Source organism: Chiroxiphia lanceolata, chromosome 18 (genome assembly GCF_009829145.1).
Source record: "Chiroxiphia lanceolata isolate bChiLan1 chromosome 18, bChiLan1.pri, whole genome shotgun sequence".
NCBI classification, from domain to species: Eukaryota; Metazoa; Chordata; class Aves; order Passeriformes; family Pipridae; genus Chiroxiphia; species Chiroxiphia lanceolata.
The window spans coordinates 3,352,235-3,492,649 of NC_045654.1; the positions used below are offsets into that span (position 1 = coordinate 3,352,235).

At 51.5% G+C, this 140,415-nt stretch overlaps 1 protein-coding gene across 3 annotated transcripts; it reads left to right on the top strand.

Annotated features, from left to right (window-relative positions):
- Positions 1–43,838: 43,838 nt before the first annotated feature.
- On the top strand, positions 43,839–112,927 carry RBM19 (RNA binding motif protein 19). 3 transcript variants are annotated; one of them, XM_032706036.1, is made up of 25 exons: positions 43,839–43,992; positions 44,839–45,021; positions 45,886–46,017; positions 46,238–46,276; positions 46,814–47,021; positions 48,101–48,378; positions 48,859–48,933; positions 49,185–49,263; positions 50,004–50,075; positions 50,800–51,000; positions 51,880–52,010; positions 52,405–52,526; positions 53,264–53,360; positions 53,807–53,917; positions 54,377–54,577; positions 55,036–55,153; positions 55,385–55,527; positions 56,585–56,645; positions 57,986–58,065; positions 59,054–59,109; positions 60,432–60,548; positions 85,852–85,957; positions 92,439–92,559; positions 99,297–99,410; positions 109,776–112,927. In XM_032706036.1, exons 1-24 carry the CDS (start codon positions 43,957–43,959, stop codon positions 99,386–99,388), a joined length of 2,859 nt encoding a protein of 952 aa, XP_032561927.1. In that variant the 5' UTR covers positions 43,839–43,956; the 3' UTR covers positions 99,389–99,410; positions 109,776–112,927. The 3 variants fall into 3 exon arrangements, with proteins under 3 accessions (XP_032561927.1, XP_032561928.1, XP_032561929.1); XM_032706037.1 differs by having other exon boundaries at positions 43,858–43,992; positions 99,297–99,405; XM_032706038.1 differs by having other exon boundaries at positions 43,858–43,992; positions 48,104–48,378.
- Positions 112,928–140,415: the final 27,488 nt, after the last annotated feature.

Sequence of the window (140,415 nt, forward strand, 5' to 3'; positions counted from 1 at the left end):
TTTTTACTTCCCACAGTAACGACAGGAGTTGCCTGTTAAAGACATCGCTGACTGAGGACCAAGATGTGCTGTCCACCATCTCAGAAAGGTAAAAAAGGCTTGGATGTTCCATGGGATCCGATGTGTGTTGGCAGATTTTTTGGCTTTTTAGGCAAAAAAATACTTGTCACCGGTTCAATTTTCTCGGTTTGCCAGAAGTGAAATCCTTTCAGCTGCCTCGAGCTTGTGTTTAACCGATGACTCAAAAATGTCGGTGGGAACGGGTGTCTTTTCCTCCTCCTTTCGTTCCGTGGGAAAAGTACAGCCTGAGAAATTCCAGTGCCTCGAGAGCTGATGGAGAACTGCAATTTTGAGTTTGAAAAGAGCGAAAGGAAATTTTCCCATTCTGCAAAGCAATTAGAAACCAGCATTTTTCGTGCAGTAAAACTGGACAAAAGCAATAAGTGTGTAGGAAGTCTCAAATACTTCCTGATTGCGGGGTTGTTTTTTTTTTTTTAAATCATTTGTTTCAATAAAAATCCGACATTTTAATATGAGAAAATATTTTGTTTGGCCTTTTGTATACATATTTGAAATTTAACATCATAAAAATGCATTATGGCATTTAATATATCATGATGTGTCGTGATATATTTTAATATATTTTGAAGAAAGCGCTCCAACAGCATAATGCCTGAAACGAAATTCATGCTCCAACAAAATAATATCCAAAATGAAACTAAATATTCCAGCACTAATTCTGGAAAGCTGAGGCAAGTGCTTTGTCCCTCTTCAAAAATTTCATAGAAATCAACAAGTTCTTGAAAAATGTCCTGATTTAATCCAAATGTGGGTTTGGAAGGACAACCATCTTAGAACATTTTGACCAACTCTTTTGATCCGTGGTTTTCTGGTTCCACTTGGAACTCCTAAAAATGCTCTTTTTTTTTTTTCTTGGTAATTTTCTTAAATCAAATTATCTCAATCCCTCGGAAAGAAAGGCAAAAACATTCATTCTCCTCATTTCGCTGTCAGGGAAGCCAAGTTGGAGGGAGAGAGCTTGGGAGGGAGAGCTGAAGGGGAAGCCAAGGGGCCAACTTGGTGCTTCCCACAGCTCCTCCAAGACCAAACAAATCCTGTGATGGCCTTGATGGACTGGGAGAGGGACTGGGGGAAGTCACCTCTCCATTAAACCCACTTGGAGGTACAGTACCCCCAAAAAACCGGGGTGTTTATGCACTGCAGCTGGTCCTTGCTTGCATTTTGGCTTGTTCCTTCAAAGCATTGCCATTTCCTGGTTGAATTTTGCCATTTTCTGGTTTAATTTTCCATTTCCTAGTTGAACTTTGGCGTTTCTTGGTTTAATTTTGCTGTTTCCTGGTTTAATTTTGCCATTTCATGGTTTAAATTTGCCCTTTCCCAGTCGAATTTTGCCGTTTCCCCGTTGAATTTTGCCCTTTCCCGGTCGTATTTTGCCCTTTCCCGGTCGTATTTTGCCCTTTCCCGGTCGTATTTTGCCCTTTCCCGGTCGTATTTTGCCCTTTCCCGGTCGTATTTTGCCCTTTCTCGGTCGTATTTTGCCCTTTCCCGGTCGAATTTTGCCCTTTCCCCGTTGAATTTTGCCCTTTCCCAGTTGAACTTTACCATTTCCTGCTTGAATTTTGCCATTTCCCCGTTGAATTTTGCCATTTCCCAGTTGAACTTTACCATTTCCTGCTTGAATTTTGCCCTTTCCCAGTTGAATTTTGCCCTTTCCCAGTTGAACTTTACCATTTCCCAGTTGAACTTTACCATTTCCTGCTTGAATTTTGCCTTTTCCCAGTTGAATTTTGCCCTTTCCCAGTTGAAGTTTGCCATTTCCCAGTTGAACTTTATCATTTCCTGCTTTAATTTTGCCATTTCCTGCTTTAATTTTGCCCTTTCCCAGACGAATTTTGCCCTTTCCCAGTCGGATCACCCCCCAAGGTCCTCAGCACCCACGTTGCACTCCATGTTCACCAGTGCTCAATTTTCTCCTTATTTGCTGTAAAACTGGAAGCGGGGATGGGCGAGGGGAGAAAACTCAGGGTTGAGGGAAGGTCGTGTCCAGTTTCCTGGGGCTCTCCTTGATCCTGATGTCAGGAGAAGCTTCCTGAGAACGACATGACAACTGTGGTTTGTCCCATCACAGTCAGGGTTTGTCCCATCACAGTCAGGGTTTGTCCCATCAAGTTGCCCTCGATAGATCTGCAGGGGGTTGGTTGGATTTTCTCGTTTTTCTGAGAGTTAAAACATGTGTTTCTTCCGTATTTTCGAAGTGCCTGGTTTTACCTGGGGGGAAATCTCTGTAGTTCTTGGGAAGACTCAAGAGTGACTGACTAACCTGTCTTTTTGTATGTAGTAACATTAAAAACTAGTTTGAGCTGAAGGGAAATACTGGGAACGGGATTAACTTCTTTTATTTTTTTTCCAAATTCTTATTGAAAACAAAGAAATAACCTTATAGATTGGCATCTTTTTAATTTCTTTATGTGGAAAAGAAGCTTTTAATAACCAAGATATTGATGGAATATCCTCTCCAGTGCCTGACTGCAGGTACCTCTCCCAGTCTTACAGTCAATCACAGCAGCATTGACCTTGGTAGAGAAGGTCCTTGGACCTAAAACCTGGGTGGAGTTTTGTGAGATGAGCTCTGAGGGCATGGGTTTAGGTATCTGGAGCAGGATAAAGTGTCCCACCTTATGGAAGTTTCTCTCCTTGGAGGAGCAAAGGTGAGTAGATGTCCAAAAGCTCAGGTGAATTAATGTATTTCTGCTTTTTTTTTGTTCTTTTCCGAGGTAAAATCTTATATTTCTGGGGTTTTTTTGTCCTTTTCCAAGGTACCAAGCACCAGTCCCACTGCCAGTTTTCCAGTATGAGCTGTGTTGCCACTGCAGTGATGGGTGGGATCCTGCCCAGTCCCAAATCTTCATCAGCCCAGTGCTGTGCTTAGATGGATCTGACTCAACAGCTTCCAAAAAGGTGCATATCCAGGGCAGCTCTATGGTTTCACCCAGCAGTAATTAAAACACACTAATGAAAAAGTGACCCTCCAAAGAAATCCCTTATCTCTTCTGACAGCCACACGCAGCAAGAACATTAATTTCCAACCTGTTTCTAAACATACTGACAGTGGGTGATTTGGGGAAAGAGAGAAGCAATATACTGGCTACTTGGCCATAAATGAGGAATTAATTGAACACTTTCTTTTAATTCCTCCCCCCCCCCTTAACTGAGGCTGAACCAAACTCACATCTCTTTGGCTGACAATGTGCATCTTGGTGGAAGGAAAGGTGTGTGGTGACTGGTTTTTCTCTGTTGGTTGGTGCTGCCATCACTTCATCCTCGATTTTGGCAGTTTTGTGCCTGTTCTTTGCTCCTTTCACACCAGCTCTTGCTTCTTGGTGCTCCTTTTCGGAGTATGGCAGAACCAGGAGGGAGATTTGGGACGCTGCCTTTAGCAGTGGTGTCTGAGTAAAAGATGTTTTGTTCGTGGGATCAGTTAGTGGGCGAAGTTTAGGCAGTCATAAAATCCCAGAACTGTTTGGGTTGGAAGGCTCAAAGCTCATCTTGTTCCACCCCCTGCCATGGGCAGGGACACCTTCCACTAGCCCAGGTTGCTGCAAGCCCTGTCCAACCTGGCCTTGGACACTTCCAGGGATGGGGCAGCCACAGTTTCTCTAAGTCAGCCCTTGTTATCAGTTCTCCACACCCTGTGCATTACCTGGAGACCATCTTAGCCTGCATTTAGGAGTGTTGGCTCTCCCGTGTTTCCCATCACACCCCTGCTTTCAGCTTTGCACGCTCCTGATCTGGACCTTGCTGTGACTTCCGAGAGATGCCGTGATCCCTGAACTTGGCAGCAGGTAAATTGCAAGTTAAGCTCCCTTCCCCGGGGGAAAAAATATCTGCTGCTGTAGAAAAAGAAGCAGTTTCTCCCATCTTGGTGTCCCTGAGAATCCCTCAGCATCAGAGTCCTGTTCCTGCCTGGCTTTGCAGCATCTTTGTTAGCTGCATACTGGGGAGAAACCCAGAGGGAAATGCGGGAAACTTCTTGAAAATGATGGGAATAATGTTTATTTATCCAAGCAGAAATAGGAACATAGTATGGTCGGCTTAGGTGCTGTTTTGTCCTCCCCTTTTCTTCCCAGTTCTTGGTAGAAAGGACCCATGGACACCTCTGGATCTCTCCCGTGGGTCTCCCCTTCCAGCTCGGAACTTTTTAGCTGAATTAGACTTTTCCCCCCTTGGTGGCTCACAAGACTTTCCTGGTGTGACCTCAAACCCTTCTCCCAGAGCAGTGGGCACCTCAGCCTGAGCCCCAGGCAGGATGTGACCCTGCCTTTCCCACTGAGAACATCCCCACGCTCCCGATTTCGGGGAGCCAGCTCTCCAGGAGCGCATTTTGCAGCAGGATACGGTGTTACAGAGGAGATTTCAAGCTTTCCTCCCTCTTTTTGTCTCTGCCTCTCTTGCCCGGCCCCAATTACAGCCCCGGGCGCTCTCGGAGGAGACATTCAAAGGCAACAAAGCCCCGTCGCCGCCCCGCCCGCCCCACAAAGGCGACATCTCCTGGGCTTCTGCCCTAATGAGAGCAAATTTTTTGTCCAAACATTTGAAGCGAGGAGGTGCCTTCTCCTGCCACCCCCTGCCGGGGTTAATGTTATTATCCAGTTCGCTCCGGTTAGAAATTAAAACAAGGGCATTCGCTTCTTTTAAATGAGAGGTGACAGTGGCTCCAGCACTTCAGAAGGGAATTAGGGAAGGAGGGATGGCTGCGGATTCTGTCTCCCTGGGGTCTTATCCATCGGCCCTTCTGCCCCCGGGCGGCGCGTGGGATCAAAGGCCACTTACCTGCTGCTGAGCACAAAAATCCCCCGGGGACACCACGCTGGCAATAACGACCTCGAGGGGCAGGGCTTTGCTTCTTAAGGGGCGAAAAGGCAGAGAGGACCCCGTGGAGCTCGTGGCCATCATAGCCATGTCTTCTAAAATGAGGTTTCTGGGGCGCTAAACCTGCCCAGGTTTTGGTTTAGGAACTTTGGTGGCGAGGAAAAAAAATGTGGTTGGCGGGAAAAGCTGCTGGTTCCCTTCAGGGGAACGTGGTGGGGAAAATGATGCTCGTGTATATCTGGTGAAAAGCTTTGAGCTCTGAGTTTTCAATGGGATGGTTTTGACTTCAGATAAGGGATTTTTTTTGTTGTTTTGTTTTATAGAAATTAAAAAAAAAATCACTTGTTAGAAACACCCACCAAAGGCTCCCCATGTCTTATCACAAACAGTGAGCTAACCTGGTCCTTCTCTCGGTCTCAGGATAGGTTTGATTAGAAACGTCAAAAAAATGCGGGGCAAAAATGTGAATTTTTAATCCCATTTTTAAAGGCCCTTTACCCATGCGTGAACTCTTCTTTTGAAGTGCTGCAGGCGGCTCTTCCCCAGTCTGCTCCCAGAAATGCTGCCTTGGAGGGGGGAGATGGCCTGGGAGCCCAAACAAAGGGGGGGGTTGCTGAACCCTTTGCATTGATTGTTGCCTGTGGCTGGATACCAGAGCTCCCTGTGCTGAGCCAGGCTGGGCACTGGGACACGACCAGTAAATCCATTTTCTGGGGTGCCAGGGGAATTGCTGGGGCTCTGGAGGTGGAGAGGGGTGGTGGGGAGAGGACACTGAGCCATGTAACACTGATCCCAGGGTGTGAAAGTGGATTGCAGTGATTTTTCTTGCTATTTTTTTTGTGTGCTGGAACAGCTTATAACTTCCCTGTGAAAGGGATGGGGAAGGAAACTAATTCCAGCCCCATGGATCACACAGAGGATGCTTTTTGCACTCCTCTGCTGTGGGGATGGGGTTTCATGAGCTTGGGACTTGTCTGGATGACTTCAGGAACAGCTACAGGATGAGTTGAGCTCAAATACACCCTTCTCATGGGATGGTGCCCTCCTTGAGGACCATCTCACCCTAAAATTGGTGCTCTGGGTTTCCTAGCACGAATCTAGGGAAGCAGGATGTTTGCTGGAAGAAAATGGGGGAGTCAATGGCTGTGTGGATAATTCCTTTCTCAAAATGCTGAGTCAGAGGTGCTGCTGCCAGAGGCTGGGGATCTGATGGCTATTCTGTCCCCTTGGTGGCACTGGGAGACAAGGGACAGCAAAATAAAAGCTTTGGGGAATTACAACATCAGGAAAACACAGACAAATGTGTTGCAGCTAAAGCTGCTGGGGGAAAAACAATTCCCTTTCACAGGAGAAATTTCTGCCTTTTTCCTCTAACTGGAAGGCTGAAAATTAATGCAGTTTTAGGCTTCTGGATGAGAAGGTTTTGGTTTCCAGCGTGTAGGTGACATAGCACAGGGAAAGCTCACACCTGGGGGAAAAACCAGCCTGTTTTGGTGTTTAGCTCTGGAGCAGGGCAGCACCACACGGGGAAAGGCAGCATTAACGACCTGAACCCACTCATCCATCTCCATCAGGGCTGGGGGGACAAATGGAAGTGGCTGGGGCCATCCTCCTCCCTGCAGGCTGGGAGGGGGGAGCCAGGGAGCAGAGAGGCTGCAGCTCTCCAGGGCAGGTCCGCTCGATAAATAACGAGTGATAAACCAGCCATCTCCACCAGGAAATCAATTAGATGTGGGACCTTTGGGCTGGCTTTTCCCTTTTTTTTTCTTCCTCCCTTCCCCTCCTCTTCTCCATTTTCCAGGCAGGTGTCTAAGGTGAGGGTTGTGGGAGCAATTGCTTCTCGAGGCAGTTGCTTTGCTGTTCCCTCCCTTCACAGCTAAAGTGCAGAAAAGCCCGTGGCTCTGGGGCTTTGTGCTTCTTTGATGTTTCCCCATGCACTGGGAAGTTGGGGCTGGAGCTGGGGAGGTTGCTGGGGTCACCTGTTTGAGCTGTCTGCATCCCAGAGGAGGTGCATCAGCCTTGGAGTTTATCCCAGCCAGCAGGACCCACAGTGGGGCATTGGGGGTTTTCGGGCTCAGGATGAAGGAGGGGAGGGTTTGGAAGGCTGAGCTGTGATGCACTTGCTCTAAGTCTGGTTTTGGGGCTTGCTTAGAGATGAGGAAAGGCTGGGAAAGGGTTTAAATTCATCTCTGGTCAAGGAAAACCTCTGGGACTGTGCTGAATGGGCAGCACAAGGGGGTTGGGAACAGGAGACAGTTTGGGTCAGATGTGCCAGGGACTGGGGAGCTGCAGGTTTCCCCTTGACACATCAAAGCTTCCTTGTGGCCCATCAGCCCAGTCCTGGCTGCTACAGGGTCCCCAGGGAATTCCCCTTGCAGCCATGGCACTCATGCTCAGCTCCCATCCCCTCCCAGGAAAAGGCAATCCAGCTGCATTTTGGGAGCAGTGCTGTAACCCCTGTGCTCCTTCCCTGGCCCTTCTCCCTTCCTCACCTCGTGTTTACAGGTGTTCCTGCCCTCCCAGTGGGGTCTCTCCCTCCTGCAATTACAGCATCCACCCAAATTGCTCCCTGTCTGCAGCAGAGTCACCCAAACCCTTGAAATGTGAGCATTTAGCTCCCTCAGCCCTAAAATTCCCAAACAGGTCCTGCTTTATAACCACATGACTGAAGTTTTTACAGTCAGCATGAGGTGTCTGAAATAGCTCCCTTTTTCTTTTTGCAGGCAGTACAGATGTCACAGAGACCTAAACCCCAGAGTTCATCACACCCTGAGAGCATTCACTTGTGTCTGGGATGAATTCAGAACCATGGAAAACAGGTATTGGAAGTTCTTCCTTACTCCTTCCACTTCCCTGACTTATTCTTTACACTTTACTGATTTTACTGAAGTTACAAAGTCTTTGAGAAATTTTAACTTGTTGAAATAGTGATGGGTTGATTTATTTAGTTTGGGTTACAGGTGGAGCTCCAGTTAGAGGTGTTGATTTCAGAGACAGACCTTTAATAATGGAAATAAAATCTAGTTTGTGGAGGTGGAATAAATATTTAGATGATTTTTTTCCCTTGTCAGAATAGGAAAAGCCAAATATTTGATGGGTCAGGCTTGATGGATTCAGCAAGGCTTGTGGGTGTTTGGGAGAAGACCTGGGCAGGGTTTTGGAACTGGAAGTTGAGTGTGACTCAGATTTGAGACCAAATCTTTGTTGGTGTCCTCTTTGTCACTTGTCTTTCTTGGTGGTTTGTGACATGTTTGCCTTGTTCCTCATTTAATCCCCCAAAAATCAAAACTTCCCAACCCTTTTCACTGCTGGTTGCACAGAGACTTGAGCATGGGAGAAAGAGATGGCTTTGGCTTGGCTAAGGAGGGCAGAGCTGCTTGGTTTGGTATCTGTCTTTGCAAAAATGGAGATGAATTAAAGAGATCAAACATCACCATGAAACTGAATTTCAGAAAGCTTTCAGCTTTGGAAACAACAGAATATCTGGTGGTCTGGGCTTTAATGTCACATTTTTATAAGGTAAAATCCATTTGAATCAAAATACCTGCTCTTAAATAGCAACTTCTCTCACCTGATTGTCAGCAAACCCAGTAATTCAAGAAATAACCATGAAGGGGAATGAAGCTGTGAGGGCAGGAAGCAGAGGATGCTGTCCTGCCAGTGCTGCCACTTGCTGGGGACCGAGCAGAGGACAGATTTCCTCGAGACTGGGTCCACATCACTGCCTAGAGGCTGGCAGAGGGAGAGACCTTGATATATCATCTGTCCCTTTGAGCAATCCGGGGTCAGCCAGGCAGGTTCATCCATCTTCTCTCTCAGAGAAGGAAAGGAGCAAATTCTCTGCGGTCTGGATTCCAGATGTCGTGGCAGTACCTGGGATGCTGAGTCTTATCAGAACCCTCAGATCTGGGGAGCACCAGGCTCTCCTGATAACAGGAGGCAGCAGCAGCACAGACCTGTGTGGACAGACAGACCTGCCCCATCCTCCAGAGCATCATGGAAGGGATCAGTCCTTGCTCCTGGTGGAGTTACCACCCCTCAGCCCAGCAGGCATAACCACACATGTTCCTTACCTGTTGTAAACATCCACTATTATTTAAATGATTCCTGTGATCAAACAGCTTAAGCTGATGGAGGGAACTTCACACCATGGTCATTAAGACTCAGCTACCAAGAGATGCCTCAGCTGCTTTTAATTGTGTGGACATCCCCTGAGCTCCCAGATGCCAAGCTTATGCTTATTACCCTGCAGGAACTTGTTAGGCTGTCAGCCCTAAATGTTCAAATATCCCAGGTGAACCACCTCCCATCTTCATTTAATTATATATCTATTCTCATGCATATATATCTAGTCTCACAGCTTGTAGGGTAAAATAGATGGCTTGGAAAGGAATGGATGGAAGAGTGGGTTTACTTTGCCTTTTGTTCTCTAACCATCAGGCAGGGATTTTAAACCACTTGCAGACAAAAAGGTTCAGATTCAGTGACAGGGGGTTGTACATCTGCTGCTTGCATGTCTCATCCGTACAGGAGATGTGTTGAGCTGCTTAAACGTGTGGGTTTTTGCTCTGTTAACAAGTCTGATGTTGGGAAAGGAAATGTCATCCTGGTTCATCATTTCAGGGTGGGGATAGAATGGAGTCAGGAGCTCAGAACATCCCCTGGTTGGGGCAAAGGGGTGTTTTTCACTCTCTTCTTCTGGAATTTATGGGGATTCTGCAATTAGCAGGAGGGAACTCCGTGGTTCTGTTCGAGCCAAAACCAAATGGAAATATTATCTTTAGAATGTCTTGGGCTGGGGTTTTTTTGTCTGCCTGCCCATGAGGTAATCTTTTAACACTTGTCTGTGTCGAGCCCCGTATCTGCCGTCAGTCAGCCCGGTGTGGCCACAGCGCTGTGGTGTAGCTCATGTTCAGCTCGTTGGGTCCCCAGGTCAGTCCCTGAGAAGGAAAGATAAAGCCATAAGTTATGTCTTTACCTCCTGGTTGTGTTTCCTGTTCACCCCAAACTAGCTGAAAACACTGAGGAAGACTTCTCTAGGGATCTCTTCCTGCTTGCCTGTGAGCAGAGACTCTGCCCGGGCTTGAGCATCCTTGCGAGTTCAGGAGGTGCCCCCAGCTCCTTCGGGGAGAAGGGGGGGTTGGAAGTCAAGCACACTTCTTTTAAGGCCTCTGTTGTGTGTTGCTCCCTCCAGCCCATCCTGTTTCAATCCCTCCAGCCCGACAATGTTGTTTCAGCAATCAGCTGCAAGACAAAACAGCTGGCCCCGCCAGCCGGCCTGCGGAGGTGTGGAAAGTCCGCTGGGGGATTAAGCTGGTCTTACCATCAGTCCTCACTTGTGAAAATACAACCTACTAAGTTTTCCTAGATGATGCAGTTTTCAATTGCTTTTGTTTGCTTTTCAGGCAGGTCTTAAATCAGGCTGTCAGTCAGCCTCCCTTCCTCCCCCCTCCTCGCCTCCGAGGCGGCTTCCAGGCGCTTGCTGGAGGACCTGTAATATCTTTCCTCCTGCCATTTATTTATGGGGTTTTCCCTTCCTGCCGGTAGGAAGGGAGGTGCCGTGTCTCACACAGTGAAGTGTGTGCTCTGCAGCTCATTCTGAGGAGCTCCCAGGTCAGGGTACCAGGCAGTGATGCTGTAAGGGGGGCAAGGAGAGGACTGGGGGGACCCTGTGCTGGTGCTTGGTGTCTTTGCATCGTAACTCCAGCCCGCTCTCCAGCTTTCTGCTTCATCGTTTGTGATGCAGCAGACTCAGGAGGGAGGGTGGGGAGACCATTATTGGTGTCTGAGAAACCTCTCACCTCTCTCTTCACGCCTGTGATGGGGGATTTCACATGAAGAGCCGGGGGAGAGGCTTTATCTGCGTTTCCTCCCCTCCCTCTCTGCCCTTGGCTGTCCCATCCATCTTCTCGGCTGCAAAAGGTATCTGCACAGCGTTCCGAGGGTAGGGAAGAGCTAAAGGCTCGCTAGAGATCATTGCTGGAGTTTCCTATCCCAGCCAAAAAGGGTGCCATGGATTTTGGAGGATGAAGTAGCGGCTGAGAGGTGGAGGAAGCAGCTCTGCAAGGTGCAAGCCTGCGAGTTCAGCGGGGCTCGGCCCCGCACTCCGTCCCACCAGGAGCATTTTTACATATCTTTAGGTGCTTGAATACAGTCCTGTCAACACATGGGAAAGGAGGTGGTCCTGTCTGTGTGTACACAGCAAATCCAGCACATCCCAGGCAGAGACTGACTCTGCTTGACACATGGAGCAGGTCAGTGCCTCCAGGACGCAGCAGTCCCGCAGCAGACACAGCTACAGAGCTGCTCCATGGAGGATGGTCCAGGATTTCTGACCATCCACAGCAAGCCCTGATCCAGATCTCTGGGCATCAGGTCACTTCTCCAAGTCACGGCGCTCAAGTCCCGCTGGAAGAGGCCAGAATCTCCAAGGACCTTTACAAATTCTGGCCCAAATCTTATAACCAGCCATGGCAACGTCTCTTCCCCCCCACCCCGGCCTCAGCGTTCCAGGTGTTTTCTTCCGCCTTTGTCTCATAACACAATACACAAAGGACAGGCCTCTTCCAGATATGGGAATCTGGGCGCCAAGTGCACTCCCAGCAGCCCACTAAATCCTGCCCCACCATGTAATTTAATTCGCAGTGGTTGTGCCTCGAGGAAGGTGGGGGAGGCTGCTGGGTTTGAGCGTCACCTGGTTAATGAACGCACTGTGATACCTTTCCCCCGGTGCATCGGCAGCAAAGGCCAGGGAATGGAGGGGGTTTGATCAGCACTGCTGGCTGAAGAAGCTGATTCCTCTGGCAGAGCTGCTGTGGCTGGTATAACACAGACCTGCTGTGCTGCTGGAGCTGGGATGACGTTTGCAGACGGGGCTTGCGGCTCTCCCCGAGCTCCCAGGGGAGCTCAGTGCTGAGCTGCTGGCAACTCTCAGCTCAGATAAGGAAGGAGGCAGAGAAAACCCAGGGCTTGTCTCATCCTGAAGGGGCTGAGGGCAAGCAATGTAGACCAGTCCCTTCCTGACAGAAATGTGTCCTCCCGCTTAAACTAGAGAAAAATGCAAATCCTGGTCTAATGTGGCCCATTGTTGCTACAGATGTGCAAGGAATCTTCCCCCAGTATTTTTCTTAGTGAAAATTGTGGCTTTCTGGGCAAGGTCCCCTAAAGCTGTTTGATGTCAGGGTAAGATTGGGGTATGCTGATGTTCAGTGAGTGGTGGTCCTCCCTGGCTGGCTGCAGGGAAGCAGCTGTGCTTAGCACTGCAGGATGAAGGAAGGGGCTTCCCAGGCTTTTCTCCTGCTCTTGCTGGCTGATGTGAAAGGGGCTGGGACAACTGGAGAGCCCTAGAGAGCCACTATGCAGACAAGTGGTACCTACAAGAAGGGTGAGAAAGGGTGGCCTCTTTGACACAGCTAAATCCTGAGGAGCTCGTCACTCCGAGCCTTGAGCTGATTTTACATTGGTTTCAGCCAAGCCAGACCAATGTTTTCATGTAGATAAGGTTTTGTTTTCCTTCTCTTCTTTGCATCTCCTCCCAAGCAGCCTGGAGGCACTTGGAGAAAGCTACAGCTTCCAGTAACCCAGTGAGGTGAGAAGGACACAAATTCCTTGTCTTAATGTTATGCAGCCAACCATAGATCAGACTGCTCTTGTTCTGTGTAGCAGGAATAAAAAAGAGCCAGACTGAAACATGGAAGTGCCTGTGCTGTTAAAGGGCCCACGGAAGGAGGGGAAATAGGTTTTCCCCTGGGCCAAAGCAAGTGAAGGACCAAAAATCCCTCATCTCGAAACCCTGATGTGAAACCCAGGTTGGGTCCCCTGCACACATCTGCAACACTGCTTCTTCCAGTGCCTCCAGGAGAAAACAAGGCAGCAACAAGCCTTCCCAGATGGTCTCCAGCACAGCATGGTGCAAAGGCCTCAGGTGCTTGGCAGGGGAGGAACCAGGCTGGGATGCAGAGCGTGGCTTGAAAGCCTTTGAGGGATGCCCTGGATGGGACTTGCATTGTTGCCCTGCTTAGCAACATTGCTTGAATAGCTTCATCCCCAGCAGCTTGAGGAGGGGTTTATCCAACTTCCAAGCTCCCCAGGGATGTGGCTCACTCAGCTGTCTCAGCTCGAGGAAGGAAAAGCATCTGGCTGGTGTCAGAGCTGTTTGTGGCTGATGGAGCAACGAGGCATCGCTGCACTGTGCTTTGAACCACGAGCTGCTGCAGCCAGGACCTCCTGGACTCCTTCAGAGTCTGTTTGCTCTTGGTCTGTGCCCCCAGGACACCTCCCAGCCACTGCTGCTGGGCAAGGAGAAGGGATTCAAAGGAAGTCCTTCAGACTCTGGTGATGGGAATGACAGGAGATCATGGCACTCCCTCCTCTGTCCTCTTTGCATCTTGACCCCGGGGGTTTTGAAGATGCCCACCCTGCATCCTCAGTGCAGCCCTGCAGAGACAGGAGTGAGCTGTGGAACATCAGACCAAGACCATAAGAGTGCATCAGCCTGACAGCAAGGAAAAGCATTCCACCCTCTCCCAGGGCTCCCAGAGGAAGATGGATATCTGTGTGTCCATTTCTAGATGCTTCCCTCCTGGCATTAGTGAAGCCCTGGCTGATGTTTGTAACTGCAAGAGAGGTTTTTTTTTGGCCTGTTTCATCCTTTCCTCTTGCAGACTAGAAAGCAGAAGAGCTGATTGGTACCATTGCAAAGCTGCTGGATTCATTAACTTGGGAAACCCTGCTCTGGAGTCTTTACATGTGAGCTTGGCTGTGTTTAAAATAGGAACATCTCAAGGATAAAAAGGATTCCTCAAGGAACCCCAAAATACTTGCTGTGGGATGCCAGAGGGTTAATGTTTTAGCAGAACTCCTCCTCTTTCCACGCACCAGCCTCCCTGGGAAACTTTTTTAACCTGATAAAGAAAAAATTAAATAATGGCACAGGTTTTATATTTGATCAGGATTAGCCCAGCCAGGAGCATCCGAAGCCAGCAGCATTCCTCAGGGGAATTCTGGTGGGGACAGCTGGAGGCAAACCAGGCTGTGATATGTACTACAGACAGGACTGCTGTCCTGCTCACTGGAGCAGATCTTGCAAGGGGATTTGGGAGCAACTGAAAGCAGAGCTGGCTGGGAGTTTTTTTTGATAAAGTATGTGTTGGAGTTTCTTGGTCAGACGAAACTTCTCAGAGCTGTGTGTGGTGCCTGCCAAAGCTGAAGCTGGGAATGGTTTCCTTCATCAGTAGTGAGAAAAAATGGGGATGCAGGAGGAGCAAGGGCTTTGTGCAGGTGTGCCCAGGCTGAGTGTTGGCTTCAGCTTTCTGCAGCAGCCAGAAGCACAAGGCATGGCAGCCACTGACACCAGGGGTGTTGGACCTCCTTGCCCACCCTTGCAAGACCCCTGATGCTGTGCCAGGATCCACCATGTGCTGCTTGTTGGTGTGTCCTCAGTGGTGTGACCCTGCCAGGGCCTCTTGTTCTGTGCGTGGTGTCTTGGATGGAATAATTTGGGTTAGAAGGGACACTTTAAGGTCATCTAGTCCAAAACCCTGCCATGGGCAGGACACCTTCAACTAGACCCATTGCTCAGAGCCCTATCCAACCTGGCTTGAATGTTTCCAGGGATGGGATGAGCTGCCAGTGGGAATTGCTCCCTCAAACTCTTGAGCCCAAGTCAAGCAACAGTCCAAACCCCCTCAGCTCTGCCTTTGCCTTTCTCTTTTCAGCGCTCACAGAAAAACTTTGGAGGCAGCCCCATCTATGTGGTGGGAAATAAGAAAATTTTGGGAATGTCCCTTTTGGGCTCCTGCTGCTCTGGGCACAGCGAGAGAGGCTGTGCTGGGGGAGCTCCTTCCAGCTGCTCCTCTGGTGTAAATCTGACCCAATTCATTGGACACTGCCTGTTGAAAAGGCAGTAAATCACCAAAAACCCCAGTCAGGACTGGCTTTGGCGTGTTTTATGGTGGAATTAGAATAACAAACGAGGAGCTGGCTGTTTATGTTAGTTTTGGCTGGTGAGCTGTAGGAAAAGCCTGGTGTTGAACTTCGTGATAAACTCTCCACACCAGTGGGCTCTGAGGTCAAAAGCAACTTTTTAAAGCCTCGAGGGTGAGAGGCTGGTACAGCACAAGCTGAATGAACAGTAGGGCTTAGATAAGAGGCATGGACACATTTTGGGGCAGGACAAGACCTCGGTGCTGGAGGGTCTCTCCAAAGCTTGGACACCTGAAATCTCCTTGGGGTTGGCCTCCACACCACATGTTGAGGAGCAAAGTGAGTTAGCCAAGCCTGCAAGTATCCAGCTATCTCCATGCTCTGACCAGCTCACTTATACCTCACTTGGATGCTTTGGGATTACCCCACACCTTGTGGCAGGTCACCCGTCATCGGTCCTTGGCAGGTTTTTTCCCAGCTTTCCTCCAATATCCTTCGTTGAGCTCATCTGTATAAAATGGGCTTCGTGCTCTGAATCTGCCAGGGCTGCAGGAACTGGAGTGAACTTTGCTGTGATTTTCTCCGAGCTTTAATGTGGATTTGGTTGGTTCATGATGGAGCCAGTCCAGTTTTCCTCTGACTGGAAAACCTGATGAGTGGTTGGTTAATGGGACACAGTCCAGCTTAATGGATGGATGGGAAGCATATCTATGTTAGTATTAATAATCCAATAATGCAGTTATAATGCATTATCCAGAATCCAGATATGCTGCAGCAAATTCCCTTTTTTCTTGAGCACTCCAGGCAGCCCCTCTGAGGGGCACTGCCTCTCTTTGCTGAATCCAGGTTTTCATTTCCTGGTGGTCCTTTTTTGCCCTCTGGTGAATCCTGCTGCTTCACTCAGAGTGGGACCTTCTTTTCACCAAGATTTAGGACCCTTCTGTCACAATCCAGCAAACACCAACCAGACAGACCCAAATCTTAATGATCCCACAGCTTTACCAGTGGCCAAAACTTGGCAGTGCTCGTGGTCTCAGTTTTGCTTCAACAGTTGATTTTCTTCTCCCCAAGGGCAGGAATCCAGCAGAGGATCCCAGCCCGCCTGGCCCTGTCACTGTTCATCTCCTTGGGGTTTTTTATTTTTATTTTCGAACTTTACATTCTAAAATTGTCAAAAGAGAGAGGTTTCATCATGGAAATTACTTAAGAGTTGCACAAAAGTCTGGTGAGCTATGAAATGCAATTTGCAGACGGAGCCCCCCTGTTGGTACGTGTTGCTTGGGCAGCTTGAAGGCTTTGTGGAGGGCTGCTTAAAGTGCTGATCTCGAAGCATCCTCTGTTTGAATTCCAACTACAAAATTCACAGAGGGAGGAGATCTGTGCACAGTTTTCCACCCTGCTGCATCTTCTGCATCTTCTGCAAGTGATCACATGTGAAGAGTCCAAGCTTGGACTTTTGCAGCAGCGATCACAAGATCTAAGAATGTTCTCTCCCAACCCATGACATGACTATGGCCTTTGCATGCCCATTTGGTGCCCAGAAGCATAAGGAATGTCCCATCTCAGTCCACCTTGCTCCTCCATCCCTTGCCTGTCATCCCCAGACAGCCAAATGCCCCAAGGGGTTGATCCAGACTCAGGTGGTGACCACAGTCTGCAGAGGGCTGGGGATGAGCTCTGTCCCTGCAGCTCCAAATGCAGCTGAGCTTTGCCAGTCGTGACTTTTTGCCATCTTCTAAGCTGCTTTGGCATGAAACTGTGCATCTGCTTGCCTGGCAGGAGGAGCAGGGCTTGGAGGGAGAAGAACACAGAGGGTTCCCTTTGTGTCCGGTGGTGCCACCCCGAAAGGTGGGGCTCTCCCGACAGCCACCACCCACCACTGCACTCACCGTGTCCTTCTGTGCCCCTTTTCCTCCTTCCCTATCACCCTCTGAACCCGACCACACTCAGTTCAAGTTTATCCTGGGCTTATTTTTGGGCTGGATCAGCCTCCCCCGAGGCCGGGACCGCAGCCGCCTCCTGGCGAAGTGGCTCGCTCAGGGGCAGCCTTTATCTCTTTGAAGATTAGGGGGCTTTAACGTGTCTTTAAAGTGAATTTCTCCCTCCCCCCTCCTCTGTTTTATTATGATAATTGATGACCAGCAAACTTTTCTTTTTCCTTTATCTCTTAAATATGTTTCTTTACCCTTAAAAATGCAATATTTCTTTTAACTCAGAATATGGATGGGTCTGTGCGTAGCAGGGCTGCCTTGGAATCATCTGTCAATTTGATCGTGTAAAGCCTCTGTTTTCAGCTGGCATCCAGTGCAGATTTCAAAGCTGTGACTCACCCCTTCTTGCAGAGTTAGCAGTGAAAGGGAAGGTAAAATTTAAAAAAAAAAAAATTTAAAAATTAAAACAAACATTTTTCAAGTGGTTAATTGCTGAGTGTTATTTTTGAGGGCTCTGTATCAGGAAGGATTAAAAGCACTAGGGGATTTCAGCAGTGAGGACTACAGAATGAATGGTTGTCCTTGGAAAGAGTAGGTTGGGCGAAATAAAATGATTGTAAATGAAGTTGGAAGGCCAAAATGCAATTTTTTTTTAAGAAATGGTAAGGCAGGGAAGGGGAATGATTTTATACATAGTGAAAACATTGCATTTATGTATAATGTAGATATACTCACGTAGCAAATGCTTGAAACTGGAACTGCCTTTTCCCTCCATGCATGTCATATAAACAGCTAAAACAACTCCTCTTTCAGACAGAAAAGATCTACTGAGCAGAAAAACAGCAATTTCCTCTGAAAATGTGAATATGCCTTTTCCTTTTAAGCAAAATTTCCCCCCCCCCTCCCCCAGTTTGTGTAATTTCACCAAAAAGATCATTTCATCCAAATGCCATTTTTATCACAGCCTGACACAGCACCCAAGTGGGAACCAGTCTGTGTCTTCTGGGCCTGATCACCCAGACCAGGGTGGCCCAGGGCTCTGAAGCCCTGTGTTCCCCAGGGGGTGACAGGGCTCTGTGCTCTGGGCTTCTGCTACAGAATCCCAGGCTTTAGGCGAGACAACTCTCCAAATAGTGTGAAGGAAAACGGGTGCAGCAGCTCAGTGTTTCCTCTGTTGTCAGATATTTTTATGACACCTTATCATGTGCACCTTAAATCCACGTGTGGAGAGAGCAGGCATTAAAAATGAACGTCTGTGGCTGCCTGAGGAGCTCTGTGCTGTCTCGGGGTCAGTGGCAGGTGCTGCCAGTGGCCAGGGTGTTTCCTAAGGGCAGTCCCTGCTCTGAGTTCAGCAGGGCTTGTCATGCTGTAGGTGACAGTGCCAGTTTCTGCCCCTACTTATTCTAAAACATCCCAGTCCAGGCTGGGGTGAGCCCAACTCCCTGCAGGCTTTGGGAGGTGGGGTGATGCTGCTGGTGAGTGTGTGGTGTGGGTCCTGTGGATATCCATGCATCCAGTGTGTTAAGGTGCTCCCACTGGGACCACCCTGCACTGGGAGCACACAGAACCCACCAAGTCAGTCATCTCATGGTTAAATCACAGAATTCTGGAATGGTTTGGGTTGGAAAGGACCTTAAAGTCCATCTCATTCCACCCCCTCCTTCTGTGGGCAGGGGCACCTTCCACTAGAGCAGGTTGCTCAGAGCCCCATCCAACCTGGCCTTGAACAGTTCCAGGGATGGGACATGCCACCTGTAACACCACCAAAGACCCCAGAGAGGCTGCATGGGGCAGCAGAACCGTGTGCCAGGAGGTGGGTGGGTCACAGAAGCTCTCAGAGCACAGGTTACCTTTGCAGCTTTACAACACTTCTGCCTGTGCTGTAGGGGAGCCTGGGAGGGGCTCATGTTACTTCCCAGTGAGCTGATCAAGTATGTTTTCTATCATTCTACCTCCAGGCTTGGTGCTTCATTCCTTCATAAGGTTGGAAAAGGCCTCTAAGATCATCATGTCCAACCGTGGATGATCTTGGCACTCACCTGGTGATCCCAAGCGAGCTGGGCTTGGTGTGATCCCTGTCACAACATCAGCTGGAACACACCACGGTCTTAAACCAAAATTTGCAAGCAGCTACTGATGGAAAACATGATGTCAAACACTGAAGAAGAACTGGGATTTGATGGTTGTTCAACCCTTGTAGTCAAGAGTGGGAGGGCAATGAAGTGCCCAGAGCACAGAGTCCACGTGTGTCCAATCTCATCTACTGAATTCACTTTTCCTTGCACCAGCCAGCGTCTGTAACTGTTCTTTTCCTCAAGCACAGTGTTTTCCCAAGCATTTTGGAAACTGGCACTTCCATCCTCTCCTCTGGATCAGTCTGGGAAGTGTTACCAGCTCTGCTGGGTCTTCAGCCCAGCATTACCTTGTGAAACGGGCCACATTCATCTTCCCTTTGTCGTTTCAGTGCCAAAGGCTGTTTGCTCAAAACTTGTTTAACACCAAGCTCCACTTGAAAGTGGCTTCAGTGTTTTCTCAGCCTCTGAAGACCAACAGCTGGTCACCAGAAACATGTGTCAGGGGTTCTTACACCCTCTGAATGTGGCCTAGAGCAGTTGAGAGCTTGGAATCAGCGCTTCCAAAAGCCTCATCGTTCATCACGTGGTTGTGTTGGGCAACCCAAAGCAAAGTAGGAGGTGCGAGGTGGGGAGTGAAGGTTGGAAGGAGATGGTGGGGCAGACAGAGAAGTAGGAAGCCACTGACTGCCTTCATCTCCAGAAATACCAGCTGTTTATCCCAGAACATCCCAGAGGTAAGGTTGTTCTCCCGGGGTCAGAGTCTGAGGAACTTTGTGATGACTCCACTTTCTCTGACTGCTACCAGCACGTGATAGAGAACTGTCTGTGCTGGTGTGCTCCTCCAGGGCTTGGTGCTCCTGCAGACATCCACTAACTCCCGGGAAAGGCGACAAAGGTGGAAGACAGTTTTAAAAGCAGAGCTTGAGTCAGAGCTGGTGAAAAGCTCTGGTGAAATCTCCTTGACCAGCCAGCCCCCCCTGCTATTGAGGGGCTTTTGGGGGCACCTCCAGCGGTAGCAACTGGCCCAGGCTGGGTCTGAGCCTGTGAAATAAGGGATAAAAAGCTGGATTGCAGGTCTGGGGAGCCCACCCAGGGCCCTACAGCCGGCCAAGCACCAGGCATGAGGATGGATACACAGGCCATGGAAAGACCTCATCCAGAGTATATTTGGTTTGTCTTGTGTGACACAGAGAACCTGAGTTATTATTTGATCCTGCTCTGAGTAATAACCAGATAAATGGGCCTGCGGATTTCCAAATAAACACTTTAATAAATGACGGGTGAATTAAAGGAGAGCTGCTCCCCCCACCCCTCCCCTGCTCCCAATATTAATGTTCAAATGAAGGCAGGCAGTGTCTAACAGAGCCTCGTGTACTGTAAATACATTTCTTGCACTGTCACATATAAACACTGGAGAGACGGAGATCAAAAGGTCTCGCTGTGCAGAGCAGAGCCGTGTGATGAAGTGAACATGTTGCTTTGTGGCTGGGGTGGGGTGATGGGACGCCTGAGAATAACAGACTGGCTGGAGACGTAGGAGCCCAGAAGGCCTGGGGGGCCTCAAAGGGGAAAAAAAAAAAAAAATCCCCACTAGCAGCAGGAAAAATAAATAATTCCGTTATCTCTGATGAATTTCTGCCTTTGATCTAGTTTTTCCTCTCCCTCGTGCTGCCTTTTCGTTCCCTCTTCTCCCCCCCTTACTCGTAGCTCCCTCCTCCCCTCCCCAGCTCCCCCTCGGACACTTTTTTCCCCCCTTCCCCTCTCTCGCCGTTTGATTTATCCCACGGAGCCTGACGGGCGCTGATGAATGGGCAGAGCTCGTCTGCCCGTAGCCCTGCCCCGGCGTCTGCCAGGACATCCCCGGCTTCTTTTCATTCCTGGAAACCCGGTGTCCCGCCGGGCAGCCTCGGGCAATATATTTGCTTCGCGGGTTGTGCTTTCCTCGGCTGCCTGGGGAAGATGCTTCCCTGCCTCCCCACGCACACACACACACACACACACAGAGTCCAGCCTGCCCCATCCCGGGGTTATTTAGCTTAACCTTGACAGCTGCTAAATAATTGGGTGTTTCTTCCACAGCCAGTACCTCCTTGCTGAGCCAGGGGAGGCCACATGGGTGCCTCTGATATTTCCCTGCAGCGTTGCCAACAGCAAAAAAAAATACTGAAGATGGGTTTTTGGAAGCAGAGCAGAGCACGGTGGAAGTGGTCTGAGTTGGGACAGTGGCAAAGGAGGGGGAACAGCCTGTTGAGGGGGATGAACAGGGAGCTGTGGTGGGTTCCCTCCTCCTCTGGGCTTGCTGAGCCTCTGGGATGACCTTTGCAAGGAGAGGAGAGAAGAGTAACACCAAAACGTTGTTTGTCTGCAGCTCAGCTCAGCTTTGAAATCCAGGTCCTAGAAAAGCCCAAGTCATGGCAAAAGTCAGCCCAAGGGAGTGACTCAGGGAACTGTCAGAGCCCAGGTGATGTCTTTTTAAAATCCTGCCTTTTTTGTCTCTCCATGCTTAAGGACACCATAAAAATCCATCAAAACCACACCATGGGCCTTTTGTAAACCACCAGCCTTTCTCTTCATCTACAAAGCCTACGGAATTTTGTTGCTCAAGCTGGAAGATACCACAAGATGGTGTGTAACAATCCTCCTGGAGCCATCCCTCCTGCTCCAGCTGTTCTCCCCTGTCCCACTTCTCTGCTGGCAGTGGACAGACCCCTGGCTTGATGCATCAACTGTTTCCTATGACTTGAAGCCAAAATTCACACAGTAGCTTGACCATTAAATTCTTTAAAAGTACATTAAAAAAAAGCCTCATAATTCTGCTTTGATATCTCCTGTCTCCCAGCCCAGCTGGCTCAAACTCTTACTTCTATATCACATTTAATATTAACAATTTCCATAAAAATCCCTGTGAAATACGTGATATTTCTGTCTGATTCAAGCTCACAGATCCAGCCCAGCTCCTTGAGCAGATTTTCCTATTTCTTTATGCCTTCAGTGCTGTTCTGGTTGATCATTCCTGATTTTCCATCCCCTGGAGATGTCTAAATAATGGCAACTTCCACCTCTGGGCTCCTTAGCCCTGAGTGAACTTATTCTTTTCCTTAACTTAAAAATTGATGAGTCATATTTGAAGCTGTTTACATTGATAGAGAGTTCTGGTTTCTCCTGTAACCTGTTCACTGATCCACTTCCTTCTTCAAAATCCTCTGTCCTCTAATCATTTTCTTGATGTAATTTCCTATTTTTGTTCCAAATGAAACTCAGTTTTTGCATGTAAGAATTTTAAGGGGTTTTGTACAGTCAATATGCTCATGAGAACCTGCTGGCAAGGAAATACCTCCAGACTTCTTATCCTCACTAAAATGCGCACAACCCTTGGAAATTTCTATATGAACAGTGTCTTAAATCCCTAAAATCAGACCCATCCATCACTCTGAGCATGGTGCAACCCACCATGCAGGGCATTCCTGCCCTCAACACTCACAGCAAGGATGAAGAACTGGCAGCAAAAAGCACAGAGAGAAGAAATAACCCTGATAAAGTCTCAGAGCGGGTCAGAGGCAGAGCTGGGAGGGGAAATCGGGTCTTTCCAAGCCTCTGTTTCTTCTCCTAACCCATTTTGGTGCCCATTTTGTGTCACTAATTTTACCTTTGTGTATGGAACAATCAGGAGCTCCCCCACATCCCAGAGGGGGTTTGGGGGGGCTGTAGGATGAACAGTAGCAATCCCAGCGCCAGGGGAGGTCACACCCAGCCCCCGGGCTGGGCTGCAGGACAGGCAGCTCCCAGGGATCATCCAGATGCCGTTTGAAGACATCCAGAGATGGCAAATCCATCACTTCCCACGGGGAGCTGTGCCAGCTTTAATCTCCCTCCCTTAAACACGCGGGGCTGGGCTCTGCTTGGAATTGGCTTCAGCTTTTCATTTGTCCTGCAGACCCCCTCCCTGGCAAGTGCAGGGTGAGTTTGCAGGCCTGACACCCTGGTGAAGGGCTCAGACAGCCTTTCTTGGGCGTTTATTAATTCAGTTTTTTTCTGTACTCAGTAAGAAACTCTGTTCTCCCATAATCATCTCCTTTCATTAATAAGGAATAAACAATTGTGTTTCTGCTATAAATAAAATAGATATATTTCCTCATGCATGGATAGGAATTTGTACACTCTAAAAATATGTTCTGATTTAAATAGATTTTTTTTTCCCTCTAGATTTCCCTAAAATGATCATTTGCAAAGAACAACAATCTGATCAGTAAGGAGCCCTTGTGTTTCTGTAACATCTTTTTGTTCTTTGGGTTTCATTTGTCCGTGCTGCTGCCATGTATTGTGCTGTATTAGAGATGATAAATACTACATCATTTAAGGAAAATACTTTTTAAATATGATTTTATTTCCAACCACGCTTCACAGACCAACTGTAAGGCTCCACACAGCAGAGACACAAGTAAGACAACCTTCACTCTGATTTTAAAAAAGAATGGGATGTCCTGATCAGCACAGCTGGTAAACACCCAGGAGGGAAGGAGAGAAGGTTAATTAGCTGGACAACCTGCCAGTAATTAGAGAAAGGGCAGGACTTTCCCTCCCTGGGGTGGTAAATCCAATATAAGCCCCGGCAGAGGAAGACCTACTGTGATGCTGGTGGTGTTTGGGAGGTGGCAAAGTGAGGATTTCCCTGGGGTAGGTGGAATTTTTTTTAACTAGGGAGAAGGGTGGGAAGGTGATGTTTGCTTGTTTGTGTTATTTTGGAGATGGAAAATGTTCTGGCCCAGGTGCTGCTGGTGTCTGGGGAGCAGAGTTTGGGGGGCTATCCTGCTGTGCAGATGTGGCTGCAGGCAAATGCTCTGGTGTGGACCAAAGGACAGGGTTAAGTAATTTTCTGTCCTCTAAAAATTATTCTACTGAGTACCTGCATCAGACAGAGACTATCTTGTTCTTTTTAAAGGCTCCTCTACCAGTGGGGGCAGTTTTGGGGCTAACACAAGACATCAGGTGGATGATCTTTAAAAATCCTCAGAGCCTCAAGCTTGGGGCTTGGCTGTTTCCAGGAGTGAAAGCAGGAAGGGGACATGGATCTGTTGAGTTCTTGGTCTGGGGAATTTATTCTCTCTTTCTCCTAAAATGAGGTGGATAAACAGCTTCCAGGTTACTGTAGGAATGAGGTCACTTCTCTGCTGGACTGGAGTTAACTAAGGAGAGGTGAGGGCTCTCAGATGAGCCTGGTGTAGGTCATGCTCTGATTGAGGGGTGTACAAGCCCTGCTGAGGAGAAGGGGTGATGAACACCAGGCTGAAGACTTGTGCATTCCCTCCCAGCCTTCAGAGCCCTGCTGGTTTTGGGGAAAGCCCTCAAACAGCTTGGATGAAGCAGTCCTTGGTGAGCAGAACACTTGGAGTGAGCAACAGGAGGGAAAACTGTTGCCTGTTCTATAAAAATAAGTCCCCTGCTGCAGATTTCTTGGGAAGTTACCTCAAATGTGTTGAAAGGTCCATTAAAAAAAAAAAAAAAAACAACAACAAAACCTTGCAATTCTGCTTTGGCATCTCGTCTATCCGGTTGAAACTTTTGCTTCTATATCTCATTCAATGTTAACAATTTCCATAGAACCCCCTGTGAAATACATGATTCAAGCCCACAGATCCAACAAAGCCCCTTGTGCAGGTTTTTCCCCAAAGGTTTTTGCTCTGCACTTTAACCCTCTGCATTTAACTGAGGGTTTGCTGCCTCTGCTCCTCAGTTTCCACCACGTGCTGCTCACTCTGCCGAGGGAGGTGACGGCTCTGGGAGATGCTGGGCACCAGCTGAGCAGGCTGGAGCTCACCTCCCAGCACAGGGAGCTGCTTGTAGCAGCAACCTGAGGAGGAGGCCGTTGACCAAGTGTTTCTGGAGGCCCAGGATCGTGTGCACTTTGCTGAGTGACTCCCAGAAACAGCCCGGGCTGCGGCCGCTCGGCCATCGCGCCGTCGCCTTATCTCTACCCCGAACATCAGAGAGCTGATCTTGCTCCTGAGGCCAGGACCTGACAGCCTTGTACATTAGCACTTTTTTAAAGTGATGTCCACTTTTGAAATAGTACCTGTCCCGAGAGTGGTCACTTCATTTGACAAATGCCAGCGATGACAGCTGGACGCCGCTTTACAAACTCCAGCCTTCTGCCTGCCCTGTGAGGGACGAGAGCTGGGTTCCCCTTTGCTGTGTTGAGATGTTTGGGTGCAGTGCCCTCTCTGAGCCCACAGCCAAGGTCTATTTGGACCTTGGAAATGGGCTCTGTTCCCCTGGGATACGTGCCTGGAGCCCAGCAGCAGCACCATCAAATAGGGCAGCTGAAGGCAGCGAGCAAGTCAATGGGGATTTCCCAAAAGTACAGTGGGGATTTGTCACCCTCTAATGTCTACCCAGAGCAAGGGGTGAAGCCAGGCAGGAAAAAACACTCATCTCCTCACTGCAGGAAGGTTTGGGCTGAAAATTTCTGGGTGAGGCTCCTGAACAATTTGGCTGTGCCAGCGCTTGGCTCAAAAGCTGTTTTGCCCTGGAGAGCCCTCGCTCTGGTGGCCAAAGGGACTTGCCTGACTCACTGGGGTTCCTGTAGGAGTCTGGGCAAGAGCAGACAGAGAGCTGAGGCTCCTGGTGACCACAGAGCTGGACAAGGGAGGCAGAGGAGAATTCCCTCCCTGCTCTGCTAAGCCTGGTAAGAGCTCTTGTGCTGTTGCTGGAGCACTGCTGGGCTGTTCAAGTCCCCCCTGAAACCTGCATGGAACAACACGACTGAAGTGACAAATGAAGAAAGCTGGGAAACACCAGAATTTGAGTGACTTGATTAATTTTCTGCCTTTTATTTAAATGGGAGGTTAAATACATCATTTCCTTGGATTGTGGTACCCTGCTGAGGATTTCTGGCAGGGGCCTGAGGATTGTGTTGCTGTGGTTCTTGAGTGATGTTTGTGTTGCACTTAATGTGAGTGGGTGACTCACAGCCTTTATATGTGAAGGGTGGGGGGAGCAGCTGGGATGTTTTGGCCACTTGCCTGTGCTGTTGGGTGCCCACCCACTGCTGGAAAACTGAATTTTCAGCCCTGTAATTCAATAGGAATAATAGGTGGGGAGGAGCAGACAGAGCACACAGGAGGGCAGGGCACAAGCAGAGTTCAGTGAGGTCTCTACCATCTTCTGTGGCTCAGTGAAGCATGCCCAAATTTCCCATATTATTCCCATATTCCCAGCAGGGTTTCCTAGAGAGCAGAGTGTGCATGTGGGCAGTACAGTCAATAAGAACCCTGGGGATGTGCTCTGGAAAACACCAGCTTTGCTGCTTGTGCCCCAAATCTTTCAGTCCAACATGCCATGTACACATGGGTGTGTTTGGGTCACTGTGGCTCCCTGGCAGTGCCCTGGTGAGCACTGGAGACTTCAGGGCAGGCAGTGAGTCCTCCAGAAACCCCTGAGCCTGGTAAAATTTTCAGAGTGAGGCAGAGCAAATGTATTTTGAGAAGCTCTGGCATAGGTGAACTCTTTTCCTGGTGATGGATAGAGGAAAATGCTCTAAGTGCTCTTCAGGTGTCCCCCTGGCCACTGTCTCTGCTCTGAGTTAATGTGTTGGTTTTCTTCTCTCCCTTAACTCTGTGGGTCTCCCTCACTTTGTCCCACCTCCCTGTCTTCTTCCACACTGCTTCCCCTGCACAGCATCTCCTCTGCCAGCCCTCCCTCTCTCCCCTTAACATAAATACTCACAGAATATCCCAGGTTAGAAGGGACACACAATGATCATCAAGTCAAACTCCTGGCCTTGCCCTGGACAACCCCAAGAATCCCACCATGTGCCTGTTGGACAGGGATGGCCTGGGTGGACCAGCTGCGTGGAGAGCTGGGACCTTGCAGAAGGGTGGTTGTCTCTCCTCTTAATTGCCACAGGGAAGTGCTCCAGGCTCATTTGTGCTCCTAGTCAAGGGGATCCTCAGCAACTTGTTCCCAGCTCATCAGTTTTTATGGCAGTTGTGGGCTGGGGATGGAAATCAGACGAATTTTTTCTCCCTTGACTGGCTCTTAGATTTTTTTTTCCCCAACTCAGTGTGTCCTGGCCATCCCTCCATCTCTTGGTGCCCATGTCTTGATAGGGGTGACCTTCCTGTGCAGCTGCCATCTGTCCCCACCTGCCTCCCTCCAACTCCACCAAGACCCAAATTATGATGTCAAACTCGAACACTTATGGACAACTGGCACAGCCCAAGCTGAGCCTGCAATTTCCTGGCTCATAAAAACATGAGCTTCCTTCAGGCCCAGGTCTCTGCCAGGTCATACTGCTCCGAATCCCAGACCACTTCCCCAAGGCCCCCCCACCCCCAAAATATTTCGTGATACCAGCCACGAGCTAGACTTCTTTTTTTTTTTTTTTTTTTTTTTTTTTTTATTGCTCCATATGTTGGAGACACATGGAAAAATGCACTGGAGAAATCCCCTTAGCAAGGGAGTGAAAAGCCCCCGAGTTTACAGGGTGTTGCAAATAATCTGAGGCAAAACAAATGTTTAAGGCTGCCTAGACTGCCAATTTTGAGTACATTGTTTTAAATGCACAAAAACAGGCCAAGGGGCAGCAGTTAACGGGCCAGTAATTTTCTTCTTTTCTAGACACCCCAGAGCAACTAATATCAAATATTCCTTGGGAAAGGAATCAAGTGTGGGGGCCTTTTTATTTAATATATCAAAAGGTATCATTGACTCTCCCTCGGAGCTGCTGCTCCTTCCAGCGAGGGGCTTTTTTTTACAAGCAATAACCTGTTTGGGAAGCAGAGCAGTGAAGCCACACAGCCCAGTTTGCAGCTTATTGTTGGTGCTGGCTTTTATAAGACACTGTGGGGGCTCACAACAGACCTGCTTTTTGTAACCCAGTCCATTAAACAGCACAACCTGAGCTAAACAGCAGCGGGGGACGGAGCCCCCGGGGACCCTCCCGAGCCGACCCCTCTGCTTCTGTAATAAACTCAGCAGCATCCCACTTAGGGCTGGAGCAGCAAAGGGCCTGCACAGAGAGGCTAATGTGCTGCTGCAGGGAAGGTCAAGTGTGAAAAGACCCAGGGTTGAGATTTTCCAAGAGGTTTGGGTTGTTGCTGCAAGATTAGTTGGCCAAAGCGCCGCTGGTCCTTGCGGGTTTGTTGCTGATGGTGTGTCGAGCCCTGGGTGAGGCACTTCAGGATCCTTGCTGAGAAGGTTTCTTCTCATCAGGATCTCGTGGGTGTTACAGTGGTCTGCAGCCCAGGAGATGTGGCAGGGATAGGACCTGAGGCAATGGCACAGGGCTGAGCTGGGGAGGTTTTAAGCTGGGTATCAGGAAGAGGTTCTTCCCCCAAAGGGTGGCTGGGCACTGAACAGGCTCCCCAGGGAAGTGATCACAGCCCCAAGACTTGCAGAGTTCAAGAAGCTTTTGGACAACGCTCTCAGGTGCATGGTGGGATTTTTGGGGCTCTTGGGCACCTCTTGGTCCTGGTTCAGTCTTCACCTGGGCTCCTGTTGCTGCCCAGATGGGCTTTGGCCCTGAGGCAAAGCCAGTGACTCTTTGGAAGAGCAGCAGCTGTTATGGGAAAGCTGCAGCTCTTTGGGATACTGGAGAAAAGTGTGTTTTGGAAGAGTTTGGGGGGGGGAGGAGGAGAAAATACCTTCTTTGGGAAGTGGGGGGGTCATGTGCCTGCTGGCTGGGCAGGGCCCACAGCTGGCAGCATGGGACACCTCTGTGACTGGTCACTGCAGACCCTGGTGGTCAGTGCTTGGGGACATCAGCTGAGGGATGTCCCGAGCTGGAGAGGGCAACCAGCCCTCATTTGAACCTCTCAAACCTTTCTGAGCATTCAGTTGGTTTCATTGTCTTATGTCAGGGTGTTCTCCAACTGGATTACAGATTGAAAGGGAAAAATCTTTCCTGTATAAAATCTGCCACCTGAGCAGCACCTCGAGGTCCTTCTCTTGCACTGTCAGAAGAGGAGAGAGGGTGTCCCATCTGCTCTCTCTGCCCAGAGCCTGGCTGCTCATCATGACATGGGGCTGTTGGCACTGGATGAAGAGCAGGAGTTGCTTTGGGCAGAAATGTAACCTTGCAGCCTGGACACCCAAAGAGGGTTTGAGTTCCCTGCCTGAATGCCGAGCTGCAAAACCAAGTTCAGTGTTCTGTGAGGTGGGAAATAACCCTCTGGCATCCCAGCCCTATCTGCTCTTTCCTGTCCATGTATTTTTGCCACGGAAAAAGGAGAGAAAAAGGGACTAAACATTTGCTTTTCACAGCCCCCAACTGCTCTGCCTGCGTGCGAAGGGCACAGGCACTCCCTGCCTTATTCCCTTTCTGGATCTGCTGGTGTTTTCTCAAGGAATAGCCATCTGGAGCACTTAAATTCTTCCCTCACCTCCAGCCCATCCCCTCTCAGGCAGCAGGATGGAAATCCTGCAGTGCCCAGCCTGCTGCATGCAGGGCTCAGAGAGATCATTTGGCTGCAGCAAAACTCAGGGGGGACTTAAAGCGTGGGGTGGAAAAAAACCCAAACCAACCAATAATTTTTACATTAAATTTGGCCTGACCAACCCCCCTGGTGTCCTTTCTCTGCAGGGGCTGCCCTTGGTCTTCAGCTGCTGTCACTTGCTGTCACTTGAGCAGAGCATCTTCATGTCATCTGAGGAGGCTGTGGGCATCAGGGAGAGACCTGTGTCTGCTTGTCCTTCCCCCAGTGCTTTCAGTGTCTTGCTCTGAGGTTTTAACCTGTTGGCAGGTTGTTTTCTCTCTACCAGGGCTGGGGGAGGAAAAGAAATTGCTACAAAATGCTCAGGGTCTGTGGGATAACACCAAGGTTGGCACAGGTTGCAGTTTCCACCAGTATTTTTAGTTGGGAAAAACAGAGATCTGGCAATCTGGGAATTTTTTGGGAGCATATTCTGGCATATTACTTTAGAAAAGCGAATTTCTCCTTGAACCCAAACTGTTCACCTCTATAATTGCAGAATAGCCCTGCCACTTGATTTGGAACAATCTTTCCTTTAAATTTTATTTAATCTTTGATTTTGAGGGTCTTACTCAAATCGATTGAATTACTTTGGAGCAAAATATCTTGATGAGTCAGTGCTTTAAATAAATTTCCAATCGTTTTACTTGCAAACCCAGGGTGTTCTGTTGTGAATCAGGACAATTCTACTCAAATCCCCTCTGTGATAATTCAGCTACATGTTTTTTGTGCACAGATACCTACTATTGCCCCAACCCTGCAGGTGTTCAAGGCCAGGCTGGATGGGACTTGGAGCCACCTGGGCTAGTGGAAGGTGTCCCTGTCCGTGGCAGGGGGGTTGGAATAAGAAAATAAGAATAAGAACCACTCTGTGATTCTATTGCACTCCCGACCCAGAAAAAGGTTGTTATTATGAGTTTGAAAGCAATTTAGTCTGCTTATTTCTGATCTGAAAAGTCTGGGTTGCAGGTCTCTGGGTGGATGAAAACTTAAGGAGGAATAATTCCGGTTCATTAAGGGGTTCAGGACTGGGACAAGGACTTCCTGGGCCGGACCGTGCCGAGCATCCCGTGGTCCAGCACTGATCACTGGGGGATGCTGCGCCCGGGGGGTTTCCATGGAGACGGGAAGATGCCGAGTTTGAGATGCGGTTTGGTCGCCGCTGATGTCGCCGGGGTGGCGGTAGAGCGGCCGGATCCCTCCCGAGGGGCCGGGGGATCTCCCGGGGGGTGCCCCAGCCCATCCCGGGCCGGCAGCGCTGCGGGGGCTCTCGGGGGGTTCGGGGCGAAGGGGGCGGGTGACACCTGGTGGCAGCGGCTCCTCGCCGGGGCTGTGTCCCGACAGCAGGGGCTGCTCGGCCATTCCGGCTCAAATCCCGGAGTCTGGGACGGCGAGAGCTCCTCCAGGCCCCCAAACGTTCCCTGGGAGTTTGGCTGCCGTCCGAAGCGCCCGCACGGCTCGAGCTCTGCCAGGGTGCGAGGGTGGAGCTGGGGGCCAGGAAGCTCCAGTGCTCTGCAGGAGGCTAAATTCCCCAGTTTTGCCCCCTTATGCCAATCAGGGAGTGAAAGTTTCAGCTGTGGATGGGTTTTTCTGGGTTCGTGCCTTGATGGGGACACGGGGGGCTCAGTTCACTCTGCCCTGATCCTGCCCAGTGGAATTAAAACCTGATGGAGGGTCTGTAATCCAGCATGAACTCACTGCTGTGAGATGCCAGGGAAGGCAGAAATATCAGGGGCTGGAAACCTTAGAAAGCAGAGGACTGTCTGTCAGGGGATGTTAAACAGCAGGGCTTGGAGAAAACTTGGGATGTCCCTGGACCACTGGCAGCTGAGGCTGTAAATCCATGCACGTGTGGCTGCCTTGCCTGACTGCCTGATGCTGGCTGATGTGAGGAGGAGGATGCTGAGCCAGCTGGGTGTCCAGACTGGCCCCTTCCTGCTGGTTTTTATGGACTTTGTGTCTTTTGGGAATCTGCTTCAGTCCCAGATGTTGAGACAGAACATCAGGGCAGAGCTCTGAGAATTCATCACACCCTGAACTGCACCCAGTGCCTGTTTCTGTGCTCTGGTGTGGGGAGGAGGGACAAGCACCCTGCTTTCCTGGGATATGGGGAGGTTTTACAGTGTCTGGCTCTTTAGGCTGCTTACTCTGTGCAGGAGAAGGTTAATCCCTGGGCAGGGATGATGGCTGGGACTGTGCTACTGCTGAGCACCTTGGAGATTTTCTTATTCCCCTTGATCTCCTTATCCTCTGGCTCTGTCCTGGTCCCCAGGAGTGACAGGGACCTGCCTCCCCTGAGCTGCTGTGGGAGCAGCCTTGACCTTTACAGTCAGCAATGCCTGGTGCATCCATCCCTCCAGCTGCAGAGCAATTCCAGCAGCAGTCAAGGAATGAAGTGTCCCTGGGGGTTTTGGTACCTGTAGGTCACTGGGCTCCTGCTCTTTGGCTCAGACATCCCTTCCCTGGCTGCCAGCAGCATGAAGCAGGGTCCATCTCCTGCTCTGTGTGTGTATTTTTGGCGGTACAATGTCCCTGTTTTGAGTCCCTGTGGCTTTTTGGGGTGGGAATTTCTTGGTTCATACAGATCCACGTGGAAGCAGGACTTGGAGTGCAACTGGGATTTCGTATATGATGGGGGGACTGTAGGTGTGGATACTTCAATGCTGCAAATAATCAAGTGGATTTGTAGTGCTGTGGGGAAGGAAATATGGAGTGAGACCCTATTTTGGGGGTTGTGGTTCTGCTCCCCCCTCATGAACCAATATTGGAGGGGGCAGGTGCTTCCCACAGAGGCTTTTGAGAGCTCCTCTTCAGGCAGCTGAGTTGATGGAGGGTTAATGATTCGAGAAGGATGGAAAGGTTTAACCCTACCCTGCCTCAGCCACCATTTTTCTGGTTGGGTGGGCAGGAGGCTTAAAATGCCACTTTGGCTGGCAGAAAGATGGGGGCCAGGGGAAGGGTGAAGGGAAAAAAAGGCTTTTACTTCCAAAAATAACTCTGGAACAAAATGAAGAGGTCAGAGGCCGAGCAGGAAAACGGAGAAGTGCCTTCCCCAGGGTGCAGCATCCCTGTTCTCATCCTCTAAGTACCTGAGGAAGGAAAGCCTGGCTGTATTAAAGGCAGTCCCCTGCTGCAGAGCTAAAACAAGCTGTGGCACGGTGAGCACTGGCACGTGTGAGAGCAGACAGGTGATGATGGCACAGGGCATCTCACTGCCCTTCCTCCACTGCCTGGTTGGAGTCGAGCCTCCCCCAGATCATCCTCTCAACAAACTCTTCTCTTCTGTGCAGTCAGAGCTGGGATACAGCAGGACATGGCCACAGGGGCATGGCTGTGTTGGCCATGGCACCTCTCATTGCCTGGGTCTCTGGATCTTGTGCGGTGATGCTGCAGCTGCTTCCCAAGCCCAGGACTCCCATGACACTGGCATGGGGCAGCAGGGGACACTGAGGGGCTCCTCTGGTCCCTTACCCATGTGCTGGTCCACACCCATGGGTGTCTGTCTGGAGATGAAGTTGGGATTACCCAGAGGGTGGAAACATTTGTGGGGTTTCACCAGGCTCTGCCTGCGCTGGAGGGAAGATCAGCAGAGAGGGAGAAAGGACTGGGGTCTGCTGTGCACGAACCCAAGCAGAGGCATGAGGACATGTGACAGCTGGGGACCCATGTCCAGGCCCCCTTTGCAGAGCAGGATTTGATTTGGACAAAGGGAGATGCTGGGACCATGTTGGTGGAGGAGCTCCGGCTGGAAGTGTTACAGGTGGAGAAGAAGGAACCTGCTGCTCTGGTGGCTTTTATTTCCCCCCCACATACACTTGATCTAAACACCAGTTTCCCACCCTTACACTGAGCTCAGGGTTTTGTGAAGAAGATGTTTCCTCTAACATCTTGGCACTGAACTGGTCAGAGGGAGCAGTCCATGAGCTGGCAGCTTTTCAGCACCGGGACACAGGGAAATCCTGTAGCCAAGTGGGAAAAAATCAGAATAACACTCCAAAGGGTGTCTGCTGACCAAAAGAGACCATCCTGCAGCATCCCTGCAGGGCTCTGTGGCCTCATTAGCCAGGGCAAGGTGAGCACAGGGGCTGTCCTTGCTCCCTGAACCCAGCACCATCCCTGAACTCAGCACCATCCCTGCTCCATGTGAGGGGTTTCCCTGTGGGTCCCAGTGCTTGATGCTACAGAGTCCTCCTCCTGTGCACTGAGCTGTCCCCCCAAAATAGGGATTTAGAGAAGGAGATGATGTAGGGAGCATTTTTCAGACCAAGTGTTGGTTGTGCATTTAACCACCAGTGGTGGCCAGAGTGCCAGGAAATGCTGTTCTTCCTTCCCTTCCCAGAGCTGGGAGATGATAAACACTGGGGTCTGCCTCCATTCAGCTGTGATCCATCAAGGCAGGGGGGGGACTGGCCCCAGAGAGCGGGTGAAGGGAGGTCAGTGATTGTGTAAACAGGCACTTTAGAGTTCACCCCGAGCTGGTATTACTGTAATTCATTAGAGGTGTCAGCCTGCTTTGTAGTTCCTTGCTTGGAGAACCCCTTGCCTGGCAGCTTCCAACATCCAGCTTTGCCAGCAGGAAAATAAACCTCAGGAGATGGCTTTGCAGGAGCCAAAGTTGCAGTTGCAGCATCACCCTTTAAGAAAAAAAAAAAACAAAACAAAACAAAACAGGATTTGGAATCTCTGTGTTTCCAGGCCAGGATCTATTGCAGTAACAGGGGCTGCTCCTCTGCTGGGGGCCCTGGGGTTGAAGAGCATTTTGCTCCTGCCAGAGTGAGGTGCAATGTGTAGTGCCTGTCCAGGCAGAGCAAACTCACTGCTGGAATTGTGGAATTTGGTTAGGGGAGGAGTTGGGGCTGAATTCTTATACTGAGTGTGCAAATCTTCTGATAGGATTCCCGTGTTTCTCTGATATTTAATACCTCAGGTTTGCATGTTTTCAGGCACTAATGTATTGCCCTAATGAGGGTTTCTCCTGTACTGGGGCACCTGCTGCTGGAGTCCTCTTTGCTCCCAGCAAATCCATGTTAAGGGAGATGCAACGTGATGCCCACTGCTGAAATTACAGAATTGGCTTAGAAAAAAGCTGTGAGGGCACTAAAAGCAGTTTGGGTTGTGCCTCTAGAGAAGGGATGGACACTTTGGATGGGGTGGGAGGGAGGAACAACCCTGGGATGCAGCAGGACTGTCATCACTCGTGGTCTTTGCACCAAGCTCTGCTCAGTGAGGAGGGTGAGCTGCAAGGCACAGCACCTTGTTTTGGCAATGGGACAAGGGGAAATGGCCTCAGGTTGGATATTAGGAAAAAATTCTCCACTGGAAGAGTGGTTAAGCGTTTGAACAGGCTGCTGTTTGAACTGCAGGGAAGTGGTGGAGTCACCATCCCTCTAAGTATTCAAAAAACAGACAGACTTTGCCCTATGTAGAGTGGGCACAGTGGTACTCACCTGAGGGCTGGACTTGATCTTGAAGGCCTTTTCTCACCTTAATGATTCCATTCTTCTAAACAAATGACTATTAACCCAGGTGACAATTTCCATTTCTTCCTTATCTGCCTCCTCGATGCCACAACCTGCTCTAATCCCATCTCTCCACTCACCAAGCCCATTAGAGTGCTGCATTCCCAAATAATTCCAGCCTCTCCTGCCCTGTTGCCAAGGGAGTGAGTGTGTGCTGGCAGGGGAAACAGGCTTGTCACGGACCCACCTCTGATGCCTTAGTGCTGGAATGAGAAAACAAGTGTGGGCTCCCAGCTTTGTAGTCACTAATAAACCATCTGGCTTTGCTTGTTTTAATTGTGTGGTGCCCTGATGAGGGTCAGCGAGGAGAGAGGGTGCCCTACATTCTCACCCGTGGCATTTGGTCAGGAATAATTGTGCTGATCCCAGCACTGGGGCCTTTGATTCCCGGCCAAGGGAGGCAGGTGCTTTCAATATTCCCCCTGCTAAGCCTCTCCGATGGGGAAAAGTGTTTGCAAGATGCACGTGGGGGAGGAGGGAGCTCAGCCCGGGTAGGTGGCAAGTCCTTGGTCGGGGCTGCCCCGTGGCCTCGTGTCACAGCCCGTCCCTCGTCGTGTCGTGCCCTTCCCGTGCTGCCTGTCCCTGTGCGCGGCTCTCCCGAGGTGTCAGAGGTGGCCTGTCACCCTGTGCTGCCTCGGAGCAGCTTCAGCAGTGCCCAGTGCTCTGCCCTCCCTTCCCACTGCTGTCTGTCCCTCACTGGTCTCCTGAATTCTCTCTCCGTCCGTGCCCAGGTGTCAGCTCTGGTTAGTCCATTTGGGGTGGGATGAAGCAGCTGCATCCCTGCAGCAAGGGCTGTTCCTGCAGCTCAGGAAGCCTCTGGCCACCTCCATCACCTTCACAAAAGTGAGGGTCCTTGGGTTACCCCCGGTGCTGGAGCACAAACAGCCCAGCAATGGCAAAGGGAGGCTGTGGTTGCACCCTGGCTGTGTCACCAGGCTTTCCCCTGTGCCTCCGTTTCCCTCTCTGTTCTTTGATTTTCAGCTTCCAGGTGCTGAGGTGCAGGACTTTGTTCAGACGTGGCTGTAGAGGGGGGCTGTGGATCTTGGTTTGTTACCAAGTGGGGAAAAAGAGCTTTTTTGTGGTCTGTGGGATATTTTGGCAGGTGAATCCTTTGGGCTGGGAGTTGTCTGACACTACTGTGTCTGTGGGGATGCGGCAGTGCTGGTCAGGCCATCCCTCCTGCCTTACTGCCACTTCCTGGGATCTCATTTTTGTGGCAAATCTTCCCAAGGGGTCTTCCAAGTGAGCTTTGCTCACCTCATGTGGACACCCAGCACCTCCTGGCCCCACATCCTGTGGGTCTGGCACAGGGTGCTGCCTGGGCATGGCATTGCCCTGTCCCAGAGGGGCAGAGCTGGGGCTGGATTATTCATTCCCCAGCTGCCATCCATCCTGGTCTGAGTGGAATGTCTGCAGCTGGGGGGGGCTCAGCTTGGAGAAAAGGGGGCTCAGAGGGGACCTTCTTGCTCTCTACAACTCCCTCACAGGAGGGTGGAGCCAAGTGGGGGTCAGGTTCTGTTCGCAGGTAACAAATGACAGGATGAGAGGAAACAGCCCCAAGCTACAGCAGAGGAGATTTAAATTGGATATTTGGGAAAATTTCTTCATGGAAAGTGTTTTCAAGCCCTGGCACAGCTGCCCAGGGCAGTGGTGGAGTTCCCATCCCTGGAGAGATTCAAAAGACATGAAGGTGTGGCACTGAAGGACATGATTTAGTGGTGGGCTTGGCAGTGCTGCTTAGTGGTTGGATCTGATGGCTTGGAGGTCTCTGATGGCTTGGAGGTCTCTTCCAACCTAAGTGATCCTACAATCCCAGCCATTCCCACTTGCTGTGGCAGCCCCTCCAGCTCACTGTGGAGGCAGTCAGCAGCATCCCAGCACAGAGCATCACCACTCTGAGCAACCTGGAAGCCCAACCCTTGAGCTGCTGGTCTGTTCCCACAGCTCCCTGCCTCCCAATTCCCAAGCTCTGTGCCAGCCCCATCAGCTCTTAAGCCCAAAACTCTCCACCCACACCAAAACAAAAAAAAAAGGCTCATCCCTGCTGGATTCCCAGCAGGGATGACAGGAGCAGACATCTTCATGTCTTTATTTTCCCAGGGATTGCTGATAAATCCTGTCTCCATAACCCCGGCCTTGATTGACTCATTATCAGGCAAGGCACGGTGAGGAAGCGACCTGTGACCCCACCTGGGGACAGGGGGTGACCCTGATGGAGCCGCCCTTATCGGCTTTAAAAGCTTCCCTTTTTAGCATGACAGAGGAGCCTTGGCCAAGCCAAGCAATGCCTGAATAGCCATGGAGTAGAGGAGGGTGTGGGCGGGTGCAGAAGCATCAGGCACGTGGGGTGGGATTATTCCTGCTGGCTGAGGTTGGGAAGAGCCTCTGCTGGGGTGAAAGCTGTGACGTGGTTCCCATCGGAAGAGCCAAGTATCGTGGTGGAGTAGGGCTGGCTGTAGCTCAGGGGGGCTGAGCTTGCCTGAGTCCACCTGCTCCTCCAGACAGGCTTCCCACTAGGATTATCAGGAGAAAGCCCAGCAGGAGATAAGAGTGTCTGTGGGGGAAGGTGACATGGGACAGGCTTGGCATCAGGGCCCAGCCCACACATGGGGCTGCCCTGCATGCTGCCACCCACACACCTGGGATGGACAGGGTCTGGGAGCTGTGTCCCTGCTGTCCCCAAGCCCTGGGTGTCTGTCAGGAGGGGCTAATTTGTCTTCCCTTTTCCTCCCAGCTGTTTTTACAGCAAGTGACCTTTCAACCCTCGGCTCATCTTTTTGGAGACGATAAAAGTCTCGGGGCATCACTGACCCGCTTTTCCTCCAGCTCCCTCTCCGAGGGGAAGGTGCAGGAGCTGCAGGGTTTGGAGCTGGGATGGCAGAGATGCTGGCAGGGCTGCTCAGCATGTAGGAGTGGGGATGAAATCATTGAGGGCAAAAGAAGAGACGAAAATGCCACCTTGCCTTGCTGCAGGGAGGATAACACCCTGCTCAGGATGGGGCATATGGGAGCAGCTCTGCTGCCCTCCACCGTGTGTCAGGGCACAGATCACTCCCTTCCACGGGCTGAGGGCTGCCCTGCCCGTGTGGGTCGCTGATCCAACCCCCCCAGCTCCCCAGCAGGGATTAGCTGGGATGGGTTTCTGCCAAGTCCCGGCTGTCACTGTGTTCCCACCTTTGATCAGGAGTCGGCATTCCTGAAGTGCTCCATCTCCCACATGTTGTGCTGATCAAAGGCAGCTGTTGCCTGGACCCTCCCCTGAGCCCATTTACACACACGCACACACCCCCAAAAATACAGAAATAAAGGGAACTGAAGGTGGGTGGTGGGGGGGTGATGGATGGGGGAGAGACTGGGAAAGGGGCAGCAGCAGGAAAATCCCTCTCCCTGGTCTCCTCATGGAGGGTCCCATCCACACCTGTCAGAAGGGCTGCCATGGGCCTAAGAGAGATCTGAAGGGTGACTTGGGGCAGCTTGGGAAGAAGTTGGACCTTATCTGTCACCTGGAGGAAACAGTCCCTGGTGGGTGACAGCAGTAGACTGGGCCGGGTGCAGCTGTGGCAGAGACAGCCAGCATCTCCCATGGCTTTAGGTGGGATCAGGAGGGAGACTGGATTGACCTTTCCTTGAAGTCCACTCTAATCTCAGCAGTCTGTGTGTGCTCAGTACCAAGGTCCCTGCAGTCCCCTCTGCTGGGGACAGATGTTACTGGAGACACGTGGGCTGGTGTGATGAGCAGAGTGATGCCATGAGGGGTTTGACCTCACAGACCATCTGCAGCTCTGCCAGCCACCAGCATCTGCTGCTTCAAAGGGAGAGCAGAAAGGTCTGAGACCTGCTCTGGTGGTGGCTCCTCTCCAGGGCAAGTGTGGTCCCATTAACAGTGTTTTGGCAGATGATTTATTGTTCATTCACAGGATTTAACTCTGCTCCCCAGCTCCTGTAATGCAAAGGACTTGGATTATCTGGGGTTCCAAGACTTTCCTGAATCCTCCTTGCTGGCATCAGCAGCTTGGTTGTGCTCGATGAGATGAGGAAAATCTCCCTGGCCCTTCCTCATCCTCACACCCATCTGCTGTTACTCAGCATTACAGTTTAGCTGTGGGGCTTTGAAAAACACAGTGTCCCCCCAAAACCTGCAGATAAACAGAGGGCAGAGAGTAGGATCATGGGACACACTTGCAGACTGTTTCTTTAGCTGAGACAGCAGGTTCAGGGGAGGGTTGGTCTGGTTGAAAGCCAAATTGTGCTACCCATGGTGACATGCAGCAATCACACCCCCAGGCAAGGACAGTAGTGTCCTGTCCCTCTAGCAGAGCAGAGGGTCCAGCAGGCCAGGCTGGGCAGAGTCCAGGGGAGGGGATGAAGGCCTTCAGAAGGGCAGTTTGCCCTCCTCCTCCCTGGCCCCATCCCGTTGTGCAGCACACCGTAGGGGCAGGTGTATCAGGCAATGAGTTTCCAAGCACCAACTGTGTCATTAAAGGCAGCCTTTTATCTCCTTCAGCATTGTCAGGACAATTGGCTTACACAAGGAGGGTCCAGCCATCTCCTCTCCCAAAATCTAATGTCTGGCAGCAAAACTGAGGAGGTTCAGGCAGCATTTCCAATAGTGCTGTTAAAACAATGTTACCCACTTCAGCAGGGTGCATTGGAGGGGTGTCAGCACACAAAAACCAGGTGGTGAGTGTTGCTGGGTCACGTTCATCCCTGTCCTCACTGGTACCTGTGTGTTAATTCAACCAGCAGAAGGTCCTCAGCCAGGTTACAGCCCTCTGCAGTAATTCCCTGAGGCTGAATTTTGCTCATTACCCAGGGAAGGACTTAAGGTCTGAGTGCCAAGGAAACCAAGCACCTCCAGTGTTTACTGCCATGGAGGACTGTGGTACACTCAAAACCCCCCACAGACCCCAAACCTGCTCAGCAGCATCTTATGAGCACCAGGAGAGCTGCCTGGAGTGAGGGATCCTGTCCCAGTGAAGGTGACCCAGGCTCAGATGGATCTTACCTTCCCCAGTGTCCAGCAGTGGCCAAGGCACTCCTGATCAGACAGGCATGAAGGGCACCCCGGGGCTGTGCTCGTCCTTCCCAGGCAGGGCTGGGCCAGGGATGGCAGCACCAGCCTCCAGCCCAGGGGTGTCCAGGGCACGACACCACATCACAGCAGCTGCTCTGGCTCAGGGCCACAGCTCTGCCTGCCCGGGGTGGCACAAGTGGCACCTGGAGAAGTTGGGGGGAAACCTCTGGTACCCCTTTGGACAGCGCAGGGGCCATGGAGCAAGAGCAGCATCTCTCCAGACACCACAGCAGACTTTGATCTGACCTCTGCCTTCTCATACCTGGGGGCAGACAGGATCTGCAGCAGCTCCTTCCCTTCTCTCCTTCTCAGCAGCACTTTAACCCCGGTGCACTCACGACCCGGAGCACAATGTCAGGGCCCCTTTGCCCCTCCGCCCACACCTGCCTCTCCCCACTGACACACGGCCCTGACACCACAGTCCCTTGCCCTAACCCTGCTTTCCAAAGTTCAGTTCCCTGGCTGCAGGCAGCCCATAATACCATTTTACAGCCAGGTGACCCCTGCTCTTTGGTGCTGTGCCAGCCCCTGTCCGACCAGTTGAGGGGCCGGGCACGTAACGCGCTCCGACAGCTCGGCTGGAGGGAGCTCACGGAGGGACCACGGCTTCCCCTCCCTCCAGTGTGGGGCTGACAGAGCCATGGGGGCTTCTCTCTGCCTGGCATGGCAGGGGGGATTTGGAGGAGTGAGGGAGAAGGGACAATCATCACTCAGACCCTGCCACCAGCCCTTGGACACCCCAGCACAGAGCCACCAGGAGGCAAACCTGGTGCCTTCTCTGGGCAGCACCCTGGCTGTGGGTTGATGTGTCATCTTTGCTGGGCACATCACCTCCCTGTTACCCTCTGCCTCCTGTTGCTACAAGCCAGTTCAGGAAAAAAAAAACCTAGGCACAGTCTTTTTCCTTTCACTTCCCCACCCAGCTCCCACCCAGCCGTCTGCATCCATCCCATCCACCGCTGGGAACACCTCGCCAGGAACAGGTCCAGCACACAGTGACCCTGGGACAGGAGCATCTCACACTGGCATCACCAAGGACAACAGTTTCCATGGAGAAAAGCATCCCAAACAATGCATTTGGACTCTTTCCCTGCCTCTGCTTTGGAGCACAGGCTGTGTGACCTGCACCCAGTGACCCACCCAAGCTGGCTCTACAATGCCCGGTCTATCCCCTGCCCATGCTCTGTGCCAGCAGCAAAAGGGTTACAGATGATTTTCAGGACAGATATTTAGGTACTGGGAGCTGCTTTCCAAAACCTTCTCAGAACATACTCAAGACAGGGCCTCAGTTTCTCTCTTGTCTGCCCAGGGCTGGGATCTCAGAGCAGAGGGTGCCTGCCTTGGAGGTGCAGCAGAGCCACCAGCTGCAGGAGCAACTCTTGTCTCTCTGATCCCCTTAAAATCTCCAGTTTTTCAGAGAAAGGATGTTCTAAATCTCACATTTGTAAACTTAAAACCTTGACCCACCCTGGGGAGCAGAATCCACAAGGGAAATCAAATCTAAAGTCAGTGTGTGTGTGTAAAGCTTGTGCTTCTGTACTGAATTTTTGCATCTGGGGAGGGATAAATTTGTTGTTTTCAAAGAAGTGACATTAGTAAAGCTGAGCATCTCCACGGACTTTGCAAAACCCATGTCCTTGCATGGACACTGAGGTTTTCCTGTTGGGATCAAGAGTCCTGGTGCCTGGCTCAGTTAGGCACTGCTCTCCCAAGCTTCCCAGGAGAACTTTCTGATCCCAGGCATCCTTAGGGATCACAGCTGCAGCTGTTGAGCACTGGGCCAGGCTCTCACCTGGGGAAAATCACTCCCAATTGCAGAAAATTTCCACATTAGGAGGGAAATTGCAGCCTCAAGTGCAGCTGTGGTTGAGGACCCATGGGAAGCAGGATGGATGGACACAGCCAGGATCAATCCCTGTCCTGGCAGTGCTGGAACAGACAAGGTCAGTGCTGTCTCCAGCATGGGCAGGAGCTGGGCACTGCTGCTGGCTGCACGCAGCAGGTGAGGAGGAGATGGGGAGGGAGAGAGGGGGACAAGTGTCTTGGAGAGGACAGGGATGACAAGGGCAAGGTCTGGAAGCGTTAGTGATGGTGAGAGTGTCCTGTCAGTGCCAGCCTTCATCCCAAGTGACATCCCTGACAGCCCGGCCAAGGACGAGGCAGGAGCAGAGGGCACAGGGGGGAGGGAGAGGAGGGAGCTGTGTCCCTGTGCTGTGACACCTCACAGAGACTCCTTTGAAGGGCAGGTGAAGGGGCACAGGAGCCCCCTGGGAGCCCCCAGCTGGGGCTGTGGGAGTAGAGGGGTTTGTGCTGAGCACTTTCCCTTTGAGCAGGGCACCAGATGACATTCCCAGCACCATCCCACCCTCTCCTGCTTCCCCTGCACTGAGCCTGGCCATTGTCCCTGCTCTTCCTACCTGGAAAATAAATGTGTTTTCCTTGCTGCTCTCCTGGGGAGAGAGCATTGGTTCAGGCTGGAATCTGCAGTTAACCATCCTGCATCCCAGTCCCACCAGGACACTGGGATGTAGCAGTGGTGTGGCTGGGTCAGGGCTGCCTCCCCCAGAGAGCTCTCTGCCCTGTGTTCCCTGCTGCTCTGAGCCTTTGGGATAGGATCAGCCAGCTGAACAGGACTCAAAGGGGCATTAGGACATGATATGGGGGGGAGTGGAAAAGCTCCATGCTGGGGTGGCTTGATCTGGGCAGAGGCATCTCCATCCCTGGGGTCACTCCAGTGTGGAGCCAAACTGGGTGGGGAAGCAGTGAGGTCTGTGCTGGAGCTGAGAGATGCCCTGAGGATCTTCCTCTGGGAATAAAGGTGTAAAGTCAGATTTCGGGTCCAGGTTACTTGTAGTGCCTTGTGCAAGATGGGCAGAGCTGGGCTGAAGGGCTGTGAGCAGGAGGGGATGTTTGAAGGTGAACAGTCCTGCTTCCCCAAAGTATGCTCACCCTCCAACAATGGATCACGGAATCATAGAATATCCTGAGTTGCAAGGGACCCGCAAGGATCATGCAGTCCAACTCCTGGCCCTGCACAGACACCCCAAAAATCTCACCCTGTCCAAACACTCCTTGAGCTCTGGCAGCCTTGGGGTCATGCCCACTGCCCTGGGGAGCCTGTTCAGTGCCCAACCACCATCTGGGAGAAGAACCTTTTCCTGAAATGCAAATTAAACCTCCCCTGACACAGCTCCAGCTGTTCCTTGGGTCCTGTCCCTGCTCACAGAGAGCAGAGATCAGTGCTGCCCCTCTACTGTTCCTCATGAGGAAGTTTTATTTGGATGTTTAGGTAGAAAAGGCCCTACAGTGTTTAATAACCCTCAAGGGAGGTTTTTTTTTCCCCCACGATTTTTGCCCTCTTTTGTCCGTGGGACAACACATCTCCTGGCCATGAGGTTATTTAGCTGTTGCTTGGAGGGAAGTTGTTTTCTCTTAGAATCACAGAATGGTTCGGTTTTGAAGCGACCTTAAAGCTCAACCCATTCCACCCCCTGCCATGGGCAAGGACACCTTCCATAGACCAGGTTGCTCCAAGCCCTGTCCAACCTGGCCTTGGGCACTTCCAGGGATGGGGCAGCCACGGCTTCTCTGGTCCAGACCCTCTGTCCCCCTTCCCTCCTCGCTCCTTCGTGGCTTTTAGAGCAGCGGGGGACTGCGGCTTCCGCTCGCTCAAGCCCAACAGCGCCGGTGGGAATTCGGCTCCGTGACCGCCCGGAGCCGGGACCGGCGGGCGCCGAGCTCCCTCCTGCGGCCCCGCCGAGCAGCGCAGACAGGCCGGGGGACCGCAGCCGCGCACCTCGGGGAAACCCGGGGGTGATCAGAGGGATTCTCCCCCGTATTCCCCCCCTCGCCGCCTGTCGCTGTCCCCCGGTGCCACAGTGACGCTCCCCCTGCCACCCGCAGGGCCCCGTTGCTAAGGGGCCGTTGCTAAGGACCAACATCCGGGTCCCACCGCGCCCCCGGCCCACGTGACCCGCTGGGAACATGGCGGCGCCCACGGCGCAGCGTGCGCGGCGCTGAGAGCGGCGGGTCCGAGCGCTCCGGGCTCCCCTCCCCGCGGGTCCTGTCGCTGACATGTCGCGGCTTATCGTGAAGAACCTCCCCAATGGGGTGAGACCGCCGTGAGGTTGCGGAAAGGGCCGGTGGAAGGGGTGTGGCGGGTGTAGAGACGGGTCTGAGGGAACGCGCCGGGGGGAGGAGGGTGGGAGGGCAGGGAGAGGCACCGGGAGGGGACGGGGGTGAGCGGGGAGGTTCGCGGTCAGGGAGAGGCACCGGGAGGGGACGGGGGTGAGCGGGGAGGTTCCCGGTCAGGGAGAGGCACCGCGAGGGGAGGGGGGTAAGCGATGTGGTGGGGACGGGGGTGAGCGAGAAGATCCTCTCGGGGGGGGGAGAGTTCTCGATTCGGGATGGGGAGAGGAAGATGTTTTGATGGGGGAGCAGCAAGATGTCCTGGCGGAAGGGGCTCTAAGAGGATAAGAGATTGTGAAGATGTACTGGGACGGAGGTCTTCCTGGGAGAGCGTGGGGATTCCCTCGGGGATAGGATGGTGGGGGACGTTGGGCAGGGAGAGCTCCTGGAGTAGTCAGGGAGGTGCCCTGGGGGGCTGGAAGCAGCGTGTGGAGGTGCTCCAGGGCAGGGGAGCTGGCAGCCCCTCAGGGTAGGGGAGCAGAGCTTGTTGTGGCCATTGCCCTTCCCTCGGTGTCTGGAGGTGGGTACAGGTGCCCACTGTGCTGCTCTACCACAGTCAGGTCCTCCACAGGATCCCACTGTGTTCCCTGTCTGTCCATATAGGGGATTCATGGAGGAGTGAAGGGATTTGGTTTCCACTGTGTGGTTCCTACAGCCCTTCAGAAGCCCTTTGGTAGAGAACATTTTGTTTTGGACTTGTCCACAAAGCATCTCTGTATTTGCATTCCATGGCTGACATCCCTTCTCGCTGTCCTTCCTCTTTCCCAGATGAAGGAGGATCGCTTCAGGAAACTGTTTGCTGCCTTTGGAACACTGACTGACTGTTGCTTGAAGTTCACCAAGGATGGCAAGTTCAGGAAATTTGGCTTCATTGGCTACAGGTCTGAAGATGAAGCTCAAACGGCCCTGAAGCATTTCAACAAAAGCTTCATAGACACTTCCAGGATCACGGTGAGTTGGTGCTGAAAAATTATCTCCTTGGGATTTTTTTAGAAGGTTTGGTGTTGAAGATTTTGGTGGTCTTAGAGGTGAATAGCTGGGATCAGGGAAACCTGAAGGTGAAGGTCTCTGCAGTAAAGCAGCAAAGCCTGGTGCCAGCTCTCCTTGCTGGAGTCTCAGCAGGTGCTGGGTTCAGCTGGGCTGTGGTTGTGCATAGCACTGATTTCAGGGCTGGTTGGAGCAGCACAGTCAGATTTTGAGCTGTCATAATCCAAAATTTTGAATTTCAGCTCGTTTTTTCATTTCAAATCTTGCTGTTCTGGATAGAGAATGATTCAGGATAAACAGGATAACTTATTTGACTTGACTTGCATCAGGAACTGTAGTTACAGGACAAGGGGGAATGGCTTCAAATTGAAGGAGGGCAGGTTTAGATTAGGTATTAGGCAGAATTTTTTCCCTGTGAGGGTGGGAAGGCCCTGGCACAGGTTTCCCAGAGAAGCTGTGGCTGCCCCATCCCTGGAAGTGTCCAAGGCCAGGTTGGATGGGGCTTGTAGCAACCTGGTCTAGTGGAACATGTCCCTGGAACAACATGAACTTTAAGGTCCCTTCCAACCCAAACCATTCCAGGATTATGTGATGATATTACTCTGCTTAAATGAGCACAACAAAGTGGTTCCCATGTTTGATTGTTTCCCATGATTGAACATGTAGCTCTGTGCTTTTAAAATGAACACCTGTATGAAGTTACCTGTTCTCCTGCTCACACCCTCCATCCCTTTAGAGTTGCAATAAAGATTCTTGAGTGAAGTTATCCAGCAGTTACAGAAGCAGACTCTTGAACATGTGTTTAATTAGAGATCTGATTCTTTCCAGGTGGAGTTATGCAAGTCTTTTGGTGACCCTTCAAAACCCAAAGCGTGGAGTAAACACTCTCAGAAGGTTCCTGCCTCAGAAAAACAGACAGAGAAGCCTGTGGCAAGTGCAGCTCCTGCAGCCCCAAAGAAAGTGAGTCTTGCCTGATCCCTTGAGGCTCTGATGTGTGTCAGTGATGTGGCAGAGAGAAGGTTGGCCTGGTGTGTGGAGAAGGGGACAGAACAGCTGGGACAGTGGATGTTGGAGTCCTGGTTCTGGGATTTTCTGCCTTGGGATCTCTGTTCCCTAGGCCATTATGTTCCCTGAAATTGGCTGTGCTTCTAATAAGCCTTTCTAATTTTTTTTCCCCAAGGATAAAAAGAAGAAAGATCCCACGGATAACTTGAAGGAGGTGAGCTGAGGTTGAATTGCAGTCCCTACATTCTTGCTTCTACTAACAGCAAGAGTTGAATAGTTCCTTTCTGTACTCCTTCCCATGCTATTAATTCAGGCTGTGACAGTCCAATTCTACTGCAACAAACCCTCATTTTAACAGCCCCAACACTGGGGTCCAGTCTTTTAATTGTCAGCTACTCCCATGTGACCACACACTACATCCAGGACAATCCTGTTTTGACATTTCTGGGTTTTAACCATGTGCAAGATTTTTCACATTTAACTTCCACATTATTTGCTCTTTTTTATGTTTCATTTTCTTTTTTAAAGTACTTTCTAAAAAATGAATTATAAAAAAAAAAGTCTTCATGAGAGATCTCATGAAGACTTTAATCACTTTAAGGGCTCAGCTTGTCAGTGTAAATTGAACTCTCCTTAAGGGACTTTTGTTTTTACTTTGCTGGAAATGAGGGGATATCTTTATTTCAAACTCAACTACTAGCTTTCCTGTGTCTGCCTTCACAGCTTATCTGCTTGGTTTCTTTTTTAACAGCTGGAAGAAGATAAAAAATTCCAGGAGTTCTTGGTGGTTCACCAGAAACGGTCTCAGGTGGCCACCTGGGCTAATGACACTTTGCCAGAGGAGCCCAAGAAGAGCAAACCAACAGCAGCAGCTGATTATCTCAACTTTGATTCTGATGAGTCTGAGGAGCTGAGTGAGGATGGGGATGAGCCCTCTGAAGATGAGGAGGAAACTAAAGGTAGAAAAAGGAACTGTCACCCTTTGGTTGTGGTGACTGTGAGGGCAGAGGTGCTGACAGGACCCAAATCAGAGTCCTTCCTCCACACAGAGACACTGTAACAAGGAAGGTGGTTCCTCAAGCATGATGCTCATTCTGTGTGCTGTGGATGTATGGTTGTTTTCCCAAATTTGGGGAAATGTGGGAAATGCAGTTTGTGATATTTTCTGATATTAAGCATCTGTACCTACCCCTGGGTCCTTAGGGCTGTGTTAGGGAAGAGAACGGGGCAAAAAGTCTGCACCTTTCCCTTAAATGCTCTCCTAGCCTGCAGCTACTTTCATCCCTGGGATTTCCAGAGCTGGATGTGGTTTCTGTTTATTTAATAACCTGTCTGTGAACTTATCTAGTCTGCCTTTGATTGCACATTTCTGGAAATGGTGTGTGCTTGGACCCTGTTGGGGTTGATGGGAAGGGGCAGAGTTCAGTATCTTGGATCCTGAAAAGAAAACTGGAGTAGTGGGTTAACTTAGAAGACTGGGAAATCTGGACTGCAGTCCAGTGTATGTCTTTTAGAATCCAGTGTCCCTGCAGCAGTGATGGGTGTGGTTTTGGAGCCTTCCTCCCTCCCTCCATGGTATTTCCTTATGCTGTTCTGTTGGAGTGAACAGCATTTTCCCTGCTGCTCCTCTTCTCCCTTTGGGTAACTCAGGTGTAGGTGTGACTTGGGAAGGGGTGGAGGGGTGTTTTGGAGGAACAGCTTCCTCTGTCCTGCTCCTTGCAAAACTAAACTGAACATTTTAAAACCTTCTCTGTGGTCTGCTTGGAGTATTTAGTTAAAATTGTGACAAAATCCCTTGTCATGGAGTTCCTCCATCTCCTCTCTAATTTGTTTTATACATGAACTGTTGCTTTGAAAAACAAATTGTCAGCCTGGAAGTGCTGAGATAAAATTGCTCTGCTGTTCTCAAGCCTTTCCTTCCCATGGAAAGGGTAGAGGAAGGTGATTGTCATGATTGTGCCAGTTTCTCAGCTTTTCTCTGGCTGAGGAAAGAGCAGCAGCATCTGTGTGCAAAACTTCTCTGTTCTCTCCTCCCCAGCAACAAAGAAAGGAGGGAAGAAGGCAGCTAACAGCAAAGACCTCTCAGATATGGAGTACCTGAAATCTAAAGTGGTGAAGGATTCTTCCTCCTCCTCCAGCACAGAGGAAGAAACAGATACTGAGGAGGAGGTGGAAGAGGAAAGTGAGACTGAGGAGGATTCAGGCATTGCAGAAACCATTGGCACCTGCACAGATAAAAAGGGGAAGGTAAAAGCCCAACACACACAGCAAGAGACACCAGTGGAGAAGAAGAAGAAAAAAGGATCTACAGTAGAGGTACAGCTGAATTAGACTTTTGTCTTCTCTAAAGCAGGAGCTTTATGGGTAGTGTGTGTCTGTCAGTCTCTCCAGGGGTGAGCTGAAGGCCTGTGAAGGCTGCAGGACTCTCTGTGTACCAACTGGTTTGGCTCACTGGGTGAGAGCCATTAAAAAAAATCTCTTCTTAGGAATGAATTCCTAGAGATCAGCCTTCCAAACAAGTGCTGCTAGTGCCTTTTTTCAGAGGCTTTCCTGTTTTTCCCTGTGTCCATCCCTGTCTGTATAAAATGCTGTCCTGCAGAACTCAGTGTCAGTGATGGGGTTTGACTGTCCCACCCTCCCAACCTGCCCCCCAGGCTGTTGTGGTGATGAGAATCTCTCGATATTCCCTCCCACTCTTCAGCCTCCTGTTTGTTGGACAAGACCAGCTTGTTGTGCTGTGATTTTTCTTCTTTCATTCAGCTTTTTCTCCTTTGTTTTCCCCATCCTTGTGTGCAGAACCAAGGCAGCTCAGCAGAAGCCAGCACCCCGTTCACCGTGAAACTTCGCGGTGCCCCCTCGAACATCACTGAGGCAAGTTTTTTCACCCAGCTGGGGATGGAGGCTCCAGGGGGGGGTTCTCAACATGATCTTTGCAGAGACTTTTCACTTATGGAGCAGTTTTGAGGTTGTGTGGGCAGTCAGGGAAACTTTAGGACTGGCTTTGTGCAGGGACGTTTTGTTGCACGGGGTGTTTTTTTATGCTGGATATAAAAACCTAAGTCTGCAACTTGCTGCTTCCTGCAGCTGAGAACTTATTCAGACAATTTTAATTCTTCCTGCAGGAAAAGATTCGTGAGTTCTTCTTGCCTCTGAAGCCAGTGGCAGTTAGGATAGGAAAAAACACCCAGGGGAAGAATTCAGGTAATGTCTATGTGTGGAAGGGGGGGGTGGACCTGTGAGTTAGGGGACCTCTCAGTCCTTTTATCTGCTCTTCTTATCTGCAGTTTCAAAGCACTGGCTTGTGTCCTGATTATTCCAGACCTTTCTGTGACTTTGCAGCTCTCCTGCCCTACTTGCTGTCCATAGGATGCCCGGGGCAGAGTAGTGTTGGCTGTGCTCCCTTAGGAGTAGCTGTAGGATCTGCCTCCAGAATTTTCCTAAACATCCCAAACCATGCCAAGGAAAGGCCTGTTCCCCTGGGATAGCTGCAGCAGCACCCAGGGACTGTGCTGACCTGTGTTTATGGGCTGCAGGGCAGCCTTTAGCCAAGGTGGGTCTCCTGACAGGCTGTGACTGCTGGAGGTGCCTGTGAAAGAGTTTGGAGCAGGTTCCTGGAGTTGTCAGGGAGCTTTGCTATGTGGTCTTTTCCTTTAATAGCCTAAAAAACAGATGCACCTTTTATTTCCTCCTGGAGATACCTGTAAAAGCCTCCTTCAGCTGTTAAGTTGGGCTTCTTTGATTTGTATGTAGAGAATAAGCTTTTTAAAGGCAGCCTTCCAGTCGGACGTGGCCATTTTCAGGCTGGATCGAAACTTTAATGGGAGCTGAATGCTTTATCTATAGGAATCTATATTAGAGAAAGCCCAATTCACCCTTAATTAGCCAATTAGTGGCTGTATGTTCCCCACATGATGCTCAGTTGAACGTTTCCTTCCTCCAAGGTTACATCTTTGTTGACTTGAAGAGTGAAGCAGAAGTGCAGAGGGCCTTGAAGAGAAAAAAAGAATACATGGGTAAGGGCTGTTTGTTCCTCCTTGTTCTGGCTGATGCCACTGGCAGGGTGCTCAGCTGCTGGAGTGTTCACTGTAGGAGTATCTCCTGTTGTTCAGTTTTTCCCAGGCAGATGGTGGGGGTGGTTCCTCTGCTCAGCCCACACGGGATAAACCCGGTGCCGTGTCAGGAAGAAGTGACTGAACTGTGCCTGTTCCTCTTGGGCCCCCGTGTTTTGTCCTGTGCTCGAGGTGTATCTTGTTCTTGGGATAAAAGTGATGTTGTTTCAGTCTGGTTGGGATCTGTACAAACAGTTCTGTAAGCCTGTGCTTGAGACTTGTGCCTGTCCTTAGTGGAACTACTGAAATTAGTTTTGCAAAACCCACATGCAGAATGGGAACAGCTGCTCGGGAGCCTGGCTGGCACAGGCAGAGGGGCTGGAGCTCCCTGAAAGGAAGGGAGACTGAGGAGTTGTTGATAGCCTGATTTTTATGAGGACTGATCTCTTGTAGCCCCCCCCCCCGCTTTTTTTGTTTGTTTGTTTGTTTTAAATCAGGCAGAGTCCTGCTCAGAGCTTGTGGGATTGGGATTGTAATTGCTTGTGGGATTGGGATTGTAATTGCTTGTGGGATTTGGACTGTAATTGCTTGTGTCACTGCTGTAACCCTGGGCTCTTTGTGCCTTGATGCTGGTTACCCATAGCCTCTGGAAGCACCTAACATGTCTCTGTGTGTGGTTGTGGCTCAGGTGGACGATGTGTTGAGGTCTCCCGATGCAGGAACACCCCAAAAGAAACTGTTCCAGCAAAACCCACCAACCAGCCATGGCAGAGAAGGCTGAGGGATGATGAGGAGGAAGAGGACTTGTCTGAATCAGGGAGACTCTTTGTCAGGAATCTTCCCTTTACGAGCACCGAGGAGGACTTGGAGAAGATCTTTTCAAAGTATGGTGAGTGTTTGCCCTGGGACTGAGACTTGCAGGGCAACATCTTTCCTTTGGAAACACAGAGGTTTTCGTGCTGGGTGTGAATGGACAAAGCTCCATGTCCCACATCTCTTGAGTATGGCCCAACTCTCATCATCTTTATTGCCTGTTGTGGTGGGGTGTGCTTGGCAGGAGACTTATAGATGCTGCAGGTAAGAGGGGAATCTCTGAGATACACCCCAAGTTTGTTTGGAGTGGCAGGTGGAAGCTTGGAGATTGCCTTTTCTACCTTGAATTTAAGCAGATTTAAGGCTGGTTTTGCATAGCCTTTGCATCTCCTGGGGACAGAGAGGGTTAGGTTGTGGGAGGACTAAGACTGAAGATAAATGCAGCTGCTCAGAGCTCGCCTGGTTTGTGTCATGTGTCAGAACCCTGTGAGCTGCCACGTGGTGCACAACCAGGCTTGGGGTGCTTTTGTTGGGCCCACCTTGTCAGCCTGCAGCTCCTGGCTCAGGTTGGTGGCTCCCCACACACCCTGTGCAATATCCAGAGCTGCTCTGCCCTCCCTGGCTCCCTTATCCCTGGCTGTGTCTGGGAGATGCCAGTTCAAAGTGTTACCCTTCCCATCCCCATCAGAGGCTCAGATTGGACAGCAGGGTTCACAGAAAGCATTGTTAAACATCATAAGGGGCTGCCCAGGGAGCTGGTGGAGTCACCATCCTTGGAGGTGTTCAAGAACCAACTGGACATGACACTTAGTGTCATGATCTAGTTGACAAGGTGGAGGTCGGTCTCAGGTTGGACTCAGTGATCTCAGAGCTCTTTTCCAGCCTAAATGATTCTGGGATCCTGTGTGGTGGCTGTTCAGGGACATCTCTCACCATAAAGCCTTTCCTCCTGCAGGGCCCCTCTCGGAGATCCATTTCCCTATTGACAGACTGACCAAGAAGCCCAAAGGATTTGCTTTCATCACCTACATGATTCCTGAGCACGCTGTGAAGGCCTTTGCAGAATTGGATGGGCAGGTGTTCCAGGTACAGAACTGATGGTTTTCCTGTGCTGTTGGGCTGCAGCTGCTGGGAATGTTTGTTACTAACATGGCCAAGAGTTTCCTTCTGTGCTTTGCTGCACAGGCTGAGTCTCTTCTGCTGTGCTGTGTGGGAACACAGGTGCTTTTGGTAGAGTAGCTTGGTTTGAACAGCCTTGCAGGCACCAGAATCCTGGTAGAGGTGGGGAAAGAGCTCCAAATCTGTCTCTTATGTGGCCTCTCTGACTTGCAGCCATGTCTCCTTTGGGAAGGAAAGTTCCCTCCTTCCACCTTGGCTGTTTATCTAGCAAAGGTGCCAGAAAATTTCCTCCACTCTACTTAGCTCATGGACTTCTGTGGGTTATTTCAAAGCTGCTGGACCTCTTCTTCCTCTCTTCTAGGGCAGGATGATGCATCTTTTACCATCCACGATCAAAAAGGAGAAAATCGAAGATGGGGATGCAGAAGAATCTTCCTCCTACAAAAAGCGCAAAGAGGCCAAGGACAAAGCCAACAGTGCCAGGTACAACACAACCTGCCAAATTCCCAAGTGGCAGAAATGCATGTGGGGTCTTTGCAGGGCTGTATAGATTCCCAAAGTCAATAAAGCATTTGCTGTGCAGCTCTGTTTCCTTTGTCTCTTACCCACGTGACTCCTCTGTTCAAGTAGTTCAGGGAGCAGCAGAAATTGAGAAAAACAGGGGTTTGAATGGCTTTGTGTGTGAGTTTATTTCTCTGGTGTGTAATAAAAGTTGGTCTGTAATTCTTCAGGGTGGTGATTTCAGGTCAGTTGGGTCTCTCTCCTCTACTTGGCCACCTGTATTCCTAAAACTTGTAGGAACTTTATCTTGCTGTGTGACAAATTAGTTTGAAAGAAGCGTCCAATACTTTCTGATTTAAAGGGAAAGAGATGCAACCTTGCTTGCATGGGCTTTGTGGTTTTAGGAAAACAGTTGGAAAGGTGTGTTCCTCTGAGCCAACACCTGAAAACTCCCAGCTGTAGCTGCAGAGCTGTGACCAGTGAGATCTAGGGAAGAACAGCTCAGCTGTCTGCACTGCTGCCTCTCTGTTTGCCCTCCAGACATGCCTCCCTCATCCTGTCAGTTCTCTAAGGATATTCCACCCTTCTTTCTCTCTGACTCTTCATTCTGGCTGCTCATGGTGTCATTCAAGGCTGTTTTTCCCAAGAGTATGAACTAGAGAGCCCTCAGTGGAAGAAGGGGCTATATGACTGAACCTGACCCTTGTTTGTCTCTGCAGCTCTCACAACTGGAACACGCTGTTTGTGGGGACCAACGCTGTGGCTGATGCCATGGCTCAGAAGTACAATGCTTCCAAAAGCCAAGTGCTGGATCCTGTGAGTTGGGTTATTCATCAGCTGGGGTGGGAGATCCCTTTCTTACCTGTTTCTTTGTTGTCCTGGTCTCATTGTACCCCAAAAGCCCCCGTGCTTCCGTGAGGCTGAGAGGTCTGTGGTGCTGTAGCACCTCTGTGGGATCTGAGCCCATCAATCCCTTTGTCACTAGGACAGTGACACTCCCAGCCCTCTTTCCCACTCTGCTTTTCTGTGCCTGAATTTTGTGTTTCTACATAACCAGCAATTGATGGGAATTTACACCTGAAAGCTCAATTCCTTCCTGGAAACTTTGTTTTGCTTTGGGAAGTGTTCAGATTCCAACAGCAAAACTTCCAGCAGCTTCAGAGGAGCTGGAGCATTTTACCTTTAAGCTTTCTGCCACATTTCCTTTACATCTGCTTCTTGGAGCAGCAGGAACAGCAGGTGACTGACATTCTTGCCTGCAGGAGAGTAAAGACAGCGTGGCAGTGAGAGTTGCTCTGGGAGAAACCGAGCTGGTCCAGGAAATTCGCCGGTTCCTCATTGAAAACGGAGTCAGCCTGGATTCCTTCAGTCAGGTGAGGTGCTCAGCTGGAGGCAGCAATGTGGACCTACCTCTTCTAGTCCCGGTGTCCTCATCTCTCTGTGAAACTGGTAATTAAATCCTCACCATCTTGCAGGATTGAACCCTTAGGAAATGTTATATCCGTTTGAAAACGCAGCTGTCCTCGGGATGGTTGAAATCCATAATGTGATGGCTTTAGTATGGTCAGGGAAGGAGTCCTGTGTCCACATCAGGGTGGATCTGGAGCTGGAACCTCCACACACGAGCATTTGTGGAACAGGGGGGTTGTTCTGAGGTGTGGATCTTACAGGAGGTGTTTTCTAAATGGCTGTTGGCCTTCTTGGACCCTGGAAAGGGGTGGCGTGGAATGAGAGAGCACGGTGTGTCGGATCTGAAATCTTCAGTTAGGCAGTTGTCAGAGTTCGCAGTTTTAAATCCCATCTTCCCTTTCTTTCCCCACCAAACTTGCCAGGCTGCTGGGGAGCGGAGCAAGACGGTGATCCTGGTGAAGAACCTCCCGGCCGGCACGAGCCCGGCGGAGCTGGAGGACGTGTTCGGCCAACACGGCAGCCTGGGCCGGGTGCTGCTGCCAGAGGGGGGGATCACGGCCATCGTGGAGTTCCTGGAGCCAACAGAGGCCAAGCAGGCGTTCACCAGGCTGGCCTACTCCAAGGTGAGGCAGCTGCCTGCAGAGTGTGGATCCTGGCTGCTTGGGAAGCTGCAGGAGGGAGTGCCTGCTGTGTGAGGGGGGCGGGAGTTTTGAGGGAAGCGAGTTATCCCAGAGCTGCTGCTGTTACCCTCCGTCCCTTGGATTTGGGGAATTGCCTGATGCATCCTTGTGCAACAGTGGCTAAATTGGGTTCAACCTGCAGAGAATGGCTGGAGGAGGGGGCTGTGACGTTTAGAGGGTTTCTTTTCCCTTTCACAACACAGGATTGTAGTACATGGTAGACTGTGGTCCTGCATGAGGCTGGATCCTTTTGTGAAAGAATTTAACCAGCTGGAAAAGCTACTCAGCTTTTCCACTGGTGTTTTCCATTACAGAGTGAGATGAAAATGAGGCTGAGAGCAGAGGTTTTTCTTTAGGCCTTGCCCTTCAGTCTTCATTTCTTTCCTGTCTTCTCTTCACAGTTCCATTCTGTGCCGTTGTATCTGGAATGGGCTCCAATGGGTGTCTTCTTAAGCCCAGCCCCTCAGAAAAAAAAGGCTGAGGTTCCAGAAAAGGAGGATGAAGCAGGGCTGGTACCAGGTAAGAACTTTGTCCAACTTGCTGTTGACAGGCTGTGGGTCCCTGTAGTGTTTCCCTGCTCATGTCAGGCCACAATATATGCTTTGTCTGGGTGATTTCCCACTGCAAGGACATGATCTTCCCTTCTTTCTCCCCATTCCAGGGGCTCTCCCAGAATTTGAGTGGGCAAGCTCCCCCTAAGTTTGACTTTGTTTCATCTTACAAAGTTTGGTTTATCCTTTTTTGTTTCAGGTAAAGCTCTAAAGGACTCAGGGGAAGCAGCGGCACAGGAAGAAGAGGAGGAAGAAGAGGAGGAGGAGGAAGAAAACATTCCTGGGTGTACTTTGTTCATCAAAAACCTCAATTTTGCCACCACAGAAGACACACTGAAGGAGGTGAGCCATGGGGATATAGTGTTTAAAGCAGTTAAATTGCAGTGGGAGATGAGAAAACATTATTACACTGGGACTGGGAATATCCACTTTGGGGTTTCAGGCATCAGTTAAGACAAATGTATCTGAAGCTGTTTTGATGGTGTTTAATTCCACCTTGGGACAGGTGGAGGCAGTAGAAAATCTTTTAAGACTCCTCATTTCCCATGCTTTCTGTAATGCTTCTCCTTGGGGTAGGCATTTTCCTCATCCTGCTTTGTGTGTGAAGGCAATGAATAAATAAAGGATGGTTTCAGAGATGTGCTTTTCATCTCAGCTTCTCCTGCCATTGAGCTGTCTGTGCTGCTTTGCCTCAGCAAAGCACTTGGGAGAGAGTGTAGCATTGCTAAAGCCATGTGGGATGCTAATAGCAGAATAGGGAAAAGCAGCTGGGAATTCTCAGCTCTGCCAGTTTTTGTAGCTGTGTAAAATGCCACATTCCACGGCCCAAGAATGCTGGAGCAGTGTGTCAGTCCATCCAGGACCTGTGTTCCTCTGCCTTGGGACTGTGAGACTGTGTAGAGACTCTGGTCCATTTGGGTCTGGGGACAAATAAATGTCCAGAGGAGGACTGGGGCTTGTCCCCTCTTCTTTTTTTGACTTCTGGCTCTAGTTTTACAAAGAAGTCAAAAAAATAGTTTATCTTTGGGAAGAGGTAAATTTTTGGGGACATCACAGAAGTCACCCACCCCTAAGGTCTCTACCTGCCTGAGGACATCTTGTAATCCACAGTGTTGCTCCAGTGCCATCTCAGATCTCTGCACTGTTTCTAAGGAGTGGTAGAGGATTTATGGGAACACATCATGATTTCTTTAACAATCTCTTAGTGTGTGTGTGTGTATATTTTTACAGAAATAATTTTGTAAGAAAGACTGAGCTGCAGTGACTGCTTGTCAGGTGTGTGCTGGGGGAGGTGGGCCTGTGAGTGTGTGCTGCTGTGGGAGAGGGGCACGTTGTCACTCAAGTTGAGCTGCAAGCCTGTGACAAAGGGAACTGAATCACGTGTCCAAATTCCTTGCAGACATTCTCCAAAGTGGGAGCCCTGAAGAGCTGCACAATATCCAAGAAGAAAGACAAAGCAGGTACTCTAGATGTTGCTGTTCAGTTCCTTCCCTTGGCTGGTTGCTGAGGGCTCAGGTGTGGCATTGCTTTAGCATTCATCTGGCTGAGCATTTGTGTTCTCCTTGGCAAAATCCTTAGTGTCTCTAGAAGTGTTGCTGCTGAAATGGCTGAAAGCAGCAACCAAACATACCCCTGGGGTTCGGTCTAGGAGGTTAAGCTCAATTGGCCTTCTCTTGAGATCTTGAGATAGAGAAGGCAGACTCCTTCAGAAGCACAGAAGAGAGCAGGATGCAGGTTGAAAGGAACCGGTGCCCCACCATGATTTAGCTGCGCACGGCGCGTTATCCGCAGGAAGGGCCGGGATCCTCGAGGGTGTCTGGCTGAGTGCTGGGCTGAGTGGGCTTCCTTTGCCTTCTGCCTGCCAGCCCTGGGCCCCACAGGCTGCAGGGACAAGTGGCTGTGCTCTTGCATTGACTGGTCTCACTTTTCAGGCAGTTGGACAGGGAAGAGTTGGATTAAGGCAAGCGCTGGCTGGAAGGGCCGTGTCTTCTTTCTGGGAGCTCCTTCTTTCTGGGAGCTGCAAAGCTTTATGAGATTTTGCCTTGGCAGGGCTTCTCTTTCATGGGGTATTTAAAAACTTGGATCCAGTGAAAGAAAAAGAAATAAAGCGAACTCTTCAGTACTGCTGGTGTGTCTGGTGTGCTCATGACCAGACAGCAACATCCCAGTCTGGGCTGATCTCGTACCACCTTCCCGAGAGCTCCCCTGCCGTCCCTGTGGGTCATCCCTGCAGTCTGATACCACTGAGGTGGTGAAGTTGGAAACTGGGTGTTATGTTTTCACTTGTGGATTTTTCCTTCCCTCATTATTAATCATAACTTAATCATGACTCCTGTACTGGTGTGACTGCAGGCGATGCAAAGCTTTGCTGTGGAGGGGGGGATGGAATTGGTGTCCTCTCCCTTGTAGAAGTGGCAGCTGCCCACTCAGGTTTAGGGAATATTTGTGTCTCCATAACAGGATCACTTTCTCCTGCCTGTATCAGCAGTTGCTTTGTAGCACTCAGTGTTTTATTTTAAGTTTTGCACTGAAATGTTCCAAAGCAAAAAATCTGTTCTGTGTGCAGCATTGATTGTCTTCTATTTGACATCAGCACCAAAACCAGCTGTTCTTGCTCAGAACAAGTCAGCCAGGGGTGCTCATGAGGAGCCTCAGGACATGGGCAGGCTGGCCTTTGCCTGGGGTATTAAATTTCTGTCCCCCCAGTTTTGGCAATCAATACTTGCTCCTGGTTTGTTTTTACATCTTAGACCATCCCTGTTTCCTGGTAGCTTAAAGAGTCCCCTTTCTCTTCTGACAGGCACTTTGCTTTCCATGGGCTTTGGATTTGTGGAGTACAAGAAGCCAGAGAGTGCCCAGAAAGCCTTACGCCGGCTCCAGGTAAGTTCAGGTGTTCCCAGCCTGGAATTCTTTGCAGAGATGGTGGGCAAGGACTTGGATGAACCTTGGAGTTCAAACTGGAGCTGAGGATGTCAGTGCTATGAGGTGCACTGGGCAGGTGGAGAAGCCTGTAAAAAGGGCCAGGTCTGTGAGGGAAGGGGGTTTCAAAGGGACAAGACCATGCAGAAGAGTGTTTCCTAGTGCTGATCCAACGTGGGGGTGGCAGAAAACGTACAGTGATTGAAATGTAGTGAATTTGAAATTTAATGAGGTTTTCTGCAAGGTGCCCTTTGCAGAGGGGCAGAGACCCAGGTTCTCCCTCACAAGGAGAACAGATATTGCTTAGTATCTAATTAATGCTGCAGAGTTTGACTTTACCCTCTGTGGCTCTGCCACTGCTTCAGGGTCTTCCAACCTCCTCCTGCCTTCTCCATGGCACGGGATTTGGCTGCCCTCTGAAGGAATGAATGATAAAAATAAAACATCCAAGTGTTTGGTCCACACTACCTGGATATTATGGGCCAGACAGCTGGAGATTGAAGGAATTACTGTGTCGTCTGTGCATGTTCAATGACTGTTATCCATGAGTCCCACCTTCACCAGGTGGTCATTTCACATTCCACAGCCTGGATAGTCTTGGGATAAACGTGCATGCTCCATCCTTTTGAGAGGAAAATGGGTATTTTGGGCAGGGATTGGGCAACAGAGCTCCAGGTTCCCAGTGTAGTGCCCACTGCATGTTTTGTGCCCTGTCAGGGATGATTAGGAAAGAGGCTGAACTCTGGGAGGTTTTGGGGCGTGGGAAGCATGGCCAGTGTTCAACAGAGAAAAGCTTTGGTTGGGAGAAGGGGAGGACTAGATGGAAAAAAAAAAATGCAAGATTTGAAATGCTGTGCCTGTGTCCTGGAAGCTGTTGTGACTTTGACTTTCAATTACTTTATTTACATTAACTATTTTTTTGTTGTTGTTTCTTTGTTTTAACTTCTAGGGCTGCTCTGTAGATGGCCATAAGCTGGAAGTGAAACTCTCAGAGAGAGCTATCAGGTAAAGCTCATGTCTCACCTCTGTAACAGGATTAAGCTGCACTAAAGCTTGGTGGGTTCTTCCCTTCTTCCCTGGCATCTGCATCACGAGGGATGTGAGCAGTGGTGCTCCAGCTGTTGAACACATCAGGCTTTGTGCTTTACTCAGAGTCAGTTTGGCTTGAAAAGAAAAAAAGAAATGATGAGTAGCTGTAGTGGGACCCCAGAAGGGAGCTCAAAGTGAGAACCAGGCACAGAGTTTCCTTCCATGCTCAAGGAAAAGGTTCCTCTAAACCCTCTGCTTTGCTCAGCATTGCAAAACCAACTATAGCCCAGGTTCCAGGGGGTTTAAAAAGTTCTTGAAGATAAATATTTTCTAGGTAATGAAAGCTTTTGCCCTAGTTCCTCTGAGAAAACAGGAGCTTAAGAATGATGTTCTGCTGCCAATTCTGATCAAATCAAGACAAACAGGTTTCTTGGTTGATAAAAAAATTTGGATTTACCACCTTCTCTGGTCAGTCAGGTGCAAAGGAGATGGTTAATTGTGGGTGAGTTTACTTGAAATTAGGGTTTCCTTCCTAGTTTTTATTCAGCACAGACTATTCTAAATGCAAAATTGAAAATTAATCCAGATGTTTGAAAGTGAATGTTGGAACATTCAGTGTTGAAACACTGTCCTTTAGGCACTTTGGAAACCCTACTGGAGGTAGAATATCTTAAATGTCAAAATTTGTTTGAAAATCTCGTTCCTGGGGACCAGAAGCTGTCTGACAGCTCCCTGTCTGCACTTTGTATTTCAGTTCTTTAATAAACCATTTTTATCCATTTTGATTTTTAAAATCCCTTCAGCAGGTATCCAGTGCTTTGCTTTATGAAATAAGCTGCTGTCTTTTGTGTTAGGTAAATTCCGACCTCGTCCAAATGCAATACAATTCTGGAGGTAAAAAAATTAATTCTCTGTTACAAAAATTTCACTTGATGTTTTATAGACCAGGAAGAAAAAGAATCAAAATTGGCTTACATTAAGCTAACTTTTTTTTAAATATATCAATTAATACGTTCTCTTTGACAGTTGAATGGACGAGAGTTGGTGTCAGAACAAAAGTTAGTGGAAAACATGAGTCCAGGACCACAGCTGGGGTTGAAGATGGGCTATTTCATTTGCAGATGTGGGGTTTAAATCAGTGAAATTCCTTCCTTCCTGGTGTGCTGTCGGGAGCGAGGGTGTCAATGTGAGCCAGCTGCCTCCTTTTCCCACGTTCCCAATCCTGAAGGAGCAGCCCCAGTGCAAAGGGGGCTTTGCTGCCCCGTGGTCCTCACCTGCCCTCGCTGTTGCCTCCCCAGGCCTGCTGTGAAACCCTCCCGAAAGAAGCAGACTGCCAAGAAGCAGAAGACCTCCAAGATCTTGGTCCGAAACATCCCCTTCCAGGCCACTGTCAGGGAAGTCAGGGAGCTCTTCAGGTAGGGGAAAAAAAATGTGCTTCCTGTCGGGTCTGTGGGGTGCTCTGGGCTGGAGCTGGTGTGATTTTCCTATGGGATTTTGTTACTGGATTTTAAAACTGCAGTTTTGTTGTCTTCGTGGAAGTAAGCAAGCCTTTTACTGAGTGTAAAGACAAAATGGTTTGAGAGTGTAGAAATTTCAGTACAGCTACCAGTGTGGAAATTCTACTGGTGAGATGGTGATCCCACAGTGGCTGGAGCCACTGTGAGCTGTTGGAGCCGTGCAGTAGATATCCATGGAGCTTGGAGATCCCTGTGCCTGTCCAGTAAATGATCTAGCCTTGGGTATTTTTCCCTCTCTTCCTGAAGGCTGTACAGCAGCATTCCTGGTGCTCAGCACATCGGCCTGGGGAGGAGCATCCAGGTTTGAGTGGGGCTGGCTCCCTCCTCCACCTGCCTCCCCCATGTGTTGGTGCAGCTCCATCCCCTCGTGGAGGGAGCATTTCCATCCATCCCTTCCATTGCTTGTGCCTCCCACACTTGGTGGGGTGTTGCCCCTTTTCTGTAAAGATGTGGAACTCTGCTGCCCTTAATACTCTCTCTGACAAGAAATAACCTTGTCAGCCATCAGATCTGCCTGGGATAATGCTGAGTGTTGGACAGGGATTTTGGGATCCCAGCCTGCCTTCTTTCTGTGTGTTCTGTACATCCTCAACCTTTCCTGCTGCCTTGTAATGCATCCTGGAAAATAGGGGAAACTTGGTAAAAAGAAAACCACCTTTACTGCTCTCAGGACGAGAGTGTTTAGCTCACTGTCCCAGGCCATGGTCCCTGCTCTGCTTGGAGAAGGAATCTGGGAGGAATTTGTGTTCAAATCTGCCCATCACTCTTTCCCACCTGCAAAATAAGGATGATAGCTCAGATGTGCAGGGCATGGTGGAGTACTTGCTGTGTTAGGAGGTGGCCTCTTTGTGGGCCTGTCTAAGCAGAGACTCAGATTTTGTCACAGCTGCAGGAATGAGTTCAGGAGTTCAGGAATTGCTTAACTCTTTGAAACCTGCCCAGATCATGCAATGAAAACCACTGGCAGTGATTTGTTTGTTCTAGGGAAAACTGTGCAGTTCCCTGTCTTCAGGGAATTCCACCTACTTTTTTGGCATGTGGTGTTCTCCTGGCTTGTCTGCAGGTTCCTGCATGGCTGGGAGGCTGTTTACATGCAAGGTGTAAGGAAAGCTCTGTGTTGCAGCACTGGATTTGGGGTGAATTCTGGGGTTTTCACCGAAGGCAGACCATGACTTGGTTCTTAAACACACATTGCTGGAAGGCTGATGGTAGAATGTAAAGATCTGTGTAAAAAAACAAAAGCTTTTCCTTCCTTGTGCTGTGCAGCTTGGATGCTTTTGCTTCAGTGCTACCCTGACAGGTCCAGGCAAAATCCCTGGACTTCCAAGTCACTGCTCTGAGTTTTCTTAGCCCGTGGAGCACTGCTAATTTAAATCCCAGCACTGTGGCTGCAGAGGTGACCTTCCTAAAGCTTGAGCAAACAAAACCAGGGGCATCTATTTGCTTTCTGGGGTGCTGGGTTAAGTTCAAGGAGCTGGGAGGTTTATGTGTATCACAAGGACAGACAAGCCCAGTAGAGATTGTGGGTTTTTTTTTAGTGTGGGTTTTTTTTTTTTCCTCCTGTCTTGTCTGGCACCTCAGTGCTGTGGAGAGGAGGGGCAGAGGAACAGTCTGATGAATATTGTAAGGAATGTGCAACTTCCAGCTGCATGTGCTGGTGACAGTGGTCTTGGAGCAATGTGGGAACATCCTGCATTTATCCTGGGATATTCAGAGATGATGGGGTTTATCCTCAAAACAACATCCAGCCTTCCATCCACCCCTGCCATCCCTCCTTCCCTTCAGAGAGGCTAAAACCAGGCATGGCAGAGCACTGCCAGGCAGTTCATCCTCCTGGGTTGCTTTGTTTGTGCTTTTAAATCAGGTGCCTTTTGCTCTGGAGCTCTTTAGCTGTCTTATTTTGTGTTTTGCTAGTTATTTATTTAAAACTGCAGACAGTCACTTGGCAGTGGAATGGATGGCAGGGCTGCAGGGGGCACTCTTAGCCTGCCCAGGAAAGCCTGACTGGGGACCACCAGGCTGGGGCCAGCAAGGGACCACCAGGCCACTCCACCAGGCATTGCCATGCAGGGTGACAGCCCCAGGCCCGTGGAGGTGGGAGGCTTTGCAGGGTGAGCATCTTCTCTATTGTTTCACATGCTCCTGAGCCACTTTCCAGCCCTGCAGCTGATGTTTTCCCCAACCTGCTTCCTCCTGTGCTTGTTTTTTTTTTCTTTTTTTCCAATTGCCTGGGAAGGAGAAAAATTAATAAATAAATATACACACACACACACACACAAAATATGTGTGTGCATATATTTATTATGCACACACATATGTATATTACATATACACACACGGTATATGTGTCTATCTATATATGTACACACACTATATGTATCACCCCAAATACATATATTGTGCCAGTACATATTTCCAAAAATATACATAATACATGTGTGTTGGATATATTTCCCCAAATTAATATTTCCAGGTTTTGAGGTTTTTCAAGGAACCCTGTCTCACTTTTCAAACAGCCCCACAGAAGGTGTTAATGACACTGGAAAACAGCAAAACAAGGGAGCTGGGTGGTTTGAATAGTGGATTTTTTAAAGCTGTTGTGCCTGTGCTGCTCAACACTGGCAGTCCAGGGAATCCTGTCCTGGTTGCCTTTAGACTTTTTGATATTTGTATTTATAGACCCACCACTTAAATGCTCAGACTTGCCCTGCACCATCGTTTGTGTTCCTGCAACAGCCTGTAGGAACTTTTTAATTTTGGACTTTGAGGATATCGAGTTCTAATTCTTGGGCTGGAGAAAGTGGTGTTTAATTTTCTCTGTAGGGGAGTCAGGAACGCTCTGGTTAACAGCTCAACAGTCTTCTGCCTGCAAAATGAATGTCTTCTAGTTCCACCAGCCTTAGGTGCTGCCCACCTCCCACCCCAGCCCCAGAGGCTTTGCTGGGATGTGTGATGCTGGTTCAGATCGTGTCCTGCCACGTTCTGCTGGAGGTTTTGACCTCTCTTGCACCCTCCTGGATTTATTTCTTATTTTTTCTGAGACCCTATAGGTGTTGTTTTCTTCAGAGGGAGAGCTGTTCAATTATAGGGGCTGCTTCTGGGCTAGGTGTGAAGATTTAGCTTTTGTGGGTGTGGGGTTTTTTCCCCCATTTTTGTTCTTTATTGGATTCTACTCTTATCTTTACTACCAGGAAAAATAACAAAAGATAAATGGTCCTTAGTTCCTTCCGAAGAGCCATAGTTAGGGGAGGAGAGACAAAGAGATTGCTATCCCATGAAGGCTGCTAATTTTTGCTACCAAATTGTGGGCCTTTTATGGCAAGACTTTTTTTTTTTTGTCTTTTTTTTTTTTTTTCAAAAGGAACTCCTAGATGTGGCAAGCTGAATTGGAGATCTGTGAAAGGCCACATTTTCACAGATTGGAGCCCTGGCAATTTCTGAAAATTGGACTCCTTTAAAAATCTATCACATTAGATCCACGCAGCCTTCATTGGAAGTTCCAATTAACTGTTTGTTTCAGAGCCTCCTCTTCCCATCCTTCTTCCCCCTGTCTGCACCAACTGCATTAATATTAAAAATAAGGCTGTTTTGCAGCTCTTGTAGAACATTTTGAGGAGATGTATGTTTTATTTTCCTCAAAGGGGGAACGATTAGATTTAGAAAAAGACTTTTTAGAAGATTCCTACCCAACCAAAGGCAACCTGAGGGATAGATACTGTCAAGAGTCTGCTTAGGGTTTGGCATAATTGATGCTTTACCACCAAAGGATGCAGTTGTTGGAGTTGCACCTCAGGTAGTGTGTTTTGGGGATGGAGTTGTTTCTTTTTTTCTATGTAAAATAGATCTGAGAACTTATCATGTGGTCTGTATCTGTAATTTCTCTTAAATTTGCAGTGGCTGTCACTTTGAGCCCTCCCCTGCCACTTAGCTGTGGTAACCCTCCAAATTCAGAGTGAGATCAGGGGCCAGCACTGTGTGTGGAAGGTGTTTTATCTTCCCTCTGGCCACCCCTTGCCTTTCACGTGTAGGAACTGCAGTCAAACACGTTGCATAAAGCTGTTAAATCACAAAATTATTATCAATTGAGAGGCTGGACTTCAGTTTGACTAAAGAAGCAGCGAGCAGAAAAGCAACTGAAAGGTATTCCAGGGCAGGGAACAGGTTATCAGGTGCATTTATCTCCATATTCTGACTTTCCTGTGAAGAAAGTAACGCTGCTTCTTGCAAAGACCTTTGGGGGTGGGTGTCTCTTTTAATTTTAACTCCTTTGCTGACTACTTTCTGCGTCCTGACAAAGACGTGGCATTTATTGCACCTGGCAAAACAAGTGTCTGGGATTGATTAGGAGGAAACAGATCTATTCCCTCTGATGGAGGGTAAAAGTGAAGACAGGCAGTGGGACAAGACTTTGGAGTCGTGTCTCTTCTAGGAGGAGAAAAATCTCTGAAGGGAGATGCAGTGGATAAAGTGGCAGAGATATTTTTTTTTAAAGGCAGCCTTTATGAAGTTAATTTTATAAGATGATGCCTTTCACTTCTTCTGACCTATTATAATAAAGTGTAGTTATCAGAATGGGCTTTTCATTTCCCATTATAAAGGACACGGTGGTATAATGAATCCTTCTGCCAGACATGCTTGCTGTTCACACCTTTCTCCCAGTAATGGAGTCTACATGACTGGAGACAATTTCTCCTTCCCAGAGTAACAGTGCCCTGTTGAAGCCGTGGAAATCTTCCCTAGTGAAAGGCAGAGGAGGAAAAAAATTAGTCCCTTCATAAACATGTGAGTTTGTTCAGCAAGTGCTGGGCAGAATTAATTAGAACATTCAATGCAAACAACCCTGGGATGTCCAGTGCTGTCAGGATTTCTGGATGAACAGTGATGCTTTCACTTTTAAAACCCTTCATGTGCTGGAAATGTCTCAAAACCCGTTGCTGCTTCCTTTTAGCAGCTTAAAATTTTTCCTCCATGTTGCAGATGGGTGTGGGGGGAGCTGCAGAAGTCACCATGAATATGCTCCCTATGGTGTAAGGGCCTGCTGGGGGTAGGACAGGGGCTGCACAGCTGCAGCAGGGGAAGGTGAAGGTGGTGGATGACATTTGGGAGAAGCCAGGAGACATCTGAGACATCTGACCTAGGACAGATCTACTGATGCAATAGGGTGGCAGAAGGAACAGACAGCCCAGGGTACCCTGCTTGCAAGCCTGGGCATGAAAAGGATGCCCAAAAATGAGTCTTGTTGAAGCAGAAAGCCCCCGGGGAAGAAGGTGACATTGGTGAGCACCCTGCATACAGCCAGCCATCAGGGGGTTGGATCCCAGCTTCCTGGCTTCCCCTGGGAATTAGGACATTGGTGCCAGCACATGGGAGGACTGTGGAGTGTGTGTCTCACCTAGAGGTGTATGTTCAGGTGGAAACCTGTCAGAAACAGTATTAGGAGCAAGATCTGTCTCGTTCCCCCTTTGAGCAGTAATGATACCACGGAGCTGGGTTTGGTGCTGGGGGGGATCACCATATCGTGTTCTCCAGGAAACAAATGGGTGGTTTAAAAGAGTGACCCACCTTTTGAGATCTCCAAAGCCATTCCCAGGCTCCTTCTCCAGGCCATTGAGTGCCAGAGGTTACAGACACTTCATGGTGTGGTGGTTGGCATCCGAACCACCTTCAGCACACGGGAGGATTCCTGTGCCAGCAGCACTTCTGCCTTGTTTTGGTCTATCCTTAGGGATAATAATGTCTGGTTCCCATTTTAAAGGTGGCTTTCCATGGTGTAGGCCCATACCAGGAGCACTGCAGGGCTGTGTGCACAGAAGAAGCATCAGTGAGGTGGTTCAGGGCCCATCCTCAGGAGGTGGAAACGCTCGCGGTGTCCGATGATGCCGCAGACGATGTGGCACTGTGTTAATGCTGGATTCCAGCCTCTCATTAGAATGCAAGGTCTGTGCTGGGCTGCTGAGCGTCTGAGGAGGAGCATGTCTGGTGTGGGGGGCTCAGGATGCTGCTCTGGAGTGAAGCTTTGCACCCCGGGGTGGCTCTGCCCCTCTCACCCACGGGCTGTGCGGGCCCTGTCCGCCCACATTATTTAAAATTCTTACAAAAATTGCGTCTCTGGATGTGTTTTCTTGTTTGGTTGATGGCCCCCTCCTCCCTGGCTGAAGAGCTTGGCCCTGCTGGTTGCTTTTAGTGCTTTTTGGTGTGCAAGGGGAACACAAGGTGTGGATCTGTTGGAGCGAGTCCAGAGGAGTTGATCAGAGGGTTGGAACTCCTCTGCTCCAGGGGAAAGCTGAGGGGGTTGAGGCTGTGCAGCCTGGAGAAGAGAAGGCTCTGAGGACACCTTAGAGCCCCTTCCAGTACCTAAAGGGACCCCAAGAGAGCTGGAGAGGGACTTTGGACAAGGTGCCTGATGTGGCAGGACAAGGGGGAAGCTGAAGGAGGGCAGGTCTAGATAAGATATGTGGAAGAAATTCCTCCCTGGGAGGGTGGTGAGGCCCTGGCACAGGTTGCCCAGAGAGGTAGTGGACTTAACATCCCTGGAAGTGTTCAAGAGTTGGACAGGGCTTGGAGCAACGTGGGACAGTGGAAGGTGTCCCTGCCCGTGGCAGGAGGTTGGAGTGAGGTGATCTTTAGGGTTCCTTCCAACCCAAACCATTCCACGGTGTTTCTTTCCTGGTACATTTTCCCCTGCTTTGCAGCATCCCTGGCGCTGTCTCCTCCCTGCAACCTTCCAGCAGGCTCAGGGCTGGTGTTTCCAGCAGGTCCTGGCTGCAGTGCAGCTGTTGGGCTGCTGTGATCTTCCCTGTGATCCCACTGCATAGCTTGGCTCTCTTCCCACCCTTGGTCTCTGTTAGCATCCCCTTCCCTCCTTTGCTGGGGCTCTTGGAAGATTTAAGTCTTCCCTGAACCACCCCCTGGCATCTGCTCTTCCACACCTTTGGATTGTGTGCAACCTGGATCTCCTGCACAACCCAGCCCAGGTATATCCTTAAAGCCTGGCTTAGCCCAGAGGATTTACCAATCCTTTGTGTTTCCTTGTCCAAATTGCAGTGCCAGGGAGTGTTGCACAGGGTGATGCAAGTGCTTTTCTGGGCAGCAGCTTGCAGATGTGTGCACCAGCATCACAAGCTGAGAGCTCCAGGTGGGAATAAAGGGCTCTGCTGGGCTGATTTTTTTTTTTTCCTTTTACTCTCTCAAAGATCATAAATTAAACTTTTTTTTTTTTTTTTTTTGGTCTTTCTTCAAGTCTTTTCCTTGTGTGCTGGAAACCCAAACACAGCAGTGCCAACACTGAATATCTGTTGATATTCAGAGACCAGAAATGTAACTGGCCACTTTAATTTGGCCGCTCTCCAAAGCGAGCCATGGGGTGGGGGAGAGTGAAATAGGTTTTCAGTGCTGTTTTTCAGTTTGAATCATAAAGGTGTTTAACATAGATAAGGAAATGTTTAACTCTGTGTTATCTTGGTGAGGTTGCTTTAAAAGGTGGCTCTTCCCAAGAGCAGAAGGAAGATTTTTCAGCATATCTCTTTCCCTGGTTTGAATATTCATTGCATACTTGATTTTTATATTTATATTTTTTCCCCCTCTTCTGCACTCCACATACTCCATACCCACAGGTCCCTTTTTTGCTCACCCAAAACCTCTGCTGAGGAGTTTTCAGTTGCCTGCCTTGCTCAGTCCAGGTGCCCAATGCAAATGAAAGGGAGTTTCTGGGCTGCTTCCTCCCAGCTCCTGCCAGGGCACCCACCTGAACCTCCTGAAGGAACTCAGTTTTACACACAGATTCCACTGTTCATCAGTGTGAAGGGGCTCAGGGAGGGGGAGTGAGGTGGGAAAGGGAATGTCTTATTCAAGTTGGGGTTTGCTTTGGGGTTTTTGCCTTTTTTTGGTGCCCGGTGGGACTGGCACATGTGTGTGCAGACATGTGGGCTGCTTCTCCTCCCAGGGAGCAACAAACCAAAGCCTGCTTGTGCTGTCTCCTGTAAATAGCCCATTCAATGCTGTTAGTATTATAAGGTCTCCTTTTGCCTGAATTGTTAAGAGTATGTGTGCCTCTGTGTACAAGGAAGGAAAAGCGTTGGGTTTTTTGCCTTATGTTGTACCCAGTTCTCGTTCACTCTCAAAATTGGTCCCTTGGCCACTGAGTCTGTTTTTGAGTCTGGCAGCCATTGCAGAATCTACAGTGTTGAAGTTACACTGGACTAACTTTTGAGCTTGTGTCTCAGCCTTTAAGTCAAGGTGCAGTCAAGATGATTATTTTCTTGATCATAAGATGCATGTGTCTGTTGCATTTCTTAACTACAGCTCCTGCACGGTGCTGTTGACCCATCCACCTCCCTGTCTTTCACTACCATGTGCATGTGGGTATTTTTCAGTCTCACTTCTCGAGAAGGTCCTGAACAAGCCTCTAATGAATCACAGTTTTCTCCTCAGGATGACATCGTGTCCTTTATTTGCATCTCTGTTTGCATCATTTTTTTTCTTTTTAACCTCAAGCCTGCTGCAGCCTTTCCCCCCTCTTCTCATCCAGTGGGTTTTCAGCCTTGGGATATGATTGCAATTAAGGACCTTCCATTGCCACAGTCTCTCACCTCCCCTGGGGCAGCCCCTGTGCCAAAGGCCTTTGAACCGTGTTGGCTTCTGCAGCTGGTGGCACCAGGAGCAGTTCTGTCTGCACGTGGTTTTTCCTGAAGAAACCAAGCTAAGGCAGAGCAGGATGACCATCTGTCTTCTCACCTCTCTTCCCTCCTCCCCCAGCAGTATCCTGAGCACTTCCAGGCATCTGGCAGAGGACAGGAGACCTTAAATTTGAGAGCTTGGTGCAATTAAGCACAGGAAGAAGCTCCTGAGCCTTGCCCTCTCAGGAAGGTGCTGTTGTGACCTTGACCCTTATCAGACATCCAGGAGTTCACATAAGCTGCCCTCGAAGATGGGACATTTTTTCTGACCAAGTTCCCATTTATCAGATGCCAGGGAAGCTGACCCTGGGAAAGCCACCTCCTTTGTTCTGCTTCTGTTTTCTGCTGCCCATCAGTGGTCTGTGCACATCAGGCTCTCCCCCTCCCGGGTGGTCTCTGGGCCTTGCCCAGGGATGTTTGGTGGACAGGTTTGGTCCCTCTTCAGCCCATCCATCTTTTTTTTTTTAAAATTTCCTTGTGGAAACTCACATGGAAAAGCAGCAATGGTGACTTTTCCAAGCCCAGGAATGCCAATCTCAGCACCTCAACAGGCTGAGCCTGACCACAAGCAGCACTGGCAGGATCTGTGCCAAAACTTTCTGTGCAAATTCAATTGTCAGGGGGAGCTGCATGACCCCTCTTTGGTTCTCTTTAACCCAGTTCCTGTTCTCCCCACCCTTTGATCCCGCTGCCATGACAGCAACTGAAGGGTTAAAAGAGTCTGGGGGCCGAGGGGGTGGGGACAAGGTATTTCAGATGCTCATTACTCACTGCCAACTTCCCCCAAAATCATATTAATTTCACGCTGTCACGCAGGACTGCGCTGTCTCCCTCGTCAGCATCCGGGAGGGTGACGGGGATGGGGGGAGTGCAGGTCCCCCCCTCCTCACCACGGGTGTGCTTTGCAAAGCTCATTGGTGGCCTCTTTCCTGGCTGAGGTACCGACCCAGCGGGGCTGGCACTGGGCTGGGGCTGCTCACCTTGCGGGGGGATCTGGGGAACCGCCGTGCGCTGCCTCCCGAGGATCATTTTCCACCCCGCTGCTTGTGCAAAAACCCCATGAAATTAGGTCTGCTGCAGCAGGGAGGTCTGGAGGAGGGAAGGAGGGAGGCAGGGGAGCTGCCAGCCTGCCCTGCCCTACCTGTGGGCAGCCAGGGTGCTGCTTGAAAGTTGGTCTTTAACCACTTGGCCTCCCTTTGTGTTTTTTAATGCCGGTGAGCACGACCCGGCTCTGCCTGCAGAGATCGAGCTGCCATTGCCTCCTCTCTCTCATTTCTCCCCTTCTTCCCCCTCTTTGGCTCTTTGCTTGCTGTGTCTGCCAGAGCTGTCACCTCTGCAGGGACTTCTTGCCGTCAGCTGGGACTCTGACAGCTCCCACACAAGCTTAGCATTCCCAAGCCCATCCCAGCTGGAAGCTCACTCTCTGGCTGCAGGCATTCTGCTCTGTCCCCAGCCATTTTTATTGCTGTCATCCCTAGAACCTGACTCACTTTTTTTTTTTCCCCCCATGTGTGTGCTTGTATTTTTTTGTGTTTTGGAACTGGAAGGATCATCCCCTCCCTTTTTCTTCCATCATGTAGCCTGTGGTCACACTTCTTGGAGCACTTGGCGAAATCCAGAGCAGCAGCTCGGGGCTCCCTGTGTTTGCAGAGCTGGGAAGGAAGTGGTACATTAAGAGACACAGCTCTCCCCACAGCAGAGAGCTGGTGGCTTGGGCTGTTTGAGGCTAAAAAGCTTTGGAATAAACCTTGGGAGAGGAGGGAAGAGGAGATTCATGAGCCCCAAGGGTTCTGTGGCTCTCGTGCCCACAGAGCTCTGGGCCTGTGGGAGTGGAGGATGAGAACAGCAGCCTCTGGTACCTCCAGCTGTGTGCTGGGACTTATCAATGCTTTGGAACATTAGGGAATCTATCATACTCCATTTCTTTAATCAACTTGTGCTCGTGCTTTTCTGGCTCTCGTTCCTTTCTGAGGTCCCATCTTGCTTGGAAAGGCCATCCTGTGATGTGTGAACTGAAAGCAGGCTCCTCCTACACAGACACATCCCTTGGGAACATCAGCATCTCCGTGCTGCACTTCCCCCACCTTGGCATTGACCTTAGGAGCAGAGAGTGCTGCAGGAAAGCTCTTTGAACCTTCTTTTGCAGGGCTAAAGTACCACCCCAGCAGTTGGCTGTCACCTGACACTGTGTGCGTGACCAGCCCATGTCCTGGCATTGGCTTTTACCCTTTCCCACGTAGGGGATCTTCCACCAGAAGCAGAGATGTTCCTTCTGGGAGGTATGTGGGGTGTTGTGGCCATTCCAAGGCAGACAGGTGATGGTGGAGGTGGTTTCCTGAGTCCTGTTGCTCGATATCCATGCAAGAATCAGAGGAAAGCTCTTAACTTGGCAAGTTCCTCTATTCAAGCCAAGCATCTCTTCTCCAGGTGAGAATGCTCTCACCTCTTTGGCTCCTTCAGTATGGGCATGGCAGCTTGTGTACCAGCTTGAAGAGCTGTACATGTTTAGCCTTTAAAAATTAGGATCATCTGTTGAAAGCCCCTGACCTGGAAGCCTCATAGCAAGGAGAGGTGAGATCCCAACTTCCTGCAAGCTGGGTGTCCCTGCTTGGGTATTCCATGCTGTTGGAAATGTCCCCTCTGGAGAGGGCAAACTCTGGCCCTTTTGGACCCCGGGCAGCCCCAGCAGGTGATTTTTAGGTGTGTCATTGCCTCTCTTCTCCCCTCCCAGCATCCTTGGGTGCATTACAGCTCGTTCAGGTTGGCTGGTGAGGCACTGCCAGCAGATGCAGAACGATGTGGTTTCTGTTCCTCCTCTGGAGCCCCTCGTTTCTGCCTCACGTTCCCCTTCTCAGCCTGCAGCTGCCACACGGCTCTGACAGCATCTGTCAGCCAGGTACAAGAGTCTGCTCCTGCCTGCCATCGATTGTGAACACCCAGGGCGCTGGGATGAGCCTTCCCAGAGGTTTTGAGGGAGCAGTGGAAGGGGGATGATGGGCAGAGCTCACACCCTGCCATGCAGACACCCTGCTCAGTGTTCGGCGCTGCCTTTGACCCGTCCTGCCCAGCTCTGCCTTTATTTGCATCTTTCTGGCTCCCACCAGAGAGCAGAGCTGCAAAACGCTCAGGCTGTGCGTTTGTTGGGTGGTTTAATTTGTGGGAGAGGCTCTGAGTTGGGAGGGGGCACTCAGGGCTGGGGTAGGGGGATAGGGAGCACTGAAGCAGATGCTTCTCCTCGTCAAAATCCATTTATTAAATTAGCAAGGTTGTATCAACAGGGCTCAGGGCTGCCGGTGTTTGTGTACTGATACAGCGATTCTGAGCCAGGACAAGGTTTGAAACCGAAGGAGGGTCGATTTAGACCAGAGAAAAGCAAGAAGGTTTTTACAAGGAGGGTGGTGAGGCACTGGCATGGATTGCCCAGAGAAGCTGTGGGTGCTCCCTCCCTGGAAGCATTCAAGGTCAGGTGGACAGGGCTCTGAACAACCTGGTCTAGTGGAAAGTGTCCCTGCTCGTGGCAGGGGAGTTGGGTTAGATGATCTTTAAAGGTCCCTCTCAACCCAAACCATTCTGATTCTATGACAGTGCAGGGAGGTTTGTCCCACCTCTGGACATCTCCCTTCACAGGGGGATGTGAGTGGTTCACTCTGTGCCTGGCAAAGGTCCATTCCCACAGGGAGGATCTGCCTCTGGGAAGTGTGTGCCTGGCTCCAGAGCAGCTCCCATGAACATGGGCTTCCGCTTCCCTGCACCTGGACACGCACACTCCTTGTTCCTCTCAGTCACAGTTGTCACAGTGCAGCCCTGCTGCACAGAAATAAATAAGGAAACTAATTAGTTTCCCAACAGGCAGTTACTGCCACTGCAGTTTTCTTTGTCCAAAAGGTCCTGTGGGTGGATCAGCCAGAGCTGGTGACTTCCATCCTGGCCTCTGCCTCTCTTTGCTGGCTGTGGTGGTGCAAATAGTCTGCTGTAGGTGACCTTGCCTTGGCAGGGGAGTTGCACTAGGTGATCTCCAGAGACCCTTTCCAACCTTTCTTTGACTTTGTGAAATCTCTCTCCTCGTGATCCAGCCCTTTCTGAGGTGGGTGGGTGGATACTGATGAGCTTTCCACAGAAACAGAGCGGGAACATCACTGTTGAATCCCGTGATGGCTCAGGTAATGATTGCACCCTGCCATCACTCCCTGTCCTCCTGTCTTTTGGGAGTTTTCCACATGATCTCTAAAGATGAGTCCTGCTGTGTAAAGCAGCCTCTGAGCTTTAGCAGGTGGTGTGGTTGTGTCAGGTTGGGAAGGAGTGACCGAAGGACTGGGCACACCGGGAGCAGGAAGAGAGCCACCATTGCAGCTCGGGTAACAGCCACACCTGCAGTTTGGGAACAGGATGGGTGAGCTGGGCCATTATCAGTGTAAAACAGTACATCTAGAAGTACCCCTCTCTTCACACTGCTTTTACAATGAGGAAATCTGCTGCTGTGCTGTGGGTCACGTCTCTGGAGGGGACAGTGTCGGCCAGGGGAGCACAGTGGTGTGGTGGCTCCCAGCCCTGCCTCACCAACGAGCTGCTCTGTGCCCGGATCTCATGCTTTGCCTTGTTCTGAAGCCTGGCAGACGTCAGATGTGGTCAGCCTGGGCTCTTCAGAGACAGCCCTGCCCTCAGGAGATCTCACCGTCCTCCTTGTGTCTGAGTCACCAGAACAGCTCCCGCGTTCCCGGTGCGTTTGTGTGCATTTGATCTTCCCTACGTGTTTCTCTGTTCCTCTGATGAAAATAATTAATCAGGTTATTTTTCTAAGTCATCCTGCAGCTTTACAGGGACAAGACTTAAATAAGGATTCTCTTTAAAGCAGAGCCATGTTAAAATAGCTGTCTGCCTATAAATATCTCATTGCTTCTATATTTATTCTCCTCCAGCTCAGTGCAGGAGGTTCTACAGTTGAATATGAGATATATATATATATAGAGAGAGATATATATATATAATGGGGCTGATGCAGCTGGTATCTTAACAGCAAGGCTGCCTTCTCCAAAGGATGCCCTGAGTACACCTTTGTGGGTCCATGAGGCATGGCTAAATCCTCCTCCTGTGTTTCCTGCTTTGCTAGTTGTACAAATTTCCTCTTGTCTTTGAAACGAGCTGACTCACAGGAATCCTACAGGAGCAGAGATTTGCACCAGACCCTCCTGTGAGCACTATTTTTAGCATAACTTGTTTTTGACCAGAGCTGCACTCTGATCAGGATTTTCAAAAGAACCCAGGAGAGATAAATCCCCAAATCTCAGCGCTGTTGGAGCTGCGGGTTCCTTTGAAATCCTGACCTGCTGGTGATTAGGGCAGTGACTTGGTGGCTCCTAAGTGCTGGTCCTGCAAGGTGCTGTGTGTGGGGAGAATTGTGGCTTAGGAGTGTGAGCTCTGCAAAAGGCTCTGGTTGAAGTCCATGCAAGGATTGAGATTTCGTGAGGTTTGGGATATAAGGGTCATTACTTCTGTCATTTTTACATCTCAGGCAGAGCTGCCACGGGAGGGTGGTTTGATCCTGGTGTGGTCTGTGGAGGTGGGGGCAGACATCCTTTTTCAGTTGTCCTGATAGAGGTGGTGCTTTCTCCAACAGACTTGAATGTCTTCTGTCTCCCCCAGAAAAAAAAAAATAATTGCAATAGGATTAAGAAGAGAACCATTGGTTAGATGAAATCAGAGAATCTGAGAGTGGCCAGGGCCCAGGCAGGGCTGGTAGCAGAGGAGAGGAGAGCCCTGCTGTGACCAGGACCAGCTCAGAACTCTGTGAGGTTGCAAAAGAGGAGAGAAGCAGCAGCAAAACCTGAATAATATTAGAGTGGGATTTTCAAGCTCTCTCATGGTTTGGGATGACCTCTTCAGTCACATATGTCCACCAGCAGTTATCTTTAAATCCTCTGAGTCACCAGCTCACACTCTTTTGGGATGACTTTTAAGTCCCAGCTCCCTTTCAGAGTTCAAGTCCAGCAGTGCTGTTTAAATCTGGGGCTTCCTGAAGCTTATGGTGTTCCCTGTGCCAGCTCTGCACCTTCCCCTGTGCCTTGGGAACTGGGTTGGAAGTTGTGAGCATTGAGATGGAGAATTTCACAAGGAAATCCGTTTGTGCTTTAACTAAATAGTGAATCATCGTTGTCTTTAAAGCGTGGAAATAAATGAGGATAATAGGCCAGGTGTCTTGTGTGGGAGGTGTCAGCATGCTCAGCGAGTCCTGGGAGTTTTTCCTTGGTCTCCACAACTCTAAAATAGGTTTATAAGAATAGATAGAGTAAAAAGAACTCCCTACCCCAATGGTAGACACTCTTCTATCAGCGAGGACCAGGAAACAAAGCAGGATAGATGTGAACAGATGTGGCTTTGCCTGTGGGCAGGCACGGGTAGGAACTGACCCTCAGAAGAGCTGAAATCTCACTTTGCTGTCAGACCAGAAAGATGGGAACAAATCAGGAGGTGACTGAGCCCATCCCTCCATCCAAAAAGCGTGGGGAGGCTGCTGAGTGGTTCTCTGCACGTCCCACCTCCCGGTTCAGGGGCTCCAGGGCTGGCTCTCCTCCCCTCCACCGTCCCCACCTTTCCTTCTGCCACGCTGCCCCGTGAAATTCCAGCCTGGGAACCGGCTCTGTAGGACTAAATTACTGTGACAGTCACACCATAGCAACTGTACCTGTCTGCCTCCACGAGCTGGGGAGCTGTGGAAAAGTAATCATGGACTGGGAGGAGCGGGGGCCGAGGAGGGAAGGGAGGCTACAAGGCAACACTGCCACCTCCTCCAGCACCACAAATCTCTGCTGTCCAGGGAAGAGAAAGGCCCCTTTTAACACCAGCCTTTAAAGCAAATCTCTTTAAGGATTAAATGCGGCAAAATTAAGAAACCAAACCTGGTTGCAGCACCTGGTTAGAAATGACTTAAGTGGAGGGATATTAAAATTTTAAGGCTTGCTGCTGTGCTGGTGATGGAGGATTTAAAAAATAATAATTACTGTTGTGGGTTTGGGTTTTTTTTTTTCCTTTTTGCTTGGTTTTCAGGATTGGTTTCTCTCTGTTTAGCGTGCAGCCTAATTGCGTAATTACACGATAGACTGGAGTAGAATTTAGTGCCTGTAATACCAGTTATAAAGAAGAGCCCTAATTATGTATATCTTCTCAGGTAAATAATACATCAGGGGCATGGAGTGGCCTAATTACTGTTCTGAAAACCTGCCTAATGACTAATTTACTTGGAATTTCAGAAAGCTTTTGATAAGGTCCCTCATAAGCAACTGTTAAGGAAAATAAATCGAGAAGGGGTAAAATGTTTTGCTGTGTTTTTAAACGAGCCGTTTAAGCGAAGGGAAGCAACCACTGCCTCCTGGTCCTGCATCCTGAGGAGAGGGAAGGTCCCACAGCTGCCTGTTGGTCTGGGGCCAAAGCTGTCGTGTTTCTGATCCCACTTTGCCATGAGTTCCAAGGGAGACTCCTACCAAGGTCCACTAAAAATGGGATTTGATATTAACAGGAGTCTTGTGGGTAAATTCACAGCTCCTTGGAAGAAGCTTGTCCATGTCCACACAGTCTCTGGCACTGGTTGTGGTGTTGAGCATCTAAATAATTTTTGAAGATCTGTGCCAAAAATCCAGTGAATTCAAAGGCAGCTGAACTTTGCTTAGTTGTCTGCAGGCAGGTATAGGAAGCAAGGGCAATCCAAAAACTGGACCAGCTTCCCCAGGGCTGCTTTCTGGGTGGATCCTGTGGTCTTCCTCCATTTGCTGGAACTGGGACCAGCACTGCTGTTACTCCACAGAATGTGAGAGGCACATCAGGGAGAGGTGGCTGTGAAGCTTGAATCACAGCCCCCCCACTTTGCTTTTGGGTCTCTTCTGGGAGAAAGCACAGCCTTGTATTTCCAAGTGGAGGAGCCACAGAGGGGATTAGCACCGAAGGGTCCTTGGAGCAGCCACTGCAGGGATAAAGCTGGAGGATCTTTGTGCCTCACCAGCGACATGCTAATTGGCTTTTCTTCCCAGCAAACTCTGCAAATGATGCTCTTTAAGTTGCTGGCAAGATGAACAGTTGCTGTGACAGGTGTGCCGAAAGCACCGTCTGGATGCAATTAGGGAGAGCGTCCCGGAGACGTTGGATGGAGCCGGGCACGTCCCAGGGATCCTGTCCTGCTCCCCCTCCTCTGCCAGGGACAGGGCTGCTTTTGGAAAGCATTGGTCCCTTCCTGCCAAATTCTGGGGGGTTCAAGGTGGGAATTGGGCTGGTGTAGGATTCCTACAAGCTTGGTGGAAATAGAGAAATGGGGAAGGGTGTTATTTGTGCTGCAGTGGCAGAAAGGTGGAAAATTCCACTCTATGGCAAATCAGAGATTCTCCACAGGGGACAGAGTGGCTTCACACTGACAGAGGGCAGAGTTAGATGGAATATTGGGAAGGAATCCTTCCCTGGGAGGGTGATGAGGTCCTGGCACAGGTTGCCCAGAGAAGCTGTGGCTGCCCCATCCCCGTGAATGTTCAAGGCCAGGCTGGACAGGGCTTGGAGCAACTTGAGATAGTGGAAGGTGTTCCTGCCCATGGCATGGGATGGAACAAGATGATTTTTAAGGTCCCTTCCAACCCAAACCATTCCATGAGTCTATGACAGGGAGGGGGTGGCCACCCAGGCTGGACACCCCCTGTCCCACCACCACAGCCCTCAGCAACCTGCTTCCTGTGGGCCTTTCTCTGGCTCCAGTTCTCCCAGCAAAGAGAAATCCCTGAGTGACTTCTCTCTCTTACAAGACCAGTTTACCCATTTACAGCACTTCCAGCTTTCCTGCTGCTTTTGCCATGAAGCTTTTGCTTTCTCTCTTGTACCAAATTCGTGTTGCACAGGATATATTTTTTTTAAATCACAAGCCTCTCTGCAGCCTTCATGGATTGGTCAAAGTGGTGTATGTGTGTGTGAGGTGGGTAGGCAGCAGCTGTGGATTTGCAGGCAGTGAGCTGGAAAAATGGGAGAGGTGAGGTATTCCAAGAGCACCTGTATGGGGAGCAGAGGCTGGAAAGGGGCCTGGGGTCTCCCCATTTCCTCCTCAGCATCATTACTGGCTACTGAACTCCTTAGGGAGCTGCAGCATCTCTTAGTGGTCACTTCTGCCTTATCCAAAGCTGATGGTCATCACCAATCCTGGAGAGACTCCTGATCTGAAAGTGCCACTCCCGATTTTTGTGGACCCTTTACATAGGACTCCTGTCTGAGAAACCTTGTTTCAGAGAGACCCCTATCTCTGGGGAGATTTGGGAATCTCTCCCCGTCCCTTCACTTTGTTGTTTCACTGCCCTGTCAGGCACTTAAAGATTCCAGGGAATACATTGTAGGTGTTTTTTGGGGAATATGACGTTGAATGCTGGCTGGGATGAGGTTGCAGCACCCCGGGAAAGCAGCTGCCTCTGGAGGGGCTGTGTGACCCTTTCCTGCCATCACCCAGCAGTGCAGGAGAGGGACAAGTGGGAATCACCCATATCCAGCTGAAAATACAGGATGCATTGGAACCATCATTATTCCACATGAGCTGAGGATACAGGCTTGAACAGCTTGGAAATCCTGTCACAATGAGGCTTCCCACAGCTCCAACCCAGGAGCAGGCAGAGCTGTGCTTTGTTCAGGTGGTACCCCATTGCATCCATGAGTTTCAGCATGACCAGCAGCTCCTGCCTGGAAATGCTTGGTGCCGAAAGGAATGACTTGGGATGAAATACTGTGGCTGAACTTGGACAGTTGCCCCCAGTGTGGGTGAGCAGGAGGGAGCCTGGCTTTGCACCTGCCACAGGAGGCTCTGTGCAGCATGGACAGGTCTTCCCCAGGAAACTGAGCTCAGAAAGGGGTCCGTCACTTGGAGCAGCCAAGCTCAGAGAGGATGACAGCACTTCTCCCAGCAGCACGAGGCTGGCACTGAAAAAGAGGAATCACGTAAAGCAAAGCCCGGTTTTGCTGCAGCAGCAGATCAAGAGGCCTCCAAACAAAGGCAATGCTCCCGGGCAAGGAGCAGAGGAAGCTGGAAAAACTGATGATCCATGTGGTAAAGAACAAGGCACAGACATGGCTCTCCCCCTCCTGTGTCCCGCTGGCTTTTCCTGGGGATTTTGCAGGTGGTTTGATTATCCAGCAGGTCTGTCCAGTGCCGGCGAGGAGTGGGAGTGAAGGAGCAGCTCTGCAGTGGGGACCTGCTTCCCGGTGTCACTTCATCCATGCAGCCATGGGCTGGGGGTCCACTGGGACACCTGCTGTGCTGCCAAGTCCCTCCACCCGTGGCTCTTCCAGAGCTGGAGGCAGCGGCAGTTGGACTTGGCTCGGTGCATCCGGAGGCTCCGCTCCCGCCTTGCCCTCCTGCGCCTTCATTTGCTAATTTTCAGAGGTTACCGAGGAGACATTATTGATGATGATGATGATGGTAATAAGGGAGATAGGTGGCAGATTAATTCCTGAACTCTCTAACAGGATTTAAGCTAACAAGAGAGGAAGGCTTTTTTTTTCCTCCCTCTTTCCTCTCCCTTCCTCCTTTCAGGTATTTCCTGTGCTGGGGATAACAACACCAAGGAGTGTTAAATTGGCTCTGAATGTCCACCCCTGGCTGTCCACATTCTTGTAACGATTTCATTAGCTTGAATTATCCACGTTATTTTCTTGTAATGGGATTAGCTGTACTGGAGTCAGCTGAAGTCCTGGAGCGGGAGGCGGGAGGGACCTTCCACTGCGTATTCCATTAACTCCCTCATGCAGGGGGTGGAACTGGCCATGGCTCAGCCCAGGGGCAAAACCATTTGCCAGGGTCCTGCGTTCCTAAAGGAGGAAGAAAGAAAAAGGAGCATTATTATATTTTTTTTTTTCCTCCCCCTTATAATCAGCGAGTGGGTGCAGAGGCAGAGACGGGCAAGGCCGTAATTTTCTGGGGGAGGGAAGGTCCTGTTTGGGGGCGAGGGGGGGAAAAATAATAAAGTGAAGGCGACCATTGCAAAGCAATTGAGTGAATTCTGCTGGGCTGACATGTGGCTGCAGCCTGTTCCTGGGGCTGGGGCTGGGAAGGGAAGGATTTGTGTCTCTTTTGGACTCATCATCCCTGCCCAGAGCCATCTCTGATGAGCGGTCACGCTGCCTGGCTCGTTTGCCTGAGCTCTGTCCTAGGCCTGCCAGCAGTCACGAGGGGGGATTTAGGCAGTGGCAGGGCTTGGGATGGGAAGGCAGTGAGAGGAGAGGAGGAGGAGGAGGAGGTGGTGGTGGTAGATGGCAAGCAACAAGAAGGTTGGCAGCCTTGCTAGAGGTTTTCAGGTTCAGCTTTTCAACACATTATTGCTGGTTTGTTTTTCTTGAAGGGATGTAAAGGGAGATTTAGGATCCCCCCATGCCGTGGGACATCTGTACACATCTGCAGAAACCTAAGGGGGAGTTTTTTTGTTTGTTTTCCAAGAAGTTCTGTTCTCCTGGCAGTGGACAGTGGTTGGTCTCTCCAACCATGGCATGGATTTGTGGTGTCAGTTGTGCTTTCCCCTACAGAACTTGGCAACCCAGGAGTCTTTATTCATCTCATGGCTTAGGGTGCACCAAGATCAAGCGTGATGAACACATCTGTGTGTTTGGGACTTGAAAATACCAGTTAGGAATGGATAGGTCTTGGCCTGACCCAGGGATCTTGTAGTTCAAGTGCTGCTATTTGAGACAGGGAAGGTGTTGCAATAGAGGGGTTGCTTCCCAGCTGGAGAGATGTTCGCAGCTTCTTAGGAAGAAATTCTTAGGAAGAAACTGTTCCCTGTGAGGGGGGTGAGGCCCTGGCACAGGTTGCCCAGAGAAGCTGGGGCTGCCTCATCCCTGGAAGTGTCCAAGGTCAGGTTGGATGGAGCTCTGAGCAACCTGGGATAATGGAAGGGGGTCAGAATGAGATGAACTTTAACGTTTCTTCCAACCCAAACCATTCTGTGATTCCATGTTTAACCTGATCCAGAGGTGCCTGTCTCATGAACAAGCATGTGTGAGTGGCTGTCACCACTACCTGAGGCTGTGATGGGGCCAGACTTACACACTGGGAGCTGAGGGAGGGTGAGGAGAGATTTGGGAGTGGGGGCAAAACCCAGTGGGAGAGGAGGAGCTGTGAAAAGAGGTGTTGGAGTCGGTGGCAGAAGACGACTGGTGTGCCTGGCAATCCTGGGGTGGAAGCACAGAGGGTTTGAGGCTGTGCCTGTCACAGGAGAGCAGTGATGGAAGGGGAGGGAGCTGCTGGGTGGAACTTGTGTGTCATGCTGGCATAGGAGGGAAGAGGGTTTCTGGAGACCACCTGTATCCCTGTCCTCCTCTGTCCTGTGTCTGCTGGGCTGTGTTGGTGAAGGATGTGCAGGCACCTTCTGGTGAACAGGCAAAGCCAAGTGAGCAGTGTGTTGTCTCCGAGCTGGAATGTGCTCTGTTTAATAGCAATATAATGTCCTATAATTAGCAGGCAAAGGACTTGCCTCCCAGCTGGCCTGTGCCAGAAGGATATAATTACAATCCCAAGGAGTGATGTTCCTCTGACCTGCAGCCAGCTTGCAGTGTACATCTTACAGCATGGAGGAGAAATCTACTTCTCCTCCCTCTGTTCAGCCAGGGAAGCGGGATGGCTGCAGCACCACTGGAAGAGCTGCCAAAACATTGGGAATGCAGCAATGCCATGCAGAAGTGCTGGGTCCCTTGTGGGTGGGAGGGAGGGGATGTCCCTTCTGGCATCTCTTGGAGCATCCTGTGTCTCTGCTGAGCTTGGAATGGGTGCCTAGTCAAGGGAGAGGCTGTGGCTGTTTTTATCCTGCAGCCCTGCAGATTGTCGCTCAGCCAGGGCCAGAACAGGCTTTTCCTGGTTTCCCAGTAAATCTGGATCAGCATAAAACAAAGGTTCTCGTTTAGGAAATAGTAGTTGCAGTGTTTGCTCAGGGCTGTCATCCCTTCCAGCCAACGGAGTGAAAATGTGCCAAGCCTGGGAGAGCGAGCGTAGGCGCGAGGACGGAGTTGCCAGCCTGGCTGGCAGGATTCCTGCAGGGAGAGGGGAGCCCAGGCAGAGCCCCGTACCCAGACTCACCCCACACCTCTGCCCTCCCCTTCAGGCCCTGACCCCACTTGGGAATTCAGGGAGCAGCTGTTTGGACACCATTTTTCATGCTGTGTGGGGAAGGAGGTAGTGGAGCCGCCGTGTGCATGGCAGGTCACCAGGGACTTTGCAGTCCTGCCACCTCTGTGGGAAAATTCTTTGCTTTTGCCCTCTCCCTCTGCCCCAACCTGCCCGTATTAATTGTGAACAGCTCCATGGGGAGGTCATTCACACAAGAGATTTGGTTTTACCACCCACCTTGGCTGCACTCATTACAGGTGAGATTCAGCCCGGTGCGGGGCCACAAGGAACTGTGGGAGTGTCCTGCCAGAAATCCAGCCCCGATGGGTCTGATGGGGACAGGATTCACCAGGAAGGAGGTTGGGATCTTCTGCAAAGTTAAGCCAGGCTGACTGTAAACCAGACAATGTCTCAAGATGGAAAGGACTTTGCTCCCACGACCACCAGATCCTTCAGCCCCAGGAGCACTTGGAGAAGGCATGGATGCTGGTGGGTACAAATTCAGAAAGCACTCAGGTTTCACACTCACACTGACTCCAGGAGCTTCCCTGTAAACCATCGTTCTTGGGGTGAGGAGCCTGGCATGGTGCTGTGCTCCACACCAGCAGCAGGGTTTGGTGCCAGCTCTTTCTGGTCTCTGTCCAGTTTGACAGGAAAGGCACATCAGCTCCCAGAGGAATCACCACCTGGGGGCTGTGTGGGTTTTTTCCCTCCATCTGTGCCCCTTGGGGCTCTGTGCTGGAAGGGGAAGGAGCTGGCAGTGACACCAGGTCTGAGCTGCTGTGATCCCCCTGCCTCCCCAGCCATCCCAACCCCTGAGAGGACGTGTTTTCAAGCAGTTCAGTGGGGTCTTATGGAAGAGCTGGCTTCTTCCCTCCTGTTTCAGTGTGCTCTGGCTTTACTTGGATGATGTGCTCCATCCCTTTTTCTTCTACCATCCCCACCCCTGTGGCTTTGGCTGTGGCGTGATCCATGCGCAGCCATCCCGGAGCTGGAAGGCTGCGGCATGGATGCAGCTGGAGTGGGAACAAACACGTCAGCACCTGGCTTCCCTGGGCACTGCGGGGGGTAATTGGGTTCCCTCTGCCTCTCTCCCCCCAAAACCAGGGGAAATAATTGGAAAAGAGAGGTGTGAGTCTCTGCCTGGCACTGGAGAGGAGAACATTAAAGGCCGGAGCGCTCCACTTCATTCGCAGCTCCCGGGATGGTAATTGCTGTGTTGTGGTTTCTAATTAGCGCCGCAGTGGGGGGGACATCATTCTGCTCCACAACCCCAGTGGGGTCAGCCCTGTCTCCACTGGTGCCCCTCAGCTTTCCTCACCCCCCCCACTCTGCCTGTTCCCCAGATCCACCTCTCCATGCTGGGTACCCCTGTCCTTCCCCCAAACTGTCTGCCTGGGGAGATGCTCGTGGCCAACCCAGCTCTGGATCAGATCCCCACCACCTCCACGTCTCCCAGCGTGGGTGGCTTGGACTGGTCTGAGCTGGGGAGGAAGGAAGAGCTAACTTAACTTCTTCCACCTCTGCCCAGGCTCATGTGGGTCAGCACAGCTTCCCCTGGGACCCTCAGCCTCGGGGTCCTGCTCCTGTGGGCACCTCCTTGCCCATCCTGTGTCAAAGGGACATGTGGTGTTTCAGCACACAGAGTGAGTGTTGTCTGAGGCTTCTCTTTGACCAAGCACTCTGGTCCTGTTCCTTTAATGAATACTCTGCTCCCTTGGCAATGCCCATGGTGTTTTCCACAGAGAAATAGGTTGGAGCAAGAGCTCCCCTGCCTGTGCCTCCCATCTTTCCTAGCTAGGTGGTCATCTCCTTGGGCCACGAGCTCTCTCCTTACCTCATCCTTAACCCAACCACGGCATTTGAGATGCTCCAGGGCTGCTCCAAGCAAGAGAGCCACCTCTGCCACCTTGGGGGTCCCCATCACCCCCACCCCCTTGCAGGAGGACCCTCCTGCTGCTGGAAACCCCAGGGTGCCCCTGCTGCTCCCCGAGCAGAGCATCCCCACCAGCCGAGAGCGGGGTTTGTTTGTTTGTTTGCGCAGCTCCCGCTCGGAGGGAGCAGGAGGGAGAGAGGGAGGGAAAGCTCCGAGCAGGAGACGTGCAGATTCATTTCGAGGCTTCATAATGGTACATTTACACACCACGTTGCCTAAGGAAATTGGGTGGATGAATGCCTGGTCATGCTGCCAGTGCACCAGGTTAACTCCCAGGATTTAGCTTATATCATTTCACGAGAGCGTTTATGGCCTTTACTGTGTTTATTCCCAGGTGCTCTTTGGCACTGCTGTGTCCCAGGCTCCTTTTGTGTATGCACGCCTGTGTGTAGATTTTCAAATAAAATAACACATCTCTTCAGACCTGGGCCACATTAAATATTTATTGCCTGTAGTTTGTGCATATGTGTTTGATAAATGGGTGTGTGGGGAGGGGAGGAGAAGGGGAAGCGGGAGCTCGGCGGCAGAGAAAGCGTTGGCTTTGTCCTGGAATTTCTCCAGGGGATGGCACTGGAGAGGGTTGTCCAGCGAGTGCTGCCTTTGGGGCTGTTTTCAGGCTTTTTGGGCAAGGTGGGATCCCTGGTGGGGTGGCTGAGTGCTCAAGACACAAATTCTTTCTCTGGGGACAAGGCTGGGACAAGGTTCCTGCTGAGCACAGGTGCTGCCAGCTCTACCCCACAGCAGGAACCCCCTTATCTCCCCATTCCTGGCTTTCCATTGACACTTGGAATGATTGAAATGCTGTTGGATCTGGAGGTTGTTGTGCAGGGCTTGGGTCTGCTGGATTTGCCTGTTTCCTTTTGTACATTCAGCAAGCTTGAGTAAAACCAGTTAATTCCAGCCCAGAGACTGGATGGGAAAGGCTGGTACCTGACTGAAGTGTTAGACCAAGGAAATTCAGCCTTAAAACTGATGCCCAGCATCCATGGAGCAGAGGGATGAAATCTTTGTGTCCCCAGACACCTCTGGGGATAAAGGAGTTATTCTGTAAAGACATTATGTGGGGCTGTTCTGTCTCATGCCCATATCCTGTGCACTCCAGCCCCTCTCCAGAGGTGCAAATAAATCTGTTTTGGTGGAAATTTAGAGAAGCCCTGTCTCCTGGTAACCTGGAGATGCTCTTTGCCCACCCTGAACAGGGCATGGCACGCAGGCTGGATCTCCTGAAGGGAGGAGAAGCACAGCAGTTATATAAAAGAAGTTTTTTGCTTCGTTAAGATTTGTGGCCAGTAAGGATGATCCTTGAAATCCAAGCTGATTTTTTAGCTGTTAGTGGGTGCTTTGGACATGGAGTTTGCAGGGAAGCAGAGTGGCTGCAGGACACCCGGACCCAGACTCACCTGAGCCCACAGCAACGTGGGTCTGCATCCAGCACTGGTTCTTCCCTTGGTCTCACACTGTCTTTGCTTTTCCCTCTCTGATTCACAGCACCTTTGGAGAGCTGAAGACTGTCCGGCTGCCCAAGAAAATGGCAGGAACTGGATCCCACCGAGGCTTCGGGTTTGTGGATTTTGTCACCAAGCAGGATGCCAAGGTGAGCTGTGGTCCTTCCTCTCTGGCATCTTCCCTGCCAGGTCTTGGAGCAGATGAGGAAGGGAGCCTGGAGGCTCTGTCCTGCTGAGTTTTATCCCAGATTTGGAGCAGGCTGTTGCCATTCCCAACGAAGCTGCATTGAGGCTGAAACCACCACACAGGCAACCACTGGAGGTTGTGTGACAGAAACCCCAGCCTAGGCCATGATGGGGATAAGTTTGGTGTAACTGATAAAATGGCTAAAAATTCTTGTAATATAGAAGGACAGGAGCTTATTTTTCAGGTTTGTCAGCAGTAAGGTGAGAAAGGATGGTATTTACCCAACATTAACACATCAGGAAATCTCTGTACTTGTCCCATCTTCACCACCACCTTGGTTTTAGGGGAGTTTTGGATATTGTGGCTGTTTACTGATTTGTAAAGTGCTCAAGGCTTGTGTTCATCAGTTCCTCTGTGTTTTGAGACCTCATGAGCAGCCTCACCCTGGTGCTTTCACAGTGAGCGTGCCAGAAGATCAGGAGTTGTGAATTGGTCTAGTTCATTTATTTTTTTAAAGCTTTCCTGTGTGTTTAAGTTCCATACTTGCAGCACAAACAAGGGGATTGTAGCCTGCCTGATAATATCCTGCTCTTACCCTTTGCTAGAGGTTCCAGAGCAGGCTGGCTCAGGCATGAGCTCTGGTGCACTGGGCAGAAGAGGGTCCTTGTTCCTGCTGTGAGCTGCTCTGTGGGCACTCTCAGCACTGCAGCAGGGTGGATTTCATCCTGCTGTTGGTTCCTGGTGATTTGAGCAGTATCTGGAAGAGCGTGGTTGTAGGCATAAACCATGGGATGTTAGGGCTGAAGGGAAGGGACCACGTGGCTCCACTGACTCCCCAAGACTCCAGATTTTGAAGACTGTGAGCAGAGATGAAGGAGAGAGGAGGGGGGAGCCAGCATAGCCTGTGTTTATGTTTTTAGACAGGATTCATTGATCCAGGATCACAAGGGACTATTAGATCATCCATTCCAGTCTGACCTCCCATATAACACAGTACATGGAGTTTCTTTGTTAGTCCTGTATTGATCCTAATTCAAACTTCCCTCTGCTCAGCTTTCATCCTCCCCTTGAGGACCCACTGGCTGGGCAGCCTGGGGTGCACTGAGCCCCCCAGGAACCTGGTTCCTCTCCCTGTTCCGTGAGCTGTGCCCGTGGTTCTCCTCAAAGTTCACCTCTGCCTCACTGCACAGTTGTTCAGGCTTTATTCCTGGTTTTTGAATTAATCTTTTACTAAGGAAACTTTAGGCAGTTGATGGAAAGGTGCACAGAGGGACCTGGCTGGTTTTTTATTGCTGCTCTGTTTGGGGGGGTGTGAGGCAGCGCTCACTTTTCTGATGGTTTCTGGAGGAAACAGGCACAGGCTCAGTGTTTGCCTCCCCTTTTGATCCCTTTTCATCCCAGTGGCTGATTCCAGCTGCACTGGAGAACGAGGAATCTTGAGTAGCAGGAAATCCATCTGTGGCTGGTGAGGGGAGTGAGCCAGGCAGGGCTCTGGATCAGGGCACTGCTCCCAAAGCTGCGGGATTTGAGCGTGCAGGGAACAAGTTGCCCTGTGGAAGAGCTCTCAGTGGGGTTTTCTTCTTTTCCAGCAAAGCAGCTCTTCTTCCTTCTCCTTCATATTTTTTTCTACCCTCATCTCTTTGAGGGATTTAATTGTCTCACAAGTGGCACATCAAGTACACTCCATTGGCCGTCTGGAAAAGGATGCACAGTGTATTGATGAATAGGATCCTGAATATTGTAAACACGGTCATAATTGGCTTAGAGTTTATTGCTTAGTGAAATGAGAGAGGAGGGGAGTGGGCCCAGAGACCTCTGAGCTGAATAGCTGTGACTGCCAGTGACGTTTTTTGCTCAGAGTGGTAATCTGGAAATCGCTTATAAGCATCTTATAAAACATGATGGGTTTGTAATAGAATAGTTGGGCTGCCTTTGTTGGGCATTTAAAGCCTGTGACCTCCCGTGTTTGTCTTTTTCTCTCAACAACCACGGCTGCTGTGGGAGCGCACACGGAGATTTTCCAAAGCCAGGATGGGGATGTGGGGCTCCCCCTCCCAACTCACTGATGCTGTGCCTGCAGATCTGTCCCATCAGGCTTGGTTCTGTCTTCTCAGCCTCCCCTGATGCTCTGCTACCCGCTCGAGGAGAGCCAGCCCTGCCAAAAGGTGTTGTCCCAGGAGGGGTGAACATCAGGCTGTGAGTCACCTTGGCAGCCAGGGAGTTGACATTCAGGCAGGGCACGGGATGCTGCTGGTGGCAGCACCTTCTGCCCGTCCTCTGCTCATCCTTCAGAGCCCCAGCCTCACTCCTGGCTTTCCCACGGTGACATCTGTGGCCAGGGCTGTCTCTGGGGGCGTCTGACGGCTCCCAGGGTGATGGATGGACCTCGACTGGGAGTGTTACACCACCATCAGATGGAATTAGCAGCCCTCTCTCTCCTGTGTCATGAACATTTACCAGATCCCAGCACACACATGTGCGACACCCAGGAATGGGGAGGAACCCAGGGCAGAGACAGCAGCGGGAGGGACAGAGTGATGTTCACAAAGAGGCTGATCCAGCCTTTGTTTTTAAACCTCCAGTGCCAGCTGGCCACTAGCTGGGAGTGCCTGGAAGTTAGGGATGAGCAGGGGAACTTTGATCCACTGGCAATAGCAAAATAACTCCCTTTAAGGAGGCACTAACCATTCGCGTTTCCTGATGTTCCCTTTGCAGAATTGTTGTGGAATTGTTTTTATTTTTGAACTATTAGCTGGAAGCCGAGTTTCCACTTTTCTCCCCTGTTGATATAAAAATACATCTGGTCTCCAAATAGAAATTGCCCATTTGGGAAAGACAGTCGACGCTTTAAAAATGCACACAGACGGAAGGAAAAATCCTCATGTGCAGCTGGCATTGCAGAGAGCATCCTCAGCTGGGACTGGTTCTTGCAAGGAAGGGATATTTATCAATCTCCTAATGTTGTTGACCCTTTGTCCCTCTAATGATTCCAGCCCGAAGGCTCTTCGGCTTGAGTATTTAATAGGGCAAGGGGGAATCTATAGGCAGAGCAGCCCTGTCCTCCAAATTAATACAGCAGTTGGGGTTGGAGCTGTCACACCAAGGGGTGACAGACACCATGGTCCAGTCTCTGATCTCTGCCTCTCCATCGCCCTGGCACAGCAGGCTCTGCTCCGGAGCTCTGTCTGGCTCATCCCAACAGCCCGGGCTTCATCTGAGTTTATTTTGAAATTTCCTTTCTGAATCCCACAGATATTTTTCAGCTGCTGTTCCAGCCTTTCTCTGTCCACTTTTCCCTGCTCTGTCCACCTCTCCATCCACTTCCTGGGCTCTAGCCCTGCCCAAGCTGTACTTGGAGGTAGCGACGATATCCTGCCGTGCTGAGCCGGAATGTTGAGCTCGAACCAAACTCTGCAAAATCATATTCAAAAAAATGTTCAGAAATGAAATTCTTAAACATGCTCACATGCTTTTTTCTAAGGGGAGGAGACCACAGGTTTTTCATGCAACCCCTAAAAGCAAAAGGGGCCTGTGAGGAGGTTTGCCAGGGAGCTACAGCCTTCGGTGTGGCCTGGCAGTGGAGTGGGTGTGTTACCAAATGCAGCTTTAACAAAATCCTTTTTTGGCATTTAAAAAGGAACCTTGTGTGGCAAAGGCTCTCCTTTTCTTAAAGGTGTAGGAGGATGTGAGGCTGTGGGAATTAGAGGTCTTTTCTGGTGACCTTAAGTGGACACCACACCTCTCTTTATCCCTCGTTGGGGCACAGCTACACAAACCTCTGGCAGTTCAGTGCTTGGGTCCTCAAAAGAAATGTCCTGGGAAGGGAGATACTCAGGTGGAGGAGCTGCACCCCAAAAATAGCTCCTGCTTCCAGCCCCACTTTCTCTGAAAGCCAGCCTGCTTGTCCTCATTTCATATTTCTCACCTAATTAAAATATATTTTCTCCCTCCCTATCTTTTCATTTGGAACAGCAGCAGTGGCAAATTTCTTCCTCTCGCTGGAAGATTTCCAGCAGTGTGGATGTATGGGAATGGCATTTCTCCCCTTCATCTCTTTGTCTTTTAAATCATCGGTGATTTCTCTTTTTTTTGTCCCCCTGAAAAAGTCTTAATTCCTCTCAGAGCAGCGAAGAGCTACGTTTCATTTTTTAGCTCTTTTTCCAAAGAAGTGACACTCGTGTGTTTGTCACCTGAAATGTGCAGCTTCTCTTCTGCAGCCCCAGCTCTGGGAGCTTGTCTGGAAGACAGCTCGCAGGGAGCAGAGCTCCCAGCACAGGCTGGAGCTTTCCTTCATCCTGGGTGCAAACCAGCTCATTTTGGGAATGTGCTTGGCTGGGAAGGGCCGGTGTCACCAGGCTGCTGGCAGATGCGTCTCTCCCAGCGGGTTTCTTTCATGCAACACAACTTGATGGCAGCATCTGCCTTCCCTCTTGCTCCATGACCTTTCCCAGTGCTGCCAGCAGAACTAGAGGATGGCTCATCCCAGACTGGGCTGAGCAGCTGTGTGTGCCTGGTGAGGCGTGGAAGCAATCCTGCAAAAGGAGGAGGAGGAGGTGGCAGAGAAGTGGCTCAGAGGACGAGAGACCACCAAGCGCCGCGTGTCACACCCCGTTCCTCACGGCCTGCCCTCCTCCAGGACCTGCTGCAGAGCACAGAGAGCTCACAGGGGCTGTGCAGTGCCATCCAACCTTCCTCCTCCTTCTGCTGCGGGAAGCGAGGAATTAAAAAGTATAAATTGACGAATGAAACCCGGCGATTAGAGCTGCAGTTGTCTGCCAGGCTTTGGAAGAGGCTTGTTCTGCCAACGTAAACAGCCATCACAACTCCCTCCTGCCGCCTCCCCCCGAGTGTTTGTTTAGGCCAACACATTGCTCTGCTAATTGGAAGATAGGCCTTTAAAACACAGCAGCAGCAGCAAATAAAAACAGCTGTAGCTTGCAGCCCTTCCCAGAGGAATGTGCCTCCCAAAAAGGGGCCACCCTCCGGGGTCACCCCGGGGAGCTGCTGGCAGCTGGACAGTGGGTATCTCAGCCATGCTATGGAGGTGGTGGTGCTGGTGCTCCTTATCTCTCTCTTTTATAGCAAGTGAGAAAGGGATTCAGAAGGAGGGGGAAATGCTGGTTATTGAGTGCTGGTCACTGGAAGTGGGGAGGTTTTTGAGTTTCGTAACCCAGCGGCTCAAAGAGGGTCCTGGCTGCTGAGGAGCAGTTGTGGGCAGCAAAGCCTCTTGCAGGAGAAGCCCCTCTGCCCAGACATGTGGCATTTGGAGACAACCACAGTGGTCCAAAGTTGCCATTTAGCAAATGGCTCAGAGGAGAGGTCTGGGCTTCTCCAGGACAGCTTTGGAGCTGTTTTGAGGACCTCCAGATGAGAGGACAGGTCCCTGTTGGACTGCAGGATGTCTTTCTGTGGTCCTATAACTTCTGTATTTGTTCCAAGGATATGAGTTTGCAGAGCTAATCCCAGCCTTAGCTGGGGCTCTTAAAAGAGCATTTGGGGCATTTCTCTCCCCCTGTGCCCAGCCATGTGTCACGTTACTGTGGAGTACTTTGTGCCTGGGGATGAAAATACTTGACCAACCTGTCTGTGTATTTGCATTATGGGCCCTACCCTACTCAGTCCTGAATTTCCTTGAAAGTCTGTGGGAAATAAGGACAAGGCCAGACTTCCCTGGATCGAGTTGCTGTTTTCTGAGTGTCTCTGCTGGTTGCCTTCAGGCATAAAAAGCCATCTGAGCTCTGTGCTGGCCAGCAGACTTGTATTCCACATCACCAAGAGCTATATGGATGCTATTTAATCAGGATCTAAAAATGAGGAAGCCTCTGGATTTCTATAACATAGCAAACCACCATAGGCAGAAAGAGCAGAGGACTTCTCCAATGGCTTCTGCTCTGCCTTACTTGCTACCACTACGGCCAATATCACAAGATGGTTGGTGACAGGAAGGCAGCTTTCAAACTTGTTGCCCCTGAGCAGAAGGGAACCTCTCTGCTCACACCTGAGCCGTGCTTTCCTGCGTGCCAGCAGAGAACAGGGTGGTAGAGAGTCATGAGGTGTCCCATGAAGGCCCTGGTTTGTTGCTGACCCCTCTAGTGCTGCCCCAAGGCTCAACAGCCTTTCCAGGCTGCAGCTTTCCTGGCTCAGGTGTGGTCCCATCCTTGAGCTGCTCCCTGTGCTGGATTTCAGCCTGTTCCCATGAGCAGCAGCCTGAGGGAATGGCAGTGGGTATTTGCTCTGCTGCAAGTACGTAGAAGATAAATGATCCAGTCAAAGCCACTGATGGAGATGAATCCTGCCCCGTCAGAGCAAAGCGCTCAGAGCGGGATGTTCTCTGGTGGCCTTTTAGCTTCAGGGCAGAGGGAGGGACATCTTCGCTTTTCCTTGTGTGAGCCTGTTCTTATTTTCTCTTTTAATTTTTATTTCTTCCAATCTTAATTCTGCAGAAAGCCTTCAACGCCCTGTGCCACAGCACACATTTGTACGGCCGGAGGCTGGTCCTGGAGTGGGCAGACACGGAGGAGACGCTGGAGGCCCTGAGACGGAAAACAGCCGACCATTTCCACGGTAACACACAGCATCCTTCTGGCCTGGCACTACAGCCTGGCTGGCACCATCCCAGCTGGCACACGCTGCTGGTCCACGCCAGCCCTTTCCCTACTGCTGCTGGCGTGTTGGAGCTGGCAGGTAGATGCTGGAGCCTGAGGATGCAGGGGGAAGCAGGAGGCAGCCAGGCCAGGGCTTTGTCTGACAGCTCTGTGTGTGTGAGCTACTTAACTCTCTGTGTGCTGGCACTGCCGAGGCACCTCAATGCCACCTGCCACCACAGTGCCTTTGCTCCATCCCCTGGCACCCCAGGGTGCTCCAGAGCTGGGGACGGGCTCTGTGCACGCAGCACACGAATTAAAAAGGACCAATAATTTGGCCACGGGTTGAGATGCAGAGAGGACTGTTTGGATCAGGTTGAGAATGGCAGCCCCGCAGATGACAGCACTGCAGGCTCCTATTGACAGCCATCGACAGGCACAAATGCATTGCTTGGCAAATATTTATGTAGGAAGGGCTCCCCTGGGCTGGAGGGCTAAGCTGGAGATCAATGTGCTTCCTCCTGCATCCCCTCCCAGCCTTCCCTCTCCATCACCACATGCCCATGGCCCGGGAGTTTGGCAGGAGCAGTTGTGGGGCTGCACGTCACAATCCCTGGTGATGGAAGAGCAGCACGCCTCGGTTATTTAGTGATCCTGGCTCCAGCAGGGTCTGGCCACGTGTTCCTGAAATAGTGTGTGCAGGGCTGGTTATTCCAGGCTGGGGAAGCTGCAGGTTGTGCTGGAAGGGCTGAGGGTGGGTAAAACCAGGGAGGTGTGGAGCAAAGTGCTGGTATCCAGGGGCTGTTCTCCCACGTGGTGCCAAAGAGGAAACTAAAAAGAGCACAATGGTATCCAGGCACATGTAAGAGCCTGGATGTGCAGGAGGCAGCGGGGAGGGTGGGCACAGCTGGGGGTTGGATGTGCCCACCCAGAACCCAGTGCTGGAGGGGGGACACATCGTGCTTACTCACAGTGACATGAGTCTCCACCTGGGCGAAGAAGGCAGCAGATGTGATATTTCATGCACCTAGTTTTATCTTCAGCATCACCTTCCCTCCTTTCTACTCTATTCAGCCCAGGGGGAAATAAATAGTCTTGGATTTGGGGTCGTTGCAAACTCACAGCAGATGCTGGCTGCTACCTGTGAGCTCTGCCACCTCCCCCAGGTTTCTGTCTGCCTTTTGCTCCAGCCTCCTTGTCTGGGCTCTTCCTCACCGAGCTGGAGACCCGGGGTGAGCAGCAGGAAGAGCATTTTCACATCCCAAGGGGAATGCAGCCTCGGAGCTGAAGTGGCCCCAGGGGCTCGACTGAAAAGCAGGAGCCAGGTTATCACTCCCCATCTTTAGGGGCAGGGAATGGGATGGAAGCAGCAGCCGCTGCTGTGCTCCAGTCTCGAGGGGAGAGCAATAACATCCAATGCCTCCAGCCCTGGCTGGTGCACAGGCACGTCCTCCACAGCTAATCCTGCGGCACAGGGACCTGCCGGGAGCGGATCTCCGTAACAAAGCCAGGCTGGGGCACACAGCGGGCACTGCCCGGTGCCTGGGACCAGGTCTCAGCCTCTCCACACCGCCCTGGCAGGCTGGAGGGTCACGGGTGGGATTTTATTTCCTTGGGAAGTGTCCTTTCCTGATTTCAAGGCGGGTTTCTGGCAGCGACGCCCAGTAGCTCCGAGGTGGGGGGGAGCTGCACCCTGTCCCTCTTGCTGTGGGGGTGCAGAGTGTGATAGTGATAAAGAGGGGAAAACAGCAGCCACCACCCTGCCTGCAGCCCCCATGGGGATGCTCCTTCACCTTTCCTGCCCGCTGTAGCTGGAGGCTGGTTTTCCCACAGGGAGCACACACAGCATTCCCACCCTGCCTTGCATCCTCCCTGCCCCTGCAGCCACCACTCAGCTGGGCTGAGACCACACATCTCATTGCACTGGTGATAACAGACCAGGTGCTGTCAACCAGAAACCAAATTCGCTTCTTCCTACTCATACCCATTTCTCCAACTCTCCTCTCCCCAGGAGCAGCTCAGACATCCCTGTGCTGCTCATGGATGTCCCCCTGAGTTTTTCCCTCCCACCTCAGCATGAGTGACTTGTGAGGGTTTTTTCAGAGCTTTGCAGGCTGCAGTGGCCAGGCCCATCTGGTCTCTTACCTCCAGGTAGGAAGAGACTGAGCTGATAATGGGAAAGAAAAGACAATTTAGAGTCTTCAAGGCTCAGGAAACAGTCAAGACTGAAGTCTCTTGTGTCCTCAGCTGGTCTTTGTCCCCAAAAGTCACCACTGCTGCTGTCTTCAGGTTGCTCCCCAAGCCAAGCCCAGCCAGCAGTGCCTGGGAAGCAGGATGTGGAGGCAGATGCCATATAAAGGCACAGTGTAGTAGATGAGGTAGGCCTTATCCCACTATCCATCTCAGCTTATTCCTTGCTTCCTGCCCTGAACTTCTTTGCAGGGTTGAGCATTGCTATCTCATGGGGGAGCCTTTGTCATTTTTCCTTTCTCTGCAAGTTTTCTCTGGTCCTTTTGGACCTGGAGACCTCCAACACCACAAGCCACCCTTGGTGTTGGAGAAGCTGCTCTTGCCATTTGTATCCATCTGTGCTGGCTTGCTGTGCCATGGGTACAGGGTGACATGTCACCTCTGTTGCTCCTGGCTGTTTTCCTGGTTATTCCACAGAAAAGCAACCAGGGAGCATACCAAGGACTTTGCATATGCCAGAGAAGGTCACAGGACAAAGGACTGAGCCACCTTGATCTTACAGGTGTCTTGAGCAGCAGCAGCCAAAACCCCTTATCCAGCAACTCCAGTGTCATCCCCATCACCTTTGTCTTAGCAAGGAAACACTCTGGAGTATTTCCAAGTGCAGACCTGGGCTGTGAGAGACGTGTCCTGCCACTGAGTGCTCTCTGCTACAATTATGCACCTAATTTCTAGACACCATTTACAGAGATTTGGCTTCCAGTTCCAGGTCTCTGCTGTTATTTGTTAACTTAAAGAGAGGTCTGGGCTCCCAAATCTTTTTTTCCATGCAGGCATTTGCCATGGCAATCAAGCCACTTCTGAGCCATCTTTTCAATAGGTATAATAGATGCAATAAAATGGAATAGGCTTCCTTCCCATTTTGTGTAGTTTTCAGGTCATTCTTCATGGCTTGTTCTGAGGCTTTTTAATGTTCCACGAGAAAGTGAGGACCTCAGAAGTGGTCACTGACTGCCAGAGGTGGTTGGTTTCAGTAATGCTGTCAGGAGTGAAGCCACAGCTCAGCTCTGATGCCTGGGACTGCAGCACTGCCCTCCACACTGGCTCTCCTGCCTCCCTGAGCACAGTCTGTAAGAGCTTTGAGGCTTTTTGCTCGTTTCTGAGAGCACCTTCTTTTCACCCTGAGGCAGGAGCACCTTATATTAGAAAACAAAAAGCCACGTTGAGTTTTAATTGCACCCCACTCGTAATTTGGGGGGACCCACTGCTGCAAGGTGTGCAGAGAGCCTGAGAGCTGGGCCAGCAACAGGGGAGGATTTGGTGCTGCTGTGGATAAACTTATCTACTCTAACCTGGTAAGGAGAAGCCAGGGAAAGGTTGGCCAACAGCTGTCCTTGGGGTTTATAATCCAGCTCATAACCTGAAGCAGGGTGGTGGCAGGTGCTACATCAGGGCAGTGAGGGATGACAAACCCTGCCACCCACAGCTCCTGAGTGGGAAACAAGGAAAACAAGGATCACTGATGTCCTCGAAGCCACCGCCCAAACAGTGACAAAGGGATCCCCCTGCCCTGCAGCTGAATTGCCAGCCCTGGGGTGAGAGGCAGATCTGGATTTGTGCCCTGCACAGGAAGCAGCATTCCAGGGTCACATCCAGTGCCCTGCACAGGAAGCAGCATTCCAGGGTCACATCCAGTACCCTGCACAGGAAGCAGCATTCCAGGGTCGCATCCACAGCCCCGGTGCTGACCTGCACATCTCCTGCACCCCCACAACCACATAACCACAGCCCTCCAAAGGTCTGCAAGCAGCTCAAACCCCCTTTTCTCCCCTGCTTGCCCAGGTTGCTGCTGCAGCTCCGGCCTGGCAAGCCTTGCTGGGGGCAGGTTTGCCAGGGAGGCGGCGATCCCGCTCTCCCGGGAGCCCGCAGTCCGTGCAGGGAAGGTACTTGCTCCCAATCCAGCTAAATTACTATTGACTTGTGTTCTCTGCGCTTCACAAACATCACACTCAGCCGGCTCCAGCGGGGCCGCCGGTATCCTGCCAGGGCTAACTTGGGAAGCCAGCTGTGCTGGGCCGTTTTTTCCTGCTCTTTCCCATCGATCAAAGAATTAAATTGACAGATGGGGAATTTTGCGCGAGACGCGAGAAAGGGGAAGGAATGGCTTGTGGGGGATTTTTTTTTTTTTTTTTTATGGGAAGGATGGGGTGGAAGGGAGGGGAGGGCGAGTGAGGGAGCTGCGTGAGGAGGGGGTTGCAGTTGTGTTTCCAGCGAGGGCCTTGCTCAGCAGAGGCTGTGGGTGGGTGTAAAGCAGCAGAGCCCCACTGCGGCTCATCCCTGTTATTTACAGTTGTTTACTGGAAGTTGGAGGTTTGCAAGGACAGGCATGTTCCACTCTGGACCTGATCCTCCCTGGCAGGGTGGGAAAAGTCTTCCCTTTCCCCATCACCTTCCAGGTTGCTCCTCCTTTGGCCGCAGCCCCCCGGGCTGCTCCTTTTCCCTCACCTCCCAGCCGTTTGGCCTCCCTTTTTTCTCCTTTCTTCTTCTTCTTCTCTATTTTTTTTTCTCTTTTAGAATTTTTTTAAGAGAGCATCTGTAACTAATGCAAACACATGCCGTAGCCGGAGAGTAAAACCCTGCAGGATTAGCGTGGCATCCGCAACCCTGCCACGTTCTAATCCCGTGGTAATCCCCCTCTCGGCCCACCCCCGCCGGCTTTGGCTATTGTTTAAAGGAAGCAAATGGGATCGTTAGCGGGCAAACCTTAACCAGCTTGGAGCAGCAGAACGGAAGTTGAACCAATTCGCTTCCCCACCCTCCTGGGTTTTTATTTTCCCGTTTTCCTCCGTCGTTACACGATGGGGGAATGTTCCCGGTGCTCCCCATGGCCGAGCTGGTGAATGTGGAGGACGCAGTGGGGGGCATTTCCCCTGCCAGCCCCCCAGCCCGTGCCACGGCAGGTCCTGGGGGCCCAGCACTCTGCTTGGGGATGCTCCCTTTGCACCCAGCATCCCACATCCTCTCCTCCATGCAACCCCCATCATTGCTTCCATGCAGGCTTTCTGCATGGGACACTTCAGGGTCTGGTGGGGACAGGATGGCAGGTGCAGGACACACTTCCCTGCAATGGATTTGGGAGCTGAGGCCGTGGTTGATGGCGTTTCCAAGCATGAGGGCAGAGTAAAGGCAAGGGAGAACTGCTGAGCTGGCACCTTTCTCCAGAGTGGGTTGTCCCTTGTGCCTTTGGGTGATTGAACTGGGAAGAGCCACTGGAGGGTCTTGGGTGGCACCTTGTGGTCCCTCTCGGCTCCCCTGAGCTCAGCAGGGCGGGTGCTGGGAGGGGAGCAGGGTCCACCAGCACCTCTGTCCCCAGCCTGTCCCCGCAGCCCCCGGGGGGAAGGGAGGCAGATTCTGGCTCTCTGTCAAAGAATTAATTGAAAAATAAAATCATTAGATGGGAACTCCAGAAATGCAAAATTGTTGGGAGCTGGGGGGAGGTGGAGGGGGGGGGATGTGAGCTTTTGTCAGGTTAATTTCTTCTGTATTGATGTTTTGTGACATTTACTTGTTGTTTATCTCCCGCAGCAGCTGTAATACTAAAAGAAAATGCACAGCTTGTTCCATTTATTTATTTTACACCTTTTCTTTAGTCCTATGGTATGTTTGTTTGTTTGAGAAACCCAGCGAGGCTTTTGATGTCTGAAAGCAGGATTTAAACAGCTGTTCTCCATGTGCTGCTCGCAAGCGAGAGCCGCTGGCTGGGGAGCGAGCGGGGGAGAGGGGGCTGTGCCGTGGCTCCAGCCAGGAGGGCATTTCTTGCCCACCAGAGAGGGGGGTGTTGGCCTCAGAACAGGGACTAAATGGCTTTGCCACCCTAAAGTGGGATTGGGATGTTCACTCAGGTGCTGGCAGCCCCCAGGGCTGGCTGTGGCATCCGTCGGGAGGGATACACAGCACTGCGCCCCACGGGAGTTTGGGGAGCCAGAGGGGTCACAGGACAGTGCTGTGGGCGTGGGGTAGGAGAAGCAAAGCAGGGACATCCTTGCCCCAGCTGTCTGGGCAGAGCCAGGTGAGGGATGTGGACTGGGCTATAGGAATTGTATGGTCTCAGCAAGGATGTTGGTGGATCTGTGTTGGTTGGTGGTGTCTGGGTCGGTCTTGCGACCACTTTTGCACAAGAGGTGGGTGAACTGGGGTGAACAGGAGGGGTTGGCATCACCAGTGAGCCTTTTGGGCTGCTGGGGCTGTTTGCTTTCAGCAAAGCCTGTGAACTAAAGCACAGGTGGAAGGTAAGAGAGTCACAGCTCCAGCCATGGTGCCCTGCCAGGACCTGGCTGGGGAGGAGAAGTACGTGATAGTTGAGGGGCTTCACCTGGAAGGGGGATGAGAGGACTGGAGGTATCCTGCTACCTCCAGCCCCCCTCATGCCCTCCCAGGTAAATGAGCTGGAGGTGAGCTGTATGTGAGTCCAGGTTGTAATTTTTGCTTTTCTTCTTTCCCGTTTCGCTGCCACCTGGGCCTGGACAGACTCCCCAAAGAAGAAAAAACGATCAGAGGTTTTGAATGAAATCCTAGAGCACCTGGAAGAGGAGGAGAGCAACAAAGATGAGGACATGTAACAGCTGCCTGGTGTCTGGTGAGGTGGGTACCAGGGCAGTGGGGCCGTGGTGGGCACAGCTGGCCCTAAAGGTCGGAATGTCTTGGGCTGCCACGGGGTTGTCAGTGCCAGGCTGAGGAGAAGGTAGAACTGTGAAGGCTCAGCAGCCTCCAAGCAGGGGTCCTACCCTCTGCCCCTCCTCCCTGTCACCCCACAGGCTCGTGGCCATGGTCTCAGGGGGTACAGCCCAGATTTGGGCTGGGTTTAGGCTCCATGTAGAAGTGAGTGCACACACTGCATGTGTCCCTGTGTGCTCCCCTGTGTGTTTGCTTCCCTGCAAGGGAAGGCAGCAGAATTGCTGCTGCAGCAGAAATCGCTGTCGAGGCACGAATTGGCCCTCCCTGTGGCTGGGGGAGAACAGATGGGCTGCCAAGAAATAAAAATGCCTGTTTGGAAACCAACCTGCAGCTGCCACCTTGAAACAGAGAGTTTGGCAAAGGTCTTTTTCCTGCTGTTGCCCAGGACTTTCCTGGTTCACTCCCTCCAAGGGCACCCTGCTCCCCAAGGGCTGGTTCATGCTGTCTCCAGCCCTGGCTGACATCACTCTTCCTTGGCATGTGTCTTCTTGGACATCTTGAGGCTGGAGAGTGTGAGGTGGCAGAGGTTGGCAGGAGGGAGCCAGAATTAAATGGTTCCCTATGGGCAAACACTGTGCAGTCCTGCCAGCCCCCCACCTCCTTTTGAGACCACCAAGCACACCCTTGGTGGGTTCGAGAGAGCTGAGACAGGCTCATGGATCTGCTTTGCCTGTGTTTGTGGCCATGGTGGAGACCCTGGATTGCTGGTAGGAAACCTGTTAACCGATCACAGTGTCTGGAAAACACCAGGAGGGCTCCTAGGTCCCTTTGAGCTGCACCCTGCTCCCCTTTTTCCATCCACTGATGGACTGGCTGCCCACCTCCACTATGGGGAAACCTCATCCTGGGCTGAGAAACTCATGCAGGGCCAAGAGAGAGAAGTGCATCACGTTGGCACTGTACCCACAAGGAGGTGGCTTGGGGCACTGGGCTGACAAATCCCTCATGCTGGGGACAAAGTCCCTGTGGTGTCTCCTCCAGCAGCACAGTGTTTGCTCAACACCACCAAGGGAATGATTTCGCCACGTCCAACTCCTGTTTTTCCAGCCTCAGAAATTACTCCTGTTCCTAAATCTCATCTAAGCAGCCCAGGGGTCTCCTGGTTTGCAGGGTGCTGTCAGACCTGTGTGCTGCACACATCCTGAGTGATGCTGGGTGGGAGCAGGGGCTGTTCTCTGTGTATCCACTCCGGGAAGCCGCCCTGCGCTTGCAGGCGGCTGTTTGTGTGTGAGATGCACATCACTGTGTGTGTGTGATGCACATCACTGTGTGTGTGTGTGTGTGAGATGCACATCACTCTGTGTGTGTGTGTGTGTGTGTGATGCACATCACTGTGTGTGTGTGTGTGTGTGTGTGAGATGCACATCACTCTGTGTGTGTGTGTGTGTGTGTGTGTGTGAGATGCACATCCCTCTGTGTGTGTGTGAGATGCACATCACTGTGTATGTGTGTGTGTGTGTGTGAGATGCACATCATTCTGTGTGTGTGTGTGTGATGCACATCTCTGTGTGTGAGATGCACATCACTTTGTGTGTGTGTGATGCACATCACTGTGTGTGAGATGCACATCACTGTGTATGTGTGTGTGTGTGTGTGTGATACACATCACTGTGTGTGTGTCTGTGTGTGTGTGTGTGAGATGCACATCACTCTGTGTGTGTATGTGTGTGTGTTTGAGATGCACATCACTCTATGTGTGTATGTGTGTGTGTTTGAGATGCACATCACTCTGTGTGTGTATGTGTGTGTGTTTGAGATGCACATCACTCTGTGTCTGTGTGTGTGAGATCCACATCACTGTGTGTGTGTGTCTGTGTGTGTGTGAGATGCACATCACTGTGTGTGTGTGTCTGTGTGTGTGAGATGCACATCACTCTGTGTGTGTGTGTGTGTGTGAGATGCACATCACTCTGTGTGTGTGTGTGTGTGAGAGATGCACATCACTCTGTGTGTGTGTGTGTGATGCACATCTCTGTGTGTGAGATGCACATCACTTTGTATGTGTGTGATGCACATCACTGTGTGTGAGATGCACATCACTGTGTATGTGTGTGTGTGTGTGTGATACACATCACTGTGTGTGTGTCTGTGTGTCTGTGTGTGAGATGCACATCACTCTGTGTGTCTGTGTGTGAGATGCACATCACTCTGTGTGTGTGTGTGTTTGAGATGCACATCACTCTGTGTGTGTGTGTGTGTGTGAGATGCACATCACTCTGTGTGTATGTGTGTGTGTGTGTGTGAGATGCACATCACCGTGTGTGTGTCTGTGTGTGTCTGTGTGTGAGATGCACATCACTGTGTGTTTGAGCTGCACATCACAGTGCGTGTGTGAGATGCACATCACTGTGTGTGTGTCTGTGTGTGTGTGATACACATCACTGTGTGTGTTTGAGATGCACATCACTGTGTGTGTGTCTGTGTGTGTTTGAGATGCACATCACTGTGTGTGTGTCTGTGTGTGTGTCTGTGTGTGTGTGAGATGCACATCACTCTGTGTGTGTGAGATGCACATCACTCTGTGTGTGAGATGCACGTTACTGCTGGAGATGCTGTTTTCCTCTCGGCAATCTCTGCCTGTTGCTGCGAGGTGGTGCCCAATACACCGAGCAGTGGGGTGCTCATAACCTTTCTTATTACCAGACTTTTGTTCAGCTCACACCACCGCTGGCCGCCTCAACCACGGGCACATCTGGCCCTGGAGCCAACCAATAACCCCATTAATCCACGTGCCTTCCTGGGCTGCCGCTGGCACCAGGCATGAGCACAGCACCAGGGCCCTCCTGATGAAAGGGAAGGTGCTTAGGTGACCACGGGAATAATCCAGGTTGGGTTAAACAACTGCCTGCTTCGTGCAGTGCCTCTGCAGGAAGTGCTGGGGCTTCCAGATAATGTTTTTCCCCTCGGAGCAGCTCTGATTTAAGGATCTCTCCAGGTGTACCTGCTGTTCACACCTTCTCCAGCCCGAGGGTGGAGCTGGGGAGGGATTGAGGAGGGGAGGGATGGAGCAGCACAGAAGGGGCAGGACACACGGTGTTGCTCAGAGGCCAGGCAAGCCCTGTGCTCACAGATGTGTCCCAGTTCTTCTGGGACACAAATGTGACCTTGCCAGTTTTTCTCCCAAAACCCATCCTCCCACGGGGCCTGGGGGTTGGCACTGGTGGGCTTGAGGCTCCCTGGCTCTTCCTGCAGTCCCAGGAGGAGGCTGAGCACTCCTGCTCAGTGACCAGAGCTGTGACACCTCGTGCTGGTCCCCCAAGTTGTGCTGCAGCTCCAGAGCCCTGCTACTGCCACTGAGGGGCTTCCCAGACTCCAACTCCAGACATTCCTGCTGTTGGGACCTGGGGGTGCTGGCTCAGAGGACAGACCCCCACAAAATTCAGGGATACCCCTTTGGGATCCCTGCAGAGCTGCAGTGTAAAACCCTCGTCCCTTATGGCAGCTTCAGTGCATCCACCCTGCCCTTTGCAGGTGGGTAAACTGAGGCACGGGTGTAGAAGCAGGGCTGTCAAAGGAGGTGTCAGTGTGTCACCTGCAGTGGTGACATGGTTTTTTTCCCCCTTTTTTTTTGCTTAGCATTGATGAGTGACATTCCCATCCCCACTCCCTCTGCGTCTCCCCACTACCTTTGCCTCCTGACCATCGCTGGTCCCCGCAGCTCTGCACTGGGTGATCACTGCAGGGAAACTTTACCCTTAGCTAAATTAGATTTAAATTTAGCAGGGATGTTTTAACATCCTGAGTGTGAAGGACCAACCAGCAGCCAACAGCCAGCACAGGGGACAGAGGAGCCGGGCAGGGTCCCTTCCAGGCCCGTGTATCACCCAGCACATGATTTAAGCGGAGCTTTGCAGTGTTGCAGGTTGGGGTTGGATTTTCCGGGGGGGGTTTTTTCCTGATTTTTTGGTGGGTTTTTTTGTTGGTTTTTTTTTTTTTTTTCTTTTTTTTCCTCTCTTTCCCTTCATTGTCTTTTGTGGCAGGGCAGGTTTCTTGCTGAGTGTCTCTGAGGTCTGCAGCGGCGACGAAAAGGATTAGCGCAAGCAGAGCATGTAGGCTTTAGAGAACAGAGCAGAGTTTGGTTTCAACATCTAATTCAATTTGTTCTGCCGAGATTGAAATATGAAATGGTTGCCAGTCAAATGTTCAAAGGGGGAGGAGGGAGGAAAGAAGAGAGGGAGCCTTCTCAAATTTAAATTTTAATGAAAATTAATTTAACCCTTTGATATGTTTTAAAACGTGTTATTTCCTGGTCTGGAAACGGGCTGGAAAACATTCGTGAGGGTTTCTTTTTTTTTTCCCCCCGTACCTTCAATCGTAATGAAGATTTTCTTTTTCCCTTAATGATACTTATCTTGTTGAGCAGTTTGACATTGGTTAATTTTTCAGGCAATTTGGTATCAAGGAAATCTGTTTGATGTGAACGGGGGGGGCTGTGTATGTGTATACAGATATATATGTGCCTGGACATTAATTATGAAAGTGCTGATCACAGCTCTGAAGAACTGTTTGAGTTAATTCCTGCTCCACCAGCAAAGACTCCACTTCTTTGTTACATATTGAGAATCCCACACATGGCACCCCTAAAATTACAGCGGGTTTACCGGGAATTTTTGGAAAACGAGCATATACCTGCTAATTACCCTGAATTAAAATGATTGCCTAAGTAGGTCTGCAGGAAATTCATCACTCCCCGCTGCCTGGGTTTTTTTTTTCCTCTGATCTGGAACAATCATAATGATAAAATAATGCAAACTCTCTTAACTGTCCACGTAGTTAAAGCTGGGAAACAGCCTCCCACTGGTCCTTAACCTCGGCCGTGCTTCTCCGGCTGAACACCGTCACAATGCACTTGTTTGGTTTGGGAGGGATAATAGTTTCTTTTAGCAATAACTGTTACTCAGAAAGGTTGTATCTGTACCAAATGGTTGCACACTAACTGTTGTAATGAGGCTGTGAGGAGCTGTAGCCCTGGTCCCCTCGCTTTCCTGGCTCTTGGCACCCCAGGGGCGGTGTCACCGTGTGCGCCGGTCACCCCTCGGCTGCCCTGTGCTCCCTGGGGAGAAATGGCCACTTGGGGGGTGGGATGCTCACCTGCTCTGGGTGTCCTTTTTGGGATGGGTGTGTTTACCCAGGCTGTGCTGATGGCAGAGGGGATGAGCAGCTCCAAGCCCATCATCACCCCTTGCTCTGCGGACAAGAGCTGGGGTACAGCCACCCTAGATGGGCTCAGGGAGTGTCTCTGGGATTGTGCTCAGCCCTTGCTCTCCCCATTGGAGAGCTGAAACCAGTAGTTTACACTCAGTCCTGTCTTCTGGGACCCTGGGATACGAGGCAGGGTCCCCATGGGGTCTGCAGATCCCAGGTTGGAGCTGGTGGGCTTCTGGCAGGTCGTGACATCTTCATCCAGGGTGAGACCCCAGCGAGCTGGACAACAGCAGGAGCTGTGACAGCTGTGGCTGTTCCCCAGGCACTCTCCATATCCCCTTCCCCAGGGCCAGCTCTGGAATTGGATTAGGATATTATTCAAATGCAGCCTTTTTACTGAATGAGAGGGTTAACTGGTTTTAATGTAGAACCAGCTCTCCTTCATTGCTGCCTGTTGCCAGAGGCCTGTGTGGGCTGTTATCTACTTACAGGGACAGCAGGCAAGGCAAGGCAGAGAGGATATCCAAGGGCCCTGGCTTTGCTGGGCACTGCCAGCCCCTCTGCTTGCAGGGCTGAGACATCATGTCTCTGCTGAGCCAGGCTGTGCCACAGTACCCTCTTTGATTGCTCAAAGTGACTCGCTGCCTTTGGAAAACTCCTGACCACGATCTGTGGTGGTTTTCTCCCTGTTCCATGCGAGGAGGGGGCAGGAGAGTCAGAGCAGGCAGGGAGCATCCTGCTCTGTGAGCTCTTGGTGGTTTCTTTTCATCACCATTGCACCGCTCCTGCCTACAGATCACAAATTTCAGCTCTTCTCATCCCTCTAGTCCCATCTTACCTTTGCAAAGTCTTCCTCCTGGGTGTCCTCCCCGGAGTGGGGCTCTGGGAAGTGCTGAAGGGCCAAGCAAGGCTGTCTCCTTGCAGAAAACACTGGAGATGCCATTCACCAGCCCTTTGCCAGGGCTGCACAGGCTTGCATCCCCCTGTGTCATGCCTGCTGTTTTCCAGCCAGGAACTCTGGAATCTCCAGCATTTTCTCTGCCTGTTTGTCAACAGCCATCCCCTTCTCCCCAGCAACTTTACCAGCTTTTCTTGCCTGCTCACAGAGGCAGTGAGTGTGGTGTCTGTGCATGTTTGCAGTTATCTTGAGCAAGATGTGGCAGGAAACACACAGGAAGGGTTTAGGCTTGGGAAAAAAACAGTGCTTTGGTGGCTACTCCTTTGAGAGGGAAGAAGCAGTGTGGTCAGGGGAGACCCTCTCGCTCTCAACAACTACCTGACAGGAGGTTGTGGTGAGGTGGGGGTCTCTTCTCCCAGGCAAATAAGTGATAGGACAAAAAGAAATGGCCTCAGGAGCTGTGCCAGGGGAGGTTCAGGTTACACATCAGGAAGAATTTGGTGGTCAGGCACTGGAAGTGGTTCCCCATCCCTGGGGGTGTTCAAGGAACGACTGGACAAAGCACTCGGTGCTCTAGGCTGGGTGACAAGGTGGTGTTTGGTCAAAGGTTGGACTCGATGATCTTGGAGGTCTTTTCCAACCTCAATGATTCTGTGATTCTATGAGGGCAGGTTGCTGCTGGTGGAGCAAAGCTCTCCCACAGAGACCTTCCCTCACTGCCTCAGTTTCCCCATTTGCAAAGGCTGTTACTGAGATGCTGGAGGGAGATTTGGGGAGCACGAGCTCCTCCTTAATACTGCAACACACCTGGACCTTACCCTGGGTCACATCATGGCCAGTGTTTGACACCACCACCTCCAGCTTCCACCAGCACCTTCCTCCCCAGGCAATCCAGCAGGAGAACGAGGAGGCAGCATGTGCAGTTCTCCTTTCTCCAGAGCACAGCTCCGTGTGACTGAGACACGCTGCCTCCTGTTTTCCCTAAATATATGCATTGGAGAGGGAGAGAAACCGCATGGCCGGGCTTGAGATTTCAGACTTCGCCATTCATGAATAATAATCAGGCTCAGTAATTCACAGTAAATAGGTATCCAAATTGGCTAATAAGGGAGGCTTTCACCCCAAACTGGAGCTAGGAAGAGAGGCAGAGAGAACACGAGCAGACGTTGGCTGAGGCGGCGTGTGCAGGGTGTGACCTGAATCGGTGAAATGCGGGAAGCGGTGCCAGCGCGGGAGTGGGGAGAGGGACCCTGGAGAAGGGATGGTATCCCACCTCCCCTGCTGTGGGGCAGCTGTGGCCAGGCTCAGGCTTGCAGGAGCAGGATCCCTACGTTCCACAGTCCATAATTAGTGCCGTGTAATTAGGCTTGGCTCTGCCTCCCAGCCCCAGGACCGCGCTGGGCTGCTGGGCGTGAGTGTGTGTGGACAGGGAGGGTATGAAGACAGTGTCACCACATCCCACATGTGACATCCCCAGCTCAGGGCTTAGCAAAGCTGCTGGGACAAGGGGAATGAGAGTAGGACAGTAGCAGGGAGGTCTGCAGCGTGAGTCAGGAGAGGTGATCTGGGGGCAAAAAAGGTTTTCTTCGTGTTCACGCAACTAAAATTTGGGTTTTGCTTTGCTGGTGGTTAGTTTTATCCTGTGAGAGCTAACGAGGCAGCAGTGGGAGCTGCAGTGAGGTGGCCTGTGGGTCTTCATCTGCTGGCAACAGGCTCTGACAGGGAGGAGACACTACCCCACAGACACTCCCTGCTCACAGAGAACAGCTCTCAAATGCCCAACATCAGACAGAGCAGCAGTGATGGGTGCTTGGGAAGTCACAGAGTCCTTCCCTGCTGCTTCCCAACAAATATTCCTCTAGCAGCATCTTAAGGTGATGTTAGATCAAGTGAAGATAAAGAAAAACATGGAAAAGCCTCTCTGCAGACCTTGGTCCATGGTTCAGGCTATTTAAATAGGTTGGGTAGAAGCTGGAGGTGCAGCTGCTGAGTAGTAGGAGGAAGGCTGCCCCTCCGAGGGCTGGCTGCTGCCAGGCGGTGTTTTGCAGCTGCTAAATGACTTTTTAAATTGAGGAGGAACCTACAGCAACGTTTACAGTCCCCTCAGCTCCCTTATATAGGGCAGCACAATGGCTGGAGAGCACCACTTGGCTCTGTTACCAGACAGCACAGTCCTGCTGTCCCACAGCAAGGAATGGGTATGGATTCCAATAAACCACAGCAGCTCTGGCCAAAGGTGATTTCCCTCCTGCCCTTCTGCTCCCCTTCCCCACCTCTCCCTTCCCTGTGCCACTGGATTGAGGACACTCACAAAATTTAGCACTCTGGGAGGCACAGAGCAAACAAACCTTTAGGGGTTTTTTTCCCTGTGACTTGGCTTATTTAAGTGTGTTGGAAAGTGGGTTTGGGGTGTGCAGTGTTTTTCCTTGGGGTGTGACAGATGCTGTTGATGCCTCAGCAGCTGCAGCACCTTAGAGCTGATGGCTGGAGCCTCCCTGTCCTTTCCCTGCAGCTCAAATCATCCCTCATGGCCCAAAACCAGAGGTGGGATTTAGCAGGTGTAATGAGGACAGCTTTATAAGCCACAAGAGATTGAGAGAAATGTGTGCTCCTGCCTCTCCCACGTTCAGTGACCTAAAGTCTTCTTTGGAGTGAAGTGTAGCCTGTGTTTGCAGTCATCCTGCTGGTGCTGGTGGGGCTGGAGAAGTGCTTGGGTGCTGCTTTGAGTCCATCCAAAGGTTTGCTGCTTCATCAGCTTAGAAATCAGTCCACCAAAGGCAAGAATTTCTTCACGAGAGTTTGGGCTCTGGACAGCCATTCCATTCCTTTTCAGAGACCACCCTGCCCCAAAAACCTGGCAGCAAAGCCCAACCTTAACCTCAAGCTCATCCCTCCTGCTGAGCCTTGAGCCCTGCCAGAGCCTTCATGCCTGGCAGGGCCAGGGATCTCTCCTGGTGTTTTGGGTAAAGCTCTAATTTTGCATTTTGTGGTCTGGTTTCTAAGCTGATGAAGTAGAAATCCTTTTAATTTCTTTTCTCCCCCAGATTCCAGGTGGGTGTGAGGGACAAGCTGCCACCATGGGCTCAACCCAAAGCGGGACCCCCCTCCAGCTGCTCCCCCAGCCCAGGGCTGGGAGCATCCTGCTGGGGTCTAAATTAACCCAGGTTATTTCAGCAGAGCCAAGGCAGGCAGAGACAACCCATGTGGGGCTGCTGGTGGCTCTAGAGGCTCCATGACACTCGATGGGGAGGTAGAAACAGGCAGATTGCAGACAGGAGCTGTTTTAATTTCATCTTCAGATGAATTCAGCCCAGTGTGTCAGCCTGGGCTGAGCGAGCCCTGGGAAACAGGAGGATGGACTGTCCCAGGAGCAATTTTAACCACGTGTCAGACAAACTGATACAGGGCTGCAGAGGCATCACACCGAGGGGGGTGGGGGGTGGTGTCAGAGCTCATTCTACCCCCCCAGCAGGATAAATGGGACAGGCACATCCAGGCAGCTGCAAACCAGAGCAGGAGCTCCTCCCGCCAGTGATTTGGGCTGAAAAACGAAAACTAAGAAGTTTCTTTTTTTAATTTTAGAACTAAAAAACCGGATCACCCCACTTCTGTGTTTCAGCTGGGGGTCTGGAGCCCCGTGTGGCAGTGGGAGGGGGTGGTGGGGGCCACGGCAGGCAGGAGCCTTGGACTTCGTTAGGATTCAGCCCTTAGATCTCTCCTTTCTCTCTGATGGCTGAGTGTGATTGACACTTACAAATTACCCAGCCAAAAGTGTCGAGTCTTTGACCCCTGAGTAACATCTTTGGCAAGCCTGAGATTTGCCAGCATTTTGTCATCTAATTACTACAAATCCCTTGAAAATTCACTGGCTGGTGAATTTTTAATGCGGGACAATTTCAATGTGATGCATCGCCCAGATGGGCACGCGCGCGCCTGCTCCTTCCCTCTCCCCCCGCCGCCGCTTCTCCTTCCCTTTCTTCTCCTCCTTCTCTCCTTGCTTTGCTCCACTTCCTCCCCCCATCCCGTTTCTTACCTCCCTCCTGCCTCTGTGTGTTCATGGGAAGCACCCCGGTGTCTCATCCCTTCCTGGGCTCTCCATCCCGCTGGATGTGCCCGGGTTGGAGCCAGGCACTTGGTGTCCCCCCAGCCTGGCTCGAGTCCCCCTCGCTGTCTCGCCGCTGGTGACAGGGAGGTGCTACATGGAATTAATTCTCTTTCCATCTTCTCAGGTCTCTGGCTGATGGATGGAGCAGGAGAAGCCTCCATGAGGACTCAGCAGCCAGCACACTTGTTGCCAGTGCCGTCCACTCGCCCTGCGAACCCCAGGGCTGATTTATGCCATGGGTCCAGCTCTCGGTGTTCCCAGCCTTTTAAACAGACCTTTAATTCAGAGCAGGAGGAAAAAACCCTTGTCTGCCAGCAGCTCCTGCCCGAGCATCACTCCTTAAATCCAGGCAGGGATGTGATTCCCTTCATCTCAGAAGCCGCCCAACCTGGTGGAAGAGGAACTTGGGGCGATGGACACTTCCCTGCTGACCCCGGGGACTCGGGAACCCGCTTTTAACGTCTGAACTAAATGGCAATTTCTGTACATTAAAAACCACACGTGTATTTTAAGTTTTCCACAGGGAATCACGTCTGGGGTTTGCTTGGGTTGGTTTGTTTGATACATCTTTGCCACAGGCAGGTAGTTCTGCTGGGCTGATGGGGAGATAAGCGTGTTTTTGGGAGGGAGGCCTGGGGTTTGCCACGCTGGGCTTTGTGCCTGTGTCATTTCTGTCCCTGCTCTCAGGCAGTCGCCTCCCGTCTCTCCCTTCCCAGCTTTCAAAGGGAAAGAGGCTTTGCTTTTCAACCAGGGTACCGCTTTACATATGTAGGCAGCTGATAAAGTATTTTCACTTCGCCCCTTTCCCCTCTGGGAATCGCTGTCTTACGGCAAAACTGTTTTGTCTGACAAGGGCTGCAACAGATTACACGTGTTGGCTGCAAACATGGGGCCTTTTCCCCCCCCCCCTTTTTTTTTTCTTTATGAGAACCACATGCCTTTAAAAAAAAAAAAATCTCTATCTCTGCACTGCCACGAGGAGGTTTTTTTTTTTGCCTCAAGTCCCCAGGAGCGGCCCCGTGTTCAGATCTGCCTGTGGCATCAAACCTCCCGGGTGATGCACCTGCCCAGTTTGTTTTTCTCACATGAGGTTAATTTGAACCTGAATCCATGAAAATGCCACTGATTCTGTCAGTGTCGCTCATTCTGAGCCCTTCAGCTGGGTTTGAGGTGGGATATTTTGGGACCCCTCGGCATCAGCACCCCCAGCGCCCATGGAGATCAGCAGGACTCGGAGGAGCTGAGGACCAAGCTCCAAGTTTCACGCTGACAACCACAGCAGGGAGCCACATGTGATGGACTCAGTGGCTCGGGGACATCCCCTTTCCAACCCAAACATGGGTTATAGATTTCTCCCATCTTTAACTGGGAGCCAGGTGGGAAAAGTTTGGGCTCTGCTTTTCAAATTGGCTGTTTAGGCACTGAAAACCTTAAAACCCTCAGCTGGCTCCAGCAGGAGAGGGACAGAGCCAGGAAACCCTTGCTCCCAGGCTCCATCTCCTGAGCTGCCCCTTCCAGAAATGTCCCTTGTCCTCCCAGCAGCACTGGCACCCAGAGGGAAGGGCTTGGAGAAGGTGGATTTAGGCACCAAGGATGAAGGGAACACCAGGATTCATGGATGTTTCACTGTTAAGAAGCTGCACACCAGGGCTGAGACGTGGCCAGGTTTCAGAGAGAGAAAAATGAGGACACTGCAGTGCCTTGGAGTGGGCACCCAAAACTGGGGATGCCTGAGGGGGCTTTGGAGGAGAGGAACCCTGGGAGGGGGGACAATTCATCACAAACTAACCCAGGCAGTACTTTATGTGCTTTCAGGGGGAAATACGAGATGATTAGTGATGGGTTTGAAGAATTAGGGTGTGTCACTGCAGGTGGAAGGCAGCTCAGGAGAAAGCTGCTCTCCAGGAGGGATCCTGGCTGGGAGGTGATATCCAAGTCAGGGAACCCAGACTGGGTGCCATGGGGAAATGTGAGCTTCCTGAAGCACGAGGTTAAGACATGAGGTTTAGTTTAACTTCTGAAACCAGAAACTTGTCATTTCGCATTATGTTTTGTGTGTCACAGAGGACCTGGAGTCACACTGGGGTGCCAGCAGCTCTCCTTGTGCCACTGCTGATGGATGCTAGTCCTGCCTGCTCCCAAAAACCTCTGGGGACCTCAGCACTGAGCAGACTTTGGACCTGGGCACCATCCATCAGTTGTGTCAGCACTGAGGATGCTCAGACCTGGGGAGAAGCTGTGGTTGCCTCAAGTGTTGGTGATCCCACTGGATCCACCTGGCTTTTTCTGAAGGAGAAAGCCCCACAGCAGCACAGTCTGACTGCAGACTGAGAACACCATCCTTCTGGGCACGTCAGGATGGGCATTTTCATGCCCAAGGACACCCAGAGGCGATGTGAAGCCCAACCTGCTCTTTTCCAAATTAATGCCTTCCTTTCCCCCCCCCCCATTTTCACATTCTCACTCATGAAATCCCATCGAAGCAGCAGGTCCAGGTCCAGGGAATACTTTGCTTCCCCCGAGTTGTTTGTGGAGATAATTAACTGTGTGTTCTCTCAGCTGAGACCTGCCATGGCAGCGCTGAGTGAAGGGAGCCCGAGGCCTGCGGCGGCGGTGGGGGATGGATGGGGAGAACCATGGATGGAAAGCACAGGAGGAACCAGCTGAGAGTGACCCTCACTGTGGTGTTTGCCAGGTGGGACCAGCCACCACGGGCTGCCCCTTCTCCTGGTCTCTAACTGTCCCCCAGCCTCAGGCCATTCAGCTTTGGGGACATCCTTTTTGCCCTTTTCCAGCTTCTCTGTGAGCTTCCTCCCCTCCTGCAGATGTGGCCGCAGCTCTGGTCCATACCATGACACAGTGATGATCCTGCTTGGTGCTTTTCCCAGCATTCCCATCTTTTCCTAGTGATTTCTGACCTTGAGCCTCCCATTACTTCCCACTCCTGTTCCTTACAGAGCCAGGTCTGACGATGCTCCCGGCGGTCGGGGGGGACACGGTGGGTCACGGCCCTTGGTTCAGCCCAGGGCACTGCCTGCTGCACAGGGTGACACTGCCAGGCCAGGCAAGGCCACCTGCACCCCAGAACCTCCCCAGGCTCTTCCCAGGTCTGGCAACATCCTGGTGCCCCCCAGCAGCCCCTGGCTCTCCATAAAGCCCCTGCTCTCCTCACACTGCGGTGCCTGGGTAACTGAGAAGTAATTAGTGCCGCTTGCTATGGCAAGTAGTGCCCAAATGTCAAGGAACAGCAAAGTTATTAAACCTGTTTTTACTGCACTTTTGCAGCCAAAGTCTATGTGTGTGTGCTGAAGTTTGGGGGGGGGTGAATCTGGCCCCAAACACTGGGCAAAGTCCCTTCCCCTGGCAGGTCCCCTGCCTCAGTTTCCCCTCCACTGCCTCTGTAAGGGACCTGCTGTGTCCTACATGGGGAAAATCACATAGTTGTGTGATGGGAGAGGCCAGATCCTGCCCTGGGGGTCACCAGTATCACTGCTTTCACCAGCTGGGGTGGGCAAGGGCAGCTCAGAAGCCCTGGGAAACCTTCTGCTCCCTTTTTGATCTTAAAATCAAATGGGTTGGATTGAGCTGAAGGGCTGTCCCTGCCTGGATGCCCATCCAAGTACTCCCACACCCCCAAACCTGTGTGCTTGAGGCTACAGGCAGGTTTTGGGGGGGCAGGCAGCTTGTCTGGGTGCAGGCAGGCAGAGGGTCCCACAGCAGGACTGTGATGCAGACTGTGCTTCCCATCCCTGCACCAAGCAGGAGAGGGAGAGAGCGGGAGAAAGCGGGAGGGAAAGGACGTGTCAAATCAATCATATTTAAACAAAAGCCTCTTCGGCCCAAGGGCCCTTTTAAAAGCTGCTTATTTAATTAAAAGTCCCATTTTCCATATTTATGGCCCTTATTCAGTTAAATATTAACCGCCTGGGCCAGGGCTGGTTTATTCTTTGGGAAGAGGCAGAGTTGGGAGGTTCATTAGGGGTTTATCAGGCAGCCAAGGCGCCTGGCAGGTGGATGGATGGAGGGATGTGGGACAGCACACATGGGCTCATGCCTGAGGACTGTGGGGATGACACCACCACTGCTCCATCACCTTCCAGCAGGATGCAGGGAAATGGGGTTAAAAATGGGGAAATTGGGGCTGTTGGGATGGTGTGAGAGATGAGCAGCTGATATGCATGCTGGCATATCAGCTCCTGTGGGAAACAGCCTGCACCAGGCTGGCTTTGGGAGCTGGAAGCAGGGACCTCTGGGGAGGTGGAGGTGGGTCTTGGAGTCATGGAGGAGGGCCAGAGCAGCACAGCTGGCTGCAGTGAGTCAGTGATGCCTCCAGAAAATCACAGGATCACAGAATGTGCTGAGTTGGAAGGGACCCACAAGGATCATTGAGTCCAGCTGCTGGCCCTGCACAGGACCATCCCAGAGTCACACCATGTGCCTGGAGTTTATACAGGGGAGGGGATAAAATGGGATTTGGTCCCTTGGGGCTTGTTGGTGCCCCAAGGGAAAGCAGCATGCCCTGGCCATGACGGCAGCAAGAGGGAGTGGAGTGACCACCAGGAGGAGGAGAAGGTGCAGCTGGGGAGAGATGGGGCTGTGAGGTCTTTTCCAGCCCTAACAGTTCTGTGACTCTCCTGTGTGAGGTGTCCAGGCTCTTTCTTTCCTGGTGGCTGTTCTTGCCCGATTGGGATCTTGTCCCTGGCTGTGTCACACAGGTGCTTGGGTCAGTGTCACCTCAGTGAGAACTGTCTGGTGATTTGAAGTTGTCTGACTGCTTCATCCCGCTGGGTGCTGTGCAGGGGGGTCCTGCCTCGGCTGGGTGGTTTGTAGATCATTATCAAATAACTCTTGAATGTCATTTACATGGCAGCAGTGAAGCAAGAGGGTTCACCTGGGCTCTGCAGCTTTGCTGGAGGCGGGGCTCGTTGAGAGAGCCTTGGCCAGGCTCATCTGTGGGATTGGAGCTCCAGTCATGGGCCAGCCCAGCTGAGGGGAAGCTGGAAGGTGCCTGAGGCCAGAAGTTTCTCTGTGCAAAGGTGTCTCCCTCCATGTGCAGCTTCTTTTCCTCCAATAGACCCCTGGGCAGCTCTTGCAGCACAGGGTTTGAGCTGCCACCATCAAGGTGAGCCTCTCCAAGAATCATGGAGTCATTTGGGTTGGAAAGGACTGTAAAGACCATCCAGTTCCAGCACTGCTGCCATGTCCAGGTACACCTTCCACTGGAAGGGGATACTTTCCTCCAAGGGGAAGACCATGGAGCAGAAGAGCAGCCATGCTATAGAAGGTGTCCATGGGTCCCTTTCCTGGATGGGTCCCTTACCTGGCTGGTCCCAGTGCTCACCCTGCCATGGGGCAGAGGTGAAGAAGCCCTGGCAGGAGGAGCTGCAGTGGCCTGTGGTGCCAGATCCTGCAGGACAACCTGCTTTAGATGTGCTGGGACATGCCCTGGGGAGGGAAGGTCTCCTGTGAAGGCTGCAAGAGAGTGGAGCTCACCTGGCCAGACAAAAATCTTGCTCTGAGCCTTGTCCACCCGTTCTCCCTTTAATTTCTGGGAGCCAGCAAGTATCCCTGTGCAGCCCCACGGCATGGCAGGGAATGCAGGGGGGGATGATGTGAGCTTCTCCCCCCTCCCTCCCAGCGTGGTCAACACAATCCCAACCTTCCTTTTCCTCTCCATCCAAAATAACAGGACACCCGAGCAGGCGGCGGAGCCCAACGGGGACCCTGCGTTGGGAGGGTGGTGCCGGCAGGGCAAGGAATGAAACGGAGCCGGTGATTTCCTCCAGGGAGCGGGGCGGTGAGGAGAGTGGGGGTTGGCTGCTGGGGGGGCGGGGGGTGGTGGTAGGAGAGGGAGAGACACCGGGTTATCAGAGAAGTGTGAAGACAATAATGCAATCTGACATTTCTGAAATGAGACCCCCCGGTTGCCCTGGCAACGGCTCACGTGGGACCAGCTCCCGGGAGACGGCTCCGAGATGTGCTATAAATGATGTTTGATTAGAATTTAAATCATTTAGGCGGAGAGAAGATAGGCCTTTTGTCAGCGCGGGGACCCGCGGGGGTCAGCCCCCGGCAGCTGCCTGGGCGCGCGTCGGCACCGGGGCAGCGCCGGCCCCGGGGCGAGGGGTCACCCCCGGGATTGATCCTGCCCTCCCTCCGCCGGGGCCCCGCTGACCCTTCCAGCCGCGAGAACAGGGGGCTTGTGGCCAAGGCAAACAGCGGCGCGGGAGGACGGTGGTGCCTCGGAGCCCTGGGAACGTCCCTGGCATCACCTGAGCTTTGGGGTTCTCCCAGCTGCTGCAAAGCCACCAAAACTCTCCCGTGGCTTCCACCGGCTGAGAACGCGGCCCTTGGCTTTCTCGCTGCCCTAATTAAGATAATCACACTTCAGAATCAATTCTGCCTCCCTAAAAGTTTCCTTAAGGAGCAGGGAATGAAGCATGACATTACCTCTAAGAGGAGTGCCCTTCCCAGCTTGCCTTCGGGGATGTGACCAGGTTCTCCCCATCACCACCAGACCATGCTGGGAGAGCTCTCCATCATCCAGCCCTGTTCAGAGGAGCTGTCTGGGGGCAGGAATTTTGCTGGACAACCGTACCCTGAGCATTTCTTGCTCTTTCCAGCTCCTTGATGCACACACTGAAGCCCTTTTTGCTGTACGAAGCCTTCCTCGTGATGAAATATATTTTTCTCTGGCTCTGGGGGCTTGGAGGACTTCATGCATGGAGCAACAGAGATGGAGACGGGGTCAGCAGCCGTGGTTTATGTTCCTGTCATGCCCAAACTGCAGTTGCTGGGTTTATTGAACGAGGTCTCCAAGTAATGAAATGCAGGGAAGCCTCAGCTCGGGTGTGAGGTCTCTGCTTCGCTGCAGCACAAAGGAGTTGGGGTCACTCTGGTTCTGAACTGATGACACCACTCCAGGTAGCCCAGTTGTCTTCATCCAGTTCAGTCAGGTGACTTTAAAGCATCTGGACTTTATTCTGAGGTCTCATGGGCGGTGTGGAGAGGTGGCCACCATCAGAGCCAGAAGGCACCCCCATTTTGGGAAGGCTGGGCAGCTGTTCATTTGCTTTAATACTAAAAAGCCTGAGCTCAGGCCTCAGATTGAGTGAGGAATAAAAGTGCTTGATTTCCCAGTTGGTGGGAGAACGGTGTTAGAAGCAAACCAGCAACTGGGCACTGGCTTTCTTCTTGGAAATTTTTAAAATTGCTTTCTCTTTAGTGCCGCGGTTTAGGTTCGATGAATCTTCAGAGCTTGCTTTTCAACTCCCTGAAAATGCCATCTGATCATGAAATTAGAGCTAAACTAATAAGTCTCAACAAATATTAATCTAATGAATTTAGCTTCTTTCTGTTTGTGGACCAGCAAAGAGGGGAATTGCAATGTTCTCATATGTATTAATTGTTTGAATGTATTCGACAAACCTTTCCTGACTGCTTTGAGTGTGTGCCTTGGTCATGAATATTCTGAGTTTTGTTTCTGGGTTGTGACCACCCTGTGCATTCAACTACAGCTGGTTTGGGGGAAAAACTCAACCAAGGGGAGTAAAATCACAGAATGGTTGGAAGGGACCTTGAAGCTCATCTTGTTCAAACTCCCTGCTCGTGGCCACCTTCCACCAGACCAGGTTGCTGCAAGCCCCATCCAACTTGTCTTGCAAGCTCTGAGCTTTGCTGTAGGCTTCCCATCTTCTGATGGTCTTTCACCTCAGGTGGACTCTCTGAATGTTTAAAGGATGAATTGGACGAGAGAAGAAACTGTGCAGAGTGATCCAGGTTCTGGATGTGCAGGTGTCTTGGTGGCATTAGCCGGGATGAGGGATGTGCAGGGCTGGGCTTGGGGGCTGGAACATACTTCTTGACACCTCTGGGTGGTTTTGGTGGGTCTCACCATGATTTTAAAATCACTAATGAGCACCTCTGGTGTCTCCAGCGAGGTCTGTGGTGTTGCACTGAGTTGTTGTGTCCGTTGGCTTATTTGGGAGATGTTACAGATGGAGTGGTGGTGAGGTACTCCTGCAAGGAGCAGCACAAGAGTGTGGTGTTTGGGCTTCTCCCCAAACTATCTGAGCAAGCTGGGAGCTTTGCCAGCAAGTAAAATCACTGCTTCTGTCCCTGTGTGCAGCTACAGAGCCAGCACAGCATGGGGGGTCAGAGCAGGACCACAGGAAACCTGGTCAGCTGGAGCCCTCCCCTTTCATAGCTCTGCCTCTGCCAGTGAAACGGGGCTTGGAAGTTGGAGACTCCCTGGGCAAGGTCCCTGCTTGCTTCCCAGGGTGCCAAGGGGCAGAGCTGTGCTGCTCCTCACTGCTTTGGAGCGTCATTTTAATTAACAGGTGCTGTGCTCAGCTTTGGGGCGTCTCTTCTGGGGGGTGGCAGCAGAGCCAGAGGGCTGGCACTTGGGGTCTTTGGAGCTGGATTTTCCTCCTCCAGCCCACCCTGTAGGATTTGTGCACCCCCTGCTTGGGGAGAGGGGCTGGTTGGGCTTTGCAGGGGGGTGAGGTGTGGTGCTGAGGGGGGTGTGGGCAGGAGGTGCTGTGCAGGGCCAGCTCAGGGCCCCACTGCGGTGCCGTCGGTGACACCTCGTTAATTGGCACAAGCTGGAAGTGCAAATCCATGACAGGAATGGGCTTGTCATCGGCTGGGAAGGTGTCCTGCAGCCCTGCCTGCCCCTGTCACCCTGTGCATGTCGAGTCAGGGCTGCTGCAAGTCCCCAAACCCGATGGTGAAGGTGGTCACAGAGGAGTCATCTCTGTGGTGTGGGGGAACTGTGAACCCACAGGGGCTCTGCTGGCTTTGGTGGCTGATCTGACCCTGATGAGGATGGACAAACATGCTGCTCTTTAAATGAGCACTGGATTGCTGGGTTTGTGGCAGAGTAACTGGCAGTGGGTGCCCAGCAGGCTGCATCCCCCAGGTGGGATGTGCAGGACTCTGCAATGGGCTGGGCTCGTGTCCAGCCCTGGGAGGCTTGTAGGGCCTGGGGATGTACAGGGAGGATGTTTGAATAGGGACTGGCTGCAAAATGGGGATCCTGAAGCTCCCCAGTCAGTGCCAGGAGCAGGAGCATCAGGACAGGCAGGGAAGGGTGACCTGCCTCTGCTCTAAGTGCTCAGTCCAAGAGTTTGGATCCAGGGGGATGGCAGGGGAAAGGATGCTCAGACCCTTCTCCTCCTGTTGGGGACTATCCTGGTGATCTGTAAGCTCAGAAATCATAGAATCACAGGCTGGTTTGGGTTGGAAGGGACCTTGGAGATCCTCTAGTTCCAATCCCTCCACCATCAGACACTTTCCTCTAGACCAGGTTTCTCCAAGCCCCATCCAACCTGGTCTGGAACACTTCCAGGGATGCACCATCTCTCTGAGTAACCTCGCCACCACTGTAAAAACCTTCTTCCTTACACCTAATCCAAACCATGCCATGCTCTGCCCTGGCACAGCATTCCCGGGCTGCTTTAGGCAGCTCCTCCTGCAGCATTCCACCTCCTCCATGAAAATATCTGAAATGCTGGATTTCTGGCCTAGCTTCTGCCCCATTTCCCTTGGAGTCCCTGTATCAGATTGCAGTGGCATTCCCAGAGCTCCCTCTGACCCTCAGAATGCCTGATGGTGAGGATGTGACAGCCAGGAGCTCATGGACCTGGAGAGACCCTTCCTGTCCCTTCCTCAGAGGAGAGAAGTGGCCCAAGGTAATACAGACAGATACAGAATGGACATAAAACTAAATATATTGCTGTGTCTGATCAAAGATAAATTATTTTTGGCAAATATTAATGTTCCAGCAGGAGTGTGACAGGAGCCACTTCAGTGCCCTGGGAACATCTCTTTATTTCCATTTAGCTCTTTGGTTTGATATCTGAAATACTCTCCCCCCCATGACTGGTGCATCCTTCCATGGGAAAGGCACCTTTCCCATGGGGCTGGGGACAAGGGCAGGGAGAGGCAGCCCTTGTCACCTCCCTGGCACCAGCTGCTCCTCTCTTTCCTTGCCTGAAACATGGGCACTGGGTAGGAAAAGCTGTATTTGCACCTCAGCTGATGTCTGAAGCATCCAGTGAGGCTGGGCTGGCTGTGGAAAGGGCTTTCCCACTGGAAAAATAACTGCAGGCAACTGGACAGGTCAGTGCTGTGGGGTTTAGCATAAATCTCTTGGCTTTGAGAAAGGGAGACACTGGAAGTGATGGCCTTGGGAAAACCTGATCTTTGGGAAGGGTCAAGGTGGTTGAAGGATGATGCTGTTACACTGGTGTGGTGTGTTACACAAGGATTCTCCTGGCATCACTGGGAAATCTGGGAGGAACTGGTTATAAGGGCATGGAGTGATAGGACAAGGGGGAATGATTTCCCACTGCCAGAGGGCAGGGTTAGATGGGATATTGGGAAGAAATCCTTCCCTGTGAGGGTGGGGAGGCCCTTGCATAGGTTGCCCAGAGAAGCTGAGGCTGCCCCATCCCTGGAAGTGTCCAAGGCAAAGTTGGACAGGGCTTGGAGCAACCTGGGATAATGGAATGTGTCCCTGCCCATAGCAGGGTGGATGGAATAAGATGGTCTTTAAGGTCCCTTCCAAGCCAAACAATTCCATGATTTCTGAGCCCCAGATCTGCCAATCACCCTTGCAGAGATGAGAGGTCCCAGCTCTGCTTCCAGGAAGGCTTTGGTCAAAGCACAGAGCCAGGAGCTGCCTCTGGAGCGGTGACTGGCAGCGTCTGCATCTCCCTGGACCTTCTCCGAGGCACTAAATCCTGTGACCTCCCACCAAACCTTCGCTCCTCGTAGTCTGTGAGGTCTCCAAAGGAGGAACAGCCATCTCCCCCCTTTGTCTGGCTCCTCACAGCCGTGGCTGTGGTGAGGGCAGTGCAGAAATGATTGATGGCAGGGAGGGAGAGGTGATGCCAGACACCGGGATGGACGGGATAGTTGGGAACCAAGCACAGCAGCTTCGCAGCGTCACTCCTCTCGTAGGCTGCTTGGCTGAAGTTCTTCTGCTCTTGGTGTCTCACTTCCAGGTGCCCATTTCCCAAAGCAAACCCGTGGTTAACCCTTGCCACGCCAGAGCAGCACAGCGATATAGAATCCCACTCCTGAACTCGCCTGACTTATTTTTTTTAAGTATTTTTTTTTTTATCTCCAGACATTTGCTGCTTCCCCTCGCGTTAATGCAGGCATCTTCCATCACCAAACAGCCTCCGGGGCAGAGGCAAATGGCATCAATAGCTCTGCAGCCTGTCAGGAGCACATGCCTGCCAGAGGGCGCCGGGAGGAGGGACAGCAGGACACAGGAGCAGATGGGGCCACTCCTCTTCCATCACCCCTCGCCAGCAGCAGCCTCTGCCAGTTGGTGCCTCTCGGTTCAGCCGGGACTTCCCCCACCCTCTGACCCCCTTGGCACGGTGCCTTCCTTGCAATTCCTCCTGTTTCCCCCTTTCCTCCTGTAACATCTCCCCTTCCTGCACAGCTGCAGCCCTGTTTGCTGCCCAGCTGTGTGTGTCTTTTGCTCCATCTCTTTTGCTCGTGGATATTTAGGAAGGGAGCCCAGGTTTGGGCTAGCTGGTGGCTGAAGAGCCTCATGCAGCATCCTGGTGAACTGGTGATTGACAGAGGGCTGGGGTGGCTGGGGTGGAATACAGGGTGGGGAGGAGGAAGAAAGTGGGTGCCTTGCAAAGAAAACCCATTCATGCATTTGTCTCTCAGCCCGAGAGCAGAATCCCCTTCCTTTCTCCGTGGGAAATCAGAGATGGAGCCGTGTTACTGCTCCCTCTGCAGCAGAGCTGTTGAGTCCTGCTGGGGCAGCTGTGTGTGAGAGGAGGGGGGAATTGGGGTGGTTTGGGGGCTATGAGGCCCCACACCTGGTAGTGGCATGAGGAGGTGGGACCAAGGACCAATTTCTTACACAGGGTCTTCAGGGAGCTCACTTGGAGCTCAGGTATTTGCCAGGCACTGACCCTGCTGCCCCTCTGCCTGAGGGGATGGGCACCTGGAGGAGTGGCACAGGGGGCTTCTGTCTGCTCAGCTGTGCCAGAGGAACAGGACACCTCCAAAAAAAAACCCCCTCTCTGTGGCAAATTGTACTCGGATAGCCACACTTTGCTTCCCAGCCCTCCTCCAGGTGAGGAATTCCCCTCGGCAGCTCCAACCTACCTTTCCCAGGGCTGAGGTGGGGCCACAGCCAGCAATTCCCAGCACAGGGCTGCGGCAGTGCCAGCAAGCCCCAGATAATAAACAACCGAAGGTTAGTGAAGCTGTTCTGCCAAATTTACACCCTTTCCCAGCGAGGGGAGGCGGTGGCAGGAGCCGCGGCCGCTCCCCTTGATCGCCGCATCCATCACGGGGTATGAATGGCCCCGCTCCAGGAGGTATCGAGCGGCGTTTGCAGAGACGGTGCCGGCTGTGTCAGCTCCCCTCGTCCATCACCAGCCGGGGACAGCGCTGGCACCGAGCACCGGGAGCTCAGGGAATGCTTTGACAGCGCGGAGAAGCAGCAGGATCCATCCCCCAGCTCTCCCTCCCCGCCCCAGCAGCTGGAAGGTGACCAAGGTGCCACATGCCCATGGCACAGGGGGGCAGCGTGGTGAGGGGCTTCACCCCACACAGCCTTTTAAAGGGAGTTTTACCAACTTTGTGGAGACTTGGGAAGTGGGGGCTTGGGGCAGCAGCATCACTCCAGCTCCTCGATTCTCTTCAAAGCCATAGTGTTTCCTTCTGTCTTCCAGCACTTGTTTTGTCTCTCTTCCCATCTCCTCTTGCACGTACCGTTCGAGTGGCTCTTACCTATTTATTTTCTCTAATGGCATCAGGCTACAAGTGGCTGAACAGTTAAAATGAACACCATCACAATGGTTTTCTCTTTTTCTTTTTTTTTTCCCCTTGCATCCACTCTGGAAATGGGGATGTTTGCTCTTCTCTAGCTACATTCCCAACGGATGGGGGCTGTCCCTTTCCCTCTGTCTCCTTCTGAGCCCAAACATCAACCAAATTCCACGAATGCAGAGAGGTCTGAACATACAGAGAGGTCTTAAAGTGTGGTGGTCCTGTGCTTTTGGGATGCAAGCGGGTGCCTGGGAGGAGATGGTCCTTTGCTGTCTTCACCAAATGGAACCACAGGAGCAGTGTTGGGGACAGGTGGCCACCACTCCTGCGGATGGAGGGCCTGGCTCTTCTCATGCAAAACAGGGAATGAAACTGGATTTTGAGCCAGCAGGAAGGGGGTTATGTGGATCCCACCTATTGCTTGGTGCTCCAAGTGCTTTCCTGGCTTTGCCTCTAAATTCCCTGCATCCCCTCCTGCTGGGATGGAGGTGGCTGTGTCGTGCTCCTGTGGGTGATGGGAACCAGGGTGAGGTCTGTACTGGTTCTGGGAGTACCAAGTGGCCCTGGCCTGTGGCTCCTGGCTGGGCTGTGGGGGTGATCCCGTGTACTTCGTGTGAAACAGGATGGGGTTTGCAGCCTGAAACCATCCCTGAGCTGTGATGGGTACCAACACACATTGCTGTGACCCTGAGCTTTCCCAGCACCCTATAAATCCATGGCCACGTATTCCAGCTGCCTCAGTGATTAATGCAGCCAGGCTTCTCCAAGTTTATTGCTCAGAAGTTAAACCAACCAACTTCAGACCAAAAACAAGGTTATTTGCCCCTCTCTGAACTATTTTTCTGCAGTGCTGGCAACCCCAACACTCCAAACCTTGTGAGGAGGGAAAGGGATCTTCCTCCTCTAACCAGGCTGGATGAGGAAAAACAAACAAGATTGCAAACAAGCCTCTTGCAATTCGTGGGGTTAATAGAAACATCTCTTCTGGATTTTAGAGAAATATATAACATTGCCAAGCCAAAGCTTTATGAATGAAGTCCTTTGCCTGCTGTTTCTCTGTTATCCCCTCTGTCCCAAAACAAACCGTGGGTGACTCCACAGCCTCAGGATTTTGACATGCTCCTAAGTGAGTGATTCCTGAATGTGGAGAGTGTTTAGGGAGAGGTGGGAGTCAGCTGCTGAAGGAGACTCCAGCTCATGCAGCCAGCTCAGCCTGGCTTGGGGTGCAGGGCAGAACCTGCTGCCAGGTGTGGGGGGAGATTTTACCCGAGGTGGCAGCTGCTGGGGTTCCATGTGACCCCAGCACAGGTACAAGCCCCTCACTGCACCCTCAGCACTGGTTTGGGAATCACTGTGGGGTGATGCTGACTGCACAGCTGGGACGAGGAGAAGTCCCACAGCGTTGCTGGGATAAACGGGATTCGAGGGCTGGGCAGGGTTGGCCTCACCTGGATGGCGCTGGGGGACATTCCTGGCAACCTCAGGGCATGGTCCTCACCACGCTCTCAGCTCGTGGTCCCCCCAGACCCTGCACTCCAACTCCTGCATCCATCCCCTGCGGCTGCAGGATGGGCTGGAGGAGAGGATGCTCCGAAGGAGAGGATGCTCCGAGCTGCTCCCCTCCTCCTGCCGCCTCTCCCGCCCCGCACCAGCGGTGGCTGGGCATGCTCCATCCCCGTCCTCCCCCACGGCTTGCCTTCCTCCTTCTTCCCTCACAGCTGCTTTCTCCTTCTGCTCCTGCTCCCCTCTCGCTCCCTCCACTCTGCCTCAGAGACACACATAACTCTCCCGTGAAATATATACAGTGTAAATATATAAAAAGCCGGCGTTTGCCTGCTGCTTATGTATTCATGAAATAGTAAATAAATTTTATGGGATAATGTGAAGGCTGCCAGGGAGCAGGAGGATGAAAACTAACCCCTAATGAGCCTCCGTGTCAGTTTGGCACACTCGGGATCGATCTGCCGCTTCCATTTAGCGCCCGAGCGTGGGGGTGGAGGAGGCGCTTCCTCGGCTTGGCCCCGAGCAGCGCTGACGCCTCGGTGATGGGCGCGGGGTCACCGGCTCGGTCGAGCAGGACGGGGATGGGAGGGGCTGGGGGTGGGCTGTGAGGGTGCTGGTCAGGATCTGGGTGAGATTTGGGAGGCTGCGAAATGATGGGGGGTGGGGGTTCCTGGGGAGGGGATGCTTAGGCTGGCATGGGGAGGGATGTGGGGACAGATCCAGGGGGGGATGCAGGGTGGGCTGCAGGCTGGCACAATGGGGGATGCAGGGAAGGATACAGGGTGGGATTCAGGTTGGCACAAGAAGAGATGCAGGGAAGGATACAGGGTGGGATTCAGGCTGGCACAAGAAGAGATGCAGGGTGGGATTCAGGGTGGGATTCAGGCTGGCACAAGGAGAAATGCAGGGTGGGATTCAGGCTGGCACAAGGAGGGAGGCAGGGTGGGAAGCAGGCTTGCAGGAGGAGGGATGTGGGAACGATGCAGGCTGGAATGCAGGGTGGGATGCAGGGAGGGTCACAGGCTTGCACGGGCTGCCAGGTTGCAGCAAGGATGCTGCCCTCAGCAGGCAGGCAAGGAGGGCTGGGGGTGACAGGGTGGTGAGGGGGCTGCAGAGGTGGGGGACAGCCAAGTGAGAGCCAAACATCAACTTTCCTGCCAGGGCTCTGGCCCTGCTGTTGATTTTGGCCATGCAGAGAGCCTGGCCTAGGAGGGTCTGAGCTATACCCTTCCACCAAGTTGCTCCCTTGGCAAAAAGCATCTCCTGGAGAAGAGCTGAGTTTCCCCTCTGCAGCTCCCCAATGTCTTCAATCCTGCCCCAGGGAGCACCAGATCCTGCAGGGATGGAGACAGACAATAGCTACCCAGGTCACTGGCACATGGGGGTCCCTTTACTCCCACTGTCCCATTCCAGTGGGAATAGTGGGGACACAGGATTTGGGGAGACCTGAAGAGGAGAAGGTCTGGGTTTTGGGAGGGCCCATAAAACCAGTGAGATCCTGAACACCCCACAGCCCTGTGGGGCTCAGCCTTCCTGAGATGGGAAGAAGAGGGAGATGTGTTTGGGGCACTGTTGGTGCAGGACAGTGGGGTTTGCCCCAGTGCCAACTCTCTCACCCCTGTCTTCAACAGCAAGTGAGGTTTTGGGGTTATTTGTGGTATGAAAAAACCTTTCCTTTAATTCAGTGTTTGAGTGGTAGGGTTGTATATAATGGGGGAAAAGCAGGAAAAATATGTGTGCTTCCAAATGCCCGGGGACGTGGTGAACACCAGACACCCCTGCACAACCACCAAGCCTAGAAATAATAATACAGGGAATCCACTCACATTCAGGGTGAAATTTTAGGGGCTTTGTAGCTAAAACACAGCCTGGGTTGGAAGGAAGCAGGAATGTTGGTCTGGTTAATGAGCTCGGTTGGTGCAGATCAGCAAACGTGGCAGCACCATCCTGGGCGCTGAGCTATGGCTGTGTCTTCCCAGGTATGCCAGCAAAATTTAGGACTTCATTTAGAAAACACCCAAGCAGCCTGATGGAATACTAGAGGGGGTAAGAATTATTTATGCCCATAAGTACATCAAGGCTTTACCCTTTTGAGGTCACCTTTGGGTGCAGCACAGAGGAGTCCAGCGGGAGCCACGGGATGAGGGATGTTGCCGCTGCTGGTGGAAATTTGGTATTGGATGGGTTTTCCATCAAGGACCGTTGATTTGAGGGAAAGCAGCCCTTTCCTAGCAGAGGTTTTGCCAGCTTATGAAACCTTTGTGATGGGTGGTGTGGCAGCATTTCCCCTCCATCGTCACCCACCAGGTGCCAGCATCTTCGCGAGGCTGAGCTGCACCACACGGGCCACGGGGCTTTGCTAAAGTCACAACATTTGGGGTATTTAGTGCTCTGTTTCATTCCCAGTGACCACCCTCATCCAGAGGAGAGCTGGAGCCTGGATTTCTGATGCTTTCTGCACCTCTCTGTGAGATGCCTCCTGCAAACCACTCGCTGAGCACCAGGGCTCAGCCCCACACTGCACCAGCCCCTTTCCCCCAACCCCTCTGGCTCCCGTGGGGTGGGACCAGCTCCAGGTAGCGCTGGCTCCCCTCACCATTCCTCTCCCCAGCCCTTCCCTCCCGCACCGCCTCCTCCCTCCCTCCCTCCCTCCCCCGTCATATTTTTTTTTATGGACGGAATGAGATGGAGAAGTAAAAATTATTAACCCCGAGGTCAGCGCTGGCTGCCTCATTCCTCTCTAGCTTCAAGCACTTTCTCCCTCATCTGTTTCACAGACAGCGATGTTCGGCTCAACACATTTGCATATACTTATTGCATTTTTTTAGTCTTTATCTATTTATTTATTTTTAAAGAGACAGAGCTGCTCTCGCCTCTTTTTTTTTTTTTTTTTCCCCTCTCCTGTGAGCTTTCAACAGCTGCTGTTTGGGATTTGATTCCCCTGCCAGCACAGCTCGCTGACAGAGGCAGGGAAGTGCAGGACCTGGAGGGATGTTGGGCTTCTCTCTCTTCCTCCCACCTTGATTTCACCGCTACTTTCTCCATGTTTTTCCTATAAAATGGATGAGTTGTCCCTCCTGGCTGCTGGGGAAACAGGAGCACTGTGGAGGATGGTCATAGGGATTCATCCATCTTGCTCTTCATGGTGATGCTTCCCCTCGGAGCACTGGTGGGGAAGGGCAGCAAGAAGCTCGTGATGGTCCCACGTTTGTCCAAAGCAGAGTGGAGATGGAAAACCCTCACCATTCCCAAGGCCTTTCCTGGGATTTTCATGGGTGCCATGACCAAACCAGCTGGGCACACAGGGAGGGACTGTCTATCTCTTTAGAAGCCACTGGCACATGGCAAAACCTGCACTGTTATTTAGGCACTGAGAACACCCTCAGGCTCAGCATCCTCCTCCTCTTCAGCAAAGCTTTTCTCCTCCCATCCACCCCAAGGAATACTCGGGGGCAGGAAGAAAAAAAAATAAAAATAAAAAATGAGAAACATTTTATCTTAAGCTCAGCATCTCCCCAAAAATCTCTGGCAGATATTCATAATGGTCCAGCAGCTATTAGAGGAGTGAGAAGGAGGGAAAGGGAAGGAAATGAATGCCGGGCGAGAAAATTCATAGCCCCGCTGATACGCCATGATAAATAATTATGAGTTATTAATTTTAAATTACATCTTTAATGCGTTGCATGATTTTAATTCCCACCACAGTATTAATATAGGGACTCTGGGTTTGATTAATTTAAAGCGGAACAGAAAGGTGTCGATTCCCAGGGCTGCCGGGGACCTCGCGGGGCTGCACGGGGAGGGGTTTTATCCCGGGATGAGCGTTGGGATGGCAGCTCCGGCACTGTGGTATGGATGGGGATGGCCAAGGATGGGGTGGGAAACAGCAGCTGCCTTGTTTTGTGGCTGGTGTGGGGGGAATCCGCCAGGGAAGAGCGTCACAGACGGGTTCAGAGAGCCAGGAGCACCCACCCTGCCTCCCACCCATCTCCCCACCAAGGCAGGCGGATGAAAGCCACCAAATAGCATCCCCCGGCCTCTTCATCCCAAATCCATACTAACAAAACTAAAACAGGGACTGTCGTCACCAAAAACCCTTCCGTGCATCCCCCCGCAGCCCCTCCCACCGCAGGGACCACCCCCCACTCCACCCCACCCCCGCTCCCGCTCCGCCAGGGCCGGGAAGCTGCTCCAAGTTTGCTTTCCGAGTAAACTTCCCCTAAGTGTGACAATCGCTTTAGCTTCCCAGCGAGGATTTACCGGGCTTCTGTTATCTCTTTGAAAGTCGGAGTTCTCCAAATGGGCATGAGAGAGCAGCCGGAGAGGTCAGAGCCAGTTAGGCTGCACAGCCGTTCAAAGCCCCCTTCCAAGCGGCATTAAAGACGGGATTAAGTCTAAGAGGGTTATGGAGGGAGGAGTAAAACAGCCTTGTCCTGCACACAGCGCCGAGATAAGGCTCTGTTCTCTAGGTGTGAACTCCCGCGTGTGCAAGCCCAGGCACTCCGGGGTTTGCGGCAGAAATTGGAAGGATAATACCGGAGGCGGCGGGATCAAGCCGGAGCCGGAGCGGCCCCCTCGCAGGCGGTGGGCTGGGGAGGTGCTGCTCACAGCCACCCCGCTATTTATAGGATTTTTTAATCCAGGGAGCAATGGCACAAGCGTCCTCCTTTTCCACTCGCTCGGCCGTCGGAAGGCACAGGGTTTGGGGGGCCCTGGATGCGGGGCTGGGTGCTGGGATGGAGGGCACCCAGAGACCCCTGCGCCCATCCTGCCTCCTGGGAGAGCCAAAGGGAAAGGTTAGGGATGGGTTCGGAGTCAAGACTGGGTTGGATGTTGTCCTGAAGCACCACATTGTCCTGAAGGATCATATTATCCCAAAGAATCGTGTTATCCTGAAGCATCATGTTATCCTGAAGCATCCCAATGGCCAACACATCAGCAGGGTGTTACTGTAACACACAGTGCTACTCTCACCCCAGAGTTATGGGGTTTTCTCCCTTTCCCTTTTCCCAGGGCTGGAACCAGCTTTGGAAAAGCTTCCTGCATCCTCCTGCAGCTTCCCAGATGCTGGAGCCTGATGCAGCTCTTTCTGCCCTGCCAACGAGGAGATACAACCCCAAAATCCTCATGGAACAGCGGGGTTTGCTTTGTTCAGGGGCTGCTGTGGTTCTCCCTCTGGCTCCTCCAGGTTCATCCTCCTCTGCTTGTTTTAATCCATTCTCCCAGCTTCTTGGAGGTGCTGAGACCTGCCCAACTCATGACATGTCACTGCCATGTGTCCATGGGGACAGTCCCACTTGTCCCTGGGGACAGGCCCTGCGTGGTGGTGCCAGCTCTGGAGATCATGGCAGTGGTTACGCCAGTCCCAGGGATTTTTCTTGGCAGCCAAATTCCTGCTCTATTTTTTTGTAAATCAGTAGGAAACGTTGGCAGGAATTTTCTAGACTTTGGGGATTTTTGCTGGGAAATAATAATTCCGAAAACAATCCCTTTTGCCCCAAATAGGGATTATGGGGATGGTGATTTGGGAGGGTGTTAAATGCTGATGGCTTCATTTTGTTATCTTGGCACAGGGGTCCCACAGGCAGTCACAAAGTGGGGGGTTTAGGGTGGTAATTTTCCATATTAACCCCCAAAGCAGTACCTGTAACCTCCAGCCTGGCCTGTCCCAGCACAGAAGGATCCAGGCTGGAATCTGCTGGGAGCTGGATGAAGGGATATGGCCAGGGCCATTTGGGCAGATGGTGGCAGAGCAAAGAAAAAATGTCCTTTTTCTGGGCTCTTCAGCTCCTCTCCCTCAACACATCTCACCCTCTGCCTCAGTGGGTTTGTTTTCCCCCAGTGATGCTGCAGAGAGCCCATGAGTGCAATTAGTCACCCCTAATTACCCCTGTGCCCACTCCCTGAGCAACCCCCTGGCAGCTGCCAGTGTAGGAGAGGCGACCCATATCCCAGGAAGAGACCACAGTGGTGGCATTTTCCTTGGGGTTCATCCCTTCAGTGGCCAAATATTAGTAGTTTTATCCCAGCATGGCTGAGAAGAAACATCTCGTGCCAAAGGGGAAACTGAGGCACAGGTGGTGCAAAGCCACTGATGGTGGTGCTCAGAACGGATGTTTGAGGGTCCCCTTCCATCTGGAGATATTCCAGGATTCTATTATTTCAGTAGGGATGTAAGTACAACATAGGGATGAGGAGGGGATGGGATGAGGATGAGGATGAGGAGAGAGAGAGAGAGATGGGGGTGGGGATGGGGCTGAAGTACCAGCTGCATTTACCCTCCCAAACCCTGCAAACAGCAGATGAAAGGCCCAGCTGAGGGAGATGCTCCTCACCAAGTACCCTCCAAGGATGGTGGGATCCTTCCTGGCACTCTTTGTCTTGCTTCACCACCCTCAGTGGCTTTCACAGCCCCGGGAGCCGCTGCCGGTAGAGGGAGCGGGAACTGTGTGGGATTTGAGCCTCTCCCAAGTACACTGTTTGCATTTTCCCTTTATTGGCTGGGTCCCTGGGCTGCTCTCCGAAGAGCCAAGTGACAGTGTTCTGTCTGCACGCTCAGAGGCTGTTAAATTAAACAGTTCAGGGAATTAACTGCATGCCACGAGCTGCAGCAAACCCGCTCGCAGCCAGGGACGGCTGGATTTGCTCCTCACCAAAGAAAACTAGGAAAACAACGCTAATAAAGAAGGATAACAGAGTCCCTGCCTGCTGCACGGAGGCTTTTATTTCTTTGTTGGCTTTGCTTCCTTATTTTTCCAGGTTTGAGGGCCCTGTGGTCAGGATGCAGCTCCCTCAGGGGGTGGCTGGATGGGGATGCCCAGAGCTGTGGCTTGGCTGCACCATGGGCCTGCTGCCTCCTTTCCTTGGAGCCCAGGAGGGATTTGCCAGGGCTGGCAAGCAGGAGTGTTCTGGGCTCAGCTGGGAGCTCAGCCCAAGGTCAAAGCCTGGCTGGGTCTGTCCCAAGGCAGGCAGAGCTCAGCTCACTACGGCCAAACACTCAGGCTTTGCCTTCCCAAATGTGCCCTGTTTCTTTGGAGCGTCTCCTGGATGGCTTCATGCCCTGTCTGCTCATCCCCCTGCCAGTGACCCCCTCCTTCCTCAATCCTGATTTTGTCAACCTGGGTCTCCCATTGCCCTTCCCTGTGCCAGGCAGAAGAGCCTTGGTGGTGCTGGGGTCCCCCCATTTCTCCTCCTCACCTCCCATCCCAAGGGTTTTGGGCACCCAGAGCATCCCCATCCCGCCTATCCACAGGGCAGGGAACATGAGGAGCACTTTTCTACTTAGGTTTTTAACTCCAAAACCAAAAAATTAAACGAGTGAAGAGTGAGAGAATATTCACACCCACAAATCTCACCGAGGGGGTTTTCCAGGGCAGGGCTTGCTTGGTGCTGCCATGGGATTCAGGGATGGAGCCCTGCTGGCCTCACCACACACCCATGTCATGATGCCCCTCTGCTGCATGCAGAGGCTTTTTATGCTCCCTTTCCCACACACAGCTAAAGATCTCCAGGCATTTTGGGTGATGGGACTGGTGGAGCTCCCTGCTTTCTTCCAGGGCACCCAGCCCTGAGCTTGGGATCTCTCCCAGCCCGGCCGGAGTGGGCTCCCTCCCCGTGCCGCTGTCAGGAGGAAGATGTAGAGCAATCACAGCTCTGTGCTGCAAATATTAATTATCCACTAACTGCTCTCCAGGCAGCCATTAGATCTCAGCTCTCCGACAGCTGTTCCCAGCCACCCGCCCGAGGGATGCTCTGGAGGGGGAGCAGCCGAGGGGCAGTGGGGGGCCGGGATGGAAGGGGTCCCCACGCTGCTGTGTCCCACAGGGTGGATGAGCCAGTGAGGGAAAGGGAGGATTTTGACACCGGCACTTTTCTTTCCCTGGAAAATTATTCCCATTCCAGCATTTTGGGGGTTCGCCCTTCCTTGCTAGCCCTCCTGCAGGAGGATGAGGAGGGCTTTCTGTCCCAAAGATTTTCACCTTTTCTCATTATTTTAGTTCTTGGCTCTTGCTATGATCCCCCTGCAACCCCCTCATCCTCTGGCTCATTCTCCAGAGAGGCAAAATTTTTCCGTTTTGTCCCATTTTCCTCCTTCCAGCAAGTGCTCCCGTTCCCACCCTCACCATGGGGCATCATAAACCTTTCCCTTTTTCCTACTTCTTGGGCAAATCCAGCTTTTTTTTTTACCACAGGGTGGGAAGCTGTTGGCCACAGTCAGGGCAGTGGTGAGGCCACAGCTGCCCACAGACCCCCCAGTGCCAGGAGCCCCCAGACCCAAACCCTCCACGGCCTCACAGATTTCAGCTCTGACTGCAACAAGGAGCTGCAAACCCGTGGAAGGAGGAGGCAAATCAGCTGCTGGGAAGAGAATGGGAAGCATTGCCCACCTTAGCAGGGTGACCTGAGCTTTTAGGGCTCAGCAGGATGCACACACAGGGATGCTCCCACCACACATCCCATATCCCTCTTTCCACCCATCTTCCCACAGGCAGAGCAGGCAGATACACCAAGAAGGAGCTAGTTAACAAAATAAATGAGTGAGGTAGGCCTGTGCTCATATAAATCTCTCTGAGAGAGCATTTAGACATTCCATATTTGAGCTGGCCATCATTTAAATTACTGCTCTGCCTCCCCTCAGCCCAGCCCCTTATTACCGTGGGTTTAATGCTCTGGGCTTAATTGCAATCGCTGGCGGGCTCCCCCTCCAAGCTCTCAGTGGAAATTAGCTGCCTCTCCTGCCCACTCATTATCCACCCAACCCAGGAGGCTCCAGTGTGGTCCAGGGAGAAGGTCTGGGTGTCTCCCAAGGGGTTTTGTGGGCTCCAGGGAAAAGCCCCTTATCACGGGAGCTGCCTGGAGCATTAAAAATAATGGTATCTGGTTTAATGCTTTTCTCCAGCTGCCCAGGATGCACCTTGGGTTTAGGGGCTGGAGAAGCTGTTGGAAGGAGGAGAGGTCTTCTTCAAGAAGTTGAACTGTGTTGATGGCTTCCATACTCCTTTTCCCATGATTAATCCACTTATTCATCCCTCCACCCTCTGCCCTGGGGCTGGAGGGGGTTCACTGTCATCTCCCTCTGTTATCTGCCAGAGGGAAAAATAGTCACACCAGAATGTGGCTGTCCCATCCCTGGAAGTGCCCAAGGCCAGGTTGGATGGGGCTTGGAGCAACCTGGGATAGTGGAAGGTGTCCCTGCCCATGGCAGGAGGTGGAATGAGATGAGCTTTAAGGTCTCTTCCCACCCAAACTGTTCTGTTATTCGATGATCTCTGTCCCTCAAAAAGAGGTAGGAAAATGGGAAGGGCTGTAAAGCACCAGGGGGAGGGTGGGAGAAGAACCACTTGCTGGAAGGAGGGAGATGGGACCAAAATTGAAAATTTTGCCTCCCTGGAAAAGGAGCCAAAAGATGAGGGGTTTGCAAGGGATCGTGGTGAGATGTTGTGACCCTGGGAAGGTGTGGCTGTTCAGTGAACCAAGGAGGAAAGCAATGAGAAAAGGTGAAAAAAATAGTCAGGGAATAATGCAATATGTTAAAAAATACTCTGTATGTTCATCTCTTGAGGGGGAAGATCCAGAAAGAGCTCAAAATTCAGGTCAGCTTCGTCAAAGGGTCCAGTGCAGAGGGGAATAAAAATATGTTTATCCCCAGAAAAGTGCAAATGTTTGAGTCTGGTCATTTTCCAACGGAAATATTTGGCCACCTTGTTGCAAAACAAGAAGTTTCCTTTACCAAACTTGCCTCTAGCCCAACCCAAATCAACCCCAACCCACACCACGTGATTTTTGTGCAAGTCCAAGACCCTCCCAGGGTCCTGCAAAGCCCCAGGGGAGCAGAAGCTCGTGCTGAGTGACAAGACCAAGGCCACGCAGCAGGATCTCTGCACAGGGGGGATCCCAGGGGAGGGTGAGATGGTCCAGGGGGAGTCCCAAGGATGCTGATCCCAGTGCCTGGCATGGGGGGAAGCCATCAGTAATTGGCAACCTGGGCTCTGCTGCCCTTCCTGTGGCATCTTGTTTAATTGCACTGGCTAACGGTTCAGGGGAAGAGCTGCTCAGGGGCCTTATCTCTGCTTTCACCATTTTTCTTTCTGGGAAATGAAGTTAAAAATCCCTTCACAGCAGCTCCAGCTGAAAAAAAAATTAGTCCCATATCACTATTTAACATGCACTGCTAAAAACTAGATAAACACAGGCCGTCACTTGGAGATTAGCTCCTCACATGACTAAATGATTTATTTAGAAGATTCCTTCTTTTCTCTCCCGCTCTCTTTCTCTCTCTCTCTCTCCCTCTCCCTTTTCCTTGGCTAAGAACATATTAATCAGAAATTAGAGGCAGACTGAGGGATGGAGAACAGACTGACAAAGAGCAAACAGAGAGGGGAAAAGGGGAAAGGGGAGCAGGGGCTGAAGGAAGGAGGGATGTAAAGAGGGTAGGGGTGAAAATGGGATGGGGGAAGGAGAGGGGAAAGAGTGGAGGGGGACAAAAAAATGGATAAAGATGGAAATTGGAGAGGGGGGAAAGAGTGAGAAGAAATGGGGATGGGGGGGGATGTGCTGGGGACCAAGCAGGGAAGAGGGAGCTAATGCAAAGGTGAAAGGGTGGAGGGCAGGAATGAAAGCGAGGGAAAAATGTAAAGAGGGAGGGAGAAAGAGCCCTAATTGTGTGCGGCAGGAATGCGCGGGGCTTAGCCCGCGCCCCGGGGGACTCCTGGCCCTGAATGATTAAGGTACTTATCAGGCAGGGAGCTCCGGAGGGGCACGGAGCAGCCCCCCGCCCCTCTAAGCCTCCCTCCCGGCCGGGGCCGAGGGGATTTGTGCCCCCCAGCCCCGCTTTCCCACTCCAGGTGTTGGCGATAAGAGCATCCCGGCGCTGCTCAGCCCTCTCACATCCTTTCTGCCTCCCTGCTCAGGCGTGAAGGGAGGGGAGAGGGGCGTGGGGGGGGGGCCGGGGGCTTCTCACTGGGGATTTGCAATAGGGGGATAAAGGGAGAAACAACCCTGGCAGGATTAAAGGGGAGGGGTCTCTGCTGGGATAGGTGCTGTGCAGTGTCCCTTTTCTTTTATCCATATAGATAACCAGGCCCTGAGGCTGAGGCCTACAACGATAAGGAGATTAGGAGGATTGGCTCATTTGTAGTGAGATCCTCCAGCAGGGATATTCTGGCTCTCTATAGACCCACCAGAAGGTTATCTAAATAGGCTAGACTTGAACTAACCCGGAGCTGGGCCCTGGGGGAGGCTCCCGGGACAAAGCTGGGATGGGGCAGGAGGGAGGGAGATGGGCAAGAGCGATGCTACCTTTAGCCAGGGACTTCCAAAACACCCAACCATGCCTGGAGCTGGCATCTCCAGCAGGAGAGGCCCAACTGTTCCCTCCAGCTAATGTGTGAACAGCAATTCTCCATCTGAAACAGCAGGTCAGGATGTTCCAGAGACGATCCATAAGGTGTGGAGGGAGCCTTCATCACCAGGCTGGGATGCTGGGACAGTGGGATGTTGGATGTTGGGATGCTGGGCCAGTGGGATGTTGGATGCTGGGACACTGGGATGCTGGATGCTGGGATGCTGGGATGCTGGGACACTGGGATGCTGGGAGAAGCCAAAGGAATGGGGAAATTCAGCATCCACTGATCTCGGGATGGGTCAGTGAGGTCACCTGCCCATGCACACCCATTGCCAGGTTCACCCCACATGGCATCACTCTCCCAGTGTCCCACTGGCACTGGCACAGCTGTGCCCAGCTCTGGCCACCCCACACACTCAGTGCCAGGTGACTGGGGTGTCCTGGGGTTTCCTCCCCAAACATGGACAGTGGAAGGTACCACATGGGTGATAATCCATTTTTCCATCATATCGAACACTGCCTAGCTTGGAACTGGAATTCAATTAAACCTACAAAAATAAGACTTGACATTTTTTTTTTATACCTTAACAAAAGAAGTTGAATACATAAGGGAAAAAAGACCTTGCATTTCCCAAACATTAAACAGATTTTTAGATAGGCTCTTGGAAGACTGGAAGTGTTGTCTGCAGGGACCCAAACCAACTGTCCCCCAGCAAACTTCACCCCTTACATGGCTTTAACCTGCAGAATTAGGAGACAAAACCACGTTTTCCTGCCTTCAACCTTCCAATTCCTCTCCCAAGTCAGACAAATCAATCTTTGAGCTGGACCAATTGAGGAAACTGAAATAAAATAAGAAGTATCTTTGCACATATAATGTTATTAGCAAGGACCACTCTGGTAATTCAAGGTTTGGGTACTTAGCAGTCAACTTTTGGGTGGTTCAGTAATTCAACTTGCTTAAAAACTTCAACTGCAAATATGTACAGCTATCTTTTGATATATGTATATAAAATTGTACATATATATTTAATTTCCATGTGAATAGATTACACTAACCTTAGGCTTTAGCATAGGTTTACCATAATGTTAACTTTAATTTTAATTCGATTAAGTTTTTAAGGCAAATGTAATTCATTTAAATTAAAAAATCCAGCTTCAATGAAAAATCAGCTTTTAATTATAACATCCACCTTTTAATTTCTTTTTTTTTTTAATTGATTTTGATCCCCCCCTTTGCACAGAATGATAAGCAACAGCCCTCGGGCATCGTGGGTGTCACTGTGGTCACTGGGATCAGTCACCCCTCACTGGTGGCAGAGGCAGGCCAGCCTCAAAACACCACCCACCACCTCCACTGGCTGCTGCATTTCCCTTAGTCCCTGATCCATGGGCCAAATTTGAGAGGGGGAGCAGGGATTGGAGCTCCTGGATTTGCTCAGAGCTGCTGTGATGGCTCTGAGGAGCTCCAGTGTCCCAGCAAAGTGGGGCTGGCAGGTGCCTGTGTGCACATTCCACATGGATACAAATCCTTGGGAGCCAGGAAAAGAGCTGCATAATGGGAGCAGGGACACCTTCCAGCAGCCCAGGTTGCTCCAAGCCCTGTCCAACCTGGCCTTGAATGCCTCCAGGGATGGGGCAGCCCCAACTTCTCTGGGCAATCTGTGCCAGGGCATCCCCACCCTCACAGGGAAGGATTTGTTCCCAATATCCCATCTCTCCCTGCCCTCTGGCAGTGAGAAGCCATTCCCTGTGTCCTGTCCCTCCATCCCTTGTCCCCATTCCCTCTCCAGCTCTCCTGGAGCCCCTTTAGGCCCTGCAAGGGGCTCTCAGCTCTCCCTGGAGCCTTCTCTTCTCCAGGTGAACCCCCCAGCTCTCCCAGCCTGGCTCCAGAGCAGAGGGGCTCCAGCCCTTGGAACACCTCCATGGCCTCCTCTGGACTCGCTCCAGCAGCTCCACGTCCTTCTGATGTTTGGGATCCCAGAGCTGGAGGCAGGTGGGGTCTCACCAGAGCAGAGCAGAGGGGCAGAATCCCCCCTTTCCCTGCTGCCCACCCTGCTGTGGGATGCGTCTAGGACATGGGATGCTCAATGGGACGGTGACTCCCCCCAGGCTGGGCTAAGCCCCTGCTCTCCCTGCCCAAAAGGGGTCAAACACTGCTGGGCCTGCCCCACTGCCCTGCTGGGATATGGATATGGGCAAGCAGAGGTGTGTCCCCCACCATGGGCCTTCTCCCCGGGCATCACCCCGCTCCTGGTGGGAGACACAGCACATGTGAGATGTGATACCGGCCACAGACATTCCCCCCGACAGCCTCCCTGCCTGGGCTCAGCTGTGCTTCTGACACCAGGAGCCTGAAAAAGGACTTTTTTCTCGTGTACACCAGCCTTGCTATTCCTCCCGTGGTGTTTTTCCTTCCCCCCCAGATCAGAGCACAGCGACGCTGGGGCAGCCTGACAGCTCACACGAGCATCCTTCCTCCTCCTCCCCCCTCCCCGCCGCTTCCTCCTCTTCCCTCCTTTCCCCCTTTTTATACGGCTTTTTTTTTCTTTTTTCCTCTTTCCACTCCTTTCTCCTTCCTCTTTATTTTATCTCGATTTGCCACAAATCTGTTCCTCTACAAAGCAGCTGCCATCTTTGTTCTTGGCCATTATCAGCGGCGGCACACGGCCGGGCCGGGCTGCCTGGCAGACAATTGCTGACTAATAGACTGTCTGAGAGCTATTGTGAGGGGTGGCCGAGGCAGATCTGTCACCGTGTCCTATCACCCGCGCCGCGGTGACACCCGGGGAGAGCGGCGTGGAACGGGGAAAGGGGTGGGAAAGGGGAAAAAAAAAAAAAAAAGTGGCTGGAGGAGGAAAAAATAAAAGGAGGAGAAGGAGGAGGGAGGAGGAGAAGAAGAAGAAGACTAAAAGACATGGGGAGGGGGGAAGAAGGAAAGAAGAAGGATAAGAAGAAGGTAGAAAGAAGAAAGAAAACAAAAGAAGGAAAAAGAAGGGGAAAAAAAAAAGAACAAGGAGACCAAAAGAAAAGAGGGAGGGAGAAAGTAAGAAAGAAGGAAAGAAGGAAAAGAAGAAGGAAGAAGGTAGAAAGGATAAAATAATATAAGGAAAAAAGAGAAAGAAAGAAAGAAAGAAAGAAAGAAAGAAAGAAAGAAAGAAAGAAAGAAAGAAAGAGAAAGAAAGAGAGAAAGAGAGAAAGAGAGAAAGAGAGAAAGAAAGAAAGAGAGAAAGAAAGAGAAAAAGAAAAAGAAAAAGAAAAACAAAAAGAAAAAGAAAAAGAAAAAGAAAAAGAAAAAGAAAAAGAAAAAGAAAAAGAAAAAGAAAAAGAAAAAGAAAAAGAAAAAGAAAAAGAAAAAGAAAAAGAAAAAGAAAAAGAGAAAAAAGAAAAGAAAGAAAGAAGTTGTAAGTAAGAAGGAAGAAAGAAGAAAACAAAAGAAGAAAAAAGAAGGGGAAAAAAAGAAATCGAATAAGGAAAAAGAAGCAGGGGGGGAAAGAAGACAAAATAGAACTAAAAAGAAGAAGAATGAAAAATGAAAGAAAATAGAAGAAGAATAAAGAGGTGGGGGGAAAGGAAGAAAAAAGAAGGAAAAATGAAAAAGAAGGAAAGAAACAAGAAAAAATAGAGGGGAAATAAGAAGGAAAAATAAATATAAAATAATTGGGGCAAAGAAGAATAAAAGGGGAAAGATTTAAAGAAAAGGAGGGGAAGAAGGGAAAAAATTAAAAAGGATAAAAAATTGAAGGAAAAAAATAAAACTATGGATGAAAGCAGAGCAGAAAGGGTAGAACTGCAGGCCAGGTGGGCTTTGGAGGCTCCAGGACAGGTGGGAACAACACTCCCAGCTCCCCCCTCCCAGGCCGGGGGGGATGCCCAGAGGGTCTGGTGGTGGGATCAATGGGGTTGGCCAGGATGAGGGGTCCTTTCTCCCCTCAAAGGCAGCTGCCACGTGTGGGAGCCAGCCCAGGCTGCTGGGAGGCCCCAGCTTTGGAGGGGCCCAGGCTGCTGCACTGGTGGCTGGTCACTGCTGTGACTCTGGTGGCTGGTCCAGTGTCACACCACGCTATTCCAGCTGCCCTCCCCGAGCCCAGAGCCCAACAGCCTTTGAATCCATCACCTCCCCAGCTGATGGAGCTGGAAGGGGTGATGCCCCCACAGCTTCAGCCCTCCCAGGGCTCAGTAATGCATCTGGAGCCTCCAGTTCGGGGTGTCTGAGACAGCAGCTGCCCATCCAGGGAGGAGAGAGGGGTCTCCAGGCCGGCCAGGGGGGAGCAGAGTGGTCCTGGGAATGGCCCTGGGGGGGGTATCTCCCAGCCCCCCAGAGCACACACAATTATCCCACTGCTCTTAATGAGGCCTTACTACCCAAGAGAAAATTCTGTGGCAGAAAAATGTCAGGGATCCTTATCCAGCAGCAACTGCCCTTCCTGGTGTCCTCGTGGACTGGACCTCCCCCCCTTCTGTGGCCAAGCCAGGGGCTCCATGCAGGGACCAGGAGTGATGTCCTGAGCCAGGTGGGCGTCTGCCATGGAGATGAGAGGCAGGGGGGTCACAGCATCCCCTCAGAGCCCCACTGGTGCCCCCAGCATCCCAAGCAGGGCCTGCCCGTCACCCCAGCTGGTCCCTGCTGCCTGAACTCACAAAGAGGCCAAGAGGGAAAGGGAAACCGCATTTTGGGTTGAATCCTTTGAAGTTTGGGTCTTTCAATTCCCTTCCTCACATCGTGGGCCCAAGGAAGGAGCAGTTCAGTGCTCGGCGTGGCAGTGCCAGCTCTGTGAGAGGGGTGGTGCCTGCAGGGAGGGAACGCCAGGGCTCCACGGCGCGGGACAGAGGGGACACAGCAGGGAGGGAGGGGACACAGTGGGGCCAGAGGGGTGACAGCAGCCGGGGCGGTGCAGGGAGGGAGCCTGTGCTCCCCGCGGGATGCATCCTGCGGGATGCGCTGGGACCAGGCGGGAGCGGCGAACGGCAGAGGGGGCTGCAGGTCAGGAGGAGCGGGGACATGGCAGGGACACGGCAGGGGACACCGGTGAGGACAGGCATGGAGCACTTCAGGGCTGCCAGGCCGTGGCGCGGGAGGGACAGCGGCCTGGGTCTGCCCCGGGCC

Bases quoted from the DNA above. Each gene is read 5' to 3' on its own strand.
- RBM19 (XM_032706036.1), top strand. From the start codon at position 43,957: ATGTCGCGGCTTATCGTGAAGAACCTCCCCAATGGG. The intron at 50,076-50,799 runs GTAAGGGCTGTT...GTTGTGGCTCAG, and splicing joins GAGAAAAAAAGAATACATGG to GTGGACGATGTGTTGAGGTC. The intron at 53,361-53,806 runs GTGAGTTGGGTT...TCTTGCCTGCAG, and splicing joins AAAGCCAAGTGCTGGATCCT to GAGAGTAAAGACAGCGTGGC.